The sequence below is a fragment of the Struthio camelus genome, chromosome 1 (assembly GCF_040807025.1).
Source record: "Struthio camelus isolate bStrCam1 chromosome 1, bStrCam1.hap1, whole genome shotgun sequence".
Lineage (NCBI taxonomy): Eukaryota > Metazoa > Chordata > Aves > Struthioniformes > Struthionidae > Struthio > Struthio camelus.
This window is the reverse complement of record NC_090942.1, coordinates 1,364,563-1,482,590: the sequence shown is the minus strand read 5'-3', so window position 1 is coordinate 1,482,590 and position 118,028 is coordinate 1,364,563. Positions and strand designations below refer to the sequence as shown.

General features: G+C 63.5%; 7 protein-coding genes and 2 non-coding genes across 11 annotated transcripts; 6 read left to right on the top strand and 3 right to left on the bottom strand.

The window, feature by feature from the left end:
* Positions 1 to 9,720: 9,720 nt before the first annotated feature.
* CALU (calumenin) lies at positions 9,721 to 32,374 on the top strand. 2 transcript variants are annotated; one of them, XM_068943394.1, is made up of 7 exons: positions 9,721 to 9,818; positions 17,634 to 17,870; positions 24,084 to 24,277; positions 28,058 to 28,224; positions 28,719 to 28,779; positions 29,642 to 29,841; positions 30,325 to 32,374. In XM_068943394.1, exons 2-7 carry the CDS (start codon positions 17,650 to 17,652, stop codon positions 30,427 to 30,429), a joined length of 948 nt encoding a protein of 315 aa, XP_068799495.1. In that variant the 5' UTR covers positions 9,721 to 9,818; positions 17,634 to 17,649; the 3' UTR covers positions 30,430 to 32,374. The 2 variants fall into 2 exon arrangements, with proteins under 2 accessions (XP_068799495.1, XP_068799561.1); XM_068943460.1 differs by lacking the exon at positions 24,084 to 24,277 and adding an exon at positions 23,821 to 24,014 and having other exon boundaries at positions 9,727 to 9,818.
* Positions 32,375 to 34,664: 2,290 nt separating this feature from the next.
* OPN1SW (opsin 1, short wave sensitive) lies at positions 34,665 to 37,189 on the bottom strand. The gene is made up of 5 exons (XM_068943293.1): positions 36,844 to 37,189; positions 36,589 to 36,757; positions 36,005 to 36,170; positions 35,668 to 35,907; positions 34,665 to 34,893 (listed from the first exon to the last, which is right to left on the bottom strand). The coding sequence occupies exons 1-5, from the start codon at positions 37,187 to 37,189 to the stop codon at positions 34,771 to 34,773; spliced, it is 1,044 nt and encodes a 347-aa protein (XP_068799394.1). The 3' UTR covers positions 34,665 to 34,770.
* A 540-nt stretch (positions 37,190 to 37,729) lies between these two features.
* On the bottom strand, positions 37,730 to 37,801 carry TRNAP-AGG (transfer RNA proline (anticodon AGG)). Its single transcript has one exon. It is a non-coding gene; the product is annotated as a tRNA-Pro (tRNA).
* Positions 37,802 to 39,711: 1,910 nt separating this feature from the next.
* Positions 39,712 to 39,783, top strand: TRNAP-AGG (transfer RNA proline (anticodon AGG)). The gene has a single exon. It is a non-coding gene; the product is annotated as a tRNA-Pro (tRNA).
* Positions 39,784 to 41,628: 1,845 nt separating this feature from the next.
* CCDC136 (coiled-coil domain containing 136) lies at positions 41,629 to 47,699 on the top strand. The gene is made up of 6 exons (XM_068931122.1): positions 41,629 to 41,681; positions 42,928 to 43,092; positions 43,194 to 43,268; positions 44,970 to 45,287; positions 46,206 to 46,323; positions 47,408 to 47,699. Exons 1-6 carry the CDS (start codon positions 41,645 to 41,647, stop codon positions 47,697 to 47,699), a joined length of 1,005 nt encoding a protein of 334 aa, XP_068787223.1. The 5' UTR covers positions 41,629 to 41,644.
* A 4,434-nt stretch (positions 47,700 to 52,133) lies between these two features.
* Positions 52,134 to 91,355, top strand: FLNC (filamin C). 2 transcript variants are annotated; one of them, XM_068943103.1, is made up of 47 exons: positions 52,134 to 52,843; positions 55,247 to 55,495; positions 57,658 to 57,755; positions 58,543 to 58,693; positions 59,750 to 59,868; positions 60,021 to 60,098; positions 60,680 to 60,842; positions 61,525 to 61,725; positions 62,358 to 62,495; positions 62,597 to 62,723; positions 63,245 to 63,381; positions 64,244 to 64,437; positions 65,256 to 65,369; positions 65,452 to 65,595; positions 65,819 to 65,942; positions 66,025 to 66,185; positions 67,375 to 67,465; positions 67,544 to 67,713; positions 68,828 to 68,945; positions 69,710 to 69,972; positions 70,791 to 71,388; positions 72,109 to 72,282; positions 72,895 to 73,057; positions 73,459 to 73,619; positions 74,356 to 74,523; positions 74,923 to 75,046; positions 75,134 to 75,290; positions 76,143 to 76,332; positions 77,353 to 77,376; positions 77,461 to 77,708; positions 78,429 to 78,516; positions 78,657 to 78,797; positions 79,478 to 79,606; positions 79,716 to 79,889; positions 80,623 to 80,784; positions 81,210 to 81,413; positions 81,862 to 82,014; positions 82,120 to 82,242; positions 83,035 to 83,277; positions 85,036 to 85,305; positions 86,094 to 86,231; positions 86,704 to 86,819; positions 87,390 to 87,522; positions 88,210 to 88,386; positions 89,123 to 89,341; positions 90,653 to 90,862; positions 90,949 to 91,355. In XM_068943103.1, the coding sequence occupies exons 1-47, from the start codon at positions 52,498 to 52,500 to the stop codon at positions 91,134 to 91,136; spliced, it is 8,061 nt and encodes a 2,686-aa protein (XP_068799204.1). In that variant the 5' UTR covers positions 52,134 to 52,497; the 3' UTR covers positions 91,137 to 91,355. The 2 variants fall into 2 exon arrangements, with proteins under 2 accessions (XP_068799204.1, XP_068799290.1); XM_068943189.1 differs by lacking the exon at positions 83,035 to 83,277.
* A 456-nt stretch (positions 91,356 to 91,811) lies between these two features.
* On the top strand, positions 91,812 to 93,621 carry ATP6V1F (ATPase H+ transporting V1 subunit F). Its single transcript, XM_068942961.1, has 2 exons — positions 91,812 to 92,102; positions 93,354 to 93,621. Exons 1-2 carry the CDS (start codon positions 91,945 to 91,947, stop codon positions 93,553 to 93,555), a joined length of 360 nt encoding a protein of 119 aa, XP_068799062.1. The 5' UTR covers positions 91,812 to 91,944; the 3' UTR covers positions 93,556 to 93,621.
* Positions 93,622 to 94,012: 391 nt separating this feature from the next.
* LOC138065716 (uncharacterized) lies at positions 94,013 to 98,004 on the bottom strand. Its single transcript, XM_068931121.1, has 4 exons — positions 97,945 to 98,004; positions 97,167 to 97,650; positions 95,279 to 95,542; positions 94,013 to 94,363 (listed from the first exon to the last, which is right to left on the bottom strand). Exons 1-4 carry the CDS (start codon positions 97,977 to 97,979, stop codon positions 94,013 to 94,015), a joined length of 1,134 nt encoding a protein of 377 aa, XP_068787222.1. The 5' UTR covers positions 97,980 to 98,004.
* Positions 98,005 to 103,829: 5,825 nt separating this feature from the next.
* Positions 103,830 to 117,795, top strand: LOC138065715 (cadherin-related family member 5-like). Its single transcript, XM_068931120.1, has 15 exons — positions 103,830 to 103,950; positions 104,874 to 105,088; positions 106,581 to 106,640; positions 106,749 to 106,841; positions 108,120 to 108,206; positions 108,340 to 108,450; positions 110,879 to 111,049; positions 111,122 to 111,212; positions 112,342 to 112,448; positions 113,400 to 113,600; positions 114,498 to 114,629; positions 114,952 to 115,030; positions 116,088 to 116,281; positions 116,410 to 116,430; positions 116,746 to 117,795. The coding sequence occupies exons 1-15, from the start codon at positions 103,830 to 103,832 to the stop codon at positions 117,793 to 117,795; spliced, it is 2,733 nt and encodes a 910-aa protein (XP_068787221.1).
* Positions 117,796 to 118,028: the final 233 nt, after the last annotated feature.

Sequence of the window (118,028 nt, the reverse complement as noted above, 5' to 3'; positions counted from 1 at the left end):
TCTCCGGCGTGCTCATGGGGGCTGCTGGGGCGAGATGCTGCCCCCCGCGCACCCTCATCTCGCCGCGGAGGCGTTCCCACGGCTCCGGCAGGGAGGGTCGCCCGGCTCTCAGCCAGCGCATCCCCGCTAGCGAGGGTTTTTCCGCCTTGCTTTGCCTCGCTCCGCGTCACCCGGTGGCTGGCGCGGGCGGCCGGCGCGGGCGCCCGCACCCCGCTGCCCTCCCCGAGGAGCTCGGACAAGGCCCTTTCTCCCTCCCCGGCGTGCACTGGCCGGCAGCAGGATTCGCGCGGCCTCCGTTAGCCAGCAGGCCGGGCTGGCGGCTCCCTCGCATTGCTGAGCCGTTAGATCACCGACCCCAACACCTCCCGCGGCTCGTCCTGCCGCTCGCAGCGCTGCTAACGCGCCGCGCGGCCTCACCGTGCGCATTGGGGCACCCGTGCTCGCTCTCCTCGCCTGCCGGGGGCAGCAGCCCTGCAGAGGGGGGGGTCCTCCCTATGCCCCACCGCCAGGCCCTCCAGGGCCGAAGGGAGGACGGGAGACCAGACGTTTATCCTGGCTAGCACCCCATTTTTTTTAAGCCATCGGGGAAGGTGCTAGGCCTGCCAGCGGGCTGCCAGGAGGTCTCCGCGGCTCCTGGGACACCCCCCAGCCCGTCCTGGCGTCCCCGTGCCCGCGGCGAGCCGCGGGGTTTTGCCCGCGGCTGCCCGCACGACTGCCCCCGAAATGTCAGGAAGGAGAGGGTGCGGGGCCGGGCGGGCCGCCGAGGAATGCCACGGCGCTGAGCGCAGGGCCCCCTTCGGCTCTGCACGGCGATCGCTTCCCTAAATAGAGCCGTGCCGCGCAGGAGGATTAGCTGGGGGCATTCCTCTGCCCCCCGCTGCTCGCCCCGGGACTCATTGCTCATCGCTATATTAAATCCTAGCGTTTCAGCGCGCGTAACGCTTTGCTCTTGAGAAGTCCTTCACTCCTGCTGCCCAGATTTCGGCCCTGCTATAAAGAGAGGCTGCTCCTCCTTTCACCCCGCGCTTCCAAACGCCGCAGGGGTTTGCGTACGCAGAACCCGTGACAGCTTCTGTTCCACGAAGGGGGAGGTTTGTGCCCAGTTTGGCTGCTTCTAATTAAACCTAACGCGGTGCTTGTCTTTTCCCTTTATACACCTCTTGGCACCGCGACCGTAGCGTGAGGGTATTTATAGACCTCTCCGTGAGGTTAAGAGCCACTACCTAATCGTTTGCGAATGCTCTGCGCCAGAGCTGTTGGCTTATGATTATAGCGTCATGGTTTAATAGGAGGAGCTGAGCGCCTGGGAAAAGAGTTTGGGTTTAGGTTTTATCTGACGGGCTTTTGGGGGGGAGGGTGAGTTTTTGGGTCCCTTCAAAGCCCAGGAGCCTCGACCCTGCTGGGGACTCGTGCTGGCAAAGCCGGATGGACGCACCGACCTTGGTGGTGCCAAGGAAGGAAACCACTACGTCTGCACTCAAAGCATCGTTCTTCACCCTCTGTAAGGCAGGATCCATCTCCCAGCCCTGCTGCCTAAAAGATCAAGCGTCCTGACGGTGGTGGTCTGGGCTCCCTCGCTAGTCAGTGGAGAAAGCAGCCCTTCTGGAGAGCGCCTCATCCAGCACTGAAAACACCTTGCTCAGCATAGGGTGAATCGCAAATCCCACCACGGGAGCTTCACTTTCTAGCTCCAGATCTGGTGTTCTCCTAAGTGACAGCTCAAGTCCAAGCGCTGACTGATTTGGGAGGGTGGAGGCCAGTGCGGTGCGGAGGTCCACTCCCTCTGGCTGATGTGATGCTAAAAGATGGGCTTCTGTGGCAGGGTTTGCAGACAGAAAATGAAGAACGTTAACTCGAAGGGAAAGGTATAAACATGCTCTAAGGGAACTCTGACCTCAGACGTCCAAGCACGTCTTCAGGAGATCTGAGGTACTGCAAGCAGTAGGAAGGTGCGACCTAGAAATTAAAATACCGCTGTAGCAACTGCTAACGCGCTAGGTGCTCTGCTGATAAACTTAGAGCTGCAGCAGACAGATAAAGATGTAATCTAGGCGCGATCCTGCACCTCCTGCCAAACTGCTTCCCAGGAGTCAGACGTAAATGGAGGCACGAAGTGGGAGTTGATCCTTCCCCTTGGGACACTCAGTGTTACACCGTCAAAGCAGCTTCCTAATGGTCATGTCAGGGCCAGTCATTTTCCCCAGAAAAAAATTGCTCTTTCTACCTGTCCCTGGGCTCTTCTGACCTCGCACATCATTGCTCATGATGAAGATATTGTACTTGCCTATTCCCTGAGCTACAGCCGCACAGCCCCACGGTCCTCCACGCGCACTGCCCGTTGTGCACGTGAACACATGCACTTTAACGGGCTGTGGCACATTCTGCCAGTGGCACAGGCTGATCTCTGTAAGCTTCCCAAATTTAGCCTGTGGGACATGTTGTTCTGCTGAGGGACCTCAGGTCACCTGGCCCATGGTCCTCCTTCAAAGCAGAATCCTCACTGCTAATGTCATTTCTGGAAAAAATTTGTCTGACCTGTTTCCCCATCCTTCACATCAAGCACAATCATCCTTGTGGTAGATCTTTGCCCTACTATGGACCTAGTGTATCTATAACCTCCTTCATGCCCTGGACCACCAAAATGAAGCTTCCTTGCTTTCAGCAGTAGGATTTAAGAACTTAAAAACTCCTGTAGTCTCTTTTTCAGGCTAAACAACCACGTTTTGTCCACTCTCTCCTCGCAGATGGCTTTTGAGACCTCTGTTGTCCTTGCTCTCCTACAGACTTTCTCCACTTGGCCCAATTACTTGATGTGTAGCGCACAACATTTGACCTGGTTTTCCAGCGAGGCCCCAGCAGCTCTGAGTCTCTCTGGAGAATGACTTCATGGGGCTCAGAGGTGAGATTTGTGTTTATGTGCGCTGGGGTAATGTTTGTCTTTTTCACAACAGCAGGACACTGATTACATTCGCATGTGCCAGTGCAGAATCTGGCGTTAGGTTTCATTTACTTATACTTTGGTTTGGGGTTTTTCTTATGTTGTTATTGCTTTTGGGAAACGAGGCTTTGGAAGCCTCAGGAGGGTGGGGTCCAGGCCATGCTGTGGGAAGGGCTCCCCCAAGAGCTAACCGCACTTATCCTTCAACCCCTTTCCCTCAGTGCAGGCAGACTGTTGCGACCTGCCCTTCTCTTGCATAAACACAGCTCATATTGTACATATTAACCCCCTCCCCTGCCCCAAGTTCAAATACCAAATGCTATCGGCAGGAGTCCCTCCACTGCTGACGGTCCTTCTGCAGGTGAACTGTGAGGAGCGATGAGATCCCTAGGGAGAGGATGAGAAAACAAACGTCAGAGACTGCTGCTGGTTGTGCTGCGTGTGTAACGCACCACTCCAGGCTGCCACTTCTAGAGCAACGAGGTTTAAAGATGTGAAGGGAGCTGCCATCCTCCTCCTGCCCTCGTTACACCATCCAAACCCTGCATGACAGCCGGGGAGCTGAGCCCACCCTCCTCCTGACGCGTCCTTGCTGGACCCAGCCCAGACGGCGAGCAGGGCCTGCCACGCTCGGTGGGACGGCCAGCTCTACTGCCCCGACCAGCTCACAGCCGAGCTGCCGGTAGAGCAGATGTGTCTGGGAGAGGGCTCACAACTCAGCAGCGTGGACAGCCGGCATCTAGCACTCCGGCTTGCGCCCTTGGCCCTCTGTTATTTAGCAGCATAGCTGCAGAGACTGAAAGAGAGGGGGATTGAGAGTGCTTTCAAACTGCTACTTGAAACGTTCACCCCGGACAAAATCCTGTATCGTTCTCGCCATCATCACGGCAGCCTACAAACAGAAAGTCCCCTCAGGAAGATCTTCAACGCAGTGGGGACAGCTTGGTTTCATTCCGGGGGAGAGGGGTGACAGGGAGCAGGAGAAGGCACAAGGCTGCTTCGTTCCAAGCAGAGCGTCGTCTCACCTCCAGAGACGGCGCTCACCTAAACTACGAACGCGGCTCAGCCAGTGCAGGGGGCACCTGGGGCCAGAACGGGGACTCACTCATGCACAACGCGTTTTTCCACCTCAGAGACACTCATTGAGAACTGTTTCCCTGACACGATATGGGTTCCGATATGAACGCATCAGACTGAAAAGTGGAAAAATGGCTATTTTGTGCTGTTTCGATTTTGCCCTAATGAAGAGCAACAGAAATACAGGTGCCTCTGTGAGGTTTACCAGATGCCCGTATTACAATGGACCACATATGCAAATAATTGCTTGTAGCAAATTCTTTATTCTAATTTTGTGTCTTATTTTTCAAGCCTATGCTGTCTGACTGTTGTGGACAATACACAACATACGGAAATATGCAGACGTAACATCTGCTTTGCCTGGCTCGACTGCATGTATGCAGAGCATTTGAATCTCACTGTTTTTACCATAGCAACTTTCACAGAGAAACTCTAAACTTGGGTGGTGGCTCGGCATCCTGCTCTCCTGCAATAAATCAGGTACCCCGTGGGCAAATCTGGGACATCTGGAGCTAGGAATTCCCTTTGGACATTTTCACTCTTTCTTAACTTGATATTCCCTCTTGCCCTATTTGCAGCTCATGTGGAAGCAGGCCACCTTTAGCAGGCATAGCCATACATTAAGCCAGAAGAGACCCAATCTCATTTCCTGCATTACACAAGCCATGGACTTCCTCGATTAATTTGTATTTGAACAATAGTGTGTCTCCTAGGAAAGCATCCAGTTCTGAGGTAAAAATATGTAGTCCTGGCTGGTGAGATTCCTTTCACCTGGCTTTAGTCTCCAAAAATGAGGCACCCAGCCTGACACTGCCTCACAAGCAACAAACTCTTCCAGGGAGCAGTTTGTCATCCTAAATTAGGTGTCTGACAAAGATGAGATCAGTCAGCCTCTGGAGGCACCTGTCTCTATCTAGTGATGATGGAGAGAGACTCATAACAAAGAGTGCTTTATTTCTACTCCAAGTTTGCGTGGGTTTTGACTTCCCAGCTGTCATACCTCGTTACAACTTTGTCCCCTAAAACAAGCAGCACTCTGTTACTGATTTCCTGATGCGCTGTGGCTACGGAACTCACATTAACCCTCTCGCCACTCTTGGAAAAGCTAAGCCGGCTGGGCCCTTGGGTCTTGCACTCTCCAGATCTTTAATTATTTTGGTAGTTCTCTGAACCGCCCTTTGTGAATGGTTTCAGACCTGAAAACTGGGCACGGTATCGTATACGTATACGAGGGCACGATTTTTCTGCATGACAAGTATGCTGATGCTGTCTACCTGGCTCCCCTTTCACACCACCTCCCCGTCGCTGAGCAGTAACAGTCCCTGCGGAGCTGAATACAGATAAACACAGCTATTTAGCTAGCCCTCCTCTTGCTTCGTCTTCACCACCTTCACCCATCTCAGCTCCGATCTGTGGTTTTTGTTCCTAGATGTGTGATTTTATATTTTGCCACAATATGTAGTTACATACATTGCTTGTGCCCAGTATACTTGAGGGCCATGGTGCTGTGAGTGACTGCTCCTGTTTCCTACCTCTCCCGATCCATACCTTCCAACTTCCTATCTCATACAGATAGCGGAACTGGAAGGTCTGTAGCCAAATCTAAAAGCCATCTAGGAGCCCCATGAGTTCTGCTTTCTAGGGATCCTTCTCAAGAGACTCATACACATTTTAAACAGAAACCACCAGCTAATCAAAGCGTCCACGACCCTGCAGCAGCTTGCCACTGTGGGTGGGATGATTGATAAGGGAACAGAGCAACAAAATTCCCTTTTCCTTGAACAAATACCAAGGTCATCTTTCCACTGAAATTTTCTGCTGTCAGGGGCACGTGACTGAGAGGTAAACAATGATACATATGAATAGCTAGTTAATAAGTAATATGTTTCCCTAATTCTGTGCTTTTGATACAGTTTAATAAATATACAACACCTACAAAAATCAGGACAGGTTATTTACCATTTTACAAAGTGGGAGCTGTGTGAAAAAAATGATTTTACAGATAATTTAGAAGTAGCATTGTGGTTGTACCCATTACTGTCTAAGGCTATAAGCAAGCCAAGACCTGCGGAGAAACGTAATATCTTTTGTTAGTAGTGTCACAGTGGACAAAGCAGATAATATGAACAGTGTTGGCAACGCAAAACTAGTGGTATCAAGGGTCTGGGAACTTTGCAACAAGAACATAAGAATCAGAAGTAGATTTTTACCTTGTGTAAAATATTGGAGAGACGACAGAGGATCCAGTTGCCATGTGTCAACATTTTTTAAAGGACTCTGAAAAACTGGAAGGACTAAAAAAAGAAACAATTAAAATGGTTGGCTAGCTGGAGAAAATGTTTTGTACGAGACACTTAGGTCTCAAAGCTTATTTGGCTCATCAAAAAGAAGGATGAGAGATGATTTAGTTCCTGTATATAAGTACTTCTGCAGGAAGAAAATATAAGGTACTGAAAGGTTCTTAAAAGTCCTGGAGATAATCACAATAGAAAGTGATAATAAGAAATGATGGCCGCACATTAAAAAGCTAGACAGATTCAAATGGGAATTAAGGCACGACATTTTGTTTCATAAGGATGATAGACCATCGGAATAAGCTGCTAAGGAAGCAGTGGATTCCCTGTCTCGTTATGTGGTCTTTATTGTGGTCGCCTTTTGTGGTCTCCTTATTGTGGTCTTTGCTGGATCAACACTTTTAAAACATAGCTAGAAATTTGGGAAAGAACATGAATTCTTCTGAGTCATTGGTAAAACTCCTTTCAACTCGAGTAGGAGTGTCTGCAGCCCTTGGATTCCTGGTGATGTGAAGTGGCCAAATATGCTTTCATGAGTCTCACTTTCATTCTCGGAGTCTTTGCCAAGATTGTGGCCTAGATCATCGCCTATTGATTCGCATGTGGGATCCCTCAGCGTTCAGATTCTTCAGTTCCTGTGATAAATTGGATGAGTTATTAGAACACTTGCGAATTGACACAGGTCCCCGTGCCCAGGGTCAGCCTCCTCCTCAGCTTTTGCGCTGGGGAATTATTCCTATTCCTGGGGGCAGAGCCTGGAGGAAGCACAGCAGGGGAAGTCTGGCTTTTCATAGCGCTGTTTCCTGCACAAATTCCAGCAGGAAGAACTATATTATTTTCATTCTGCTCCTTCCTGCAGCAGTTACTGAAAAGCTCGCGTGACATGCAGCATGGACAAGGTTGCCAGGGAGAAGAAGGTCAATGCACCGTTGGGGTCCTCTGTACCGATGCCAGAGATCTAAATGATGAGGTAGTTTAATGGCACTGCTCTTTCGTCCAGTATCCCGAGCCATTACCGGCAGAGAGCTCCTTGTTCCCATCTTTCAGTTTTTCTCTGCAGTGCTTTCTCTCACCACACCCACATACACAGTGTTCCCAACTCTCATGATTTTATCAGCAGTCATGCGATATCTGGTGTTTTCCTTGAAGCTTCAGCCCTAAATCCTGTTGTTTTATAAGAATGCAAGCTTCCTTGTAAAAAAGAAATTAAAAAAAGAAAATTTCTCATTTTTCCAATAAAAAAAGCTTGAAAAAACAGTCTTTAAAGGTTTGAAAGCATGAAGATACCCTCCCCCCCCCAAATCATCTTTCATTAAAAAAAAAAAAAACTCTCGATTTTAAACTCCATCCATGACCTGGTACGGGACCAGCTATACCATACACACAGCCTTACACAATTTATCGACAGGTGAATCTGTATTTGAAATCAATAGTCTTAAGTATGTGATTACTTCCTTTGTATCTTCTGCAATCAGCACTAGAGAGATTAAAAATACAGAATGAAATATTAATCTTTCAAGGAACTTTCATATACTTTTTTTCAGTTCATGATTTAATAGTTGGGATGTATTTTAAAATGACAGCTGGCTGAAGCAGCTTTTAAAATTGTTTACTGTGACATAAAGGGTAGGAATCATCTCAGCTTACTGTAAATATCTAGAGAGAACATCTGCCACAGATAGTGCAGCTCAGCTCCCTTCAGAGAAGGGAGAAATGTACTCTCAGGGTACGACTCATCTGACCTAATTTAGGCATTTACTTCAGGATGAGATGAATCATGCCCTGGAAGTGCCTATTTCTTTCCAGTGACTATAAAGGGAGTCTAGACAGCTAGCGCAGATGTGGACGTGTACATTTCATGTGATGAATCTCATCCAAAATGATTAACACTCGACCTCACCAATAATGTTACTTGGCTGTAGTAGATTGAAAAATCTGATGTGTCATGATATCCTGACGCAGCACTCGATTAAATAGCAACGTGATGTTTCTTCGATGTAATCCAGTGAAATGGGTGGCCAAGCTTGGATTTTGACAATCCACGATGTTCCCTCCTGATGGAGTTGCACCTTGCTACGAAGCAGCGACACTCTACGGCCCTTTAACCCAAAATTAAGATAAATTTACAAAACGTCCTGTCAGCTTCTTGACAAAGGATCCCTGCGCTCCTCCGGTTTATTTTTGGATCAATACAGTCACAATGTGCTCGTGGTTTGCCTTGCACTATGACACGGATTTTCGGTCAGACACCTGACACAGCATGGCATCACGGTGACACAACCGACCCTGGCATCACAGTGACACAACCGACACTGCTCTGTACCACAGCGATTTGGGGACACGGAGTTCAAACTAGACGATTTGGGGGATGCCATATAGGACTCGTGTTCTTATAAACCCTATCTAACTTACAAAAAAGCTCACGTTCTTATATAACGTGATTTAAGAGCCGAAGCTTCAAGGAAAACACCAGGCACTAATACCAGTTGACGAAGTGTGAAAAACGTGACATGAAACGCGGCGATCCACAGGGCAACGCCGCCCCAGGCGCGCTCGCCCCGCCGGTCCTCACCCTGGCACCGCAAGGCCTTTTCCCCACGATAACGCCGACCGCTCGGCGTGGCGCTGTGAGACGGGCGGGTGCCCGTGCGACGGGCCAGCTCCCCTCGCTTGGCGGCTTTTCTGAAGGGAGGCGAGCGGCGCCGCGCTGACAGGATCACAGCCCCAGCGCTGGGTGCCGCAGGAGGCGGTGACACCCACCCGCGGCGTTTCAGCAGGAGATGCCACCAGGAGAGGCAGGGAGGCTACTTTGGCCACGCCGAGGCAAGCAGGGGCAGGCGTCAGGGCGCCTCTGCAGCCCGTGGCTGTGAGGAGGGCCTGCTCCCTTCCCTCACGCCTCCGGGTCAGGGGTGCAACATGGCGCCTCGCCCAACCGCCGCCACCTCCCTTTTCCCGCCCTTTCCAACCGCCGCCCGCCCGCGCACGTGACCCCCCTCCCGCCCCCGAGCCCTCTCGTCGGCCCGCCGCGCCTGCGCACTGAGGGGCGGGCGGGTTGCCGTGGGGTGGGGGGGGAGGAGGAGGGGGAGGGGACGGCCGAGGAGTCGGAGCGCGCGGCGACCCGCGGCGCCGCGCGAGCCCACGTGGGCGGGGCCGCCAGCCGGCGCGCGCGTGAGGACGTGGCGCTTTCCAGCCAATCCGCGCCCGCCTCCTCGGCGGGAGGGGCGGGGGAGGAAGGGGAGGCGGGGCTGAGGCGGGAGGAGGGGGCGGGGGCGGGTTGAGCGGGCGGCGGGAGGAGGGCAAGCGGGGTGGGCGGGCGGCGAGCGGACGGGCGGCGGCGACGGCCAATCAGAGCCCCGCGCCTGGCGGCGGGGGGAGGCGGCGCCGCGCTCTGATTGGCCGGCGGCGGGAAGCGAGGGCGCGAGGCGGGGGGGGGGGGCCGTGCGGCGTGGCGCGGCGCCTACTTCCGGTCGGCGGAGAGGCTGAGGGAGGGCAGGCGGCAGCGGCGGCAGGTAACGGCGAGTAACGGCCCCGGCCGGGGAGGGGGGGGAGAGACGATGGAGGGGGGGGGGAGGCCCTCAGCGAGGCGCCGCTCTCGGTGGGGAAGGGAGCGACTGGCAAAGGGGGGAGGGGTCCGCGCTGGCCTGGCGGGCCGTTATGGCGGGGGGGGGGGCTGTAACGTGGCACCGGCCTAGCAGCCCCGGTGTGGGGGAGGGGCACCGGGATCTTTCCCCCCCCCCTTGCTCCCCGTCGCCATGGAGACGAGCCCTTTGGGCTGCCGTGAGGCGAGTGGGCGCCGCATCCCGCCCTGTTCCCCCCCCCCTTCCCCGGGGGGATGCCCGCTGCGGCCCAGGGCAGCGACCCGTTTCCCCCCCCCCCCCGCCCGTTCCCCCCCGCTGGCCCCGGCTCTGCCCGAGCCTGCAGCGCGGTGCGGTGCCGGAGGTGGCCCGGCCTCCGCATCTGGAATAACGTTTGGCTCCCTGCAAGGTCATCTGCGCTGCCCTGTGAGAAAACCTCTGAGGCCAGCGCAACCGCAGGAAGCGTGGTCTGACCTTTTTTTCCCTGTATTAAGCAGTGCTTTTTCCCCCTCTTTTTAAAACATTAGCAAAAACCCAAGCCTTCAAGCTCTTAGTATACCAGCTGTGCTGATAGGCATTTGCTTTTGTGCAGAAGTTCCTTCTTTCTTGCCAGTAACCTGTAATAGCTTCTGATAAAATCACACATTCCTTTAGGTATCGAGGTGATAAGTTCTCTCTTAGTGCTGTTAATTACATAGCAGGGCAAACATGGAGCTATGCTATCGTAAATGGCACGTTAACTATACAAGCTCATCCTGATATTTTAAATAATGCTTTGATATCTATACGGTTGTATCTGTCTGCCTTTCCACATCATGCAGTGTGGCATTTTGTCCGCTATCGCTGTTTGTCCTGTATGTCACCATGATCTCTGTCGTAACCGAGCTTTTGAAATTCAGATGGTCAAAGCTGATAAATATTCCTCTGTAATTGCTACCAAAGTCATCTGCACAGTGTCAGACACTCCTTTCTTGCAGCCAGCTGAGTTTGTGCTGCTCTCCCAGATATTTCAGACTGCATCGTGGATAAGGACCAGGTTTGTCTGTGTAAGCTCCAGGCCACTGTGGCTATAGAATGGACTTAATTGCCTTTTCTTCTTTTTTTTTTTTTTTTTAAGCCAGGAGAGTAATTCCAAAATCAGTGATTTGTGCTGTTCATAGCTTTTCTGTGTGCTAGAAGACAGGCCGGCTAGGCTCCCCAGTATGAACTATACTTCTAGAGCTTCCGAAGAGTTTTCCAGCTATTGATCTGTCATTAATATCACTGCCAAAAAAAAAAAAGCACGATGCAAATGGAGTCCAGAATTTTTAAATAACTTGAGGTTCCCGTGTGACCCTGTTGCAGAGGAATACTTCTCAACTCCACGCCACTAATTGATGCTTCTGACTTTCCTGTGGTTCACCACCAAGGAGCTTTTTTATGTAGGTGATTTAGTAGAACAGGCTGCTATTGATAATGTAGTTTCCATGAGTGGTTTGTGGTTTGCTTAACTAGGTGGGGAGGGGCGGAGGATAAGAGGGGTATACATCATTGAATTTGATGCTTTACTTTTCCCTTAACTGTGAAATCTAAAGGCTCCACGAAAAGTTTTTGGGTCTTATTGGAAGAGCAGCTGATGGCCAGCAGAAGCTGTTACTGTTTTGAAATATTAATGAACAAAGCTTCCTTCCCCCCAGGGAATTAGAACAATATCTTGATTGGCGCGACTTCTACTATTAACTTCCATGGTACCAGATGTGATGCCAGGATGTTAACTTGTTTGAGGTCAGGTTGTCCGTACTGTAGCTTGTAACTGCCTCTAAACTTCTAATAGCTGTTTTGTGTGGACCTTGATTGCGGATAAAATTGCGGTATGTAAACTGATTACAGGAAAACTAGTGTTTTAGTCTGACCTGCTCTTAGGGTTGCTCTGAGGTTGACGTGTCTCTTCCCTTGGCTCCCTCTGAGCTGAATCCAGTAGCCATGTCTGGTATGGTGGGTCTTCCTCCCTTTTAGCTGTGTTGGGTTGTACAAGAGGGTATTGCTCACTTCCAGTATTCTGTGTATATATATTCAGAGTTCCTCTTAAGTAATATCTTAAATGCCTTGGTTCCCCCTCTCCCCTTCTGAAAATGTTGATGTGTTTAAGTTGCATCAGAGGAGGTGACCGAGTGTGTTCCCCCCGAAGGAGATGGAATCACAAGGAGGAGTTGGTTCCACTGAAATGCTCTTGTACAACCCTGTTCCAAAGCAGAGCTGCAGTACAAAGGATCCATAATAAGATTGCTTTTCATGTTGTTGGTTTTTGATCATCCCGTCCCCAAAAGGATGTGACCTCTTTCCCTGAGACTGATCTTGACTATAAGGCTTATTAGAATCGTTAAACCGTAAGGCTTATGGGCAAAGATCTTTGTGAGAACAGGAGTTAAATCTTCCTATTCTACTCCTGAAAGACTAGACACAAAGGGTCGGGGTAGGGAATTTGCTAACCTAGCATAGGGAGAATCATCTGGGGGATCCCAGATATTGTTCCTCGTATTATAAAATCCGAAGGGTATACTATAACCTTAACATGACTAAATGAAAATGTGATGAGGGGGCATAATATGCAGAGAACAGTTGTAGGAAGGAAAACCACCTCTGTGTTGGGAGTTAGTTATGTGCTATCTGCTTGCCATACATGAAACTTTTCTCTTGACAAGGTTAGTCTGTAAACACGTCTGTTAGCACTTGCACCTTTCTCTGAAGCATCCGCTACAGCGATCTCTGGCTGTAAGTGCTATGCGAAGAGTTAGGAGAGCGCTCGAGCCAGGCGTTCCAGTAATTAAGAAAATGATTGCTGGCATAGAGGTACGGGCACTCATTTCATTGTGGGTGGCTTGTACTGTCTGTCTCAAAGTCCTCACCCTTTTTTGTTTGTCTTGGCCTGTCTTTTGGCTTAGTAGACTTTCTGTACAAGTGGTGTGCACGTTTGGGTTTGCAGGGCATGCCATCAGTTCTTTGCAGTCAAAGTAGGACGTGTTATATGCAGTGATGTTTTGTTTATTAAACTTTGATATTTCAGTTGCAATATTATGTTAATTCAAGCAAAGTTCTACAAGACGTGGCAAGTCAGGTTTGCAGGGTCTTGCCTCTCCCTAGGATGGTTTTTTTTTGTTTTTTTTTTGTTTTTTTTTTTTACAGAGAACAACTCTTTCACAGAGAGCTGAGAACAACCGCTGTTCTTGCAGATTTTCCATATTATGTTGATCTCTTTTTCAGACACTCTAGTATGCATATTTCTTCTTTCAGCTAAATTACACCTTAAGTGTGGCCAAAAGTCTGTGATACTGTTAGACGTTTTCCCAAGGAGGTGCCTTCAGGACTTGGATTGTGTGCTCTGTGGCATTGCCCTTGTAAAACTGTACTTCAACGAGAAAGCAGGCTACAGGAAAACTGGAGATAATGGTCTTGTCTTTCATCTTTTAACTTGCTTCTGGCAAAGGTCGTAAGCTTAAGAGAAAATACCTCCTAGGAGGCGATTGCAGAAGAGCCTGTTTAAAGGCCTCTTTCGAAATTTTGTCAGTTATGGCGAGTAACTCGGTCCTCTGCGATAGAAGTGGCATTCGCAACTGCGATGCTGGAACTGCAAATAAATGTATGGGCAGAGTTGGGCATCCCTGCTAACTGCCTGAACTGGCTGGTAAATAAAGGAGCGTGGAGAGGGGTATCCATAGCGCAAGCTCCTGAGGAGAGCAGGGTGAGCTTGGTGCGCGTATGAGAATTCCCAGCCTGCATCGCTGAGAACGGGGGTGCCACGCAGTCCCCTCTTGGTACAGATCACTCGCTCTTCCTTTAAAATACGCCTGTCGGTTAATGTGGTCGTGGTGTTGTCACTCTTTCAATACAGTTGTGGTTTCGAGTTTTCCCTACTGCCAAACCTCCCTCCAGAAAAACTGGCAACGCTCTGTGCTCTTCTGACTTTGGCTTCTTTATTTTCCCTGCAGGCGGCTGCCGCTTCCTTGCCCTGTCTCCTCTCAGTCATGAGGTTACTGGGGCTGCTAGGGCCTATTCCTGCCCTTCTTGAGCTTAAGCTAGTGAGCCTTGCTGACTTGGGCTGTCTGCTTTATGCTCTTGGTTCTTGCACAGCTTATTTGTTTGGGCTCAATGCCTTGCTTGTAGCGCGTTTATGCCTCCCCATGGAGGTACGTGTTATCACTTATGCGTTGCTGGCTTGGAGGTCAGCATCCCATTGGAAATAAAAGACCTGGTTTCAGTGTCTCCCTCTGTGTAGGGAATCGAACACCTCTCTTGAGAGCGTACCTTAACTGCAAGGCTAGAAGGCAGGTGTCACCCCTTCTGAAGCTAGAGCAGCATATGCAGAAGAGAAATCGTGATTTCTGGAGCAACAGAGGGAGCAACTCAGAGCAGGGATGCTTGCTTTCTTGATTCCCACCATTCACTAATGAGAGATGCCTGGCAACTTTGTCCTGCAAAGAGAAGCCGTTACAGATGCACGGAGCAGACGGGGATTGTGTCGTAAACAATCCCCGAGTAAGTCCCTCGGCTTCTCTTACAGAACCTCTGCCTGACCGCTAGCCTAGCATGTGCCCACGCCCAAGAGCTGTGCAAACTCCTGCCGAGTGCCAAGCTCACCGTGGATCTGGGTCTTAGCGTTTGCCTCGGCTTTATAATAGCTCAGGCCCTTAATCCCATTGAGCAGCTTAGGGACATTACTCTCACTACCCACAGATAGCTGCTTGTGAATTCTTGATTGTGGGACCCGAGCGTATGTGGGGGGAAGGCGTTTCGAGTGTTAATTGTGCCCCTTGTGGGGATGGAACCTATTGCAGCTTTCTGATTTTTGGGCTTGACCGTGTGTTGTGACACAAGACGGTTACATCTTCGGCCTGATTATTGCAATAAAGTTTATGACTCCGCAGGTAGAACAACAACCTCTAAGACAGAGTTGTCTACGCCATTCGTACCCAATTGGTAATCTGATTAATGCATTTTTACTTACTATGACTTCCTTTGAATTGATATATTTTTAACTTTCCCAATCATTTCTGCTAATAAAATGTGCCCGTCTGCTAGCAAAGCATACTCTTCTGCAATCGCTGTATTTCTTTCCCTTAGTTTCTAGTTTTGTGCTATTAATCTTCCTTGATTCCTTCTTCCCTCTTGCAGGTTTCTTACAGAAATGATATCTCTATAGTATATGAATTCTTACTGCTGTTTCCTGATGGTGGCAGGTGAGGACCACTGCAAATGATGCTCAAACGAGAGAGCTGCAGTTGCAGATAGGGTTTTTCAACCTGTTAACTGCGGAAAGAAAAACATACATAAATCTGTGCCTTTATGGGAAAAGTGTGCAGGGCATGGCAGACTGAAACATTATTTTTCTAAATAAAGTGTCTCTGTACCTGTTAGTCTTTGCCAGTTGTATATCGAAGGGTTCCTTTATTCTTCAGATTGTTTAGCAGGCTGACCTAACTGTTTGCAACACTAGAAATGTTTAAGGTAAAACAAATTCACTCGGAAGTCTCTTCAGGGCTTAGTCATTCATCTCTGAATCTATTTTGTTCTCTTAGGTAGCACAGCACCTTGCTAGAATGTATCGTTTGTTCTTTCTCTGATAACTGTAGTGTAGCTGTAAGTTGTACTATGCTCGTACTCGCAAATTTATTTTGACAGTTTCGAGGATAATGCTCTTTGGCGAGAGACTCCATTATTTATATTATCTATGGGACCTGTTTTCATCTCACTTCATGTCCTCTGGGTGTGAATGTCACTTAAACACACCACGGCTATGTTATCGTAAGAGATCAAACAAATACAGCCTTTAATCCATCTGAGAATGCTTTTTTTTTTTGTGGCGAGAGTGGCACTGACACTCTGATAACTGCGAATGATTCATATGACAAACAGACTAAACAAATCCATTGGGTATTACATGGGTTTTTATGTATTCCTCGCTGTGCTGCCTGCATCATCTTAAGCAAATATTAGTGAAGTGGTTGATTTTTTTTTTTTTCAAATAAAAATAATCCTTTGACCTTACAAACTCTCAAGTAACTGTTTGGGTAGTTAACTTTTCTACTTATTTTACTATGTTAGAACTCCCCCCCCCCCCCCCCCCCCCCAAAAAAAAAAAAAAACTTGCTAGAAGTAATTTTAACTGCACTGACCTTTTACTTCCAGTTTCTACAGAACAGAACTTAGGTTTATGATTTTTTCTTTTCAGGCAGGACTGTAGAAGTGAAATTCAGCTTGCAGAGTGTGAGGCAATTTGATTTCACTTTTGGAGATGTAGGAAAACGTACCTGGGAATGAGTATGATAACTACTTGTTTTAAATTTAGTTTAAATAGATAAAGATGGTAAAAGGGAATACTTCTGATAGAGACTTTTTTTTAATTGCGTGGGGAATTTAGGTTGATCCACTTCTGTGATCCTTTTTTTTTTTTCTTTTTAAGAGAAAAAGGGAGTGCGAGGACAGCTGACATAAGTCTTCGTTTTATATATTAAAAAAGAGGCTGAGCCCTGATCCCCTAAAATATCAGTTTAAAATAAACAAACTGGAGTTGCTGTTACTCTTTTATGTTGCTTCAAAATGCATTTCAGTTGAACCTGTGGACCAAATGGCTACTTCATAGATCTAATCAAACTTGATTAGTATAACTATGCTGACTTAAATAGCTGTAAATCTACGCTCAAGCAGCCTAGAAGCCCTTGATCTCTTCAAATCAAGTCTCTGCTTGTGATCTTTATCTTGCTGTAGTGCTTGGTAACAGTGGCTGCTTCTGATTTAACTGCAATATTACCCCTGGCAATTGCATGTACTCTGAGTAGGTTATGGCCTCCACATTTTTATCCAGAGCTTTCTGCACAGAAATGTGCTGTGAATGTGTGCAGTCAACACGTCCCTGACCCATCAGAATTACTGTGCATGTGTTGAACAGATGATCTGTGCAGTCAGTTGCTATATCCTGAGAGTATCTGTCTCAGTGTGCGTTTATCACTGACCCAGCATCTATGATTGTTTTCCAGATTAAGTGTAGTAGTCTGGTGTGTCCTGAACGATTGTGTGTTTTTTTTTTTTTCCATAGGCGAAATATATGTGGATAAGATTTCCATGTAGCTCTGACCCAGGATGTCAGAAGTCCTGGATGAGAGTATCTGACATCATCTGGCTTCCTGTGGATGAGAAATTTGGGTAGAAAAGAGGGAATTTATTGGGAAACCTAGCAGTATGGTAGCCTGAGCATGGGGGTCAGTGAAATGGGTTCAGGTTCCGTGTGGGGAGGGAAACACGTGGGCAGGAGAACGTGAAAGCAGAGCACAGCCAGCACGGGATGGTAACCCGCTTAGCTATGCCTGTGTAATAGACAATCTGATGTGCATGTTTGACATGCATCTTTCAAATTCCTGACTAAACACATTCTCATTATATCAAATACAGTTGTTGCTTTCTGTAGTATGCAGGGTCTTGTTTGGAGCTCATATGACAGATTTAGGGAGCGCCTTGCTGAAGGAAGCCACTTGGAATGTGTGTTGTTAAAGGTCTCTGCAAGCGCTATAGTAATTCAAAGACTGCTTAGCTCAGGTTATTTGTATTGATTCATCCATTGTGGGTTGTTTATTTTTTTTTTTAATGTTACAATGGTGAAGACAGTATGGAGAGGTTTTGGCTTGTGAGCCAGGAGCCTGCTGCCAGCTTCGTATTGCTCTGGTGTTCCTGTTTGTTGCAAGCAATTTCTTAAATCTCTCTTCTGTTGCTATCCCATAGGTTCATCTGAATCACCATGACTATCCATCCGCTTCTCTTGTGCCTGTCCCTCTCTATGGTTTGTATCTCGAGCAAACCCACCGAGAAAAAGGACCGGGTTCACCATGACGCACAGCTCAGCGACAAGGTCCATGATGACGCACAGAACTTTGACTATGACCACGATGCTTTCCTTGGTGCAGATGAGGCCAAAACCTTTGATCAGCTGACACCAGAGGAGAGCAAAGAGAGGCTTGGGTAAGGAAAAGATTTGAAACGGGAAGCTAGTTAGGAGAGAATTAATTCCTAGTTGACTTTACTGGCTTTTTGCAAAGCATTTAAAAGAATAACTGTCATTCTGGCATTCACTTATGTTCTCTTGCATGTCAGGTGGCTCTTTTGCAGAAATAGTCTAAACTCTGGAGTCTTTGACCTTTTGTTGGTAAGGCAGCAGTAGCTGAAACTTGGTAACCTATGCAAAGGATGGTCGTGAAATTAAGAAGCATATTTACATCTCTGTCTTCATCAGAGGCAATTGATCTCAGCATGCAAGGTCACCCTGAGTCATTTCAAACGGAGGCATTGCATGCTGAGCCTTGTTTCTAAGCATCTAATGAGCTCCCCCAAAGTACAAGGTATAAATCAAAATAAGTGTCTTTCACTTTGCCGTGCTTAAACTGTGCTAAATGCAGCTTGATGGTCTCTAGTTACCCCTTGCTGAATACAATCTGTCTCTTGCTTCAGGGAAGACAGAGGCCCATGGGATTGCTTGAATTCTCCTGCTATGTTACTCGTCCCAATTCTGAAGTAGCTGGTTGCTGTGCAGAGCACATGCATGGGTCACAAGTCAGTGAGAATAGCATAGCTCTTTAAAATTATCTTCTGTTTCATTACTTTCCCTCATGTTGCCCCCTTCAGACACCAGAATAGGGTGTTTATAGAATATGGTAAGTATTGGACTTAACAATTTCTGCTCTCCAGCATTACAGGGTGTGTCCTTTGTACATATGGCAGCAGCTGTGATCACAGTTGTTCACATTTGGCATAGGCTTAAACCTTAAGAGGTTCAGTCTGAAGAATTTTTTTGTCAAAGAGACTCCTGTGAGGGCCGCACTTCCCCACGTGCTAGCGTGGCCCTCCCTGACGAGTTAGATCCTTAATCTTAAAGCTGGAGTACTTCTTAAGTATCAGAAGAAATTTATTGGAGGACTTAACAATAGCCACGCTAACGTTGGTCCAAATTAGTCTTTGCCTTTTGGGCTTTGTATGTTTTTTCTATGTTGCCAGACACTAGACCGGTTGCATTAGCTTTCTAACTCTTATGCATGCTTTCTGCATGCTGCCTGTAGGGTAGTGTTTTGACACATGGGAAGGTCCCCGCTCCAGAGCAGTAAGGATGGATTTAGCTGGCATATGAAGTCTTCTATATGAGAACTGAACGTCTAGACTTCACCTTATAGCCAGTGGAGCAGTATTTCGTACAGGCAATGGAGTTCACGGTGTAAATTGGCTCTTTTGAGATGTGACACACTGATGAGGAAGGGATTTTGAATGGCTTATCCAAATGGAGGTGCTTAGACGAATCCCACCCTGAGTGATGTAAACCAAGCAGCAGAAGGCTTTGCCAAGTGGGGTGGTGTGGGGCTCACCTGAGCGCTTTCGCATTGATGTGGACCGTTCAGGCTGCCAATGTTGGGCAGGAGGTAGCCTTTCAGCTGCCACTATATTATTTAAGATAAAGGCTCTGCAAAGACAACATGTCTGCCATGATGAAGTTTTCACTGGAGGCCCTGAGATAGGCTTTTCCATTGGGGAAAGTTTATGCCGGGGACTTCATAAGCTGGGAAAGCTATTTCTGGATCTGTTGGACCACTGGATCCAGTGCAGTCTCACACAATGGCTGGTAAAAGATCTTGAGAGAAGTCTGGTGGACAAGTGCCAGTTGCACGACGCAGAGAGGAAGTTTTGTTCTCCCGAGTAGTTGTTCAGGTCTCATTTGCATGTTGCTCTCAGGGTGGAAGAGATGGGAAAGCCAACTGTAAGAGTCGGCAGGATTCCTGTGGGCAGGAGCGTGCTTGCCTCATGCTTGGAGGGAGCGCTGGGCTGCAGAGGGGCAGCATCACTGAGGGAGTGAAATCTGCCACCTGGTTAACTCTCTTGAAGACCAGTGCTGCCTGGCCTGTCTGGAGGTTAAGATGGTAAATTCTGGGGTCTGTCTGTAATGCTTTTATAAGAGCCTTATTGGTCTGTGAATTGCAAATTGAGGCAAACTTCTTTGTTGCTTTTGTGAGGGAGATGGTCTAGAGTACAATATCTTGATCTGCTCCCCCGAAGCATGAATGCAAGCAAGAGAAATGGCAACTCGAAACTGGCTGCAGTAGACAGAAATATGCACGAGATCCTTCCTTCTGCATTGTTTTTCTAACCTCTAGGCTTTGTCATGGCTTTACATTTTAATTTCATTGTTCTGCTAAGTTATCTACTGGAAAAAGCTGGCAGTGGAAGCTGGGCTAGGGTAAGAGTTTCCACTTGGATGTTTCAACGAGGCTGTTCCAAACTGCTCTCTGCCTTGACATAAAATGTTTTTTTTTTTTTTTTTTTTTTGGTCAGAGACAATTACATCACACTTTCCTGAGTCTGAATGGGTTTGATAACTTTGTTATGAATGCATAATCGTGTAAATAGATTATTTCTTAATAGATGTGTTTTTCTATGCTGTCGAAAGAACATGGTTTTCTAGGCGAGAAGGTTCTTGCTCCAAAGCATACAGTGGTCCAGATCCAGTTTTTATGAGACGTCTCACTTCCCTGTGTGATAGTATTCACTGGAACAAAAAAAGCTCACGTGATATTGAAGACCTTTCCTATGGGGTTCCCAGGACTCTTCTGAACAGCTTGTTGCTCTGTATGTGTTGTTTTTCTTTAAAGGTTGCTGAATTTGGGGAATACTCTGCAAGCTTCCTGACAGTAGTGCTGAGCAAACGGAATCCTGTTGCTTCCTTAAAATGATATGAGTCAAAGCATTAAAGAGTGGGAAGGAAAAGCAGGGTCAACTACAGCTGCAAACAATCACAAAACATCTGGAGCATGGTGCCCCCCCGCCGTAACACCCCCAGCACACACACGCACTCGCGCTACTGCGGTACATGAGTGTGCCTCAGTATGTGACAAAGCTGCATTTCTGTTATAGCTCCTACAGGTTTCAGGGCTTACGCCCTGGGAAGTTTGCCTGCAAGCATCTGGTTACAGCACCAAGCTGCTGAACCAGTTGAATGCAAAGATTTAAAAGCTGCCTGGTTCTGTTCTGCAAGGGCGGCTCGCAGCAGGAGTTCCCACAGCAGTGCTGCAGCTTGTCCTGGGCTCCAGGTGGGGATAGAGTTTAACTTTCGGTTCACACTCTTCAACAGTGAAGCTAGTCTCTAATCAAATGTCTGAACTTCTTGCCCGAGTACTGCCCTATGTAGAAACTTGTCCTGGGAAAGTCACCCAGGCTTTACCAGAATCGCCTTTCTTCCCCAGTGCAAACTCCAATACTTCGTTGCAGTGTTCTGCCAATGCATCTTCCTGATAACCGCTAATGCAGCATGCTGATGCACGTACGATATCAGCGGCCTGTGCAGTAGTTGGTTTACAGCTGCTTGCTACTTAGCTGATAACTAATTTTTCATGCCTTTTGGCTGGAGGGTTGAGAGTAGTTTTGAGTGGGATCTGCTACTGCTGAAATCTTGTCATGTGGCTGCTCTGTTCTGCTGCATCTTTGTTTTGCTAATGCTGCCGGTTGTTTGCTGTCTTCCTTTTACAGAAAATGTTTTAAGACTGGCCACGATTCAAATTTTATAGTAGCTAAAGCATCTGAAAAAATTCTCGATGGTATCTAGTGCTTGAAGGCCCCTTTATGACAGAGTTACGGAAGGTTAATGCCCGCCTTTCCTGGGAAGCACAATGAATGAGAAGCCGTGTTCTTCAGGGGCAATACTACAGCGTTGAAGTCTTGAACCAGGCACGTTTTTAGTGATTTCCTGATGCTAAGCCCTTATGTTGAGGCTCAGCCTGCTGTTTAACAGTTTGCAAACACTGCGGTAGCCCTCAATCTGTGCCGTGGCTTGCAGCCATGTGCTGCTTTTGGCTACAAGCAGTTAAAATGGAGTCTGCCTGGGAGTGGCCGGCTGGATGAGGCAGCTCGGTGTTGCTGCCTGTGGGCCACTGTCCCCGTGGGCTCTCCTCCTCGGAGGTGCTGATCTGGATTGATACGAGCGCTACAAAGAACGGGCTTGTGATCTGCTGCTTCCTCAGATGAACGCTGAGGTTCAATCCGTTTGTGTCACTCACGGAGTTACCAGTATTGAATCTAAAGTGTTTTTGAGGTAACTTGTTACGCTTTCACATAGCAGCATTAGCATGGTGTTAGGAGACACCGCAAATGAGACTGTGTTGTCCCACAGGTTTGAAAGGAGAGAAATGGCACCATGGATTTGACTTTGCCAGATGTGACAAATGTTGCATGCTCTTATATGTAATGTTACTGTCTTACTCTTGAACGGAAATGCAATATGTGAAAGTTGAATTGCTTCTCTGAAACAGCTAGTATTAAAATGCAACTGTAAAATGATTCGGGCCTTTGAAGCGCCTGACGTAGCGTGGAAACTGCCATCTACCACAGGTAAAGTAAGATGTCAAGCTGAAGGACTTTTCTAGAAGTAAAGAAAATGCTTTTACCAGTCTCATCCCAGCTATGAGGGTTCTGGTTTTTGATTTTTTTTTTTTAAATTTTTTAATTTTTTTTTAATGGGCACCCTTGGCACAGTTTTTGAAAGCAAACCAATTATGAAACAAAAACTGGAAACTAAATGCAGGGTTTACGGTGTCTGGACTATTTAATTTTGACTAGATTTCAGTTTGGTGTTTTGCTCTGTGTTGGTGTTCTGTTTCAGTCTGGGAATAATAATCCCATGGTTCTCTACTAAAACTGTCTTGAGAGTAAAGTTCTTCAAATTACATTCAGTAATCCTAAATTCAAATCTAGTAATAGAACCAGTTTCAGGGTGAACGTTCCTACTAAAAGGAGAGGAAAGGAAACCTGGCTGACAAAGCAAAACTCTCTGGAAAAACAACGGGCTGTCATCCCTGCTTTTAATTACCTGGTGTTGGTGGGGAGAAAACCTGATGGAGAATGGAAGTTCATGGTATGGAACTCAAAATGTTCTTTTAGGGAATACACTACACTTTACAAAGGCTGTGAATTATTAGAACTGAGATGCTAGGAGGAGATTGCGGTTGACTTTGGGGATGGCCGGGAGAGGAGTTTTGAGGCCGTCAGACCATTCTAGCTTCGCTTCTTGCTTTTGCCATAACTGAACATCTAATGCACAGAGTTACGAGTGGCAAGGACTTACATAGCACACTTTCACTGTAGTGTGCTGTGCAGCACTAATCTACAAATTGCGTACAGGAGACTCGCATACATCTGCGTATGTATCTTTGCATTCCTTCAAGTGGCTTTTTTTCACAGCTGCTGCTAAAAATAAAGAAGGCATGCAGCCTCACATCATGCTTTGTAAACCATGCATCTCTGATTTCTTGCTTTGTAAATTGGTGGCCATCGTGCTTGGGTGTTTTGATCTGACATCAATGTGGGGTGGCTTTTCATTGCTCTGTCTTAGTAGGTTCCTCGCTGCGTTACTTGGGCATGTAAACAAGCCAAAGCTGCATGTCTTGGTCTTTGTATTTCTTCATCAGTGCAGTCTTTCTGTTTTTACTGTAAGTATGTTAAAGTGTTTCACTCCCTTTGTGCTGTTGTGGTGGGAGGACAGGCAACTGGATATTTTTCTAGATCTAACAGCAGCAAAAAAATGCTTTGGCATAAGACGTGCTTCCTGAAGAATACAAAACCTGAATGGCCTAAGAGTGAGCAGGTCAGTGTTTCAGCAGCTTTTGACTCAACTGTGCACTGCTTTTGAACTGCTTTGCAGAAAAGAAACGTTGGTCCCCGTGTCTGGAACGGGGGGGACCAATAGGCACACAGACTACCAAGTTGGAAGTAGTTTGCTGAATGTGACACAGTAGTGCTGGAACCTGATCATAAGCAAGCTGACCGGTTCACTCTTGCATAAAGGAATAGTATGCCCCCAGTTCAAATGCTCTGCTTTGCTGAGTAGAAATAGCGCCTTATTTCCCTTAACTTGTGCTGGATTTTTCTGCATTTTCTACAGAAAGATTGTAAGTAAAATAGATGAAGACAAAGACGGGTTTGTAACTGTGGAAGAGCTCAAAGACTGGATTAAATTTGCACAAAAGCGCTGGATATACGAGGATGTAGAGCGCCAGTGGAAAGGGCACGACCTCAATGAGGACGGCCTCATTTCCTGGGAAGAGTATAAAAATGCCACCTACGGCTACATCTTAGGTAGGTCTCTACTCTTGGGATAAAAGCTTTGCAGAGCTGGCACTTGAAACTTGCTGTTTTGTTTTGTAGAATGATTGTAGATAAGATAGACACGGATAAGGATGGGTTTGTGACGGAGGGGGAGCTGAAAGCCTGGATTAAGAAGGCCCAGAAGAAGTACGTGTATGACAGTGTTGAACGCCAGTGGCAGGACTTTGACATGAATCAAGATGGATTTATCTCCTGGGATGAGTACAGAAACGTGACATATGGCACTTACCTCGGTAAGGGGCAAGTGGTCAAATCTGGTGGTGGTCTTTAATCAATAAAGCAGAAGTGTGATGGAACAGAGTAAGAGCTCTCAACTCATCCCAAAAGTCCTGGCCTGAAAAATCTGCTCCAATTACCTTCTCGTGGTACATTAGCTTGGTTTGGTGCCTAGTACACTCTGCACCTCCAATGATTTCTCTCCTCTTCCTCCTCCCCAACCACGTGCTCTGCTACACAAGTGGAATTTAACTTTTGTTGGCCTTAATGAAGGACAAACTAAGGGAAAAAACGGAGTAACCGTGTGGAAAAACCAAGGTGAAGTTCATAATGAACGTGCACTTTTGTAACTCTGCTTTATTGATGCATTAAATTGTGAAATTCAGCTCAAAATTCAATCTGAGCAGTAATTTATTGGTTTAATTGAAGGCATATGGGGTAACTTTTGTCTTCTAGCTTTTGAATCTCAAGCTACGGGTGGCATTTAGTACCTGCAAAAACAAGCCCACCAGCCCGTGGCTGTAGAAGCCAGGTGTTTCTGGGTATCTGCACTCCTGAATCTGCCAAGATCCCTAGAAAAGAGAAGCTTGCTTTAATCGTTTTCTGAAGCTCTGCGTGAGTGAGCGTGAGCCCCCGCTCAGTTTCTGCACTTGTCCTGGCTCTAGCTTTAGACTACAGAGCTTGTACGTTTTGGCAAATGAGACAGAAGCCAGAAGCTCTGGAGAGAGGGGGGCCTGGTAGCAGCTGGTAGGACCTGCTGCTTACTGCCACTCTTCTGGAGCCTGTGCCGACTTAAAAACACCATGAGGGGTTAGGTAGGAAGCAGCTCTTCTGGGGTTAAGATATTGGAAAATAGCAGTTCCTCTGCCAGTTGTTCCCGTGTCCTGGAATGCATACATATATGGTATGATGAGCCACATCTTGAAAGCATGAAATAAAGTATAATTTACTAAATATTTCCAAAGATAGTAAAATGCTCTGCAGAATGTATGGAGCATGTTGCCTCTATTTTCTGGCTAATCCATCTTCCCTGGAGCTGTTTCTGCAGCTTCTTTTGAACCAGTCGGAGCTCCAAAGTTTCCTCTGCTGGTGGCAGGATAAAATCAGCCATCCTGTGACTTTATTACGGTTCGAAACAAATCTTCTATGTAATTGAAAAAGGAAAGCTAATTTCTTACTGAGATCCAAAGAACTTCTAGCCTTGGAAAAATCTGATATCCGTACTTAAAAATTCAAGATTAAAGGGGAGAGAAGAGGTCATACTGAAGACTTTTATGACAGTTTTTGAAGTCCGTGCATTTCGATTTATGACCTGCAGGTGTAGGATATTTTAAAAAAGGAAAAAAAAAAAAAAAAAAGTCCTGATGAGAAAAATGTAATGCACCCGCAATGTTTCTAAAGCCTAATTCGTAACAGACTGGAGTGCCTGGACCCCATGACGGATGATATGCCGTAAAGATCTCATCGACGTGAGCTTGCGACTGGCGCTTGACTCCGAGTGCCCTTGGCAGATACTGATAAAACCTATTATAGTGCAGCGCACTGCTGCACGTTACTTCTCCATAGTTTTGTTCTTACTAAATACTTAAGTATTGAAATTACCCTGGTCTTCCTCGCAGCTACCCTCCCTGCTGGACTCTACCTGGCAGAGCCGTGCATGTGTAATGGCTTGGCTTCCTATTTGTGTTTAAACAGGAATTACTTTTCCACAGTACGTTTCTGCTGAAATAGTCTCGTCTCTTGTAAGAGACTCTCGCCTCCCTTCTCTCTTCTCCCCCCTCTGGCACGAACGACACTGGAAATGCCTCTCAAGAGTTTGACGCGTAGCCAAGAAACATGCAGAGCCCTTAATCTAGTTAAGAACATCCATCTCTTGTAGTGTGGGAGCTGAGACACCGTCCTCTCTTGCTGTGGCTCTCTGGTTTATTGGCTGGCTTCGTTATTTAGTATTTAAAAAATGCTTGCCTTTTGTCATCAACATGAAATGCTGTTTTTAAACTCCAGGCCTGTATTAGCCACTAGCTGTGCTGAGTGCTGTACATGAAGCACTTTGTATTTCAGTGTGCATCGGCTCAGCGCTGTTGCTAAAGCCTGTTTCTGTGGATCTGAACTCTGCTTTCCGCAGGGAACTGTGTGCTATATTAAGTGATAGGTACCAAGAGCTTATTCTTGAGGCAGTAGTCCCTTTAAAACCTTCTTAAAATAAGAATATAATACCGTAGTTCTGTTCCTCAGTACCATCGGATTCACTTGTCGCTGATCTATTCTGAAACCAGAACCCAAAAATCACTGTGTTATACTCCTGAACAATATGATGAAGTTATAAAATCGTCAGGGCTTACGGCTTTGGTTTCTCATAGCTTCTAAAAGGCCTTTCCTTTAGCCACGTAGATTCCCGAGTTATTTCCCTAAATATACCTTATCAAAGATCTCGCTTATGTCATCGAGGCCAGAGACTGTAAAATGCAAGTGCTTTTGGGTCTATAATTGAAACCTCTTTTGGGGGAAGAGGGGCAAACCTCTTTTTCACACAGCCCAGCAGTGAATATTCTGCCAATGTGCAGACATTCCTATTAAAGCCCTTGCATCCTCCCTGTTGTATGTTTAAGCAAGCTAACTATTATTTTAACAGTTAAATTAAAAAAGGAAAATAGTTAAGCATAGTTAAATATTTAAATTGCTTAACAATTCTGTGCTATTTGCCACCTTTTTACTTTCATTAAACTGAATAAAGCTATTCAGCTTTATATGTAGCAGCCAACTTGAAGAATCACCTGTATCAAAAGGACTGGCTTTTAATTTGTGCGACTTGCTCCTTTTGCTGTGATTCGTGCAAAATGAAGCTCATGTTCAGGTGATACAGTCTAATCTGGAAAGGACTTCTGTGTGCTGCTGGGGACAGTGAACTTACAGGACGCTCATCTTTTAAAGATGAAAGTTCAGTAATAGCATAGGAAATTATAGGATTAATTGTGCCTTACAGGTGACTTAAAATCTTCTTCCTGCCTTATATTTAATAGTTGGCTAGCATCACGGCTTGTGTATAGCTGCTTAATCCTGTGCCTTTTGTCCTAGATGTAAAAAGAGAAGGGAGAGAGCTTTTTTTTTTTTCTTTTTTTTAAAGACAGGTCTGACTATTACTTAATTTCAGCCTGTAATTATTTAGATGCATTGTCCTTTGTCAGTGTTTCCCCTCCAAGCGTAGGATGACAAACAAAGCAAACTTTAGTACGCTAAACTTACCTACTAAATCTATAATTATTGGTGTAGTTAAATCTAGTTGCCACATGCTCTCAGTTACTCCAGCTATGGAGGCACAGAAGTGTCTAGGCACTCGGTGAGGTTTCACTCGCTTTGAAAATGCCCCTTTGGTGGGGGAGCAATATCCTGTTACACATTCTCATCCCGAAATAGCCTGGACCTAGCCCTTTGCCTCCCCTGTCTCTAGCGCAGAGGAGGTAGAGCCACCAAAGCCACGCCGGGCAAAAAAACAATGTTCCATTTCGCGCAGAGGAATCTGCCCAGAGAGGCTGGGAATGCTTCGTGCCCGTGCTAATCTCTTAAAGCTCTGAAGCCGGTTGCAACTCCTCCTTCTTGCAGAGTAGATGCAGCCTTTAGCTTCCTAGTGAGAAATTGTCAAGACAACCCCAGCTTTAGATAGCCACGGCCCACAAAGTGTTGCGAATTTAGATTACTTTGGGTTTTTGGTCGGCTGTGAGCAAAGGGGCTGGGAGCACGGGGTGCCTATCCCTGAATGAGCTGACCCAGAACGGCTGCGTCTTGTCTGTTATGCCCAGATGACCCAGACCCCGATGACGGGTTTAACTATAAACAGATGATGGTGCGGGATGAGCGGCGCTTCAAAATGGCTGACAAGGATGGAGACTTGACTGCTACCAAGGAAGAGTTCACTGCCTTCCTGCACCCGGAAGAGTACGATTACATGAAAGACATAGTAGTACAGGTGGGTGAGTTATACCTGGGAAGCTGTGAAAGAAAGAGTGCCCTCACGTAAGCTAATGCTTCTTGCAAATAGAATTTCAATAGAGTAGACGGGTGGATGGGATTGAAAGTCGGGGGCTCGTGTCTCCTTGGTCTCCCTGAAGGTTCCCCTAAGGCTGCATCCAGTGCTTTGCTGTCAGCACCTTTGGCAAAGGTGGCGCAGAGAGACTGCGACATCTCCCTCGTAGGAGGCTCCGGGCAGGCTAGACGGCCGCTTATCAGGAATGGGTGTGGGTGGAGGTGATCTGCGATGGCACTGGGGGCTGGACAAAATGACTCCTTCTGACTGCGGCCTTACGTTTTTTTAAAACTTCCTCCCTGAGGCTAACACAGTGCTGTGTCTGTGCTGCCACCCAGTAAGGTGGCAGCAAGGGTTGGTGCAGAGGGGACCTCCGTGCTCTCTGAGGACGGAGCACCTTGCTCCGAGCCCAACTAACCGGGGCCTTGTTGTTAAAGGAAACCATGGAGGACATTGACAAGAACGGAGACGGCTTCATTGATTTGGAGGAATACATAGGTGAGTGACTCGTTCCTCGGCTTTGCCGCCCTCCGTTTCGCTTTCTGTCCTTTCTCTGTGCACGGCCGTAAAGTAGTCTCCGCTCCGCGTGGCCGCGGTGCGGTCGGAGCTGTAGGCGTGTGTGCTCTTCCTGCCCTCCCCCTCCTGGAATTTCTTTATCTCTCTCTACTTCCTAACTTTAGACCTGCACTGCTCCTCAGTCCTTACTGCTGAATTCTGAGTTAAATCCATAACCAGTGACAGGCGCTGTTTGTTCGGGATAGCTGGTCAGAATACCAGTGTGGTTGCAGACCCCTAGACAGAAGGGAACATCTGTTCTAAATCTACGGTGTCTGCTCTTTAATGTGACGGGGCCTGCCAATTGTGGAGTATCCCTGCCTCTTCTCTTGGCAGCAGTGGGACATAGAACAGCTGCCCTTTTAACACTCATTATCTGAAATGGAAAGCTTTGGCATTGGATAAGGGTGGTGATAAGTACATCTGACTCTAAAATATGTTGATACAAACACTGCCTGTTTCTCCAAACTTATTTGAAGCGACACTTAAAATCTTGGGGGACAAACTTGCTGAAGTAAAGAGACTCAAAGTAAGTGGCCCCTTGATCCTTGAATCTGAGACGGAAGGGTACACCTCTGCCAGGCTGGCTGTTTTGTCATTGTGCCCTTTAAAGCAACGGCTTTAAAGTGCTCCGATTGCAGGGTTTAACCAGGAGTACCCCTGAGATCCGCCCTCCTGCCGGCTTGCGCGCGAGGGCGGAGGTGCGGGCGCTCATCTGCCTTGCCCAAGCTGTCTTGCTTCCCTTTTTGCCTTACTCATGTGGGACTGCGCTGGTGTCGGGATCCGCAGACTGTGTGTCTTCCAGGTGACATGTACAGCCACGATGGAGACACGGATGAGCCCGAGTGGGTGAAGACGGAGAGGGAGCAGTTTGTGGAGTTCCGAGATAAGAACCGCGATGGCAAAATGGACAAAGAGGAGACCAAAGACTGGATCCTCCCCTCGGACTATGATCACGCCGAGGCTGAAGCCCGGCACCTTGTCTACGAATCGGATCAGAACAAGGTGGGGTGGCACCTCCTCTCCTCGGGGCATTTGTGCTTAGGTACTAAATGTCTTCCAAGAGTCCCTCCAACTGGGACAAGGAGGGCTGCTGAGGATCTCTGATCCGTCTGTGAGAGCTGGGCCTGTCTCTCTAAACTTCGCAGCTCTGAAGCCTTCCTTTCCCAAAGATAAGGCTAATACCCTGTGAAATGGCTTGGCAAGCACTGTCCTTAAGTTATCCAATTAGAGTTCCCTCGCTGCTCCCCCCACGCCGGCCTGGGAGTGCCCTAGCCGTGCTCCTGGCAGGGTAGTTCAGCGCCGGATATCCCAGTAGCGTTTGGGGTTCCTGGGCGGCTTCTCGTCCTCTCGGAGCGCTTGGGGTGAAAACGCGGGCTGTTCCCGCCACTGCTGCTCTGGGGCAGTCGCGTGGGTTTCCTTGGGCAGGGTCAGAGGAGCGGAGTTGGTGCCGCGTGAATCTGAGCTTGCCTGTCTGCTCTGTTCTAGGACGGCAAGCTCACCAAAGAGGAGATCGTGGACAAGTACGACTTATTTGTGGGGAGTCAGGCCACAGACTTCGGGGAGGCCTTGGTGCGACATGATGAATTTTAAGACCTGTACAGAGAAATCTGTTTCTTAAATAATTTATTTTTTACAGTTTCTGGATTGTCATGAGAAACATTTTCGCTACTGAGACTGTTATTTCAGGCTATAAGGTGAAAAAACAAATCTATCCCGTCCTGTTTTCCTTTTTCCCAAAGGGATGGGGACTCGGTGTTCTGAAAACCAACTCTCATTATGACACTTTGTGGTTTTTAGATTTACACTTTGTTTTATGGTCTAACACGTTCTGTTTATTTTTGTATTTGTTTTGGTTCCATGTGAAGTGAAGAACACGTATTCTGAAAAATTAGTGGTAGAGCAACGGTAACGGCTCCCCTTGCCCTACCTCCCTCTCTCCCCTTTAATTTTTTTTTATGTACTTAGCTACACAGTCTTTTAAAAAAGGAAGAAAAGCCAGAGAACAATAGGGCCAATGAAAACAAAAGACAAGTACCACTTGTTTTAGACTGGGATATGCAAATCCAATCGAACAGGGCTGTAACGTCAGCTTGCAGGAAGACAGTCCATCTGCCTCGCGCAGATGCGCGCTTTGCTTCTCGCCTTCTGCTGCCAAGAGAAGTGCAGGTTGGGACCGATTCTGCCTGGGCTGGGCTGGAGAACGTGGGGATAGCCCTCGACTGTAAGCGCTCGACTTGCCAGCCCTGTTCTAGCCTCCCCTGAAAGAACCGGATTTGCAAACCCCATCTGAAACTACGGCTGGTGTGGCAGCAGCACGGCAAAGCTATGCCTGCTCTTCTCCCTGGCATTCCTTCAGAGGCCTCCGCTGCTGTAGCTGCAACAGCTTCAGCTCCTAGTAAGGCAAGTGTGATCAGGCACTTTTTAACTAGAAATCCTTCGGGGGGGAGGGAGGGGGGGGAGAGGAAGATGTTTTACACATGCTGCTATAATGCTTCAATCTGGAATGCTTTTGTTTAGTCCCTGGCTCTTTGCAAACGCAAATAGATTTGTAAGAGCGTAATGCAAAATTAATCTGTTAATCAAAATCACGCAGCTGTAGTAAACGGGCGTGATGTCACCCTGTGTGTTATACGTGGAAGTCCCCCAGGAGGAGGGAGCGATTTTAAGTTGGTCCCTTGCCTCGAGGGACGGCGTAGCTCCTGTAGATGCCTGCAGCTCGCCCCGTGGCATTAGGGCGAGGGAATGGGAAGGGCTCCCGTTCCTGTTTGGACGGGACTTCTGCAAATTGGCCTCGACTTCTGCAAATTGGGTGTCGTTTGATAAGTGCCTTTGTCGACCAGAAGCAGTGCTAAATGTGGTAAAAGCAGCCGACTAGAAAACAAGGAGGCTCTACAAAACAGGAGGAAAAGCTCCCTGAACCTCGAGTTTAACCGTTGGGCACCTCCGCTCCTGCGCGGTGACTTAGCAGCATTTGTTCAGCGTGCAGCATTAAGCAGCGATCTCATCTTCACGGCCTTTCCCCTTGCGGTGTTTAACCATCCTGCTCCCGCCAGGCTTCCTCGGCCGCTGCGTCCTGCCGCGTGCTTTCGTGGCCCCCCTCGGCGGGGGAGCCCCCGCCGTTGGCAGGCCGGAGGCGTAGACGGCCGCTGAGCCCCGGCGCGCCTGCCCGGCGCTGGGGCCGCTTCCTCGGGGGGCCGCGCGCCGGCGGGCTCTTAGCTAATCCCAAGCGGTGGCTGTTTTGTGAACGTGGGTCTGTCTTCTCTGCCGTGTCGTGTAAACACTAATGTCGGCCTTCTCTGGCCCCTTACCTGGAATAAACACGGACTCTCTCTGTTCCCAATTGGTCTGTTTCAAGGATTAAAAGCTTGAAATATTAAGTATATATACTCCTATTATTTCATGTAACTTTCTTAAAGTAACACTTTTGATATAACTTGAGACAGCAAATCAAATAATCGTAAGCAGTGTATATGAGATTTGTACGGCGTACGTGCCTTCGGTGTTCACCCCTGAAACGTGGCTGTTATCGCTCTTGGATGTGCTTTGTGGTTTTTTTAATATCGAGCCGGGAAGAATCACGCTCTAATAACCGAAACTTGCACATAGCAAAGGCATCCGGAGGGAGCGGAGCCAGGCGAGGCGGTGGCCCCGGGGCTCGGGCCCGTCCCCTCGCGCCGAGCCCCCTGCGCCAGGGCGCCCGCCCCAACGCAGTCGCTTTTCTTCCCGCTCCCCGCCCGTCCCCTCGCAAAACCCCCCCGGCGGCCGCGGCTCGAAAGCCAACGCGCCGCGGCTGGAAGGCGCTGGCGGAGCGCCGTGGCGCTGGGACGCTGGGTGGGTTGTGGCACCGGTACAGTCGGCCGCGGGCAGCGCCCGGCCGGGGGGTTTGCCCGCACGTGCGAGAAGCAGGTTGTGCGCCCCGAGGTGTTTGTTCCTGCAATGCTAGGCCTGGAGGGGATATTTTTTTTTGGGGGGGGGGGGAGGTAGAGCGTAAACGGCGTTTTTATAGTGATGTAAGACCTCGAGGTTAAAACCAAACCCACCCACCGATCCGTCTTTCAATAAAGCTGTTTACAGTGAAGTGAGTTCACTTTCCCTTTCTGCGTCTCTCGCTGGAAGCGGCCGGGGCAGCGCGCGTCCCGGGGGCGGGAGGCTGCCGGCGGCGGACCCCCGGCGCGGGCCGGGACCCCCGGCGCGGAGCAAGCGGCTCTCGCCGCCGCGGGTGCCCCCGGGGCCGCCGCGTGGTTTTCTTGGCCCCGAGACGCCGGCGGCCGCTCGCCCGACAGAGGGATATCTTAATTTGGAAGTGTTCAGAAGCGGTCGGGAGGTCTGACGCAGCGCGGCGGCCGGCCCGGGCGCGCGCGGGGGCACCCGCCGCTGCCTCCTCGGCCTGGGGGCACGGCTCGCGCCGGCCCTGCGCGAGGGGGCTTCCCCCCCACCCCGGTTCAACCCCCCGACCAGCCCGGCTGGTTGGGGCTGTCGGCCCCAGGGCTCGGGGATGGGGGTCCCGCGCCAGCCTGGACCTGTGGATGGGGGCTCAGCACCTTCTCGGCCCCATGGATGGGGGCTCGGTGCTTCTCCAGCCCCATAGATGGGGGCTCAGCGCTTCCCCAGCCCCATGAATTGGGGCTCAGCATCATCCCAACCCCATAGATGGGGGCTCAGCACCGTTTTAACCCCACAGATGGGTGCTCAGCACTTCCCCAGCTCCACTGATAGGGGCCCGGCACCACCCCAGACGCATGGATGGGGGCTCCACACTTCCTCAGCCCCACGGAGTGGGGTCTCAGCACCACCCCAGCCCCACGGAGTGGGGTCTCAGCACCACCCCAGCCCCACAGATGGGGGCTCAGTGCTTTCCCAGCACCATGAATTGTGGCTCAGCACCACCCCAGCCCCATGAATGGGGGCTCAGAACCATCCTAGCCCCATAGATGGGGGCTCAGTGCTTCCCAGCCCCATGGGTGGGGGTCTCAGCACCACCCTAGCCTCATGGATGGGGGCTCAGCACCATCCTAGCCCCATAGATGGGGGCTCAGTGCTTCCCCAGCCCCATGGATGGGGGCACAGCACCACCCCAGCCCCATGGATGGGGGCTCAGCACTTCCCCAACCGCATAGATAGGGCCCAGCACCATTCTAGCCCCACGGATGGGGCTCAGCACCATCCCGGCCCCACAGATGGAGGCTCAGAACTTCCCCAGCCCCATGGATGGGAGCTCAGCACCATCCCAGCCTCACAGATGGAGGCTCAGCACTTCCCCAGCCCCATGGATGGGGTGCTCAGCACCATCCCAGTCCCATGGATGGAGGCTCAGAGCTTCCCCAGCCCCATAGATTGGGCCTCAGCACCATCCCAGCCTCACAGATGGAGGCTCAGCACTTCCCCAGCCCCATGGATGGGGTGCTCAGCACCATCCCAGTCCCATGGATGGGGGCTCAGCACCATCCCATCTCCATAGATGGGTGCTCAGCACTATCCCAGCCCCATGGATGGGGGCTCGGTGCTTCCCGAGCCCCATGGATGGGGCTCAGCACCATTTTAACCCCATGGATGGGGGTGCAGCACCACCCAGCCTCACGGATGAGGTCTCAGCACCACCCCAGCCCCATGGATGGGGGCTCGATGCTTCCCGAGCCCCATGGATGGGGTCTCAGCACCATTCTAACCCTACGGGTGAGGGCGCAGCACCACCCCAGCCCCATGGATGAGGTCTCAGCACCACCCCAGCCCCACAGACGGGGTCTCAGCACCACCCCAGCCCCACGGACGGGGCTCAGCGCCGCCCCAGTCCCCGCGCTCAGGGCAGCGACGCCGACACGGGCTCTGCGGTCACGCCGCGGCGGTGCTTTATTGCCTCCCGGCGCCTACGTCCTAGGCTGGCCTAGGGCCCCGCCGCCAGCCCCGCGGGGCCCAGGAGTCCTGGCGGGGCCCTCAGCTGGGGCTGACCTGGCTGGAGGACACGGACGACACCTCGGTTTTCTGGGCCGAGCTGGAGACGTCCGACTCGTCCGTCATGGGCTTCCCGCACACCGTCTCCAGGATGCAGGCGCGGAACTGCGGGGACCAGCCCTGTCCCCTCGCGTCCCCAGCCCTGTCCCCTCGCGTCCCCAGCCCTGACCCCTCGCGTCCCCACGTGTCCCTGAGCCCCCGGCCGCCAGCCCCCTCACGTCCCCAGCCCTCATTCGCCACGTGTCCCTGGTCCCCAGTTCTCTTGTGTCCCTGAGCGTCTCCATGCATCCCCAGACACCAGTCCCCGGGTGTCCCTGGTCCCCACGTGTCCCTGAACCCAGTCCCCAGGTGTCCCCAAGTGTCTCTGGTCCCCAGTTCTTGTGTGTCCCTGGTCCCCAGTCCCTGGGTGTCTCTGGGTGTCCCTGGTCCCCAGTCCACACACGTCTCTGATCCCCAGTCCCCGGGTGTCTCTGCGCATCCCCAGATGCTGGTCCCTGGGTGTCTCCAGGTGTCCCTGGTCCCCACGCGTCCCTGAGCCCCCGGCCGCCAGCCCCTGCGTGTCCCCAGCCCTCAGTCTCCACATGTCCCTGGTCCCCACGGGTCCCTGAACCCCAGTCCATGAGTGTCCCCAGCTGTCCCCGGTCCCCAGTTCTCGTGTGTCCCCGGATGTCTCCGTGCATCCCCAGAGACCAGTCCCTGCACGTCCCCAGATGTCCATGGTCTCCTTCCCTGGGTGTCCCCAGGTGTCCCCGCTCCCCAGGCCCTGGGCATCCCCGCATTTCTGGGGTCTCCAGGCCTGGGGCATCCCCGGACCCCAGTCCCGGCGCGTCCCCGGGCGTCCCCGGGGCCTGGGCGGTGGTGGCAGCGGCCAGGTCCCACCTGTTTGTTCATGAAGCAGTAGATGATGGGGTTGTAGACGCAGGCGCTCTTGGAGAAGAAGGCAGGGATGGTGACCAGGCGGAGGTCGAGGCCGTGGTCGCGGTTGTTCACCATGTACATGGCGAGGGCGGCGTAGGGCACGTAGCAGACGCAGAAGGAGCCCACCATGACCACCACCATGCGGGAGACCTCCCGCTCCGCCTTCTGCGTCGTGGCCGACTCCTGCTGCTGCGCGGCCACCTGCGCCGGCCGGCGGGCGTCAGGGCCCCGAGCCCCCCGCTCTCGCGCCCGCCCGCGCCCCCCGGCACCCCTCCCCGGCCCGGCCGCCGCTACTCACGGCCCGCAGGGCGCTCAGCAGCTGCGAGTAGGAGAAGATGATGAGGGAGAGGGGCACGATGAAGCAGAAGATGAAGAGGAACCAGGTGTAGTACTCGCTCCTGTACTTGGTGCCCACCGTGTACCAGTCGGGGCCGCACGAGCACTGCAGGCCCTCGGGGATGTACCTGGACGGGCCACGCAGGGTGCTGCCGGGGCTGCACGGCACCCTGCACCCAGCACCCTGCAGCCGGCACCCTGCCCGGCACCCTGCATCCTGCACCCTGCACCCTGCACGGCACCCTGCACAGCACCCTGCACCCTGCACCCTGCACGGCACCTTGCATGGCACTCTGCATGGCACCCTGCATGGCACCCTGCACCCTGCACAGCACCCTGCACCCTGCACCCTGCACCTGGCACCCTGCCCAGCACCCTGCACGGCACTGCTGGGGCTGCACAGCACCCTGCACCCTGCACCCTGCCCAGCACCCTGCACGGCACTGCTGGGGCTGCACGGCACCCTGCACAGCACCCTACATGGCGCTGCCCAGCACCCTGCATGGCAACCGCCGCAACCCGGCCGCCCGAGGCGCCGCCGCCGACCTGCTCCAGCCGAAGAAGGGGGGCACGGAGACGCCGACGCCGATGACCCAGGTGGCCGCCACCACCACCAGCGCGTGCTTGGAGTTGAAGCGGAAGTTGCCGAAGGGCTTGCAGATGACGATGTAGCGCTCGAAGGCCAGGAAGGCCAGGGACCAGCCCGTCACCAGCCCTGCGGGCACCACGGGCCGGCCTGAGCCCGCGCGGCCCCGGGGCCCGGCCGGCCCCAGCCCGGGCGCCCGCCGCCCTCGGCCCTACCTGCCGTGGAGCCCATGAAGCCCTCCAGCGCGCACAGCTGCCGCCCGAAGACGAAGTAGCCCTGCGAGCTGGAGATGAAGACCATGAAGACGCAGAAGACGCAGAAGATGAAGCCGCCCACGGAGATGTTGACCAGGATGTAGTTGAGCGGCTGCCGCAGCTTCTTATACTTGACGGTGACGACGAGGACGACGGCGTTGAGCGGCGTGCCCACGAAGAAGACGAAGCCCATGAAGGCCGTCTGCAGGTAGAAGGCCCATGGCGGGGCGATGTGGTACTGCGGCCCGTCCCAGGGCCCCACCGACGACACGTTCTCAAAGAGGTAGAAGTCCTCGTCCCCGGACATGGTGGCGGGGCCGGCGGCCCGGCCGGCTCGCGCCCCCCCTGATATAGCCGGCGCGGCCCCAAGCCGCTTAGCGGCTCACGGCGGGGGGATCAGGCCTTCATCCCCCGGCCCCCGGGGCAAACGCGGGGATTAGGGGCCGCTAAGACCCTTCCTCCTGCCCCTAAGCCCCGCTGAGAGCCTAATCGCCGCCCTAAGCCGCCCCGAGCCGATTGCGTGGGATCGGGGGGCCGGAGGGTGCCGGGGGGTGGCCGGACCCCCACCGACGGGCTCGTCCCAGCTCGCCGTCCAGCAGCCTTGGGGATGCCATGGCGGTGGTGTGCCATCCCGTCCTCATCCTTGTCCCCATCTCCATCCTCATCCTCATCCCCATCCTTGTCCCCATCCCCATCTCCATCCTCATCCCCATCCCTGTCACCATCCCCATCCTTGTCCCCATCCCCATCCCCGTCACTGTCCCCATCCCCATCCCCATCCTTGTCCCCATCCCCATCACTGTCCCCATCCCCATCCCCATCCCTGTGCACCCCAGGGGAGCAAAAAGGGCTCGTCCGGGATTTGAACCCGGGACCTCTCGCACCCTAAGCGAGAATCATACCCCTAGACCAACGAGCCACCCATGGGTGTCCCAGCCTGGCTGCCCCACAGACGTGGTCACCCCACATCACCCCTGACTGGGCCCAGCCACAGCGTGGGACCTTGGGACCTGCTGCAGCCGGGACCCCCTGGCTCAGCACCCTTTGGACCAGCCCCAGGGCGCTGCAGAGGCTGGGGGACCCCTGAGCACCCCAAAGCTCGGGGACAGCAGTGGCTGCCAGGGCCGTACCCGGCCCCTGGCCTGTTCTCGGCCTGATGCCTGCATGGGTGCCGGCAGCCCGGGGGCCGTTTATCGCCCCCTACGCGGCCCGCAGTGCTGGGGGACAGCGGGGTGCTGCCCAGGGTGCCCCCACCCACAGGGGGTGCCTGGTCCGTCCTGGCCAGGGGTGCTCGGCGGTGGGGGTGGCTATGGGTGCAGCCCGGCCAGGCTGGGGGGGGGGTTGTTTGCAGAGGGGTGCATTGCTGGATACATCTCCAGGTGCATTGCTGGGGGGGGGGCTGTTTGCAGAGGGGTGCATTGCTGGATACATCTCCAGGTGCATTGCTGGGGGGGGTTGTTTGCAGAGGGGTGCATTGCTGGATACATCTCCAGGTGCATTGCTGGGGGGGGGGCTGTTTGCAGAGGGGTGCATTGCTGGATACATCTCCAGGTGCATTGCTGGGGGAGGGGTTGTTTGCAGAGGGGTGCATTGCTGGATACATCTCCAGGTGCATTGCTGGGGGGGGTTGTTTGCAGAGGGGTGCATTGCTGGATACATGGCCAGGTGCATTGCTGGGGGGGGTTGTTTGCAGAGGGGTGCATTGCTGGATACATCTCCAGGTGCATTGCTGGGGGGGGGCTGTTTGCAGAGGGGTGCATTGCTGGATACATCTCCAGGTGCATTGCTGGGGGGGGCTGTTTGCAGAGGGGTGCATTGCTGGATACATCTCCAGGTGCATTGCTGGGGGGGGTTGTTTGCAGAGGGGTGCATTGCTGGATACATCTCCAGGTGCATTGCTGGGGGGGGGCTGTTTGCAGAGGGGTGCATTGCTGGATACATCTCCAGGTGCATTGCTGGGGGGGGTTGTTTGCAGAGGGGTGCATTGCTGGATACATCTCCAGGTGCATTGCTGGGGGGGGGCTGTTTGCAGAGGGGTGCATTGCTGGATACATCTCCAGGTGCATTGCTGGGGGGGGTTGTTTGCAGAGGGGTGCATTGCTGGATACATGGCCAGGTGCATTGCTGGGGGGGGGGTTGTTTGCAGAGGGGTGCATTGCTGGATACATCTCCAGGTGCATTGCTGGGGGGGGGGTTGTTTGCAGAGGGGTGCATTGCTGGATACATCTCCAGGTGCATTGCTGGGGGGGGGCTGTTTGCAGAGGGGTGCATTGCTGGATACATGGCCAGGTGCATTGCTGGGGGGGGTTGTTTGCAGAGGGGTGCATTGCTGGATACATCTCCAGGTGCATTGCTGGGGGGGGGGGTTGTTTGCAGAGGGGTGCATTGCTGGATACATCTCCAGGTGCATTGCTGGGGGGGGTTGTTTGCAGAGGGGTGCATTGCTGGATACATCTCCAGGTGCATTGCTGGGGGGGGGTTGTTTTCGTTTTGGGGTGCATTCTTGGCGGAGGAGGGATAACTGCAGAAGGGGGCAATGTGGGATGCCTTGCCAGGGGCATTGGCGAGGGTGGGGGGAGGGCGCTGCAGAGGGGGGCATCGCAGCGGTGCATGGCGGAGGGGTGCGCTGCCTGCTCTGCAGCACCCCGCGGGACGAGCAGGGCAATGTCACCCAGGCCCCGCTGCAAGCCGTGCGTGTGCGTGGCGGGGTCCGGAGGGAGGGTCGCCGTGGGTGCCCGGCCGGGGTGGGGGCACCCCACTGCCCCGCACTGCAGCCCCGCCGCCCCCGCAGCCCGCTGGAGACAGCGCGCCCGGACACTGCTCCCACCCGGCTCGTTGGTCTAGGGGTATGATTCTCGCTTAGGGTGCGAGAGGTCCCGGGTTCAAATCCCGGACGAGCCCTATTTTTTTTTTCACCTCCCCCCCGGCTCCCCTTGCCCCCTTTTGCCCCGGGGCAGCAGGCCCTTGGGTGCCCCGTGGGCAGGGGCCGGGCACAGCCCCGTCCCCACGCAGGAAGGATGAGGAGCGCAAGCGGCTTAGGGCCGGCCGCCCCGGCACGGGCAGGATTAAGGGCGGCCGCCGCTGAGCTGCTTACCCGGCTCGAGGCCGCGGGCACCCTATAAATCCCGCTCCGGGCTCCCCACGGTATCCAGAGGCTGCTGCGGTGCAGCCGGGCTTGGGCCCGTCCTGCCGCCCCTGGGGCCTCCCCAGCCCCGTGGGCAGAGTTAAGGTGATGGGGTGGCCTGGGGGACAGGTGGGTACCCGGCCCCCTGCACCCAGCCCTGTGCACGGGGCGGGTGGGGGCACTGCAGGGTGCTGAGCAGGAGCAGGGCTGCACCTGGGACCCCCCCACCCAGCACCCACCTAGCACCCAGCCGGCACCCAGCATCCGTCCTGGCCCCCGTCCTGGCACTGCCCACGGGCAGCGTGTGTGCGAGCGTGTGTGTGCGCTGCGAGGGTGTCGCGGGCCGGCGTGGGGGTCTGGGCGAGCGTGCCGGCACGCCAGGGCGCGGGTGAGCCCGCAGGGGTGCGCCTGCGTGTGTGCCCGGGGCACGCGGCGAGGGACAGGGACAGGGACAGGGACAGGGACAGGCTGGTGGCCCTGCGCCCGCAGGAGCGCCCCAGCTCCCTGCCACGGGCCTGTGCGGTGGGCAGGTCGGCTGTGCTGGGACACTGTCCCTGGGGGAGGGTGACGTGGGCCAGGGGTGGGGACAGTGATGGGGACAAGGATGGGGCAGGGAGGAGACAGGGAGAGGGGTAGGGATGGGGACAGGGATTGGGAGAGAGATGGGGACAGGGATGGGGACAGGAAGGGGACAGGGATAGGGACAGGGAGGGGACAGGGAGGGGACAGGGATGGGGACAGGGATGAGGACAGGGATGGGGACAGGGATGGGAACAGGGAGGAGACAGGGATGAGGACAGGGATGGGGACAGGGAAGGGACAGGGATGGGGACAGGGATGGGACAGGGATGGGGACAGGGACGGGGATAGGGACAGGGATGGGGACAGGGAGGGGACAGGGATGGGGATAGGGAGGGGACAGGGAGGGGACAGGGAAGGGACAGGGATGGGGACAGGGATGGGGATAGGGAGGGGACAGGGATGGGGATAGGGAGGGGACAGCGATGGGGACGGGGATGGGGATAGGGACAGGGATGGGGACAGGGAGGGGACAGGGAGGGGACAGGGAGGGGACAGCGGGCCGGACCGTGGCCAGGGCGGGGCTCCCCGGCTCCTCCCCGCCGGGCGGAGCGGGCTGCGCTGGGCCGGCGCTCGGTTCGGCCCGGTTCGGCTCGGCTCGGCTCGGCCCGGCTCGGTTCGGCTCGGCTCGGCCCGGCTCGGCCCGGCTCGGCCCGGCCCGGTTCGGCTCGGCCCGGCTCGGTTCGGCCCGGCTCGGTTCGGCTCGGCCCGGCCCGGCTCGGTTCGGCTCGGCCCGGCCCGGCTCGGCCCGGCTCGGCCCGGCCCGGTTCGGCTCGGCCCGGCTCGGCCCGGCCCGGCTCGGTTCGGCTCGGCTCGGTTCGGCTCGGCTCGGCTCGGCTCGGCCCGGCTCGGCTCGGCTCGGCTCGGCTCGGCCCGGCTCGGCTCGGCTCGGCTCGGCTCGGTTCGGTTCGGCTCGGCCCGGCTCGGCTCGGCTCGGCTCGGCTCGGCTCGGCTCGGTTCGGTTCGGCTCGGCTCGGCTCGGTTCGGTTCGGCTCGGCCCGGCTCGGTTCGGCCCGGCTCGGCCCGGCTCGGCTCGGCTCGGCTCGGCCCGGCTCCGCCATGGACCGCGCCTCCCTGCCCCGTGAAAAGCGAGCAGGTGAGTAGCGGGGGGGGCTCTCGGCGTGACGTCACTGCATCACTTCTGAGGTCATCATCCCCCGGTGCACGGCCCCCCTCCCCGGTGCATGGACCCCTCTTTGGTGCACGGACCCACCCCGGCGCACAAACTCCCCCAGCGCACGGACCCCCCCGGTGCACGGACCCCCCCCCCAGGGCACGGGCTCCCCCCCGGTGCAGAGACCCCCCCGATGCACGGACGCCCCCGCTGCTCTGACACCTCCGGCACACAGACCCCCTCGGTGCACGGACCCCTACAGTGCATGGACCCCCCCCCCGGTGCACGGACCATTCGTTGGTGCACCCCTCCCCCGGCGCACAGACTCTCTCCCAGTGCACGGACCCCTCTTTGGTGCACAGACCCCCCCGGTGCATGGACCCCCCCGGTGCACAGACCCTTCTTTGGTGCACGGACCGGTCCAGTGCATGGACCCCCCCCGGTGCACGGACCCCGTTTTGACGCACAGACCCCCCCGGTGCACGGACCATTCATTGGTGCACAGACCCCCCCGGGCGCACAGACTCCCCCCCCGGTGCACGGACCCCCCTGATGCATGGACCCCTCTTTGGTGTACGGCTCTCCCCCGGTGTGCAGTTGCCCTCAACAACCAGCGCAGGGTCTCGTTGCATTGGGTGCTGGGTGTGGGGCAGGGGGTGGTGGGCGCTGTTGCCCTGGGTGTTGGGTGCAGGGTGTGAGGTGACGGGCACTGGGTACGGAGCTGTTGGGTGCTGGGTTTGGGGTGTTGGGTTATCGGGTCCTGGGACCTGGATGCTGGGTGCTGGGTGTCAGGTACTGGGCCCTGGGTCATGAGAACCACAACCCGGCCCCTGGGTGTGGGTGTGGGGCACGGTCCTGGTCGTGGGTGCTGGTGCCGGGCACTGGTATGGGGTGCTGGTGCTGGTCGTGGGTGCTGGTGCCGGGCACTGGTATGGGGTGCTGGTGCTGGTCGTGGGTGCTGGTGCCGGGCACTGGTATGGGGTGCTGGTGCTGGGTGTGGGTGCTGGTGCCGGGCACTGGTATGGGGTGCTGGTGCTGGTCGTGGGTGCTGGTGCCGGGCACTGGTATGGGGTGCTGGTGCTGGGTGTGGGTGCTGGTGCCCAGTACTGGTATGGGGTGCTAGGTGCAGGGTGCTGGTAGCTGGTACTGGTACGGGGACACCTGTAGGGGCTCAGGGTGCTGGGAACCCAGGCGTCCAGGGCCGGTAACCGAAGGAGCCCCTCAGCAGAGCCCGTAGCCACCAGCACCCTGGAGGAAGAGGAGGAAGAGGAGGAGGAGGAGGAGGAGGCCGAGCTGGGGGACCTCCGGGCGCAGGTGCTGCAGCTGCTGGAGGAGCTGGAGGTGACGCGGGAGCTGGCGGGGCGACACGAGGACGACTCGCTGGAGCTGCAGGGTGAGGATGGGACCCGGCCTCCCCCGGGACCCCCCACCCTGGGACCCCCCACCCCTTGGGACCCAGGTGCAGAGCTGGTGCCCACGCTGCCCCCCGCGCAGGGCTACTGGAGGACGAACGACTGGCGAGCGCCCGGCAGGCCGAAATCTTCACCCAGCGCGTCCAGCGGCTGCAGGGTAAGTGGGTGCACGGGAGGGGGGGCAGCCAGGACCCCCCCACCACCACCACCTTTGGGTGCACCCACCTCGGGGGGCCGCAGGCACCCACACCCAGCCCTCCCGGGTTTGCACCCCAGAGGGTAGCGGGAGGTGGCGGACGCCTGCCCCATGGCACCCGGTGTCCTCCTGGCACCCAGCTGCCAGGTAAGGTGAAGGCACCCATCCCCGTGGGGCTGGGAGCGGGGTGGGGGACGCCAACCCCTGGGTGCTGGGGTTTGGGAGCCTCCTCGCTGCAGGGGGGGCACGACCCGTGGGATGAAGCATAGCAGGGTGGGAGGCAGTGGCCTCGGCACCCCGTATGGCCGGGGCACCCCACAGGGTCAGAGCCCCTTTGTTTGGCCTAGGCACCCCCTATAGCCTGGCCCCCCCATATGGCCTGGGCCCCCTTGAATGTCTGGGGCACCCTATACAGCCTGGGCACCCTTGAATGTCTGGGGCCCCCCATATGGCCTGGGCACCCTTGAATGTCTGGGGCCCCCCATAGGGCCTGGGCCCCCCCATTTGCCCAGGACACCCCATATATGCTGGCACCCTGGTGTGGCCGGGCAGCCCCCGCAGCCTGGGCCCCCTGCTCTTGCCCAGAGCCCCACGGCCGAGGGACCCCGGCATCCGGGCGGGCCGGTCCCCCACGGAAGGGAGGAGGCGGTTGCCGGGGCAACGCCAGCCCCCCCATCCCTCCCCCCGGCTGGTGGTCACCCCGGTGACGCCGTTGCCCCAGCCGGGCCCCACCGGCACCGGCACCGCACCGGCACCGCCATGGACCTCACCGCCTCCCCCTCCGTGGGCAGTGAGTGTGGGGCCCCCCCGGCACAGCCAGCACCCCATAGGGACCGTGGGGCTGGGTACCCCGTGGGGCTGGGCACCCCATAGGGTTGAGGACCCCATAGGGACTGGCATCATGGGCCTGTGCACCCCATGGGGTTGGGGACCCCATAGGGACTGGCACCATGGGGCTGGGGACCCCGTAGGGACTGGCACCCTAGGGTTGGACACCCCATGGGGCTGGGGACCCCATAGGGACTGGCACCATGGGGCTGGGGACCCTGTAGGGACTGGCACCCTAGGGTTGGACACCCCATGGGGTTGGGGACCCCATAGGGACTGGCACCATGGGGCTGGGGACCCTGTAGGGACTAGCACCATGGGGCTGGACACCCCATGGGGCTGGGGACCCCATAGGGACTGGCACCCTGGGCCTAGACAGCCCATGGGGCTGGGGACCCTGTAGGGACTGGCACCCTAGGGTTGGACACCCCATGGGGCTGGGGACCCCATAGGGACTGGTACCATGGGGCTGAGCACCCCATGGGGCTGGGGACCCCATAGGGACTGGCACCATGGGGCTGGACACCCCATGGGGCTGGGCTGGGACCCCATAGGGACTGGCACCATGGGGCTGGACACCCGTGGGGCTGGGGACCCCATAGGGACTGGTACCATGAGGCTGGACACCCCATGGGGCTGGGCTGGGAGCATCAGGACCTACCTCTACCCCCAAGCTGGGTGCATCTGACCAAGCTCCCGCCCCATTTTTGGGCACCCCACGGGCCTGACCTGCCCCCAGAGCTGGGTGCACTCCGTTCCGGCATGCCGCGGCGGCGGGTGCTGTGGGTGCCCCCTCCTCCCCCCCCCCAGCCCAGCCGCCCTCTGCCCCCCCAGCCCAGATGCTGACGCTGCAGGACGAGTTCAGCTGCCTGCAGGAGAGCAAGGCGGAGGAGCTGGCGCGCGTGGAGCGGGCGCTGGCGGGGGCGCAGGCGGAGCTGGCGGCGCGGCGGCGCGAGGCCGAGGAGGCGGCGGCCAGGCACGCCGCCGAGGTGGCCGCGCTGCAGGAGCAGCTGGGGCGGCTGCGGGCCGAGCTGCGGCGCGGGCAGGAGATGCGCGCCGAGTACGAGCTGGAGGCCACCACCTTGCGCGCCGAGATCCGCATGAAGGCCGAGCAGCAGCAGGGCGCCGCCAGCGAGGTGGCCAAGCTCCAAGGTACTGGGGTGCCACCGGGTGCCAGGACCCCAAGGGGGACGGGGGACAAGGGGTGCCATGCTGCAGCCGTGCTCCATGCCCCTGGGTGGCGGCCGTGGTGTGGTGGGGTGATGCTGTGGCACGGTGGGTGATGCTATGGCACAGTGGGTGGTGGCCATGGCGTGATGGGTGATGCTATGGCATAGCAGGTGGTGGCCATGGTGTGGCTGGTGGTGTCCTGGTTTGGTTGGATGGTGCCCTGGCGCAGTGAGGTGATGCCACGGCATGGCAGGGAGGTGGCTGCGGTGTGGTGGGTGATGCCATGGCATGATGAGTGATGCTATGGCATGACGGCTGGTGGCCATGACATAGTGGGTGGTGGCAATGGCATGGTGGGTGATGCCATGCCATGGTGAGATGGTGCGCTGATACACTGAAGTGATGCCGTGGCATGGCAGGGTGGTGGCCATGGTGTAGGGGGCAATGCTGTGGTATGGTGAGTGATGCTATGGCACGGTTGGTGGTGACCGTGATGGGTGATGCTATAGCATGGCAGGTAGTGGTCATGGCATGGTGGGTGATGCCATGGCACGGTGGGATGGTGCCCTGATACACTGAAGTGATGCCGTGGCATGGCAGGGTGGTGACTGTGGCATGGCAGGTGATGCCGTGGCATGGTGGGTCAGTGGCCATGGCACAGCGGGGTGATGGTAGCGTGGTCACCGTGGCTTGCAAGGCGATGCTGTGGCACAGTGGAGTGGTGGCTGTGGCACAGGGAGGGTCAGGCTGTGGCACGGTGGGATGGTGGTCATGGCACGGCGGGGTGATGCTGTGACATGATGGGGTGGTGGCCACGGTCCAGCGGGTGATGCTGTGGCTCGGCGGGAGGGCGGTCACGGGGTGCTGCGGGGCGGTGACAGTGGCGGTGGCGGGGTGCAGCGGAGCTCCACCGCCTGCGGGAGCGGTACGAGGAGCTGAGCGAGGAGCACCGCACGCTGCAGGACAGCAACCAGCTGCTGCTCACCCAGCTGCACGGCATCGAGGTGCAAAAGTACCGGTGAGCCACCGCCCCGTGGCCTCCCCGCCCCAGCCACGCGCCCCTGCCTGCCACCGGCTCTCCACGTGGCTGTGTCCTCATGTGTCCCTTCAACCCCCCCATGCCCATGGTATGTCCGTGTGACCGAGTCCCTGTGACTCCCCATGCCCATGGTGCGTCCTCATGGCTGTGTCCCCATGACCCCCTGTGCCCATGGCGCGTCCACATGGCCATGTCCATGTGTCCTCCCATGACCTCCCTATGGCCATGGTGTGTCCCCATGGCTGTGTCCCCGTGACCCTCTGTGCCCATGGCGAGGCTGTGTGGCCATGTCCCCATGTGTCCCCATGACCTCCTGTGCCTATGGCGTGTCTGCGTGGCCATGTCCATGTGTCCTCCCATGACCTCCCTCCCCGTGCCCATGGTGTGTCCCCATGGCTGTGTCCCCACGACCCTCTGTGCCCATGGCGAGGCTGTGTGGCCATGTCCCCATATGTCCCTTCAACCCTCTCATGCCCATGGCATGTCCACGTAAGCAAGTCCCCCTGTGTCCCCATGACCCTCCCATGCCCATGGCATGTCCTCATGGCCATGTCCTGACGACCCTCTGTGCCCATGGCGTGTCCCCATGGCTGTGTCCCCCTGTGTTTCCACAACCCCCCCCCCCCATGCCCATGGTGTGTCCTCATGGCTGTGTCCCCATGTCCCTCCCATGCCCATGGTGAATCCTCATGGCCATGTCCCCATGTGTCCCCACGACCCTCTGTGCCTATGGAGAGGCCATGTGCCCATGTGTCCCTTCAACCCCCCCATGCGCATGGCATGTCCACATGTTGCTGTGTTTCCCCATGACTCCCCCATGCCTATGGTGTGTCCTCTTGGCTGTGTCCTCCTGAGTCCCCACAACCCCATAGCGTCCCCATGTGTCCCCATGACCCTCCCATGCTCAAGGCGTGTCCCCATGGCTATCTCCCCCCATGACACCCGGCGCCCATTGCGTGGCCACATGGCCATGTCCCCATACCTCCCCGTGCCCATCCCATATCCCGTGTTCCCATGGGGCTGCGTCCCCGCGCCCGCCCCGTGCCCACGGTGGCTCCCGCAGCTCGCGGTCCCGCTCGGACGCCCAGCAGCAGGCGGAGGCCGCGTGTCCCCCCAGGCGCTCGCTGAGCCACCTGCGCGCCCACCCCGGCAGCACCGTGTCCTTCTGGTGCCCCACGGGGACGGGCGGCGTGGACGAGCCGGCCCAGGCCCCGGCCCCAGCCCCGTCCCCGTCCCCGGCGCCCAGCGCCCCCGCGGCGGCGGCTGAGGCTGCCCTGCGTGCCCAGCTCCGCAGCCACGAGGAGACGGCGCAGGCGGCCCAGAGGAAGGTACGGCCACCCCGGGGGGCAGGGTGACGGGTGCCATGGTGTGGTGGGGCTGACAGGTGCCACATGCTGTGGGGCAGCGGGTGATGGGGCAGAGGTGTGCTACATCGAGGTTGATGGGTGCCACGTTGGGGTGGATGGATGCCACATGGGGGGGGGGGGCCGTATTGGGGGGGATGGGCACCATGTCGGGGTGGATGGGTGCCACATTGGGGTGGATGGATGCTGTGTTGGAGTGGATGGGTGCCACATTGGGGAGATGGGTGCTATGTTGGGGTGGATGGGTGCCACACTGGGGAGATGGGGGCCATGTTGGGGTGGATGGATGCCGTGTTGAGATTGATGGGTGCCATGTTGGGGAGATGGGCACCACGTCGAGGTGAATGGGCACCACACTGGGGAGATGGGTGCTGTGTTGGGGTGGATGGATGCCATGTTGAGGTTGATGGGTGCCATGTCGGGGAGATGGGCACCATGTCGGGGTGGATGGGCACCACGTCGAGGTGGATGGGCACCACGTTGGGGAGATGGGAGCCACGTTGGGGAGATGGGTGCCACGTTGGGGTGGATGGATGCCATGTTGAGGTTGATGGGTGCCATATTGGGGAGATGGGCACCACGTCGAGGTGGATGGGCACCACACTGGGGAGATAGGTGCCGTGTTGGGGTGGATGGGTGCCATGTTGAGGTTGATGGGTGCCATGTTGGGGAGATGGGCACCATGTCGGGGTGGATGGGCACCACACTGGGGAGATAGGTGCCACGTTGGGGTGGATGGGTGCCATGTTGAGGTTGATGGGTGCCATGTTGGGGAGATGGGCACCATGTCGGGGTGGATGGGCACCATGTCGGGGTGGATGGGCACCACGTTGGGGAGATGGGAGCCACGTTGGGGAGATGGGTGCTGTGTTGGGGTGGATGGATGCCATGTTGAGGTTGATGGGTGCCATATTGGGGAGATGGGCACCACGTCGAGGTGGATGGGCACCACACTGGGGAGATAGGTGCCGCGTTGGGGTGGATGGGTGCCATGTTGAGGTTGATGGGTGCCATGTTGGGGAGATGGGCACCATGTCGGGGTGGATGGGCACCATGTCGGGGTGGATGGGCACCACGTTGGGGAGATGGGAGCCACGTTGGGGAGATGGGTGCCATGTTGGGGTGGATGGATGCCGTGTTGAGATTGATGGGTGCCATGCTGGGGAGATGGGCACCATGTCGGGATGGATGGGCACCACACTGGGGAGATGGGTGCCGTGTTGGGGTGGATGGGTGCCACGTTGAGGTTGATGGGTGCCATGTTGGGGAGATGGGCACCACGTCGAGGTGGATGGGCACCACACTGGGGAGATGGGTGCCATGTTGGGGTGGATGGGTGCCATATTGGGGAGATGGGAGCCACGCTGGGGAGATGGGGGCCACGTTGGGGTGGATGGGCACCATGATGGGGAGTCAGGCGGCACACCGGAGCAGCGGGCCGGGCGGCGGGGCGCCGGCGGGTGCTGACGGCGCCGGGGCCGGGCAGTGCGCGGCGGCGCAGGCGGAGCTGGAGCGGCTGCAGCAGCTCTACCGGGCGTGCGAGGAGGAGCGGCAGGCGCTGCAGACCGAGCTGGGCCTCTGCCACCAGGAGATCGCCCGGCTCGGCGGCACCGTGCCGGCCTGGCCGCGGGTGAGCGGGACGGGCGAGCGGGCGCACGGCGGGGGGGGAGGTCCCGGCGGCTCCCCGCGCGCCCGCTCCCTGACGCCCCTTCTCCGGTCTCCCCAGACGCCCGCCGGCGGGCTGAAGCCCTTCGTGCTCTTCGCCGTGGCCGCCGCCGTCCTCTTCCTCTACCCCTGCCTGAAGAGGTGCTGAGCGCCGCGGGCGCCGGCCGGCAAATATATTTTTGCATTTTTGCATTCGCCCGGGCGGTGGGTGCGGGCGCGGGCGCTCGGCCGTCCCGGGCTGCCCTGCGCCCGCCCGCGCCGCCGGCCGGGGCTTCGCGCCCCTGCTGCCTGCTGCGCGCCTCCGGCTCGGCCCGTTATTTTTAGGCGCTGGCGCCGGCGGCTCGGCCCCCGGGCAGCCCGGCCCCGCGGCCCCCGCCGCCGACGGGGAAGGGGGGGAACCGAGTCGCGGCGCTGGGGCAGGTCCCCTAGGAGCCGTGGGAAAAGGGCCCAGGCGTCCGGTGCCCTCACCCCAGCTGGACCCAGGTGTCCGGGCTGCCCTCCCCCAGCCGGCTCTCACGCCGCCCCCCAGACCCTTCGCCGGGGTTGGCCGAGGGAGCCCAGGCGTCCTGGCAGGGCCGGGTGTCCCCCCCCCCCACCTCCCCCAGCTCCGCGGGGGCCCAGGCGTCCGGGCGCGGGGCACCGTGCCCGCGGCCCCCCTCTCCGCCGGCCCTGGAAGGTTCCAGTGGCCGGTGGCCAGGCGGTGACGCGGTGACGCCGCGGGGCCCAGCGTGAGTCACGGCGCGCCGGCCGGGGGCGGGGGGGGGGACGGACGGACGGCTCCGGCTTTGCTAGAAACCGGAACCGGGGGGAACCTGATACCCCCCCCCCCGAGGGACCCAGGCGTCCGGGCTCCGGCTCAGCCAGTGCTGCTTTCCCGCGCCCGCCCGCCCTGCCTGCCCGGGGCCCAGGTGTCCGGGCCCTGCCCGAGCCCCCTAGACCCAGCCGGAGCCCCTGTCCCCCCCCAACCATGGGGACCCCCTGGTCCCCAAACTTGGGGCTCCTGGCATGACATGTCGGGGGGCCGGTTCCCCCCCCCAGCTCCCCCCTTGCGCAAACGAACCCCCCCTGCATGAGGGAAACTGAGGCACAGCTCTGCACCGGGGGCTGCACCCCGCCATCACCCCGGGGCTGCCGGGGGGCCCTGGGGTGGGGGGTACTTAGGTGACGTGTCCAGCTAGCAGGGTCTGGGGGGGTCTTGGGGGGTCCTATGGTGGCAGGTCAGGGCTGGGGGGACCTGAGGTGGGGGTCTCGGGGGGTCTGGTGGAGGGGGTCCCATTGGGGGATCCCGGGGGCATCCACAGTGGGGGTCTTGGGGAGGGTCCCCATTGGGGGTCCTGGATGGGGCCCCCGGGGGTTTGGTGGGGGCATCCCCGGTGGGTTTTCTGTGGGGGTCCTGGGGGTGCTCCCGGGTGGGTTTGCCAAGGGGCGTCCTGAGTGGGTCCCAGTGGGTTTCCCACGTGGGTTTCCCAAGAGGGTCCCCAGTGGGCTTCTTGGGTGCGTTTGGGGGGGGGCTGGAGTGGCTCCCGGTGGGTTTCTGCGGGGGGTCCTGCGGGGGGGGTCTCATCTCAGTGTGCTCTCATGTGGGCTCCTGGGGGGTCGGAGTGAGTTCCCAGAGGGTCCCGGCTGCGTTTCTCAGGGAGGTCTGGGGGGGCCCGGGGGGTCCCGAGTGAGTTTCTGGGGGAAGTTTCTCACGGGGTGCAGGGGGTCCCGGGTGAGTTTCCTGGGTGGGTTTCCGGGGGTCCCAGGTGAGATTCCTGGGTGGGTTTCCGGGGGTCCCGAGTGGGTTTCCGGGGGTCCTGGATGAGTTTCCCGGACGAGTTTCCCGGGTGGGTTTCCGGGGGGTCCCGGGTGGGTTTCTGGGGGTCCTGGATGAGTTTCCCGGGCGAGTTTCCCGGGTGGGTTTCCGGGGGGTCCCGGGTGGGTTTCCGGGGGGTCCCGGGTGGGTTTCTGGGGGGTCCCGAGCGAGTTTCCCGGGTGGGTTTCCGGGGGGTCCCGGGTGGGTTTCTGGGGGGTCCCGAGCGAGTTTCCCGGGTGGGTTTCCGGGGGTCCCGAGTAGTTTCCGGGGCCCCCGGGGTGCGGGACAGGCAGGCGGCGCCCCCCCGCCCCGAGCAGCCGGTTATAAATAGCGGCTGGTGTCACGGGCGGCCCGGCCCGGCCCGGCCCGGCCGAGCCTTGTATGTGCCGCGGGCGGGATCCTGCCGCGGGGCCGGGCGCGCCCGCCGCAGCCCTTAAAACCGCCGCGCCGCCGCCGCCGCCGCCACTCGCCGCCCGCTCCGCTCCGCTCCCGCCGCCCCGGCCCCCGGCCCGGCCCGACCCGCTAGCGGCTCCGCTCCGTCCCGGGCTCCCGATCCCGCTCCGCCGACCCGGCACCGACCCCGGCCCCCGGCAACCGACCCCGGCCCCCGGCACCAGCACCTCGGACCGACCGCGCACCGGGAACCGACCCCGGGCTCCGGCACCGACCCCGGACCGGGAACCGACCCCGGACCGGGCATCGACCCCGGGCACCAGCACCTCGGACCGGGAACCGACCCCGGACCGGGAACCGACCCCAGGCTCCGGCACCGACCCCGGACCGGGAACCGACCCCGGGCACCAGCACCTCGGACCGGGAACCGACCCCGGGCACCAGCACCTCGGACCGGGCACCGGCCCCGGGCACCGGCACCGACCCCGGGCACCAGCACCTCGGACCGACCCCGGACCGGGAACTGACCCCGGGCACCAGCACCTCGGACCGGACACCGACCCCGGGCACCAGCACCTTGGACCGACCCCGGACCGGGAACTGACCTCGGGCACCAGCACCCCGGACCGGGCACCAACCCCGGGTACCAGCACCGACCCCGGGTACCAGCACCCCGGACCAGGCACCAGAACCGACTTTGAGCACCGGCATCCCGAACCGGGACACCGACTCCAACCACCGACCCCCCTCGGACCGGGCACCGACCCCGGGCACCGGCACCGACTCCCCGGACCGGGCACCGGAGCCGACCGCGGGCTCCGTTCCCGACGCCACCAGCCGCCCCGGCCGCCGGGCACCGGCCGCGGGCACCGACGCCGGCAGTGCAGCCGGGGCCCCGCTAACCCCCCCGGGAACTCGCCCCGTCCCGGCCCCGCCATGAACTCGGCGGGCTACGAGGTGGCCACGCAGCCGGGCGAGGAGCCCGAGGAGCTGCCGGCCACCGAGAAGGACCTGGCCGAGGACGCGCCCTGGAAGAAGATCCAGCAGAACACCTTCACCCGCTGGTGCAACGAGCACCTCAAGTGCGTGCACAAGCGCATCGGGGACCTGCAGCGCGACCTCAGCGACGGGCTGCGCCTCATCGCCCTCCTCGAGGTGCTCAGCCAGAAGAAGATGGGCCGCAAGTACCACCCGCGCCCCAACTTCCGCCAGATGAAGCTGGAGAACGTCTCGGTGGCCCTCGAGTTCCTCGAGCGGGAGCACATCAAGCTGGTCTCCATCGGTGAGCTGGCGCGGCCGGGCGTGCAAGGGGGCGAGTGTGCACGGGGTTGGGGAACCAGCGTGCGAGGGGTTGGGACGGGTGAGCAAGGGGATGAGCGTGCAAGGGGTTGGGGGATCAGCATGCAAGAGGTTGGGACAAGTGAGCAAGAGGATGAGTGTGCACGGGGTCGGGGAACCAGCGTGCAAGGGGTTGGGACAGGCGAGCGAGGGGACGAGCGTGCACGGGGTCGGGGAACCAGCGTGCAAGGGGTTGGGACAGGCGAGCGAGGGGACGAGCGTGCACGGGGTCGGGGAACCAGCGTGCAAGGGGTTGGGACAGGCGAGCGAGGGGACGAGCGTGCACGGGGTCGGGGAACGAGCGGCGGGGCCAGGCGGGTGACAGACGGGACAAGCGTGCGAAGGGCTGCGGCGCAGGCGTGCGAAGGGCCGGGCGGGCTGGGGACAGCGTGCCCCGTTTGCGGCCCCCCGTGCGAGGCCGGGGCTCGGCCGCCGTGCCGGCGGGGCGGCTGGCGCTGAGCTCACGCTCTTGGCTGCGGGGCGCGTGCCGCTGAGCTCACGCTCGGGGACGCGCCGGGGTCACGCTCGGCCGGGCACGCTGAGCTCACGCTCGCCCCCGCCCGGCCCCTCGCACGCGCCTGCATGCCTTGCGAGGCCCTGTGCACGCCCGCCCGCACACGCGTGCACGCAGCCTGCCGGGGCCCCTCGCACGCTTGCGCCCATAGAAGGGCAGCTGTGCCCCTCGCGGCCGGCGCACACGCGCGTGCGCGGGCTGCCGGCCGCTGCGCGGGCACACGCACCCGGGGGCTGCTGGGCCCGTCCCGTGCGTGCACGCACGCGCAGGCTGGGCCTTGCACACTCACGCCCGCCCGCCGGCCCCTCGCACGCTCGCAGCCCGTTTCCCTCGGCGCACCCTTCCCGCGTTCCCCCCCCCACCCCCGTGCAGAGCGTGCACGCGCGGGTGGGCACGGTGGCACGCACACGCGCGTGCAAGGGTTGCACACGTGTGCCACGTGCCGGGGTCTCGCACACGCGTGGTTGTTTCTGCAAACGCTGCCGTCCGCCCAGCCTCAATCCCCGCAGCCGGGGGGGGTGTACGGGGGGGCACACGCGTGTGCATGCACACACCGCCCCCCCAGCCATGCACACGCGTGTGCACGCCCCACAGCTCGTGCGCCCCGCACCCCAGGCGTGTCCCCCCCACCCCGGCGTGGCCGTGTCCCCTCGGTGCCCCTCCACCCCCCCGCCGCGCTGAGCTCATCCCACTGATCTCAGGCCTCAGCAATGAGGGGGGCCGGCACTGCGGGGGGGGGTCACGCCCGCTGAGGCCGGGCCACTCGTGACACGTGTGGGCGGGGGGGGGGGAGCGTCGCGCCCGCTGAGGCTGAGCTACTCGTGACACGTGTGTGTATGGGGGGGGGGGTCGCACCCGCTGAGGCCAGGCCACTCGTGACATGTGTGGGCAGGGAGGCCCCGGCCCGGGGTGGGGGGGGAGCTGGGTGGGGGTCCCCCGGGATGGGGGCCGGGGGGGGGGGTGGGACGCCACATCTGCAGCCCATTTCCTCCCCGAAACACGATCCCTTCGGCGGGCCAGGGGGGCCCGGACGCCTGGGTCCCCTCCCTACGCTGCGGGGGGAGGGGGCCCGGACGCCTGGGCTCGCTCTCTCCCTCTCCAGCCTGGGGGAGGGGAGGCCGGTGTGCAGGAGGAGGGGCCCGGACGCCTGGGCTCCCTCTGCCGAGGGGGAGGGGGCCGGGACGCCTGGGTCCTCCCTCCCTCCCTGACCCCGAGCTGGTCTGTGCCTCAGTTTCCCCCCGGGCATGGGGCTGTGGCCCCGGGGTGCGGGGTGGGGGTCAGGGTCCCCCCAGGGTGCTGTGGATCAGGGTTAGGTCCCCCCAGGGTGCTGTGGGTCAGGATAGGGTCCCCCCAGGGTGCTGTGGGTCAGCGTTCTCCCTGGACGCTGTGTTGGGGTGCACCACGACGCTGTGGGTGAGGGTTGGGGTCCCCCAAGGTGTTGTGGGTCAGGGTTAGGGTCCCTTGCTGGGTGCTATAGGTCAGGATAGGGTCCCCCCAGGGTGCTGTGGGTCAGGGTCCCCACTGGGTGCTGTGGGTCAGGGTTAGGTTCCTCCAGGGTGCTGTGTTGGGGTGCTCCAGGGTGCTGTGCTGCACTCCCCCCGTGCACTGTCCCATGGGGTGCAGGGTCCCCCCAAGGTGCTATGGGGGTGGTCACCCTAGGGTGACGTGCTGTGGGGTGCCAGGGTCCCCCGGCACGGTCCAGCAGGGTGCCAGGCACAGGGGTGCCGTGGGGTTCCCCCGAGGTGGGCAGAGGGGCGCTGGGGGGCCGGCGGGGGCGCGCCGGGGCGCGGGGCCGGCGCCCGGCGGCCTCGCTGAGCGCCCGCGCGCCCGCAGACAGCAAGGCCATCGTGGACGGGAACCTGAAGCTGATCCTGGGGCTCATCTGGACGCTCATCCTGCACTACTCCATCTCCATGCCCATGTGGGAGGACGAGGACGAGGAGGACGCGCGGCGGCAGACCCCCAAGCAGCGCCTGCTCGGCTGGATCCAGAACAAGGTGCCCCAGCTGCCCATCACCAACTTCAACCGCGACTGGCAGGACGGCAAAGCCCTGGGCGCCCTGGTGGACAACTGCGCCCCCGGTGAGCGGGGGGACGGGGTCGGGGAGGGGGGGAGCGGGCGCTGCAGCCTGGGCGTGGGGCACAGCTGCATGGCGGGGGGACGGCGGGGGGCTCTGCGCCCCTGGGCACGATGCGTGGTGGGCATGGAGGGGATGGGGGGGCTCTGCACCCCTGGGCACGATGCGTGGTGGGCATGGAGGGGATGGGGGGGCTCTGCACCCCTGGGCACGATGCGTGGTGGGCATGGGGGCACGGAGGGGATGGGGGGGCTCTGCACCCCTGGGCACGATGCGTGGTGGGCACGGAGGGGATGGGGGGGCTCTGCACCCCTGGGCACGATGCGTGGTGGGCATGGGGGCACGGAGGGGACGGGGGGGCTCTGCACCCCTGGGCACGATGCGTGGTGGGCATGGAGGGGATGGGGGGGCTCTGCACCCCTGGGCACGATGTGTGGTGGGCATGGGGGCACGGAGGGGACGGGGGGGCTCTGCGCCCCTGGGCACGATGTGTGGTGGGCATGGGGGCACGGAGGGGACGGGGGGGCTCTGCGCCCCTGGGCACGATGTGTGGTGGGCATGGGGGCACGGAGGGGACGGGGGGGCTCTGCACCCCTGGGCACGATGCGTGGTGGGCATGGGGGCATGGGGGGGTTGAGGGGGCTCTGCACCCCTGGGCACGATGCGTGGTGGGCATAGAGGGGATGGGGGGGCTCTGTGCCCCTGGGCACGATGCGTGGTGGGCATGGGGGCACGGAGGGGATGGGGGGGCTCTGCACCCCTGGGCACGATGCGTGGTGGGCATAGAGGGGATGGGGGGGCTCTGTGCCCCTGGGCACGATGCGTGGTGGGCACGGAGGGGATGGGGGGGCTCTGCACCCCTGGGCACGATGCGTGGTGGGCATGGGGGCACGGAGGGGATGGGGGGGCTCTGCACCCCTGGGCACGATGTGTGGTGGGCATGGGGGCATGGAGGGGATGGGGGGGGCTCTGCACCCCTGGGCACGATGGATGGTGGGCATGGAGGGGATGGGGGGGCTCTGCACCCCTGGGCACGATGCGTGGTGGGCATGGGGGCACGGAGGGGATGGGGGGGGCTCTGCACCCCTGGGCACGATGCGTGGTGGGCATGGGGGCATGGAGGGGATGGGGGGGGCTCTGCACCCCTGGGCACGATGCATGGTGGGCATGGGGGCACGGAGGGGACGGGGGGGCTCTGCACCCCTGGGCACGATGGATGGTGGGCATGGAGGGGATGGGGGGGCTCTGCACCCCTGGGCACGATGCGTGGTGGGCATGGGGGCACGGAGGGGATGGGGGGGCTCTGCACCCCTGGGCACGATGGATGGTGGGCATGGAGGGGATGGGGGGGCTCTGCACCCCTGGGCACGATGCGTGGTGGGCATGGGGGGACGGGAGGGCTCTGCACCCCTGGGCACGATGCATGGTGGGCATGGGGGCACGGAGGGGATGGGGGGGGCTCTGCACCCCTGGGCACGATGTGTGGTGGGCACGGAGGGGATGGGGGGGCTCTGCACCCCTGGGCACGATGCGTGGTGGGCATGGAGGGGATGGGGGGGCTCTGCACCCCTGGGCACGATGCATGGTGGGCACGGAGGGGATGGGGGGGCTCTGCGCCCCTGGGCACGATGCGTGGTGGGCATGGGGGCACGGAGGGGACGGGGGGGCTCTGCACCCCTGGGCACGATGCGTGGTGGGCACAGGGGGACACTGTGCCCTGGCATGGGGCACAGGTGCATGGGGCGACTCTGCAGGGTGTGGGGGGCCCAGGGGGGCTCTGCATAATGCATGGGGGGCACGGGGGCTATGGGGGGCCCAGGGGGGCTCTGCACCCCTATGCATGATGCAGGAGGGGCATGGGGGCTATGGGGGGCCCACGGGGTACGGGGCTATGGGGGGGCTCTGCACACCTGTGCACTATGTATGAGGACTGTGGGGGGGGGGCTCTGCACCCCTAAGCATGATGCACGGGGGGCCCAGGAGTGCAGGGGGGCTCTGCACCCCCGGACACGCAGCTCTGCACCCCTGGTCAGTGGGCATGGTGCATGGGGGCAGGAAGAGGGGGGGACCCTGCGGGCTCTGCAGTTGGGGGGCACGCCCCCCCGCCACAGCACGGCCGCCCGGGTGCTGGGGGGCCCCCGCTGAGGGTGGTCCTCGCCGCCGCAGGCCTGTGCCCGGACTGGGAGAGCTGGGACCCCAGCCAGCCGGTGCAGAACGCCCGCGAGGCCATGCAGCAGGCCGACGACTGGCTCGGCGTGCCCCAGGTCCGGGGGCGCCGGGGGGCCGGCCGCGGGGTCCTCGCGCTGCCGAGGGGTCCCCGAGGGCTCACGGAGGGGTCCCTGGACAGCACCTAGGGCTCAGGGGGCCCTGGGGGGCACGGGGGGAGGTCTTTGGGGGATAAAGGGGGTCCCTGGGCTGTTGCTGGGCACAGAGGGGTCTCGGGGGGGCAGAGGGGTCCCTGGAGGCACGGGAGGGTCTTTGGGGGATAAAGGGGGTCCCTGGGGTGTCCCTGGGGGGCAGGGGAGTCCCTGGGGGTCAGAGGGGTCCCTAGGGGGTCCATGGACACGGGGGGGGGTATTGGGGAGGTAAAGGGAGTCCCTGGGGTGTCCCTGGGCCCAGAGGGGTCTCTGGGGGTCAGAGGGGTCCCTGGGGGGACACAGGAGGGTCTTTGGGAGATAAAGGGGGTCCCCAGGGTGTCCCTGGGCACAGAAGGGTCTCTGGGGGTCAGAGGGGTCCCTGGGGGGACACAGGAGGGTCTTTGGGAGATAAAGGGGGTCCCCAGGGTGTCCCTGGGCACAGAAGGGTCTCTGGGGGTCAGAGGGGTCCCTAGGGGGTCCCTGGACATGGGAGGGGTGTTTGGGAGGTAAAGGGGGTCCCTGGGGTGTCCCTGGGGGCTCCCTGGACATGGAGGGGTTTTGGGGGGATAAAGGGGGTCCCCAGGGTGTTCCTGGGCACAGGTGGATCCTTGGGGGGCAGAGGGGTCCCTGGGGGATCCCTGAACGTGGACGGGTCTTTGGGGGGTGCCCGCTGACAGCCGTGTCCCGCGCCCAGGTCATCGCCCCGGAGGAGATCGTGGACCCCAACGTGGACGAGCACTCGGTCATGACCTACCTGTCGCAGTTCCCCAAGGCGAAGCTGAAGCCGGGCGCCCCGCTGCGCTCCAAGCAGCTCAACCCCCGCAAGGCGCGCGCCTACGGGCCAGGTGGGTGCCCGCGGCGGCGAGCTGCTGGGTGCTGGGTGCAAGGCTCCCGGTCCCTGTCACGGGGTCCTTGGTGCTGGGTGCCTGGTGTCAGGTCCCTGGCACAGGGAGCGGTGGGTGCTAGGTGGTAGGTGCTGGGTTGGTACCATCTGGGTGCTGCATGCGTGCTGAGCCCTGGGTACCCTGTGCACCCCAAGCCGGCGTGCTGAGCCCCGGGTGCCCCACGCACCCCGATCCTGGGCACTTTGTGCACCCCGAGCCAGTGTGCTGAGCCCCGGGTGCCCCATGCACCCTGAGCATTGCATGCTGAGCCCCGGGTGCCCCATGCACCCCCAAGTACTTCACGCTCAGCCCTGAGCACCCTGAGCCCTGGATACTGAGCCCTGGGTGCTCCATGAGCACCCTGAGCTCTGGGTGCTGAGCCCTGGGCACCCCCTGCACCCTGAGCACTGTGTGCTGAGCCCTGGGCACCCCCTGCACCCTAAGCACCCCAAGGCCTGGGTGCCCCATGCACCCTGAGGTCTGGGTGCTGAGCCCTGGGCACCCTGTGCACCTTGAGTATGCTTAGCTCTGGGTGCTGAGCCCTGGGTGCCCCATGCACCCCGAGTACTGCATGCTCAGCCCTGAGCACCCTGAGCCCTGGATACTGAGCCCTGGGTGCTCCTGAGCACTGTGTGCTGAGCCCTAGGCACCCCCTGCACCCTGAGCACCCCGAGCCCTGGGTGGCCCATGCACCCTGAGGTCTGGGTGCTGAGCCCTGGGCACCCCGTGCACCCTGAGCACGCTGAGGTCTGGGTGCTGAGCCCTGGGCACCCCGTGCACCCTGGGCACGCTGAGGTCTGGGTGCTGAGCCCTGGGCACCCCGTGCACCCTGAGCACGCTGAGCTCTGGGTGCTGAGCCCTGGGCACCCTGTGCACCCTGAGCACGCTGAGCTCTGGGTGCTGAGCCCTGGGCACCCTGTGCACCCTGAGCACGCTGAGCTCTGGGTGCTGAGCCCTGGGCACCCTGTGCACCCTGAGCACGCTGAGCTCTGGGTGCTGAGCCCCGGGTGCCCGCAGGGATCGAGCCCCATGGGAACATGGTGCTGAAGCCGGCGCAGTTCACGGTGGAGACCCTCGAGGCAGGCTTGGGCGAGGTGCTGGTCTACATCGAGGACCCCGAGGGCCACACCGAGGAGGTAGGACGGGGCAGCCCGGACGCCTGGGTTCCCACCCGGACCTGGGCTCAGCTCCCTGCTTGGGTGCTGATGCATGGGGCCAAGGGGTGCTGGAGCTGCCCCCTGGGTGCCTGGCCCCCTGCGTCACCCCCACTTTTGGGGTTCCCACGCAGGCCAAGGTGGTCCCCAACAACGACAAGAAGCGGACGTACTCCGTCACCTACGTGCCCAAGGTCGCCGGGCTGCACAAGGTGGGCGCTGGGGCAGAGGCTCGAGGTGCCCTCTGCGGGGTGGGGGGTGCTCCTTGATGGGACCCTAGGAGCAGTGTGAGGGGGTCCCTTGGGGGGGGGTCTCATTAGGGTTCCTGGGGGGGGGGGTTGCGCTGATGGGTCCCTGGGAGTCACTTGGGAGTCCCATTTGGGTCCCTGTTGGATATTGCATGGGGGGGTTCCTGGGAGGTCCCATCAGGGACTCTAGGGGAGTCCTTGGGGGGTCTTGGGGTGTCCCACTGGGGTCCTTGTTGGATATTGCATGGGGGGGTTCCTGGAGGGGGTCCCATTGGAGACTCGGAGGGTTCCCTGGAGTGGGTCTCTGGGTCCCATGCTCGGGGGTGGTCCTTTGGGGGTCCCATCAGGGTCCCTGTTGAATATTGCAATGGGGGGGGTCTCTGGGGGGGTCTCATTGGGGTCCCTCTTGGATGCGACCATAGGGGATCGCTTGGGGGCTCCCCGGGGGGTCTGTGTGGGATTTTGGGTGGGGGTTGCTGGCACAGGGCTGTGTGCTCCCGTGGCCGTGGGGGCTGGCGGTGCCCCTGACGCCCTCGCGCCCGCAGGTGACGGTGCTGTTCGCGGGGCAGAACATCGACAAGAGCCCCTTCGGCGTCACCGTGGGCATGGCCCTGGGCGACGCCAACAAGGTGACGGCCCGCGGCCCCGGCCTCGAGCCCCACGGCAACGTGGCCAACAAACCCACCTACTTCGACATCTACACCGCAGGTGGGCCCTGGCTCCACCGCGTCCCGGGACGGTGACCCTGGCGTCCTGCAGCACGTGGGGACGGGGCCACGGCTCCACGCTGCCCCATGGCAGTGGGGGGGGGGGGGGGTCATGGCAGGGTTCTGGCACGTTCAGGTGACACCAAGCCTGTGGCATTGCCATGGTGGGGATGTGGCATGTCCAGGTGGCACCAAAGCTGTGGCATTGCCATCATGGGGATGTGGCATGTCCAGGTGGCACCGAGCCCATGGTACTGCCATGGCGGGGATGTGGCATGTCCAGGTGGCACCAAGCCCGTGACATTGCCGTGGTGGGACGTGGCACGTCCAAATGCCACTGAGCCTGTGGAATTGCTCTGGTGGGGACATGGCCTGAGTGGGTGGCACTGAGCCTGTGGTATTGCCATGGTGGAGATGGGGCATGTCCAGGTGGCACCAAAGCTGTGGCATTGCCATCATGGGGATGTGGCATGTCCAGGTGGCACCGAGCCCGTGGCATTGCCATGACGGGGATGTGCAATATCCAGATGGCACCAAAGCTGTGGCATTGCTGTGGTGGGGACATGGCCTGTGTGGGTGGCCTGTGTGGGTGGCACTGAGCCTGTGGTATTGCCATGAGGGTCCAGGTGGCACTGAGGCCATGGTATTGCTGTGGCACTGAGGCCGTGTCCTCGCCCTGGCAGGGGCTGGCCCTGGCGACGTCGGGGTGGTGATCGTGGACCCACAGGGCCGGCGGGACACAGTGGAGGTGATGCTGGAGGACAAGGGGGACAACATCTACCGCTGCACCTACCGGCCCGTCCTCGAGGGGCCACACACAGTCTATGTCACCTACGCCGGCGCGCAGATCCCCAAGAGCCCCTTCACCGTCAACGTGGCTGAAGGTGAGGCTGTGGCCCCCTTGTGTCTGCGGTGTCCTCTGGCTCCCTCTGTCCCCAGGGTGTCCCCACGATCCCCAGGGTGTCCCCACGGCTCCCTCTGTCTCCAGGGTGTCCCCATAGTCTCCATTGTGTTCCCATGGTCCCTGTTGTGTCCCCATGGCTCCCTCCATCCCCATTGTGTCCCCATGGTCCTCAGGGTGTCCCTATAGCTCTCTCTGTCCCCATCGTGTTCCTACAGTCCCCAGGGTGTCCCCACAGTCTGCAGGGTGTCCCTGTGGCTCCCTCTGTCCCCAGGGTGTCCCCATGGTCCCCAGGGTGTCCCCAGGGTTCCCTCTGTCCCTAAGGTGGCCCCATGGTCCCCATTGTGTCCCCGTGGCTCCCTCTGTCCCCATTGTGTCCCCACGGTCCCCAGGGTGTCCCCATGGCTCCCACAGTCTCCAGGGTGTCCCCAGGGTCCACATAGTGTCGCCGTGGCTCCCTCTGTCCCCATTGTGTGCCCATGGTCCCCAGGGTGTCCCTGTGGTTCTCCCGGTCCCCAGGATGGTCCCGAGAAACCCCGTTCCCAGGGTGGGGCGCGGGGGCCGGGGGGGCGCCGCGGCCCCGGCGCGGGGCTGAGCGCCAGGCGTGCCCCGCAGCGTGCAACCCGGCGGCGTGCCGCGCCACGGGCCGCGGGCTGCAGCCCAAGGGCGTGCGCGTCAAGGAGGTGGCCGACTTCAAGGTGCACACCAAGGGCGCCGGCAGCGGGGACCTCAAGGTGCTCGTCAAGGGACCCAGTAAGTGGTGGGCACGCGGTTCCCCGCCGGTGCCCGGGCCGGGGGGAGGCAGCGGGACGCCCGTGGCGGGGCGGGCGGGCGCTGACGCCGTCCCCGCGCAGAGGGCACCGAGGAGCCGGTGAAGGTGCGGGAGGCGGGCGACGGCGTGTACGAGTGCGAGTACTACCCCGTGGTGCCCGGCAAGTACGTGGTGTCCATCACGTGGGGCGGCTACGCCATCCCCCGCAGGTGAGCAGCGCCCGCCGCTGGCGGGGGGGGCGTGCGGGGGGGCATGGGTGGGCGTGCAGGGTGTGCAGGGGACATGCATGGGCACGCAAAGGGTGTGCGTGGGTGTGCAAGGGGCATGCAGAGGTGCGCAAGGGGCGTACGTGGCACACGGGTGTGCAAGGGGTGTGCAGAGGTGTGCAAGGGGTGTGCATGGCATGCAAGGGTGTGCAAGGGGCACGCGGAGGTGTGCAAGGGGCACGCAGGGGTGTGCAAGGGGCAGACATGGCATGCAGGGGCGTGCAAGGAGCATGCAGCGGTGTACAAGGGATGTGCATGGCACAGGGGTGTGAAAAGGGCACGCAGGGGTGTGCAAGGGGCATGCGGAGGTGTGCAAGGGGCAGGCATGGCACACGGGTGTGCAAGGGGCGTGCAGAGGTGTGCAAGGGGTGCGCAGGAGGCACGCATGGGCAAGTGTAGGCACGCAGGGTGGCGTGCAGGGGTGCGCGTCGGTGTGCGAGCCCCGCACTGACCCCACGCCGCAGCCCCTTCGAGGTGCAGGTGGCGCCGGCGCCCGGCTCGCAGAAGGTGCGCGCCTGGGGCCCGGGGCTGGAGACGGGCATGGTGGGCAAGTCGGCCGATTTCGTGGTGGAGGCCATCGGCACCGAAGTGGGCACCCTGGGTGAGTGAGGGCAGGGATGCCCAGCGCCGTCCTCCCACGTCCCCGGCGGCGGGGGCAGAGGGGACATGGATGGGGGCATGGCGGTGTGAACATGGGAATGGACTGGGGGCAGGGACATGGGCATGGATTAGAGGGCACCATGGTGGGGATGTAGACATGGACTGGGGGGGACACCATGGTGGGGATGTGGGCCTGGACCAGGGTACACCATGGCAGGGACTTGGGAACAGACCGGGGGCACCATGCTGGGGACATGGGCCCGGAGGAGGGGACATGGTGGTGGGCATGGATCAGGGGTGCACCATGATGGGGAAGTGGGCACATATTGGGTGAACCATGGTGGGGACATGGGCATGGACCAGGGTGCACCATGGTGGGGGCATGGGCACAGATTGGGGTGCACCATGGTGGGGACGTGGGCATGGACCAGGGTGCACCATGGTGGGGACATGGGCATGGACCAGGGTGCACCATGGTGGGGGCATGGGCACAGATTGGGGTGCACCATGGTGGGGACGTGGGCATGGACCAAGGTGCACCATGGTGGGGACATGGGCATGGACCAGGGTGCACCATGGTGGGGGCATGGGCACAGATTGAGGTGCACCATGGTGGGGACATGAGCCCAGATGAGGAGCCACCATCCCCTAGGGACGTAGGCTTGTATAGGGGGTCACCGTGATGGGCCTACATGCCCAGGTTGGAGGCCGCCACACTTGGGATGTGGCCCATGTTGGGGGTTCACCACGCTGGGGCCACGTGCTCAGGCCAGAGGCCACCTTGCTGGGTGCCACCCACCGAGGTGGCCGGGCGCTGCCTTGCCGGGGTGCCGGGTGCCATGGCCCGTCCGCCGCTCCCGCAGGCTTCTCCATCGAGGGCCCGTCGCAGGCCAAGATCGAGTGCGACGACAAGGGCGACGGCTCGTGCGACGTGCGCTACTGGCCCACGGAGCCGGGCGAGTACGCCGTGCACGTGGTGTGCGACGACGAGGACATCAAGGACAGCCCCTTCATCGCGCACATCCTGCCCGCCGCGCACGACTGCTTCCCCGAGAAGGTAGCGCCTGGCCGCCCCGGCCCCCTCGGGCATGCGGGTGCTGTCCTCTGTGTCCCCTCTGTATCCCCCTGTCCGGGCAGCTGCCTTGCCCTGGCACCCTCTGCCCCACGGCCTCGGGCGACAACCCCCTCCGGGCACCCCTGCACCCCAGGGGCAGAATCTGTCTGAGCACCCCTGCACCCCAGGGCCCTGCTTCCCATCCCGGCACCCGCTGCACCCTGGGGCCCCGCTCCCCATCCCAGCACCCCTGCGCCCCCTGTTCCCCTTGCACCCCGGGGCCCCGCTCCCCATCCCGGCACTCCCTGCACCCTGGGGACCCCGCTCCCCATCCTGGCACCCCTGCTCCTCCTGCACCCCAGGGCCCCACTCCCCATCCCAGCACCCTGCACCTGGGGCACCCTGGGGCCCTGCTCCCCATCCTGGCACCCCTGCTCCCCCTGTACCCCGGGGCCCTGCTCCCCATCCCAGCACCCACTGCACCCCGGAGACCCCGCTCCCTGTCCAAGCACCCCTGCACCCCCTGCACCCCGGGGACCCCTCTCCCCATCCCGGCACCCCTGCACCCCCGGCACCCCAGGGCCCTGCTCCCCATCCCAGCACCCCTGCACCCCGGGGCCCCACTCCGCACCCCTGCGCCTGCTGCACCCCGGGGCCCCGCTCCCCATCCCAGCACCCTGCATCCCTGCAGCTCCCCCCTGCACCCCCGGACGCGGGCTGCCCCATGCCCCTGGGGTCCCCTGGCACCCACCTGCCCGGGGGCCTGGTGCGTGTGTTGGGGGGGGGGGGCGAGGGCGCCCCCCTGACGCCCTGGTCCGCAGGTGAAGGCCTTCGGGCCGGGGCTGGAGCCCACGGGCTGCATCGTGGACAAGCCGGCCGAGTTCACCATCGACACGCGGGGCGCCGGCAAGGGCGACCTCAAGCTCTACGCCCAGGTAGGGCGCCGGGCACGGGCGGCGCGGCGGGTGCTGGGGGGTGCCGGGCGCCCTGCCCTGCCTCACCGCTGCCGCCCCGCAGGACGCAGAGGGCTTCCCCATCGACATCAAGGTGAAGGACAACGGCGATGGCACCTACCACTGCGTCTACGTGCCCACCAAGCCCATCAAGCACACCGTCATCGTCACCTGGGGGGGCGTCAACACCCCCCGCAGCCCCTTCCGCGTGCGTGTGCCGGGACATCCCTGGGGGGGCACGGGACCGGGCGTGTAGGGTGGTGGGGACACGGTGCTGGAGGACGCTGGGCATGGGGACAAGGTGCCGGGGCTGGAGACGCTGGGCATGGGGACGGGGTGCTGGGGATGGAGATGCTGGGCATGGGGACGGGGTGCTGGGGATGGGGACAGGGCGCCCCGGGCACCCGGTGGTGACGTGCCCGCGCCCGCAGGTGAACGTGGGCGAGGGCAGCCACCCGGGCAAGGTGAAGGTGTACGGGCCAGGCGTGGAGAAGACGGGGCTCAAAGCCAACGAGCCCACCTACTTCACGGTGGACTGCAGCGAGGCCGGGCAAGGTGGGTGCCGCGGGAGCGGGAGCGGGCCGGGGGGTCCCGGCCGCGGGGTCAGACACCCCCGGCGCTGACGGCGACCTTGCAGGGGACGTGAGCATCGGGATCAAGTGCGCCCCTGGCGTGGTGGGGCCGCTCGAGGCCGACATCGACTTCGACATCATCAAGAACGACAACGACACGTTCACGGTGAAGTACACGCCGCCCGGCGCCGGGCTCTACACCATCATGGTGCTCTTCGCCAACCAGGTACCGTGCACCCGGCCCCTCCTGCTTGCACCCCGGCACCCTGCCCTGCACCCTGCAGGTCCTCCTCCGTGCCTGGCACCCTGCCCTGCACCCCAGATCCCCTTGTCCTTGCCTGGCACCATGCACCCTGCACCCCCGCACCTTGCCTTGCACCCTGGGTGCCCACCTCTGTCTCTGCCACCCTGCTCTGCACCCCAGGGCACCCTGCCCTGCGCCCCAGATCCCCTCCTCTGTGCCTGGCACCATGCACCCAGCACCCGAGGGCACCCTGCCTTGCACCCCAGATCCCCTTGTCCTTGCCTGGCACCATGCACCCTGCACCCCTGCAACCTACCTTGCACACTGGGTGCCCACCTCCGTCTCTGCCACCCTGCTCTGCACCCCAGGGCACCCTGCCCTGCGCCCCAGATCCCCTCCTCTGTGCCTGGCACCATGCACCCTGCCTTGCACGCTGGGTGCCCACCTCCGTCTCTGCCACCCTGCTCTGCACCCCAGGGCACCCTGCCCTGCGCCCCAGATCCCCTCCTCTGTGCCTGGCACCATGCACCCTACCTTGCACGCTGGGTGCCCACCTCCGTCTCTGCCACCCTGCTCTGCACCCCAGGGCACCCTGCCCTGCGCCCCAGATCCCCTCCTCTGTGCCTGGCACCATGCACCCTGCCTTGCACGCTGGGTGCCCACCTCCGTCTCTGCCACCCTGCTCTGCACCCCAGGGCACCCTGTCCTGCTCCCCAGATCTCCTTCTCCTTGCCTGGCACCATGCACCCAGCACCCCTGCACCCTGGGCACCGTGTGTGCACCCTGGGTGGCCCCCTCCCTGCCTGGCACCCTGCACCCCAGGGCGCCTTCTTCCCTGTCCCCACGTGTGTCTGTGTCCCCTAGCGGTGCCCTTGTCCCCTGGCAGCGTCACTCTCTGGCCTTGCTCCCCACGTCCCTTGGCAGCATCCCCTGTCCCCGGGCCGGGCCGCTCTCTGGCAGCGTCGCCCTGTCTCCCGCAGTGTCCTTTGCGACTTTGTGGTGTCCCCTGTCCCGGGCAGCTTTGTCCTCACCCCCCCCCCCCTCGCCACCCCGTCCCCATGCCACGGCCCTCATCTCTGGCAGCGTCCCCCTCCTGCAGCGGCGCCCCTCGTCCCCTGCAAGCCCCCCGCGGTGGCCCGGGGCTCACCCGGCGGCGGGCGTCTCTCCGCAGGAGATCCCCAGCAGCCCCTTCCGCATCAAGGTGGACCCGTCCCACGACGCCAGCAAGGTCAAGGCGGAGGGGCCCGGGCTCTGCCGCACCGGTGAGGGGCCGGGGGGCCGGGGCGGGCGGGCGGGTGGGCGGCGGGGGGCTCCCGGCGGGTGCTGACGGTGCCGCGCAGGCGTGGAGGTGGGCAAGCCCACCCACTTCACGGTGCACACGAAGGGCGCCGGCAAGGCCAAGCTGGACGTGCAGTTCGCCGGGCCGGGGAAGGGCCCGGCCGTGCGCGACTTCGAGGTCATCGACAACCACGACTACTCCTACACCGTCAAGTACACCGCGCTGCAGCAGGTCAGCACCCCCTGAGCTGCCAGTACCAACCCCTGGGCACCCCTCGGGGCTCCCAAACCCCCCTGGGCACCCCTCGGGGCTCCTGACCCACCCTGACCCCCCTGGGCACCCCTCAGGGCTCCCAAACCCCCCTGGGCACCCCTTGGGGCTCCTGACCCATCCTGGCACCCCTGGGCACCCCCTGGGGCTCCCAAACCCCCCTGGGCACCCCTCGGGGCTCCTGACCCTCCCATGGCACCCCTGGGCACCCCCTGGGGCTCCCAAACCCCCCTGGGCACCCCTTGGGGCTCCTGACCCATCCGGCACCCCTGGGCACCCCCTGGGGCTCCCAAACCCCCCTGGGCACCCCTTAGGGCTCCCGACCCACCCTGGCACCCCTGGGCACCCCTTGAGGCTCCCAAACCCCCCATGGCACCCCTCAGGGCTCCTGACCCTCACCAGGCACCCTTGGGTACCCCTCGAGGCTCCCAAATCCCCCAGGTACCCCTGGGCTCCCCTCAGGGCTCCTGATCCCCCCCATGGCACCCATGGGCACCCTTCAGGGCTCCCAAACCCCCCATGACACCCCTTGGGGCTCCTGATCCCCCCTAGGCACCCCTGGGCACCCCTCGGGGCTCCTGACCCTCCTGGGCACCCCTTGGGGCTCCTGACCCTCCCATGGTCCTGACCCCTTGGGGCTCCTAAATCCCCCAGGTACCCCTTGTGCTTCCTGACCCCCACCATGGCACCCCTGGGCACCCTTCAGGGCTCCTGACCCCCCAGGCACCTCTGGGCACTCCTTGTTGCTCCCAACACCCACCCCAGCACCCCCGAGCACCTCTTGGGGCTCCTGACCCCCCCCAGGCATCTCCCAGGCTCCCAACCCCCCCCCCCACGAATCCCTGTGGACAGCTACCCCCCCCCAGGCACCCGACACCCCTGAGCACCCCCAGGTAGCCCCTGGGCACCCCTAGGCACCTTCCTGTCCTCCAAACCCCCTGGGTGTCCCTCAAAATCTTCCCCCCCCCCCAACTCCTACCATACCCCTGGGGCACCCTCGCCCAGTGCCCCGGGCGAGTGCGGGCCCCTCCTGCCCCCCCTGGCTGGCACCCTGAGGCGCCCGTGGTCCCCGCAGGGTAACATGGCCGTGGTGGTCACCTACGGAGGCGACCAGGTGCCCAAGAGCCCCTTCGCCGTCAGCGTGGCGCCCGCCCTGCAGCTCGGCAAGGTCAAAGTGCAGGGGCTCAACAGCAGTGAGTGCGGCACCCGGGGGGGCACCCCGGGGTGGGGGCACCCTGGCAGGGTTTGGGTCCCCGGGTATGGGGTGCACCTTGGGATGGGCGACACTCTGGCAGCGTGGTATGGGATCCCCAAGCATGCGGTGCAGCCCGAGGTGAGGGCACCTTGGTGGGGTTCGAGTCCCCCCAGGCATGGGGGCACCCTGGCCTGATGCACCCTGGCAGGATATGGGATCTCCCAGGCATGGGGTGCAGCCTGGGGTGGGGGCACCCTGGCAGGGTTAGGACCCCTGTGCATAGGGTGCACCCTGGGCTGATGCACCCTGGCAGGATATGGGATCTCCCAGGCATGGGGGGCAGCCTGGGGTGGGGGCACCCTGGCAGAGTTAGGACCCCTGTGCATAGGGTGCACCCTGGGCTGATGCACCCTGGCAGGATATGGGATCTCCCAGGCATGGGGTGCAGCCTGGGGTGGGGGCACCCTGGCAGAGTTAGGACCCCTGTGCATAGGGTGCACCCTGGGCTGATGCACCCTGGCAGGATATGGGATCTCCCAGGCATGGGGTGCAGCCTGGGGTGGGGGCACCCTGGCAGGGTTAGGACCCCTGTGCATAGGGTGCACCCTGGGCTGATGCACCCTGGCAGGATATGGGATCTCCCAGGCATGGGGGGCAGCCTGGGGTGGGGGCACCCTGGCAGGGCTTGGGCCCCCCCCCGAGCCAGGGCAGCCGTGCGGACCGGGGTGCCGGGGCGCCCGCCCTAATGCCGTGGCCCCGCAGAGGTGGACGTGGGCAAGGACCAGGAGTTCGCGGTGGACACGCACGGGGCCGGCGGGCAAGGCAAGGTGGAGGTGAAGATCACGTCGCCCTCGCGGCGCCCCATCCCCTGCAAGGTGGAGACGGGCTCCACCAGCGACACCCACACCGTCAAGTACATGCCCCCCGAGGAGGGGCCCTACAAGGTGGACGTCACCTACGACGGGCACCCCGTGCCCGGCAGCCCCTTCGCCGTCGAGGCCGTGCTGCCCCCCGACCCCTCCAAGGTGAGGACGGTGTCGCCCACCCACCTGCCCGTGTGGCGGCAACGTGGTGACACGCTCGCGGCGTGCGTGTGCACGGCTCTTGCACACCCAGCTTGCACGCTGGTCGCCCCGTGGTCACACGCTCCCCGCTCACGTGCACGCGTGCTGATTGTGCTGTGTGCGCGACTGCACGCACGCACGCTGCGCACGTACGTGCTCTGTGCACGCTCACGCTGCTTGCTCGTTGGTCACACGCTTCCTGCTCACGAGCGTGTGCTGATTGCGCTGGGCGCATGTGCAATTGCACAGGTGTATGCTGCACACGCATGTGCTCCATGCATGCTGACGCTGCTTGCTCATTGATCGCACCCTCCGCACATGTGTGCACGTGTGCTGATTGTGCGGAGCGCGGGTGCAATTGCACGTGCTTGCACTGTACACATGCACACTTCATGCACGCTCGCACTGCTCACTCATTGATCACACTCCCCACTCGTGTGCTAAGTGTGTGTGCAATTGCACGAGTGCTGCACACGCACACAGTCCATGTATGCTCCCACGCTTGCACACTGCTCGTGCACTCCCTGCTGACACGCATGCAGCGCTAGCACGTGGGCCGGCCGCACACCCAGCGTTTGCACACCCAGGCTGTCGTGCCCACGCTCCCAGCACACGCCGTGGCACGCGTGCCCCAGCCTTGCACGCGCAGAGCGCTCGCACGCTGAGCGCCTGCTCCCTGCCTGCCTGCCCGCACGTGCTGCTCACGCTCAGGTCGCTCGCACGCGTGCTGCTCGCACCCCTCGCGCGGTGAGGACGTGCTGACGGGCCCTCTCCCGCAGGTGTGCGCCTACGGGCCGGGGCTGCAGGGCGGCTTCGTGGGCACCCCGGCCCCCTTCACCATCGACACCAAGGGCGCCGGCACCGGCGGGCTGGGGCTGACGGTGGAGGGGCCGTGCGAGGCCAAGATCGAGTGCCAGGACAACGGCGACGGGTCGTGCTCGGTGTCCTACCTGCCCACGGAGCCGGGCGAGTACGCCATCAACATCCTCTTCGCCGACCACCACATCCCCGGCAGCCCCTTCAAGGCGGACGTCAAGCCGGTGTTTGACCCCAGCAAGGTGACGGCCAGCGGCCCCGGGCTGGAGCGCGGCAAGGCCGGCGAGGTGGCCACCTTCATGGTGGACTGCTCCAAAGCGGGCGACGCCGAGCTCACCATCGAGATCATCTCAGACTCGGGCGTCAAGGCCGAGGTGCTCATCCAGAACAACCGGGATGGCACCTACACCATCACCTACACACCCGCCTGCCCCGGCTCCTACACCATCACCATCAAGTACGGCGGGCACCCCGTGCCCAAGTTCCCCATCCGCGTCACCGTCGACCCTGCCATCGACACCAGCGGCATCAAGGTCTACGGCCCCGGCGTGGAGCCCCGAGGTGAGCGCTCTCCACCTGGTGCCCCACGCCCCCGCGCATGGGGGACCCCCTGGGCACTGTTACCCACCTCATCACAGGCACTGTCACATCCTCGCTGTGGGAGCTGTCACCTCCTCCCATGGGGACTCCTCACCTCCTCCCTGTGGGGGTCTGTTGTGTCTTCTCAGTGAGGACCATCACCTCCTCCGTGTAGGGACTATCACATCCTCCGCATGGGCACCCATCACCTTCTCCCCAAAGAGACTGAAACGTCCTCCCCATGGCAACCCATCACCTCTTCACCATAGGGGACCATCGCCTCCTCCCCGTGGTGACTGTCACATCCTTCCCATGGGCACCTGTCACCTTCTCCCCAAGAGACTATAAAGTTCTCCCCATGGGGACCCATCGCCTCCTCCCCATAGGGGACCATCATCTCCCCATGGGGACTGTCAACTCTTCTCAAAAGAGACCTGTCACCTCCTCCCCATGGGGATCTGTCACCTCCTCCCTATGGTGCCCATTGCCTCCATGGGGAGGTACTTCCAGCCCCAACTTTCTGCCCTCGCCCTGTTGCTCGGGTGCCATGGGGTGGCGGGACGGGGATGGGGATGGCTGGGGCATGGCCTGGGGGCAGCGGGGCAGGATGGAGGTGGGGGCAGGTCCTCTCCCGGGCCTCGGCCGAGCCAGGGGGTGCCGAGCCCCACGGAGGGGCTGACCCTGGCGGGTGCTGTGCCGCAGGGGTGCTGCGGGAGGTGAGCACCGAGTTCACGGTGGACGCCCGGGCGCTCACCAAGACCGGCGGGCCCCACGTGAAGGCCCGGGTGCTGAACCCCTCGGGTGCCAAGACGGACACCTACATCACCGACCACGGCGACGGCACCTACCGCGTCGGCTACACCCCCTACGAGGACGGTGAGCCCCACCTGGCTGGCGACCCCAGGCCCCCCCCAGTGGAGACCCCCAAACCCCTGGGAGGGACCCCGATCCCTCCAGCTGGGGGTCCCCCCAGTTTGGGACCCCTGATCCCCCCCAGCCAGGAATCCCCCCAAAATCTCCTAGCTTGGGACCCCCAAACCCTCCCAATCGGGGACCCCACTGGATTCCCCAAATTGGGAACACTCAAATCCCCCCAAAATCCCTCAGCCTGGGACCCCCCAAACCCTGCCAATCAGGGACCCCACTAGATTCTCCAAATCGGGGACCCCTAAGTCCCCTCAAATCCCCCCAAGTCCCCCAACCAGGGACCCCCAAACCCTCCCAATCAGGGACCCCACTGGATTCCCCAAATCGGGGACCCCCAAACCTCCCCCGCCAGAGATGCCTCCACAATCCTCTAGCTAAGGACCCCTCTCCAAGCCCCTCTGCAATCAGGGACCCCCCAGTTCCTCCACCCAGTTTTCCCCCGGCCAGGGACCCCCCCCCCCCAAACCCCCCCAGCCAGGGACCCTCCCGTCCCCCCGGGCTGCCCCGGCCGAGCCCCCTCGGGGGGACCCAGGCGTCCGGGGGCTGACGGCGCGCGCCCAGGCGTGCACCGCGTGGAGGTGACCTACGAGGACGTGGCGGTGCCCAAGAGCCCCTTCCGCGTGGCGGTGGCGGAGGGCTGCGACCCCAGCCGCGTGCGGGCCCACGGCCCCGGCCTCGAGGGCGGCCTCGTCAACAAGGCCAACCGCTTCACGGTGGAGACCAGGTAGGGACCGCCGGCGTCCCCCGGGCACTCGCGCACGGCGCACCTCTGTCCCCCTCCTTCCACGCTGGTGGCCACCTGCCATGCGCACAGCACCTCCGTCCCCTTGCCGTGGACGTGGGGCACCTCTGGTCCCATGCCCTGGATGGGACACCACGTCATGGCTGACCCAACCCCACCACCGGCGTGGCACCCTGTCTCCCCCGCCAGGAGCCGTGGTGTCCCCCCCCACCCCGCCGTGGCACCCCTGCCTGCTGCTGGCAACGAGTCCCAGTGCCACCCTGTCCCCTGCCATGTCCTGCCCCAACCCGTGGTCGCTGGCTCTGCCTGTCCTTGGGGACACTCTGGTGGGGGCCTTGTGGCCATGGGGTGCCCGGCCCCTCAGTGTCCCCCGTGTCCCCCAGGGGTGCAGGCACCGGGGGGCTGGGGCTGGCCATCGAGGGCCCCTCGGAGGCCAAGATGTCGTGCAAGGACAACAAGGACGGGAGCTGCACCGTGGAGTACATCCCCTTCACCCCCGGCGACTACGACGTCAACATCACCTTCGGCGGCCACCCCATCCCCGGTGCGCCGTGGGGACGGGGGCGGGGGGACAAGGGGTGGTAGGCGCTAGTGTGACTGAAGGGTGGAGGAAGGTGCTGGGTGCTGGTGGTTGTGGGATGGTGTTGGGTGCTGGTGGCACGCCTGTGAGCATGCTGCCACAGTGCTGACCCCCTGCTGTCTCTGTGCCCGTGGTGTCCCCATGTCCCTGCTGACCCCATGGCCCTGGTATCCCTGTGCCCATGCTGTCTCCGTGCCCGTGATGTCCCCATGCCCATGCTGATCCCCTGTCCTATGGTGTCCTCATGTCCATGTTGACCCTGCACCCCTGCTCACCCAGTGCCTGTGCTCACCCCCCACCTGTGTTGTCGCCTGCCCATGGTGTTCTCATGTCCATGTTGACCCCCTGCCCGTGCTGTCCCCATGTCTGTGGTGACCCCATGCCCATGCTGTGCCCAAGTTGTCCCCATACTGTCCCCAAGCCCATGCCGCTGGTGTCCCCCTGCCCATGCTTGTGGTGACCCCATGCCCATGCTGTGCCCAAGTTGTCCCCATACTCTATGCCCATGCCACTGGTGTCCCCCTGCCCATGCTGGCCCCATGCCTATGCTGACCCCTTGCCCATCTTGTCGCTGTGCCCATGTTGTCCCTGTGGCTGTGCTGTCCCTGTGCCCACACTGTCCCCATGCCTGTGCTGACCCCATGCTGATGCTGTCCCTGGTCCCATACTGTCCCGTGCTGACCGTGTCCCCATTCCCCAGGGAGCCCGTTCCGGGTGCCGGTGAAGGATGTGGTGGACCCCAGCAAGGTGAAGTGTTCGGGGCCGGGGCTGGGCCCCAGCGTGCGGGCCCGGGTGCCCCAGACCTTCACCGTGGACTGCAGCTCGGCGGGGCTGGCCCCCCTCGAGGTCACGCTGCTGGGCCCCTCCGGTACGTGGGCACCACAGGGGACGGTCATGGCAGGGGGTGGCACCTGCCCCACAGGGTGCTCTGCCCCACAGGGTGCTCTGTCCTAGAGGTATCCTGCCTAGAGGTGCTCTACCCCACCGGGCACCCTGCCCCATAGGATGCTCTGCCTGGTGGAGCCCCAACCCAAGGCTGCCCAGCCCCACAGGGTGCTCAGTCCCAGGGATGCTCTCCTCAGGGGTGCCCTGCCCCATGGGGTGTCCTGCCCCATAGGATGCTCTACCCGAGGAGTGCCAGCCCCATAGGGCAACCTGCCCCATGGGGTGCCCTTGCTAGGGGGTGCTCTCCACCATGGGATGCTCTCCACCATGGGGTGCTCTGCCCCTCGGGGTGCCCAGCCCCACTGACTGCCGGCGCCCGCAGGCCTGGCGGAGCCGGTGGAGGTGCGTGACAACGGGGACGGCACCCACAAGGTGAACTACACGCCGGCCACCGACGGGCCCTACACCGTGGCCGTCAAGTACGCCGACCAGGAGGTGCCGCGCAGGTGAGGGGCGCCGCGCCGGGGGGGGCTGGGGGTCGGGGTGGGGGCCCAGCCCCACTGACCCTGCACCCCGCCGCTCCCCTCCTCCAGCCCCTTCAAGATCAAGGTGCTGCCGGCCCACGACGCCAGCAAGGTGCGCGCCAGCGGGCCGGGGCTCAGCGCCAGCGGCATCCCGGCCAGCCTGCCCGTGGAGTTCACCATCGATGCCCGCGACGCCGGCGAGGGGCTGCTCACCGTCCAGATCCTGGTGAGCGCGCACCCATCCTGCACGGGGCTCAGCACCTGTGCATGGTGCAATGTCTGAGGGGGGGTGTCGGTTGTCCCTGGCACCCATCCTGCATGGGGCCGAGCTTCTGTGCATGGCGCAGTGTGGAGTGGGGTGTCACTGGCACCCATCCAGCACGGGGCTGAGCACCTGTGCATGATGCAGTATTGGGGGGGGGGGGCTTGTCACAGGCACCCATCCTGCACGGGGCTCTGCACCTGTGCATGGTGCAATGTCCTGGGGTGGGGGTGGGGGGTCCCTGGCACCCATCCTGCTTGGGGGCTGAGCCCTGTAAGGCATGGTGCAATGTCGGGGGGGTGTCCTTAGCACCCATCCTGCTTGGGGCTGAGCCCCTGAGCATGGTGCAATGTTTGTCAGGGTGTCCCTGGCACCCATCCTGCTTGGGGCTGAGCCCCTGAGCATGGTGCAATATCTCGGGGGGGGGGTGTCCTTGACACCCATCCTGCACAGGTGTTGAGCTCTGTAAGGCATGGAGCAATGTCAAGGGTGCAATGTCCTTAGCACCCATCCTGCGTGGGACTGAGCCCCTGTGCATGGTTGAGTGTTGAAGGGGGATGTCCTTAGCACCCATCCTGCTTGGGGCTGAGCCCCTGAGCATGGTGCAGTGTTTGTCAGGGTGTCCCTGGCACCCATCCTGCTTGGGGCTGAGCCCCTGAACATGGTTGAATGCTGGGGGTGGGTGTCCGTGACACCCATCCTGCACGGGGCTGAGCCCTGCAAGCTGTTCGGGTGCTGCCTCGGCACTGGCGTGGTGGGGTGCTCAGCCGCCCGCGGTGCCCGGGCCGCGGGTGCTGAGGCCGCCTGGTGCCGCAGGACCCCGAGGGGCAGCCCAAGAAGGCGGCGATCCGGGACAACGGGGACGGCACCTACACGGTGTCCTACGTGCCCGACCTGCCGGGGCGCTACACCATCACCATCAAGTACGGCGGCGACGAGATCCCCTTCTCGCCCTTCCGCATCCACGCCGTGCCCTCCGGCGACGCCAGCAAGTGCCTCGTCACAGGTGGGCCCTGCCCCGCGCCGCCCCCTGGCGTCCCCCCCCGCTGCCCCACCGTGTCCCCTGCTGCCCCATGGCATCCCCGCGCTACCCCTCGCCACCCCGCGCTGCCCCACGGCATCCCTGTGCCGCCACCCGGCATCCCCACGCATCCCCATGCTGCCCCATGGCATCCCTGTGCCACCCCATGGCATCCCCACGCATCCCTGCGCTGCCCCATGGCATCCCTGTGCCACCCCACAGCATCCCCACAGCATCCCTGTGCCGCCACCCGGCATCCCCATGGCATCCTCGTGCTGCGCCACGGCATCCCTGTGCCACCCCCAGCATCCCCACGGCATCCCTGTGCCGCCCTACGGCATCCCCATGGCATCCCCACACTGCTCCACAGCATCCCTGTGCCACCCCACAGCATCCCCACGCATCCCCACGCTGCCCCACGGGATCCCTGTGCCACCCCCTGGCATCCCCCTGGCATCCTTGTGCCACCCCATGGCATCCAAGTGCCACACCGCACAACATTCCCACAGCATCCCTGTGTCACCCCTCGGCATCCCTGTGCTGCCCCATAGACTCCCCATGGCATTCCTGCACTGCCCTATGGCATCCCTGTGCCACCCCACAGCATCCCCACAGCATTCCCACGCTGCCCCACAGCATCCCTGTACCACCCCACAGCATCCCCACGGCATCCCTGTGCCACCCCCCAGCATCCCCGCGCTGCCTCCCAGCATCCCTGTGCCACCCCTCAGCATCCCCACGCTGCCCCACGGCATCCCTGTGCCACCCCAAAGCATCCCCCCTGGCATCCTTGTGCCATCCCTCAGCATCCCCATGCTGCCCCACAGCATCCCTGTGCCACCCTACGGCATACCCCTGCCCCATTGCAGCCCCCAGCCCCCCGCTGCTGCCCCCAGCCCCCCAAGCGCCCGGCCCAGCCCGGCCCCCCGGAGCAGCGCAGGCCCCCGGCCCCCAGCCCGGCCCCGCTCCCCTTCTCACCTGGTTTTCCCTCGTCTCTCTTTGCAGTATCCATTGGGGGCCACGGACTGGGTAAGTGGGGCCGGGGCGGGGGCGGGCGGCGGGACCCCCGCCGTGCTGGTCCCCCCTGACCGTGTTCCCCCCCCCCACACACAGGTGCCTGTCTGGGCCCCACCATCCAGATCGGCGAGGAGACGGTGATCACGGTGGACGCCAAGGCGGCCGGCCAGGGCAAGGTCACCTGCAAGGTGTCCACGCCGGACGGGGCCGAGCTCGACGTGGACGTGGTGGAGAACCACGACGGCACCTTCGACATCTACTACACGGCGCCCGAGCCCGGCAAATACGTCATCACCATCCGCTTCGGGGGCGAGCACGTGCCCAACAGCCCCTTCCACGTCCTGGTAGGCACCGGGGTGGCTGCGGGGCCGGGAGATGGACAGGGCCACCAGAGAGCTGGGGAGGCTGGGGGGACCGTAGGGGGCTTGTGGTGGGGGGTTGTGGTGGGTGCCATGGGGCAGATGGGGACCATGGTGGGTGCCATGGGGTAGAGAGCTGCGGGCCAGAGTGGGCACCATGGGGCAGAGCTTGGGGGCTGCCATGGGTGCCAGGGAGCAGATGGTGGGGACCACAGCAGGTGCTGTGGGGCAGAGAGCAGGGGGTCATGGGAAAAACCACGGGGCAGAGGGCTGAGGGTGTGGTAGGTGCCATGGGGCAGATGCTGGGGCCTATGGTGGGTGCTATGGGGCAGAGAGCTGGGGGCTGTGGTAGGTGCCATGGATCAGATGTTGGGGACCATGGTGGGTGCTAAGGGGCAGAGAGCTGAGGGCTGTGGTAAGTGCCATGGGGCAGATGCTGGGGACCATGAGGGGTGCTATGGGGCAGAGGTTGGGGGCTGTGGTAGGTGCCATGGGGCAGATGCTGGGGACCATGGCGAGCAGAGAATTGGGCTCCAGGGTGGGCATCGTTGAGCAGAGGCTGAGGGCTGCCAAGGGTGCTGGGGGCAGATGGGGACCCCGCAGGTGCCGTGGAGCAGACGTTGGGGGCTGCCATGGGTGCCGGGGGCAGATGGGGACCCTGCGGGTGCTGACACCCATCTCTGCCCCCCCACCCCGTGACGCCAGGCCACAGAAGAGCCCCCTGCAGCCACCGAGAGCCTCCGGCCCTTCAACCTCGTCATCCCCTTCACCGTGCAGAAGGGCGAGATCACAGGTGTGGGGCGCGGGGGGAGCTGGGGTGCCCGTGCACGGGTGCAGGGCGAGGGGTGCCTCGCGTGGGGTGGCGCCCAGGGTGTGGTGAGCCGGGGGCCTGGGGACCGTCCCCATGGCGCCCGGGTGACACGCTGGCCGCAGGCGAGGTGCGGATGCCCTCGGGGAAGACGGCACGGCCCAACATCACGGACAACAAGGACGGGACGGTGACGGTGCGCTACGCCCCCACCGAGAAGGGGCTGCACGAGATGGACATCCGCTACGACGGCAACCACATCCCCGGTGAGCGGGCCGGCGTGGGGCCGGGCACTGGGGGCACTGGGAGGGCAGGAGCTGGGCTGATGCCATGCTGAGAGCCTCCCCCTCGGGGCCGCATCCTTGTGCCCCATGGACTTGGGTGCTGCGTGTGCTGTGCACCATGAACCCTGCGCTCCGTGGCCCCCTGCACCTTGTGCGCTCTGGCCCTGGGCACCCCACGTGCTACGCGCTGTGTGCCCTGCACCCCATGCACCTCAAGCGCCATGCGTCTTGTGCTGCATGGCCCTGTGTGCCCCACGGACCGTGCTGGGAGCCCCGTGAACCATGTACTCTGTGCACCATGGTGCTGTGCGCTGGGCACCCCATGCACCATGGCGCGGCAGCCCACGCATTGTGTGCTGCACACCTCGTGCACTGAGCGCCCCACGCACCTTGTGCACCACGGCCTTGTGCAGCGGGCCCTGTGCACCATGCGCTCCGTGCACCGTGGTCCTTTGCCCCCTGTGCACCGTGCACCCGTGCACCATGGCCTCGTGCACCCCGAGTGCTATGTGCTCTGCACCCTGTGCACCATGATCCCATGCACCCTGCACACCCTGTGCACCATGGCCCTGCACAACCTATGCGCCATGCACTGTGTGTCCCATGCATGGTGCACCATGGTGTCACTGTGCTTGCGGTCCTGACTGTCCCCATGTCCCCAGGGAGTCCCCTCCAGTTCTACGTGGACGCCATCAACCCACGGCACGTGAGTGCCTACGGGCCAGGACTGAGCCACGGCATGGTCAACAAGCCCTGCACCTTCACCATCGTCACCAAGGATGCCGGGGAGGGTAAGGAGAGGACATGGGGGCACCGTGGGGGTCAGCAGGGCCGGGGAGGGCTGAGGGCACAGGGCTGGGTGCCCTTGTGGGAGCCTCTGACACCAGCCCCTTCCTCCAGGAGGTCTCTCGCTGGCCGTGGAGGGCCCCTCCAAGGCGGAGATCACATGCCAAGACAACAAGGATGGGACCTGCACTGTGTCCTACCTGCCCACGGCCCCCGGTGACTACAACATCATTGTCCGCTTCGATGATAAACACATCCCGGGCAGCCCCTTCACTGCCAAGATCACCGGTAAGAGGGGACCTGCACGGGTGCAGGGACCCTGTCATGTGGCCATGGGGACCCCGTCCATCCCAACGCTTGGGAAACACCTCCCCACAGCCATGGGGACTCTCCTGCATGGCCATGGGGAGCCCTGCATGGCTATAGGGTTCCCTACATGGTCATGGTCATGGCGACCTCCATATGGCCATGGGGACCTGCATGGTGATGGCCACGGGGACCCCTGCATGGCCAGAGGGACCCCAACATGGCCGTGGTCACAGGGAACCCCACATGACTGTGAGGACCCCTACATGGTTACATGGACCTCCCAGATGACTGTGGGGACCTCTGTATGGCCACAGGGACCCCTGCATGCTCATGTGGACCTTCACATGGTCACAGCCACGGGGACCCCCATGTGTTCGTGCGGACCCCCACATGGCCTTGGTCACAGGGACCCCCACAGGACCATGGGGACTCCTGCAAGGTCACAGGGAGGACTCAGTGGGGCCATGAGGACCATATCACGTGGCTATGGGGGACCTGCCAACTCTAGCTCTGGGAACCCCATCCACTCAGCCATGGGGACCCATCTACATGGCCATAGGGACCCCATCCATCCCCAGCCATGGTGACCCCATCCACCCCTGTTCCTGGGGACCCCATCCATCCCCAGTCCTGCTGCAGTCAGGGCTGCCTTCTGGGGGGACACCCTGGCCCTGTGTGCTGTCCCCCAGTCCCACTCACAGTGGCCCCACAGGGGACGACTCCATGCGGACGTCCCAGCTCAACGTGGGCACCTCCACGGACGTGTCGCTGAAGATCACGGAGACGGACCTGAGCCTGCTGACGGCCAGCATCCGGGCACCCTCGGGCAACGAGGAGCCCTGCTTGCTCAAGAGGCTGCCCAACCGCCACATTGGTGTGTGGGGCCACCACTACAGCAGGGACCACAGGGCACAGGGACGCAGGGACATGGTGGCGTGGGGATGTGGGGACACGGGGACAGGGACATGTGAGGCCATGAGGATGTGGGTGCATGGGGAACGGGGACACAAGGCACTGGGCTGTGGGGACACAGGGATGGGGCACATGGGCCGTGGGGCAACGGAACATAGAGAGACAGGGCTACGAGGGCTGGGGGGGGCCACAGGGCCACAGCTTGGGTGTCTGGTCCTTGGCTGGGTGAGCACTGGGTGGCCTGGGCCGCTGTGACAGTGCCGGTGCCCACAGCCCTGCCCGGGACTGGTGCAATGCCTGGGGCTTCATGGCAGTGCCCGTGGTGGCACCTGGGGCTGGTAGCAGTGTGGGGCCGCGTGGCAGGGGCTGACGGTGGCTTGTCTGCAGGCATCTCGTTCACGCCCAAGGAGGTGGGCGAGCACGTGGTGAGCGTGAAGAAGAGCGGGCAGCACGTCACCAACAGCCCCTTCAAGATCCTGGTGGGGCAGTCGGAGATTGGCGACGCCAGCCGGGTGAAGGTGTGGGGCAAGGGGCTCGTGGAGGGCCACACGTTCGAGGTGTCCGAGTTCATCGTGGACACGCGCAGTGCCGGTGAGCCCCTGCCATGGGGGTGGGGACAGACCAGTGGCCATGGCGTAGTCCTTGTTGTGGTGTAGTCATGGGTGGGACGCAACGGTGGCCAGGATGTGGCCATTGTTGGGATGGTGATTATGGTGGTGACTAGGATGGGATGGTGATGTTGGTTGTGGTGTAGCTGCGACTTGGACGGGATGATGGCCATGATGGTGGCACAGCTGTGGTGGTGGCTGGGGATGGGATGGTGATTATGGCTGTGGCTGTGGCTGGGAGGTGACGGTGGCTGTGGCCATGATGTGGCCATGGCTATGGCTGGGCTGGGATGATGGCAGTGTTGGTGGCTGGGATAGGACAGTGACTATGGCCATGGTGTGGCTGTGGCTGGTCTGGGATGGTGGCAGTGGCCGTGGTGGTGGTTGCGGCGACCATGGAGGCAGCTCTGATCTCTTCTCTGTGTTGCCAGGCTATGGTGGTCTGGGCCTGTCCATCGAGGGCCCCAGCAAGGTGGACATCAACTGTGAGGACGTGGAGGACGGCACCTGCAAGGTCACCTACTGCCCCACTGAGCCCGGCAACTACATCATCAACATCAAGTTCGCTGACAAGCACGTCCCAGGTAGGGGCGGGCGGGGGCGCCCGGAGGATGGTGGGGGCCGGATGCCGGGGTCCCTCCACCACCGGCCTCACGGACCCCACTGAGCCCAGCGCCCCTCACCCGCAGGGAGCCCCTTCACGGTGAAGGTGACGGGCGAGGGGCGCATGAAGGAGAGCATCACGCGCCGGCGGCAGGCCCCCTCCATCGCCACCATCGGCAGCACCTGCGACCTCAACCTCAAGATCCCAGGTAGGGGTGGCCCCTGGGGCCCAGCCTTCCTCTTCCTCCTCCTCCTCCTCTTCTGGCAGGGACAGGGCAGCCCCTGCTGCACACGGGGCCCAGGACATGTCCCGCCATGTCTCCTCCACCCTCGCTCTGATCTCCACCCCCCTTCTTCCTTCTCTCTCCATCCATCTGTGCATCCGTCTGTGCATCCGTCCATGTGTGCCTGTGCCCTTCCCTGTGCTCATCCGTGTACGCATCCATGTGCCCATCCGCGTATCCATCTGTGTGTGCCTGTACCCTTCCCTGTGCTCATCCGTGTATGCATCCATCTACACCTGTCCGTGTGTTCGTCCATGTGTCCGTCTGTCCATGCGTCTGTCTGCCTGTGACCATCCACCCGTGCATCCATCCATCTGTGCATCCATCCACGTGTGCATCCACATGTGCATCCATCCTCGCATCCATCCATCCATGCCTCCACCCATCCATGCCTCCACCTTTGCATCCATCCATCTGTGCCTCCATCTGTCTGTGCATCCACCTTTGCATCCGTGCGTTTATCTGTGCCCCTATCCATCCGTGCATCCATCTTTGCATCCACCCATCCGTACATCCACCCGTGCTTGCATCGCTGCCTCTGTTTGTGTGTTGCTCCGTCCATGCGTGTGTCCATGCATATGTCCCTGGGCCTGTCCGTGTGCTCGCACGTGTGCCCCTGTGCGTCCGTGCGTGCGTCCCTGTGCGCGTGCCCGTGCGGGCGGGCGCGTGTCCGTGTGTGCGTGCCCGTGCGTGTGTGCGTGCGGCCGCGGCCCCCAGGGAACTGGTTCCAGATGGTGTCGGCGCAGGAGCGCCTGACGCGCACCTTCACGCGGAGCAGCCACACCTACACGCGCACCGAGCGCACCGAGATCAGCAAGACGCGCGGCGGTGAGACCAAGCGGGAGGTGCGGGTGGAGGAGTCCACGCAGGTCGGCGGGGACCCCTTCCACAACGTCTTCGGCGACTTCCTGGGCCGCGAGGGCCTGGGCTCCTTCTCCAGCATCACCCGCAGCCAGGAGGGTGTGTGCCGCCCCGGCCCGGGGCTGCGTGTGCGCTTGCACGAGGGCGTGAGCTTGCATGGGGGCTGTGAGCGAGTGTGGGGGACTGTGCTCGCGTGGGGCTGTGCGTGCTTGCACGGGGCTGTGGGTGCAGTTGCACGAGGGCGTGCACGCCTGTGGGGCTGCACGTGCACCTGCACACGGCAGCGTGCTTGCAGCGGGGCCGTGCGCTTGCACGGGGTTGCATGTGCGCTTGCACGTGGAAGCCCGCTTGCAGTAGGGCTGCGTGTGCACTTGCACATGGGAGTGAGCTTGCAGCGGGGCTGGGTGCTCGCCTGGGACTGTATGTGCACTTGCACGTGGCAGTGGGGTTGCACGTGGCAGTGTGCTTGCAGGGGGCCTGCGTGCTCACACAGGGGTGCACGTGCACTTGCACGTGGCCATGTACTTGCACAGGGGTTCTGCGCTCGCAGGGGGCTGGGCATGCGTTTGCACACGGACATATGCTTGCACGAGGGCTGTGTGCTTGCACAGAAGTGTGCTGACCCGGGGGCTGCGCGCTTGTGCAGGGGACTTTGTGCATGGGGGGGGGACGTGTTTGCGTGGGGGGGCCGCGTGTGCTCGCACGGGGGCTTTGCACTCCAGAGGCTGCGTGCTGCCGCCAGGGCTCTGCGTGCGCTCGCAGGGGCTGCGCGCTGGCGCGGGGGCTGCGCGCGCTCCCCCGGGGCGGGGGGCAGCCCGCACCCTTGCGCTGTGCGTGAGCCCCTTGCGCTGGGGCGCGTGCGAGCCGCAGCTCAGCTGGGCCCACGTGCGACCCCTCGGCTCGGGGTGCCCACGAGAGGGTTGGCACGCGGCCTCGCCGGGGGCGGCCGACGCGCCCGTGCTCTTTGCACGTGGGGGTGCTCCCAAGGGGAGTCCCCTCCGGCTGCACACGCACGTGGGCTCGTGCGCCCGCACCCTTTGCACCGGCGTGCGCGCTCCCGCGGGGGTTGCTCCTGGCATGGAGACGCGCGCTCGCAGCGGCGGGCTCGTTGCACGAGGGTGCACACTCGCGGCGGTGTGTGCTTGCGGCGGGGTGTGTGTGTGTGTGTGTGTGTGCACCCTTGCACCGTGGCGGGTGTGCGTGGGCTTACAAGGTGTGCGTCCTTGCTCCGAGGGTGCACCCGCACTGGGGGGTGTCTGCTCACGGGGGCGTGCATGCCCTTGGCACAGCGCTGCGCTCTCACGAGGCGGGTGGGCACCCAGCGGTGGGCGCGTGCCCTTCGCACGAGGGCACTGGCTCCCTGGAGAGCGTGCAGGCCCCTTGCACACGTGTGCATGCTCCCGGGAGGGAGGGTGTGCGTCGCCGGCACGCACGTGCAGGCTCCCTGGGGTGCAGGGATGCCCTGGGCCAGCGGTACAAAGCCCTGGGGGCGTGTGCCCACCCTGCGCACGCGGCGTGAGGTGTGTGCCATTTGCACAAGTGTGTGCACTCTCCAGGGTGCAGGGGTGCCCTTTGCAAATGGTGCCTGCTGCTGGGGCACGAGCGGGCCCCGTGCACACGGGTGCACGCTCCGCGGGGTGCAGGGTGCCCCGTGCACATAGGTGCACGCTCCGTGGGGTGCAGGGTGCCCTGTGCACGTGGGTGCACACTGCGGGGGGTGCAGGGTGCCCCGTGCACACGGGTGCATGCTGTGGAGGGTGCAGGGTGCCCCGTGCACGTGGGTGCACGCCGCGCGGGGCGCCCTGCCGGCGGTGGCCGCTGCGCGGGTGCCGCTGACGGGCGCGTGGCCCTGCGCAGGCGAGGCGGCGCCGCAGGACATGACGGCGCAGGTGCTGAGCCCCTCGGGGAAGCTCTTCGACGCCGAGATCGTGGAGGGGGGGGACAGCACGTACAGCGTGCGCTTCGTGCCCCAGGAGATGGGCCCCCACACCGTCAACGTCAAGTACCGCGGGCAGCACGTGCCCGGCAGCCCCTTCCAGTTCACCGTGGGGCCCCTGGGCGAGGGGGGCGCCCACAAGGTGCGCGCCGGCGGCACCGGCCTCGAGCGCGGCGTGGCCGGCGTCCCAGGTGAGCCCCGCGGGGGTGCACAGGGGACAATGGGGACGTGGGGGTGCACGAGGACATGGGGGTGCATGGGGGACAACGGGGACTTGGTGGTGCATGGGGACATGGGGGTGCACGGGGGGCCACAGGGACATGGTGATGCATGGGGACGTGGGGGTGCATGGGGGACAATGGGGGTGTTGGGGGTGCACAGGGGACATGGGGGTGCACGGGGGGCCACAGGGACGTGGTGGTGCATGGGGGACAAGGGGGTTGTGGGGACGCATGGGGGACAATGGGGATGGGGCGCCACAGGGACGTGGGGGTGCATGGGGACGTGGGGGTGCACGGGGGACAATGGGGGTGTTGGGGGTGCACAGGGGACATGGGGGTGCACGGGGGGCCACAGGGACGTGGTGGTGCATGGAGGACAACAGGGACGTGGTGGTGCACGGGGACATGGGGGTGCACAGGGGACATGGGGGTGCACGGGGGACATGGGGGTACACAGGGCTGTGGGTGTGCAGGGGGAAGTGGTGGTGCACAGGGGACAACAGGGATGTTGGGGGTGCAGGGGGGAGGTGGAGGTGCATGGGGACATGGGGGACAGGTAGGTGCCTGGGGCACACGAGGACATGGAGGTGCACGGGGGGGACAGGGTGTGTGGGGCCGTGGGGGGCACAGAGGACAGGGGGACACGGAGGGTGCAGCATGCACGGGGGCCGTGGGGGTGCAGGAGGGCCTGGGGGGACACGGGGTGCGCGGGGGCCGTGGGGGCGCCCGTGCCCATGCGCGGCGGCGGCGGCCCCCAGGCGAGTTCAGCATCTGGACGCGGGAGGCGGGCGCCGGCGGCCTCTCCATCGCCGTCGAGGGGCCCAGCAAGGCCGAGATCGCCTTCGAGGACCGCAAGGACGGCTCCTGCGGCGTCTCCTACGTGGTCCAGGAGCCTGGTGGGTCCAGACCCCCAACCCCCCCGCCCAGATCCCCCCAATCCCCCCAGATCCCCAGCATGGCTCAGACCCCAGATCCTCCCCAAATCCCCCCAAATGTCCCAGCACTGCCTGGACCCCCAGATCCCACCTAGATCCCCTCAGATCCCCCAAACCCCCCAGCACAGCCCAGACCCCAAATCCCCCCAAATGCCAGCACAGCCTGGACCCCCCAGATCCCCCCAGATCCCCCCAGATCCACCAGCAAGACCCAGACCCAACAGCTTCCCCAAACCCACCTCGTGGGTGGGTGCACCCTGGTGCGTGGGTGCTGGTGGCCCTGGTGCACGTGGCCGTGGTGGCCCTGGTGCACACGGGTGCTGGTGGCCCTGATGCGCGGGATCGTGGTGGCCCTGGTGCACACGGGTGCTGGTGGCCCTGGTGTACGGGGTCGCGGTGGCCCTGGTGCGCGGGTGCTGACGGGCTCCCCCAGGCGACTACGAGGTCTCCATCAAGTTCAACGACGAGCACATCCCCGACAGCCCCTTTGTGGTGCCGGTGGCCTCGCTCTCAGATGACGCGCGCCGCCTCACCGTCACCAGCCTCCAGGTACCTGCTGCCCCAGCCCCCCGTGGCCCTATGCCACCCTCTGCCCCACCACGTCCTTATGCCCCCACCGCACCACGCTGTGTCCCTCCTGTGTCACCTGCGCCACCCTGTCCCCAGTGCCACCGTTCCTTCCTGGATTCCCCATGCCACCCTGTCCCCTATGCCACCTGTGTCCCTAGGTCTTTGTGCCACCCCATGCCCCTCTTGTGTCCCCCATGTCCCCATACTATCCTGTGTCCCTGAGCCACCCTGTCCCCCATATCCCCATGCCACCTTATATCCCTGGGCCACCCTGGGCCACTCCATCCCCCCATGCCACCCTGTGTCCATGTGCCACCCTGTGCCACCCTGTCCCCCATATCCTCATGCTGCCCTGAATGTATGTGCCACCCTGTGTCCATGTGCCACCCTGTGCCACCCTGTCCCCCATACTAATCTATGTCCCCCTGCCCCCCATCCCCCATGTCCCCATGGCACCCTGTGTCCTTGTGCCCCCCCATCCCACATGTGCCCCTGACCCCACGCCCCCCGGGCGAGGGGGCCCGTGCCGACGCGGTGTCGCGCCCGCAGGAGACAGGGCTGAAGGCGAACCAGCCAGCGTCGTTCGCCGTGCAGCTCAACGGGGCGCGCGGCGTCATCGACGCCAAGGTGCACACGCCGGCCGGCGTGGTGGAGGAGTGCTACGTGTCCGAGCTCGACAGCGGTGCGCCCCGCCGGCCGCGACGGGGGGGCTTGGGGACGGGGGGACGGGGGTGTGGGGCAGGTGGACGTGGGGATGGGGGGATGGAGGGACACAGTGACGGGGGACGTGGGGATGGGGGGCACAGGGACAGGGGGCAGGAGACATGAGGATGGGGGGATGGAGGGACATCAGGATGGGGGACATGGAGATGGGGAGCACAGGGACATGGGGACATGGGGATGGGGGATGGAGGGACACGGGGACATGGGGATGGGGGCACAGGGACGGGGGCAGGAGACATGAGGATGGGGGGATGGAGGGACATCAGGACGGGGGACATGGAGATGGGGAGCACAGGGACATGGGGACATGGGGATGGAGACATGAGGATGGGGGGATGGAGGGATATGGGGATGGGGGATGTGGGGTTGGGGGCACAGAGTCATGGTGACATAGGGATGGGCGGATGGAGGGACATGGGGACTTGAGGATGGGGGGACACAGAGACATGAGGACGTGGGGATGCAGGGTTGGGCAGATGCGGGAACATGGGGGACCCATGGACCTGGGGACAGGGGGGATGTGGGGATGGGGGCCCATGGTGACATGGGGCCATGGAGATGGGGTGACGGCGGGACGTGGGCTTGCGGGGCCGGGGGGACGTGGTGACGCGGGGCCGCACGGGCACTGACGGGCGGGCGCCCGCAGACAAGTACGCCATCGGGTTCCTGCCGCGGGAGAACGGCGTGCACTCCATCGACGTGCGCTTCAACGGGCGCCACGTGCCCGGCAGCCCCTTCAACGTCCGCGTGGGCGAGCAGAGCCAGGCCGGCGACCCCGGGCTCGTCACCGCCTACGGCCCCGGCCTCGAGGGCGGCGTCACCGGTGGGCGCGGGACGGGGACGCTTGTGGTGGTAGCACTGGGCACATGGCCTTGCTAGGGGGGGACATGGCTCTGGGTGGTGGCACTGAGGACGTGGCCATGCCTGTGTGGTGGTGGGACTGGGGATATGGTCATGGTAGTGGGGATAGTGCCTATGGGGTGGTGGTATTGGGGAGGTGGCCATGCCTATGGGGTGGTGGAAATGGGGACATGGCCCTGCCTATGAGGTGGTGGCACTAGGGACCTGGCCATGGTAGTGGGGACATGGCTATGGGGTGGTGCTACTGTGGACATGGTCATGCCTATGAGGTGGTGGCAGTATGGCCCTGCTTATGGGGTGGTGGCACTGGGGACCTGGCCATGGTAGTTGGGATGTGCCTGTGTGGTGGTGGCACTGGTGACATGGCCATGGTAGCGGGGACATGGTTATAAGGTGGTGGCAATGGGGGCATGGCCATGCCTGTATGGTGGTGGCACTGGGGACATGGCCATGCCTATGGGGTGGTGGCATGGGGACCTAGCCGTGCCTGTGTGGTGGTGGCACTGGGGACCTGGCCATGGTAGTTGGCTGTGGCTGTGTGGTGGTGGCACTGGGGACATGGCATGGCCACAGGGTGAGGGGGCAGTGGGCAGCTCAGCGCGGTGGCCAAGCCCCACGGTGGTTGCACTGCGTGCCCATGGCGGTGGCGCGTCGGCGGTGCCGCGTGCCCGTGGTGACGCGTGTGGGTGGCGGCGCAGGCGTGTGCTCTGAGTTCCTGGTGAAGACGGCCAACGCCGGGGCGGGCGCGCTGGCGGTCACCATCGACGGCCCCTCCAAGGTGAAGCTGGACTGCGTGGAGTGTGCTGAGGGCCACCGCGTCACCTACACCCCTATGGCCCCCGGCAGCTACCTCATCTCCATCAAGTACGGCGGCCCCCACCACATCGTCGGCAGCCCCTTCAAGGCCAAGGTCACCGGTATGGCCACGCCGCGGGGACCGGGCCGCGTGGCGGTGGGGTGACCCCAGAGGATGGTGATGGTGTCCCCAGGGTGGCGTGCTCGGGGGTGTCCCGGGGGCCAGGTGGCAGTGTCCTCAGGGTGGTGTGACACAGGGGGTGTCCCTGGGACAGGGTGACATGGGGGTCCCCATGGCACTGTGATGGGGGTCTGCAGGGTGGTGTGACAAGGGGGAGGTCCCCAGGCCCCCATGGCAGCATGTCATGGTGTGCAGGTCGGGGTGATGGAGGTGTCCCCGTGACAGCATGCTGTGGGGCACATCCCCAGGTCTGGGTGCCAGTGTCCTGTGTTAGGGTGACAGCATCCCCATGGTGGCGTGCCATGGGGTGCACCCTCCAGGCCGGGGTGACAGCGTCCCCTGGGTTGGTGTGAGAGGGGTGTCCCCATGGTAGCTTGCTGGTGTGTATCCCCAGCTCGAGTTGATGGTGTCCCTGGGGTGGTGTGATGGTATCCCCAGGTCAGGGTGATGGTGGTGCCCCCTGGGGTGGTGTGATGAGGGTGTCCCCAAGGCGGTGTGTCCCAGGGTGTGTTTGTGGGTCGGGGTGATGGTGTCCCCAGGGTGGTGTGCCCCAGGGTGCGTTCGTGGGTCGGGGTGATGGTGTCTCCATGGTGGTGTGCCCCAGGGTGTGTTCGTGGGTCAGGGTGATGGTGTCCCCAGGGTGTGTTCGCGGGTCAGGGTGATGGTGTCTCCATGGTGGCGTGCCCCAGGGTGTGTTCGTGGGTCGGGGTGATGGTGTCCCCAGGGTGTGTTCGCGGGTCAGGGTGATGGTGTCCCCAGGGTGGTGTGCCCCAGGGTGCGTTCGTGGGTCGGGGTGATGGTGTCTCCATGGTGGTGTGCCCCAGGGTGTGTTCGTGGGTCAGGGTGATGGTGTCCCCAGGGTGTGTTCGCGGGTCAGGGTGATGGTGTCTCCATGGTGGCGTGCCCCAGGGTGTGTTCGTGGGTCGGGGTGATGGTGTCCCCAGGGTGTGTTCGCGGGTCAGGGTGATGGTGTCCCCAGGGTGGTGTGCCCCAGGGTGCGTTCGTGGGTCGGGGTGATGGTGTCCCCATAGTGGTGTGCCACGGGGTGCACCCCAGAGTTGGGATGACGGTGTCCTCACGGTGGTGCACGGGGTACCTCCCTGGGTCAGGGTGACGGGAGGTGTCCCCACGGTGGTGTCCTGGGGTCCGTCCGCGGGTCGGGGTGCTGGGGGCTTCCCTCGTTCTGGTGCACCCCATTGGCGGGTCCCGGGCCGAGGTGACGTTCCCTGGGGGGGGTGGGGGGGACCACCAGGCCCGCGGCTGTCAGGCGGCCACAGCCTGCACGAGACGTCGACGGTGCTGGTGGAGACGGTGACGCGGGGGGCGGCGCGGGGGCCGCCCGCCTTCGGGGCCCTGCCCAAGTTCTCCTCGGACGCCGGCAAGGTGGTGGCGCGGGGGCCGGGGCTGGCCACCGCCTTCGTGGGCCAGAAGAACCACTTCACCGTGGACTGCAGCAAGGCCGGTGCGTGGGGGACGGGTGACGGGGGGGTCGGGGAGGACGGTGGGACCTGCTGACCCCCCCCCCCCATCTCCCCGTCCCCACAACAGGCACCAACATGCTGATGGTGGGGGTGCACGGCCCCAAGACGCCCTGCGAGGAGGTCTACGTCAAGCACGTGGGCAACCGGGTCTACAACGTCACCTACACCGTCAAGGAGAAGGGCGACTACGTCCTCATCCTGCGCTGGGGCGACGACAACGTCCCCGGCAGCCCCTACCGAGTCACCGTGCCCTGAGCGCCCCCCCCCGCCCCCCCGCCGCCCCGGGAACTCGGCCTTTTGTAAAAAAGCAGAAAACGCACCAAAAAAAAAAAATTAAAAAAAAAAAAAGGGAGGAAAAAAAACCACACAATTATACAACTCCTTCTCTTCCCCCCCCCACCACCACCCCACGACCCGAGGTGGCCGCGGTGGGGGGGACCCGGCCCCCGGCAATAAACCACTGGTGTCTGATGGGCTGTTGTGGTCTGTGTGAGCAGGACTCCTGGGCCCCTGGGTGGGGGAGAGGGGGAGGGCAGGACGCCTGGGCCCCTGGGGGGGGGGGTAGGACGCCTTGGGGGGGTGACAGAAGTGCTATGTCCTTTGTGGGGAGGGGGGGAAGGACCCCCGAGGCCTGGAAGGGGGGGACACCCGGTGTGGGGGGGGGGTGGCAGCTAACGCGACCCGGACGCCTGGACCCCCCCCCCCCCCTTGCTCTCCCGCGAGTCCGCTCAAGGGCAAAGCGGTGCTGCGCATGCGCGGGGCCAGGGCGGCAGGGGGCGGGGCGGGCAGGCGGGGCTGGGAGGAGGGGGCGGGGACGAATGGGAGGGGGCGGGGCCAGGGCGGGCGCGTCCAGAGCGGCGGGGCCATCAGGCTCGGGCTGGTGGGCGGGGCCGGGGGTGTGAGTGGGCGTGGCCAAGGCGCGGCGGGCTGCGCCGTCGCAGTCGGAGGGGCGTGGCCAAGGCGGTGGGGGGCGTGGCCAGGCGTGCGTGCGTGCGTGCGTGCGTGCGTGCGTGCGGCAGCGCATGCGCGGCAGCGGCCGGCGGCGGCCGGGGCGGCGGCGGCCATGTCGGGGCGCGGGAAGCTGCTGGCGGTGCTGGGCGACGAGGACACGGTGACCGGGTTCCTGCTGGGCGGCGTGGGCGAGCTGGACAAGCAGCGGCGGCCCAACTTCCTCGTGGTGGAGAAGGAGACCAGCCTGGCCGAGATCGAAGAGACCTTCCGGTGCGCCGCGGGGGCTGCCGGGAACGGCCCGGCCCGGGGGCGGCGGGGGGGGGGGGCGACCCCCAACCCCCCGCTCCCGCCTCCCCCGGGGGGGACCCAGGCGTCCGGGGGGGAGGGGAGCTTGGGGGGGGTAGGTGTGTAGGGGGGAGCTCGGGGGGGGCCCAGGCGTCCGGGGGGGGAGCTTGGGGGGGGTAGGTGTGTAGGGGGGAGCTCGGGGGGGGCCCAGGCGTCCGGGGGGGGAGCTTGGGGGGGGCAGGTGTGTAGGGGGGAGCTCGGGGGGGGCCCAGGCGTCCGGGGGGGGAACTTGGGGGGGGTAGGTGTGTAGGGGAGAGCTCAGGGGGGACCCAGGCGTCCGGGGGGGGAGCTTGGGGGGGTAGGTGTGTAGGGGAGAGCTCAGGGGGGACCCAGGCGTCCGGGGGGGGAGCTTGGGGGGGTAGGTGTGTAGGGGGGAGCTCGGGGGGGGCCCAGGCGTCCGGGGGGGGAACTTGGGGGGGGTAGGTGTGTAGGGGAGAGCTCAGGGGGGACCCAGGCGTCCGGGGGGGGAGCTTGGGGGGGTAGGTGTGTAGGGGGGAGCTCGGGGGGGGGCCAGGCGTCCGGGGGGGGGGAGCTTGGGGGGGGTAGGTGTGTAGGGGGGAGCTCGGGGGGGCCCAGGCGTCCGGGGGGGGAGCTTGGGGGGGGCAGGTGTGTAGGGGGGAGCTCGGGGGGGGCCCAGGCGTCCAGAAGGATGAAGGGAGCTTGGGGGGGACGGATGTTGGGGGGGGGCAAGCATCTGGAGGGAGGAGCTCAGAGAGGGGGCCCAGGTGTCCGGGGGTGGGTAGGGAAGGATCGAGGTGTCTGGGGTGGGGGGAGCTCGAAGGGGACCCAACTGTCCAAGGGGGGCATCTAGGGGGGGCCCAGGCATCCGGGCAATGGGGGAGGGGGCAGCCTGGGGCGATGCAGGTGCTGGAGGTGGGGAGAGCAGCCTGGCGGGGCCCAGGCGTCCGGGCAGAGGTCCCCCGGGATGACACAGGGCTCTAGAAGCAGTGGGGGGGGGGGTTGCCTGAGGGGACCCAGGCGTCCGGGCAGAGGCTGTTCATCCTTTCCGTCCTCTTCCCATTGCCCCCCCCCCCCCCACCCCTGGCCTAGGGACCCAGGCGTCCGGGCGGGTGGGAGAAGGACTGCCCAAGGGGTCCCAGGTCCCCAGGCTTTGGTTGTGGGGGAGCGGGGGGGGGGGGGGGGTCCGGGCGCTGACCCATCGCGCCGGCCACCCAGGAGCTTCCTGAGCCGGGACGACATCGGGATCATCCTGATCAACCAGTACATCGCGGAGCTGATCCGGCACGCCATCGACGCGCACGCCCGCTCCGTGCCCGCCGTGCTGGAGATCCCCTCCAAGGAGCACCCCTACGACGCCAGCAAGGACTCCATCCTGCGCCGCGCCCGCGGCATGTTCACCGCCGACGACCTCCGCTAGCCCCCCCACCCCGCGCGGGGAGGGGAGGGGGTGGCCCCCTCCCCAATAAAGGCGAGATGCCCCGGCGAGCTGCCTGTGCTGGAGGAGGGGGACGCACACGCGCGCTCACCGCCCCGTGACCGTGGCTCAGCCCGTCCCGTGACCCTGAGAGGGGAAGCGCTGCCGGCGGCGGGTGCTGCCTGGCGCTCTCCGCCGGGAGCCGGTTGCACCCGAAGGCTCCCGGGCTGGGAGAGGTGCCCGGCGGGGGGTGGCCCCATGGGGGTGGAAGTGGGTGCAGCACCTGGATCTACCGGCACATCCCTACTGGGACCGCGCTGGCCACCCTCTGTCCTGGCCCACAGCACCGTGGGGCAAAGGAGGTGGTGACGGCGTTTATTGTCCCCTCTGCAGTCCCCCCCTGCCCCGACTCTGCTCCTTGGGGACTTGCCGTGGGGCTCAGCCCTGCTGGGGATGGGGGTCATCCTGCTCCAGCCTGGCCCGGGGGCGCCGGTGGGTCCAGCAGCTCCTTGAAGCTCAGCATGTTCCTGGGGGTGTGGGATGGCGGAGGTAGGACGGGGTGGGGGACAAGGCCTGGGGGGACATACGGGGGGGCTACGGGGTGGGGGACAGGGCAGGAATCTCGGGTGGGGGGGTACGGATGGGGTAGCACGGGTGTGGGATGGGCAAGGGGGCACAGCGGGGGGTACAGGAGGGTGCCCCGGGGACACCCCCCTAGCTGTCCCCTGCGCCCCACGTACCTCTGGCGCCGCCAGCGCATGGCCAGGGTCCTCTCGCGCCGCACGAGGTCCAGGTGCCGCCGCAGCGCCGCCTGCGGCCCCCCCAGCCCCCACCGGGTCAGGCCCCTGGGCGTGGGGCTGGACCCCCATCCTGGCCACGGGGTCAGACCCCAGGACAGGATGGAGCCCCGGGACTTGCGTGGGACCCCCCTTCCCTTCCTCCCCCAGCAGGATCCCCGTCCCAGTGTCACCCACCCACCGTGGGGGGCTCGGGGAGCACCAGCCCCATGGCCTGCTGGCTGTGATGGGGGGCCAAACTGGGTTGGGGGGGGGTCCCAGGTAGCCCTGGACCTCTGTGTGACCCTGTCCCAGGATGTCTGCCCACCATGTCCCCCAGCCTCAGGGGTGGTCCTGTCCCAGGGTGTCTGCCCCGCATGTCCCCCCTGGCCCCTGGGGTGACCCTGTCCCAGGGTGTCTGCCCTGCATGTCCCCCCCCGGCCCCTGGGGTGACCCTGTCCCAAGGTGTCTGTCCCCCATGTCCCCCAGCCCCTGGGGTGACCCTGTCCCAGGGTGTCTGCCCTGCATGTCCCCCCCCGGCCCCTGGGGTGACCCTGTCCCAAGGTGTCTGTCCCCCATGTCCCCCAGCCCCTGGGGTGACCCTGTCCCAGGGTGTCTGCCCCCCATGTCCCCCCTGGCCCCTGGGGTGACCCTGTCCCAGGATGTCTGCCCCCCATGTCCCCCAGCCTCAGGGGTGGTCCTGTCCCGGGGTGTCTGTCCCCCATGTCCCTTGGCCCCCAGGGTGACCCTGTCCCAGGGTGTCTGCCCCCCATGTCCCCCCCCCCCCAGCCCTAGGAGTGACCCTGTCCCAGGGTGTCTGCCCCCCATGTCCCCCCCACCCCAGCCCCAGAGGTGCCCACCCCCATGTCCCGGACTCCCCCTTGCTCCCCGTTGCCCGTGTCCCTGGCCCTCCAGGTGCTGCACGTGTCCCTGTCCCCGTCCCCCCTTACCTGCTGGTGCTGGCGGAGCTGGGCCCGGCTCAGGTGGGGGCCAGCTGCCTCCTGTGCCCCCCGCCAGGGCTGCAGCAGTGGGGGCTCCCGGCACAGGCCCTGGGCCACTGGGCTGGATGCGTCCCCCTGGACCCGGGGTGCTGGGTCCCCCTGGGACGGGGCTGCTGGGCTGGATGCATCCCCCTGGTCCTGGGGTGCTGGGTCCTTCTGGGATGGGGGCACTGGGCTGGATACATCCCCCTGGTCCTGGGGTGCTGGGTCCCCCTGGGACGGGGGCACTGGGCTGGATGCATCCCCCTGGTCCTGGGATGCTGGGTCCCTCTGGGATGGGGGCACTGGGCTGGATGCATCCCCCTGGTCCTGGGGTGCTGGGTCCCTCTGTCGCAGAGGCGCTGGGCTGGATGTGTGCCCTTGGTCCTGGGGTGCTGGGCTGGATGTGTGCCCCTGGTCCTGGGGTGCTGGGTCCCTCCGGGACGGGACCATCAGGCTGGATGTGTCCCGGGGGTGCAGAGTGCCAGGTGCCTGGACCTGGCCCAGGGGGTCTCTGGGGTCCCCCATGGGGCTTGGGGGCTCCTGCTGGCCACAGCCCTCACGTCCAGGCGGGGACAGGTCCCAGGGGGACATCTGGGGCTGGGGGGACACTGAGGTCTGGGAGGACACTGGCTCCTCTGGGGACAGATGAGTCTGGGGGGACATTGAGCTCTGGGGGGACACCTGCCCCCCTGGGGACGCCAGGATCTGGGGGGACACTGGCTCCCCTGGGGACATTTCAGGCTGGGGGAACACTGGGGATTGGGGAGACACTGGTTCCCCTGGGAACACCTGGGCCTGGGGGGACACCAGTGGCTGGACGGATCCCCCTCCCCCTGGGGACACCTGGGTCTGGGGGGTCTCCAGCTCCCCAAGGGTCCCTCGGGATTGGGGGGCTGCAGGGGCCTGGGGTAGCACCGTCCCTCCTGGATATGCCGGGGGCCGGGGCAGCACCGGCTCCTTTGAGGACACCCAGGGCTGAGGGGACATTGGGGCTGGTGGGGACACCAGTACCCCAAGGAACACCAGGGACTGGGGGGGCCCCAGGGACATGTGGGGCTGGGGGGGCATGCAGGGCTGGGGGGATGCTGGGGACACCCCAGCCTGGGGGGACACCTGGGAATGGGGGGACACCTGGGGCTCAAAGGGCACCCCCCGGAGTGGAGGGGTCACCAGGGCCTGGGGTGGTACCTTGGGTGGGGGGGACACATAGGGTGGGGGGCACATCCGGGGTCGGGGGGCCACCGGGGAGCCCCAGGGCGGGGGGGGCGGCAGGGACACCGTCTCCTTTGGGGACACCCAGGGATGGGTAGGTGCCAGGGGCACCCAGGATTGGGGGGACACCCGGGGAAGGGGGGGCACTGGCTCCCTGGGGGTCACCCAGGGTTGGGGGGACACCTGGGGCTGGGGGGGCATTGCCACTTTTGGGGACACCTGGGGCAGAGGGGAAACCCAGGGCTGGGGGGTCACTGACTCTTTGGGGGACACCCAGGATGGGAGGGACACCCATGGCGGGGGGTACCCTGGCTTCTTTGGGGACAAACGGGGTAGGGGTCTGGGGGGTGGCCCTGGGGGGGCCGTGCTCTGTGCTCGGGGCCCTGGGGTGTCGGTGGGGGGCCGGGGCCTGGCACCCAGCAGCACCAGGGTGATGGTGGAGGCAGGAGCCGGGCTGGGTAGGGGACCCCATGGGCCACCAGCTCCCGAGCCCCCGGGGGGGACACGCACTTGGGGGGGCCCCGCAGCCGGCGCTGTCCTGCAGCTCCTCAGGGTGCCCTGGGGAGAAGGGGCTGGTGGGCACCGGGCTGGGGGCCACGGGGCAGCACCCCGCGGGGAGCCCAGGGCAGTGGGGAGCACCTACTGGGGACGTGCTGCGGTCGAGGCCAAGGTCATGTCCATGGATGTGGCTGTGGCCGTGGCTGCAGTTGAGGTCATGGTTGTGGTCGTGGATGTGGTTGCGGTTGTGACCACGGTTGTGGTCCTGGTCATGACTGAGTCCACAGACCTGGCTGTGGTTGCAGTCATGCCCGTGGACAGAGCTATGGTTGGGGTCGTGTCCGTGGTTGTGGTCATGGTCATGATTGTGTCCATGGAGCTGGCTGTGGTTGTGATCATGCCTACAGACGGAGCTGTGGTTGGGGTCGTGCCCACGGGGGTGGCTGTGATTGAGGTCATGGCTGTTGTCCCGGTCACAGCCATGGAAGTAGCTGTGGCCATGGCCATGGTCAAGGTCATGGTCATGTCCATGGCCACGGCCGTCGTTGTGGTCATGGCTGTGGTCACGGTCACTGCCGCAGCTGCAGTCATGGTGGCCGTCATGCTCGTGGTCATGTCCGTGGACGTGGCTGTAGTTGTGGTCATGGTGGTGGCCCTGTCTGTGGCCGCGGTGTGCCCACCAGCCCCATGGACATCGCCCATGGGGTGGGGGGGGTGCCGGCTGGGCCCCCACCTGCAGAGAGGGGGTCGGGGAGGGACCCTGGCCCCCAACCACCTCCCCACAGGGCGGGAGGGGGACACCTGGGGCACAGCTGGGGACAACGGGGCAGAAATGGGGCACCGGGGGCAGAGCTGCAGAAGGACCCAGGTGTCCTGCCCCTGCCAGCACCCCCCCCCCAGGGGACCCAGGCGTCCGGCCCTACCTGTGCATCCCCCCTGCCAGGGTCCTCCAGGCCATGATGCCTCCAGGTGCACTGGGGGACCCGGACGCCTGGGTCCGCTGTGCGGGGGGAGGGGCGGTGTCGGGTGGCGACACCTGATCGGGGGGGCGGGGCCGGACGCCTGGGTCCTCTGTCACTGGGGGAGGGGCCTCGCCCGCCCCGTGCTGCACATGCGCCAACATGCATGCACATGCACCGACATACATGCATGGGGGTGCGCACACATTGCTGCACGCATGCCGACATGTGTGCATGGGGGTGCACATGCACTGCTGCACATGCATGTACATTTCTGCATGCACGTCAACATGCATGCACGGGGTGCACTCACACTGGTGCACATGCACCGGCATGCATGCACAGGGTGCTTTCACGCTGCTGCATGCACACCCGCATGCATGCACCGGGGTGCACACACTGCTGCATGCGCGCCTACATACATGCATGGGGCGCACATGCACCGCTGCACATATGCATGGGTGCGTGTGCACTGCTGCATGCATGCACTCATGCGTGCGCAGAGTGCACATACACTGCTGCACATGTGCCGGCATGCGTGCATGGGGGCTGCACATGCTCTGCTGCATGCATTCATGCATGGAGGTACATGCGCATTGCTGTGTGCACACCGACATGCATGCAGAGGGGTTGCAGACACACTGCATGGCTACACGTGCACTGGGGTGGCAGGCGTGCAAGCGCACACAGTTGCACAAGTGCGCACAGTTGCACACGGGCACGCACAAGTGCCCCAAGGCTGTTTACACACTTCAAGGTCAGTTGCACGCAGAGTGGAGGCGTGCACAGACACGTACAAACGCTCATGCCCGCATGCACCCACCCCACGCATGCCCGCACACGCATGCACACGCATTCCCACGCCCCGCTCGCGGGAGCTCCTCGCCCGCGCCGCCCCCACCCCGGGGTGCCCATGTCGCCCGGCCCGTCTTCATCCTCTTTGTCCCCAAAGCTGCTTAGCACGGATCAGCGCGCCACGCACGGACGCTGACACTTGCACGGCCCCCATATGCCGACAAGGCTGCACGCGCATGGGCACCGCCACTTGCACGCCTGCCCCTTCCTAGCACACGCACTGCACATGGGTGCACAGACATGCAGGGCGGCAGGCGTGCCAGGCGGACACGCATGGGCGCATGGGCATGCCTGCGTGTGCACACTTGCACACGCACGCACCACGCGTGTCCTGCCCTGCCGCAGGCACACGAGGTGACACCCAAGCATGCATGGGGCATGGGCAGCGGGTACAGGGGCGCACCTGCACCCATGTGGGCACCTACACGCAAACCAACGTGTGCCCATGCACAGGCGTCCACACGTGTGCATGCCCGCAGCCAGCCCCATTCACCCGCGCACGCCAGCACACACACATGCACGCTTGCAAACACGCACAACGAGCACGTGTGCATGCAGGCCTGAGCACACGCATGCTCTGCAGTGCACGACACGCTTGCAGCACTGCCCACCCTGTATTGCACACGCCAAAAGGGGCATCCGCCCCCGCCAGCGTGCGTGCACGCAGGGAGTCCCAGGGCCACGCACACGTCCCCGCGCAGGGGCCGGGGTAACACGTGTGCTTGCAAATTCGCACGCGTGCAGCACCGTAGCAGTGCGGGGTGCAGAGGCGGAGCGGTGCAGCACTGTAGGCGGTGGGGGGCAGCGTAGGCGGTGCAGCGCTGCGGCCGTGCGGGGTAATTTTCGGGCAGTGCCGGGGAGCCACGCACCAGGGTGCAGGTGCAGTGTAGCAGGTTGCCGGCGCGCTGCAGCCGTGCAAAGCACGCCACGCAGCATAGCCACTGAAAGCGGCCGTACCACGCAGCTGATGCAGTGTGCCCGGGGCAGTGCAGCCATGCAGTGAAGTGCAGCAGGTGTAGCCAGGCAGTGCAGCTGGGGCAGTGCAGCCAGTGCGGTGTAGCTGGCACAGAACAGCCATGCAGTGAAACCGGTGCAAAGAGGCCAGGGTAGTGCGGCCGCTGCAATGCAGCCATGCAGTGCAGCCGTGCAGTGAAGCCAGTGCAGCATAGCTGGTGCAGTGCTGCCAGTGCAGTGCAGCGTGACCAGTGCAGCGTAGCTGGGGCAGCGTGGCCAATGCAGTGCAGCCCGGGCAGTGTGGCCAGTACAGTACAGCCATGCAGTGCAGCCAGTGTCATGCAGCTGGTGCAGTACAGCCATACAGTGTGCCTGGTGCAACATTGCCAGTGCAGTGCAGCTGGGGCAGTGCAGCTGGTGCGGTACAGCTGTGCAGCACGGCAGGCACCATGAAGCCATGCAGCACAGCTGGTACAGTGCAGCCACGCAGTGCAGCTGGTATAGTCCAGCCGGTGCAGTGCAGCCAGCACAGTACAACGATGAGCCCAGCCGGTGCAGTGCAGACAGTACAGCACAGCCATCAGCCCAGCTGGTACAGCCCAGCCAGTACACTACAACCGTGTGGGCCAGATGGTACAGTACAACCAGTACAGAACAGCCATGCAATGCAGCTGGTACAGTACAGCAATGAGCCTAGCCGGTGCAGTGCAGCTGGTACAGTACAGTCGGTGCAGTCCAGCTGGTGTGGTGCAGCTGTACAGCACAGCCAGTGTGGTGCAGGTGTGCAGCGCAGCCAGTGCAGTGCAGCCAGTGCAGTGCAGGCGTGTAGCACAGCTGGTGCAGTGCAGCTGTACAGCACAGCCAGCATGGTTCAGCTGGCATGGTGCATCCGTGCAGTGCAGCCACCCAGTGCAGTGTAGCCACAGAGTACAGCCAGTGCAGTGCAGCTGGTGCAGTGCAGCTGTACAGCGCAGCCAGTGTGGTGCTGCCAGCGCAGCCATACAGCGCAGCCAGTGCAGTACAGACAGTGTGGTGCAGCTGTACAGTGCAGCCGGTGCAGTGCAGCCGGTGCAGCACAGCCGGTGCGGTACAACCAGTGCAATGCAGCTGGTACAGTGCAGCCGGTGCAGCGCAGCCGGTGTGGTGCAGCCAGCGTGGTGCAGCCGGTGCAGCACAGCTAGTGAGGTCCAGCCGGTGCAGCGCAGCCAGTGTGGTGCAGGTGTGCAGTGCAGCCGGTGCAGCGCAGCCGGGGCAGCGCGGTCGGGGCAGCGTGGTCGGGGCAGCGCGGTCGGGGCAGCGCGGTCAGTGCAGTGCAGCGGGTGCAGTGCAGCGGGTGCAGTGCAGCCGGGGCAGCGCGGTCGGGGCAGCGCGGTCGGGGCAGCGCAGCGGGGGCAGCGCGGTCGGGGCAGCGCGGTCAGTGCAGCGCAGCGGGTGCAGTGCAGTCGGGGCAGCGCGGTCGGGGCAGCGCGGTCGGGGCAGCGCAGCGGGTGCAGCGCAGTCGGGGCAGCGCGGTCGGGGCAGCGCGGTCGGGGCAGCGCAGCGGGGGCAGCGCGGTCGGGGCAGCGCGGTCAGTGCAGTGCAGCGGGTGCAGTGCAGCGGGTGCAGTGCAGCCGGGGCAGCGCGGTCGGTGCAGCGCAGCGGGGGCAGCGCAGCGGGGGCAGCGCAGCGGGGGCAGCGCGGTCGGGGCAGCGCAGCCAGCGTGGAGCAGCCGGCGGGGGCGGCCCGACCCCCCCGCTCGGGGCCGCGGCCGCTGATCCGCCCCCCCCCGCCCCCCCCCCCCCCCGCTCGGGGCCTCCCGGCGCCGCGGGGCAGGTGAGCAGCGGCCGCGCCGGGCCGGCCGGGGGGGGCCGGACGCCTGGGTCCCCGGAGCGGTGGGGGGGGACCAGGGAGAGGCCGGACGCCGGGGCCCCCGGCGGGGGCGGGGGGGGCGGTGCGGAGCCGCCGCCGGGATCGGGACGGGCAGACGGGGCCGAGCCCGCCCCTCCCCCCGCGCCGCCCTCATTAGCTAATGAGCCCGGCAGGAGACGCGCGCCGGGCCGCCCCGGACGCCTGGGCCCCCATGCGGCCCGCCGGGCCCCCGACGCGCAGGGGCTGGCGGCGGCGGGTCGGGGCCGGGAAGGGGTGAGTGTCGGGGGGCGTCGGGGCGGTGCGAGGGGGCGTCGGGGCAGTGCTGGGGCGTCGTCGGGGAGGTGCGGGAGGGCGTCGGGGGGGTGGGGGGGCGTCGGGGCGGTGCGAGGGGGCGTCGGGGGTGCGGGGGGGCGTCCAGGTGGTGCTGGGGGGCGTCGGCGGGATGCTGGGGGGGCGTCGGGGCGGTGCGGGGGGCGTCGGGGCGGTGCTGGGGGGGGCGTCAGGGGGTGCAGGGGTACATCAGGGAGGTGCTGGGGGGTGTCGGGGCACTACTGGGGGTGTCAGGGCGGTGTGGGGAGTGTCGGGGCGGTGCTGGGGGGTCGTCGAGGGGTGCAGGGGGACGTCAGGGAGGTGCTGAGGGGCATCGAGGAGGTGCTGGTGGGGCGTCGGGGCGGTGCGGGGGGTGTCGGGGCTCTGTGTGCGCACAGGGGCACATGCATGTGTGCACACGTGTGGGGCATGCTCTGTGTGCGCACAGGGGCACATGCATGTGTGCACACATGTGGGGCGTGCTCTGTGTGCGCACAGGGGCACATGCATGTGCACACGTGTGGGGCGTGCTCTGTGTGCGCACAGGGGCACATGCATGTGTGCACACGTGTGGGGCGTGCTCTGTGTGCGCACAGGGGCACATGCATGTGTGCACACGTGTGGGGCGTGCTCTGTGTGCGCACGGGCACATGCATGTGTGCACACGTGTGGGGCGTGCTCTGTGTGCGCACAGGGGCACGTGCGTGTGCACACGTGTGGAGCGTGCTTTGTGTGTGCACAGGGGCACATGCATGTGTGCACACGTGTGGGGCGTGCTCTGTGTGTGCACAGGGGCACATGCATGTGTGCACACGTGTGGGGCGTGCTCTGTGTGTGCCCAGGGGCACATGCATGTGTGCACACGTGTGGGGCGTGCTCTGTGTGCGCACAGGGGCACATGCATGTGGGCACAGGTGTGGAGCGTGCTCTGTGTGTGCCCAGGGGTGTGTGCAAGCATGCACACGTGTGGGGCGTGCTCTGTGTTCACAGCTGACCTTGTGTGCCCAGTGTGGATGCTTTCTGTGCCCACGGGGCCGTGTCTGTGCACGCGCGTGTGCACATGAGCTGTGTGCAAAGGGCTGCGTGTGTGCACATGCACGTGTACACTCGGTGTGTGCACACACACACACATGCGTGCGTGTGATCCAGTGGTGAGCGCGCGCCCTGCTCACGCGTGCTCTCTCGCAGGCTCAGCGGTGCCCCGGCGCGGCCGCGTCGCCCCGCAGCTCCCCGGGACCCTCCGGCCCCCGGCGCTGCTGCGGTGAGAGCCCCCCACTGCTGTCGGGGATGGGCTCACGGACACGGGAGACCCAGGGGATGGGGACGTGGGGCTTGGGAGCATGGGGGACGTTGGGGACCCCAGGAGGACAGGACCCAGGGGATGGAGCCATGGGGGACATGGGGACTCTGGGGGAATGGCACCCGGGGAAGGGGATATGGGTGTGGGGACACGGGGCCTGAGGACATCAGGGACATTGGGGACCTCAGTGGGACAGGACACAGGAGACTTAGGGACACGTGAACCCCAGGGGGATGGCACCTAGAGGACGGGGACATGGGGATGGGAATGCGGTGGATGGACCCTGGGGGACAGGGCTGTGCAGCGTGGGTGGCGTGGTGCGGTGGCGTGGGTCGCATGGTGGCGGTAGTGTGGCCAGCCTGGGTGGTGGTGACGTGGGTTGCATGGGTTGCACAGCTGGCGTGGGTGGCGGTGGTGTGGGCAGCAGTGGCATGGGTTGCATGGCCAGCACGGGTGGTGGTGGCGTGGGTGGTAGTGGCATGGGTTGCATGGCCAGCATGGGTGGTGGTGGCATGGGTAGTGGTGGCATGGGTTGCCTGGGTTGCATGGCCAGCATGGGTGGCGGGGCATGGGTGGCGGTGGCATGGGTTGCATGGCCAGCATGGGTGGCGGTGGCATGGGTGGCGGTGGCATGGGTGGCGGTGGCGGCATGGACTGGATGGCCAACGTGGGTGGCAGTGGCATGGGTCGCATGGCCGGCGTGGGTGGGTGGTGGTATGGGTGGTGGTGGCATGGGTTGCATGGCCAGCATGGGTGGCGGTGGCATGGGTGGCGGTGGCATGGGTTGCATGGGTTGCGTGGCCAGCGTGGGTGGTGGTGGCACGGCAGTGGCGTGGCGTGGCGGTGGCACGGCATGGCGTGACGGCGGCGTGGTGCGGGCCGTGGCGCGGGGTCGCAGCCCGCTCCCGCAGGCGTGGCGCGGGCAGCAGCATGCGGGCGCCGCGCTGCCCGGCCCTCCTGGCCGCCTGCCTGGCAGCGCAGCTGGCCACGGGTGAGCACTGCGGGGACACGGGGGACGGCGGGAACCCGGTGGGGGGGACCAGGGCATGGGGACCGGGGGGGGATAGGGACCCTGGGGTGGGCTGCTGGGATTGGAGGCCCTGGAGATGGGACCTTGGGATGGGGACACAGGGGATGGGGACCCTGGGCAATGGGGAGCTTAGGACGTGGGACATGGGAGATGGGCCCTGGGGATGGGGACATAGGAGATGGGGGACCCTGGGCCACGGCGACCTTAGGACATGGGGACATGGGAGATGGAGACACTGGAGATGAGCCCTGGCAGTGAGGACATGGGGAATGGAGACATGAGGGATGGGGACACAGGGAATGGGGCCATGGGGACCTTAGGACATGGGCACCTTAGAACATGGGGACCTGGGGTTGGGGACCCTGGGAGATGAGGACCAAAGGGTTGGGGACCTGGGGATGCAGAGCTTGGGGATGAGACCCGGGCATGGGGACGCTGGGGATGGGACCTGGGGGTTGGGGACCAAGGGCATGGGGACCTGGGCATGGGGCCATGGGAGGCCAGGCCCCAGGGGACGGAGGAGTGAGGCCTGGGGTGGTGTCACGGGGCCGGGGGGGGTGCATCACGGGCCCCTCACCCGGGGTGCCGTGCCGGCAGCCTGGGGCGACCGGTGCAGCGGCTTCGGGAACGTCTTCACGGAGATCGCGGAGAACAGCGCCCACGGGAGCCTGGTGGCCCGGCTGCCCATGGCGGGTGACCCGGGCAGCGCCGGGCTGCAGCTCTGCCTGGAGGGCGCCGACGCCGCCTGGTTCTACCTCGACGGCCGGACCGTGCGGCTCAACGTGTCCGCGGACAGGGCCCTGGACCGCGAGGTGCGGCGGCGGGCACTGCATCCGCCCGTACCTGCCCGCACCCACCCATGTCTGCCTGCATCCACCTGCACCCATCTGCATCCTCCCACCTCCACCTGCACCCACCTGCACCCGCCTGTGTCCATGTGCATCCGACCACATCTGTCCACACCTGCCTGCAGCTGCCCTGGGGCCAGCTGTATCCGTCCGGCAGCCAGCCAGCCAGCCCCCGTCCGCCTGCGTCTGCAAGTTTGTGCCCTGCACCCGTCCTGCACCCGCCTGCACCCACCTGCACCTGCCCCCATCTGCCTGCACCCACCAGATCCGTCCTGCATCTGCCTGCATCTGCCTGCACCTGCCCACATCTGCCTGCACCCACCAGACCCATCCTGCACCCGCCCTGCACCCGTCTGCACCTGCCCCCATCTTCCTGCACCCAGCAGATCCATTCTGCACCCGTCCTGCATCCACCTGCACCTGCACCCATTCTGCACCCATCCTGCATCCGCCTGCACCTGCCCCCATCTGCCAGCACCCACCAGATCCATCCTGCACCCATCCTGCATCCACCTGCATCCGCCTGCACCTGCCCGCATCTGCCTGCACCCACCAGATCCATCTTGCACCCATCCTGCACCCACCTGCACCTGCACCCATCCTGCACCCATCCTGCATCCGCCTGCACCTGCCCCCATCTGCCAGCACCCACCAGATCCATCCTGCACCCATCCTGCATCCACCTGCATCCGCCTGCACCTGCCCGCATCTGCCTGCACCCACCAGATCCATCTTGCACCCATCCTGCACCTGTCCTGCATCTGCCTGCACCTGCCCCCATCTGCCAGCACCCACCAGATCCGTTCTGCACCCATCCTGCATCCGCCTGCATCCGCCTGCACCTGCCCGCATCTGCCAGCACCCACCAGATCCATCCTGCATCCATCCTGCACGCATCCTGCATCCACCTGCACTTGCCCGCATCTGCCTGCACCCACCAGATCCGTTCTGCACCCATCCTGCATCTGCCAGCACCCACCAGATCCATCCTGCATCCATCCTGCACCCATCCTGCATCCGCCTGCACCTGCCCGCATCTGCCTGCACCCACCAGATCCGTTCTGCACCCATCCTGCATCCGCCTGCACCTGCCTGCACCTACCAGACCCATCCTGCACCCATCCTGCATCTGCCTGCACCCACCAGATCCATCCTGCTCCCATCCTGCACCCGTCCTGCATCCATCCTGCACCTGCCCCCATCTGCCAGCACCCACCAGATCCGTCCTGCACCCATCCTGCATCTGCCTGATCCATCCTGCATCCACCTGCACCCACCATGCCCCGTTGCTGCACCCTCTTTGTGCCCCCTTGCACCCCCCCATGTCCCCCATGCATCCCCAGGCCCCCCGGAGGTTCCCGCTGCCCCGGCCCAGGGGGTGGCCGCGCCGGGAGGCCCCAGGGATGGGCGGACGGGTGGGCGCCTCCCGGCCCTGCCTGACGCCCGGCGCTTGCAGGAGCTGGAGTCGCCGGTGCTGGTGGTGGCCCTGACGTGCACCGAGGACGGCTTCTCCCCGGTACGGCGGGGGCTCTGAGCGGGACCCGGCGCCCCCCGGGAGGGCAGGCACCGGGGCTGCCTGGTGCACGCTCCCACGCTGCCCCCCGCGTCCCCGTGTCCCCGGCAGGTCGAGTACAGGATCATCGTCCAGGTCCTCAATGAGAACGACAACAGGCCCCGGTTCCTGGGGGCCTCGGTGCTGACCCACAACATCAGCGAGGTGCCAGGGCCTGGGGACGGGGATGTGGCAGGCCCAGGGGTCCTCGTGCAATGGGGGACCCTGTGCTGTGGGGACCCTGTGCAATGGGGAGGGGGATCCCTATGCCGATGTCCCTGTGCCCAGGGGGTCCCCAAGTCCTGGGATCCCCGTGCAATGAGGACCCTGTGCAATGGGGGACCCTGTGCTGTGTGTGTGGGGGGGTCCCTGTGCCGATGTCCCTGTGCCCAGGGGGCTCCCCATGCAATGGGGGGACCCTGTGCAATGGGGGGGGGGGTCCCTGTGCTGATGTCCCTGTGCCCAGGGGGGGTCCCCGTGCAATGGGGGGACCCTGTGCAATGGGGGGGGTCCCTGTGCCGATGTCCCTGTGCCCAGGGGGGACCCTGTGCAATGGGGGGACCCTGTGCAATGGGGGGGGGGGTCCCTGTGCCAATGTCCCTGTGCCCAGGGGGGTCCCCGTGCAATGGGGGGACCCTGTGCAATGGGGGGGGGCCCTGTTCTGATGTCCCTGTGCCCAGGGGGTCCCTGTGCAATGGGGGACCCTGTGCAATGGGGGGGGGTCCCTGTTCCGATGTCCCTGTGCCCAGGGGGTCCCCGTGCAATGGGGGACCCTGTGCTGTGGGGACCCTGTGCAATGGGGGGGGTCCCTGTGCCGATGTCCCTGTGCCCAGTGGGGACCCTGTGCAATGGGGGGACCCTGTGCAATGGGGGGGGGTCCCTGTGCCGATGTCCCTGTGCCCAGGGGGTCCCTGTGCCCAGGGGGGACCCTGTGCAATGGGGGGGGGTCCCTGTGCCGATGTCCCTGTGCCCAGGGGGTCCCTGTGCTGTGGGGACCCTGTGCAATGGGGGGGGGGGTCCCTGTTCCGATGTCCCTGTGCCCAGGGGGGACCCTGTGCAATGGGGGGACCCTGTGCAATGGGGGGGGGGGTCCCTGTGCCGATGTCCCTGTGCCCAGGGGGTCCCTGTGCAATGGGGGTCCCTGTTCCAGGGGACAAGGATGTGTGTGGGGACAAGGCTGGACGTGGCCACTGGGCTGGGGCAGGACGGGGACGGGCAGGGGACCGGGGATGGGAATAGGGCCGGTGGGGACAGGGACGGGGCAGACTGGTGCTAGGAGAGAACGGGGTATCCCGGGGGGAGCGGGGGCGCCCAGGTGGGGTGAGGGGGGGGGCCCACGAAGACTTGGGGTGCAGGATCGGGACGGGGGGTGCGCGGGAGGATTCGGGAGGTGGGGGCGGGATGAGGGTGCCGGGTGACGCGGGCTGCCCCCCGTCCCGGCAGCTGGCGGCCGTGCACTCGGTGGCGTTCAGCACGCAGGCGGAAGACGCCGACGGCGACATGCTCATGTACGTCCTGGACACGGCTTCGGTGAGTCCCGCCGCCGCAGGGGCCCAGGCGTCCGGGGGCGGCGATCAGCGGGGAGCGCGCCAGGCCGCGCTGCGGGGGCGGCCGGGAGCCGGCCATCTGCCGGCGCTGAGCCCCGCTGCCCCCGCCGCCCCAGGCCGACGCCAGGTACTTCCGCATCGACCTGCCCAACAGCGGGAAGGTCGTGCTGGCCAGAGCCCTCGACTTCGAGACCAAGCAGCAGCTGGAGGTGGTGGTGCACGCGGTGGTAAGGACCCCCGCAGCGCAGCAGGGGCGGGCGCCCGTTTGCCTGTGCGCCACTAACGCAGCCGGGCAGGGGGGCGTGCACACGTATGCATGTAGCAGCGGGCGCACACATGTGCACGGGAGGTGTGTGTGCAACGCAGGAGCGGTTGTGCACGTGCAAGTGCGCGCGCACGTATAACCGTGTGGCTGTGCACGCGTGGGCAGCACGGGGGGTGAAACAGCCCTGCGCGTGTGCGCGTGATAGATGTGTAGCAGTGCAGCTGTGCGTTGGAGGAAGGCGTGCGCACGTGTGTCTGCGTGCGGAGCAGAGAGGCCCGGGAGCGGGTGCGCGTGCGGGTGGCTGTGCTTGCACACGTAGGTGTGCGCACGTGTGTGCGTGTGCTTGCAAGCATGCACGTGTGTGCGTGTCTGTGCTTGCAAACATGCACGTGTGTGCATGTGTGTGCATCTGCTTGCAAGCATACACGTGTGTGCGTGCCTGCCTGTGCTTGCAAGCATGCACGTGCATGTGCATACCTGTGCTTGCAAACATGTATGTGTGTGCGTGTGCTTGCAAGCATGCACATGTGTGCCTGTGCTTGCAAACATGAACGTGTGTGCGTGTGTGCGCGTGTGCTTGCAAACACGCATGCGTGCGTGTGTTTGCAAGCAAACACATGTGCGCGTGTATGCGTGTGCTTGCAAACATGCACGTGTGTGTGCATACCTGTGCTTGCAAGTATGCACGTGTGTGCGTGTGCTTGCAAGTATGCATGTGTGTCTGGGTGTGCTTGCAAACATGCATGTGTGTGCGTGTGCACATCCGTGCACACGTGTGCGTGGGCACCCGGGGGGGGAGCGTGGCGGGGTGCGCGTGCAGCCTGTGCCCCCTCCCCCGCTAGCGGTGCTCGTCAGCCAGCCCCGGTGCCTCCCTCGCTAATTGGGGGTGACGTGATCTCGTCAGCTCCCCGCCACCTGCCCTCAATCCCCCTTTTTAATTTCCCTAATGGGTCTAAGGCCTGATGACACATCCGGCAGCCAGCCCTACCCCCGCTGTGGGCACCGGCCTGGCCACGGGTGTCACCGGCCCCGTGTCCCCAACCCTGTCCTGGGTCCCCATGCGATTGGGTCCCCGTGCAATGGGGGTCCCCATGCCCTGGGGTCCCCGTGCAATGGGAGACCCCGTGCAATGGGAGACTCTGTGCAATGGGGGTCCCTGTGCAATGGGGGTCCCTGTGCAATGGGGTCCCCGTGCAATGGGGGACCATGTGCAATGGGGTCCCTGTGCCGGCATCCTTGTGCCCTGGGGTCGCCGTGCAATGGGAGACCCTGTGCAATGGGGTCCTTGTGCCCAGGGGGTCCCCGTGCCCGGGGGCGCCAGGCTGGGCAGCAAGGCTGGCGCCTGCCCTGCTGGCCGGAGCAGCGGGCTCAGGGCTGGCCCTGGGCCGCAGGACTGGGCTCTCCCCAGCTCCCGGGTGGGGAAAGGCCGGCAGAGCCGGAGCCGGGGCGGCGGGCGAGCGCGGGGCGGCAGCGGCGGTGGGGGGACGGCAGGTGGCCAGCACGGGGTGCCGGCACAGCATGGGCCACGGGGTGCCTCGTGTCACCTCCAGGGGCCACACGGTGCCCTGGGCCACACAGTGCCCCGTGTCACACGTGCATGGGCCGCAGGGTGCCCAGTGCCATACGGTGCCCCGTGTCACACGTGCATGGGTGGCATGGTGCCCAGTGTCACATGTGCATGGGCCGCACGGTGCCTGGTGTCACACAGTGCCCCGTGTCACACATGCATGGGTCGCACGGTGCCCAGGGCCGCGCAGTGCCCCGTGTCACACGTGCATGGGCTGCAGGGTGCCCAGTGCCATACGGTGCCCCGTGTTACACGTGCATGGGTGGCATGGTGCCCAGTGTCACATGTGCATGGGCCGCACGGTGCCCAGTGTCACACGGTGCCCCGTGTCACACGTGCATGGGCTGCATGGTGCCCAGTGCCATACGGTGCCCTGTGTCACACATGCATGGGCTGCATGGTGCCCCGTGTCACATGTGCATGGGCGGCATGGTGCCCAGTGCCATATGGTGCCCCATGTCACACGTGCATGGGCCGCACGGTGCCCCGTGTCACACGTGCATGGGTGGCATGGTGCCCAGTGCCATATGGTGCCCCATGTCACACGTGCATGGGCCGCACGGTGTCCCGTGTCACCTGTGCATGGGCGGCATGGTGCCCAGTGCCATACGGTGCCCCGTGTCACCCGTGCATGGGCCGCACGGTGCCCAGTGTCACACGTGCATGGGCTGCACGGTGCCTGGTGCGACCCAGAGCCCCGTGCCAGGTGCTGCGTAGCCCGCGAGGTTCCCAGGGCGGCCCGGTGCCCAGTCGGTGCAGCCCCTGCGCCGGGGGGTGCCCGGCCCCCGGGGCACCGTCCCCACGGCGCCGCGCCGTCCCGCAGGAGATGAACACCAAGGAGCGGTTCAACTCCTCCACCCGCGTCCGGGTGAACGTGCTGGACGGGGACGACCAGTACCCCCAGTTCCTGCCCTGCACCCGCCGCACCCACGGCGGCACCAGCGTCTGTGTCAGCCCCGTCTACCGGGCCAACGTCACCGAGGGCGAGCTGCAGGTGAGGGGGGGGCTCGCGGCGGCCCACGCCGCCCGGCCGGCCCCCCGCGCTCAGCCGCCCGCTGCTCCGCAGGCCGGCCCGCTGCGCTTCGCCCCCGGCTCCGTGCACGCCGAGGACGGGGACAGGGGCCTGCGGGCGCCCATCACCTACTCCCTGCTCGCAGGTACGGCCGCCCCGCGGGAGCACGCGCGTGCAAGGGTGTTAACGTGTGAGCGCGGGTGTGCACAAGCGTTAGCCGGCATGAGTGTGGGCGCACGTGCAGAAGGGCGTGTGAGCGGTGGCACGTGTGAGCGCGGTTGTGCAGGAGTGTTAGCTGGCGTGAGTGTGGACACGCGTGCAGAAGGGCGTGTGAGCGGTGGCACGTGTGAGCGCGGTTGTGCACAAGCGTTAGCCGGTGTGAGCATGGACACGCGTGCAGAAGGGCGTGTGAGCGGTGGCACGTGTGAGCGCTGTTGTGCAGGAGTGTTAGCTGGCGTGAGCGTGGACACGCGTGCAGAAGGGCGTGTGAGCGGTGGCACGTGTGAGCGCGGTTGTGCACAAGCATTAGCCGGTGTGAGCATGGACACGCGTGCAGAAGGGCGTGTGAGCGGTGGCACGCATGAGCGCGGTTGTGCACAAGCGTTAGCTGGCACAAGCGTGGAGGTGCATGCAGAAGGGCGCGTGAGCAGTGGCACGCGTGAGCGCGGTTGTGCGTGAGCGTGCACGCGCTGGAGCGCGGTCACACGAGCGCAGACACGCGGGAGCCCTGCAGGCACGGTGCGAGCGTGCACGCACGCAGATGGGTGCGCGGCGCGGGGAGCGGGGCTGTTGGCACAGCCGTGCATGCGGGAGCACCGGGCCGCGCGACCGTGCAGCTCGCTGCACGGCAGCGCTCGTGCGCTGCGTGGGGCCCCAGCGCCGAAAGCAGCCGCGGCGCATGCCGGGGAGCTGCGCCGGGGGCGGCTGCGCCGGTGCAATCCAATTGCCGGGATCTAACGGGCGCCACAGGTGCAAATTGCATAAAGGGATAGAGCAGGAGCCCTAATCCTTCCGGATTCGGGGCGGCTGCAGGGTGACCAAGGGGTCAGGCCAGGCCCTGCTGCACCCAGGGGTGCTCAGCCCCAGGGGTTCGCTCCCCCCCCCATCTCCCCCCTATTGCACCATGCATCCCCCAAAATGGGGCAGGGGCATTTCCCAGGGCCGGGGGGCCGGGTCGGGCTCCTGGGCGCCGCGCTGACGCGGGGGTGCTCGGGGGGGGGGTCCAGCGGAGGGGCCGGGCGGCGGGTGCCCCCGCTCACCGGGGGGCCGCGCAGGCCAGGAGAGCGGCCGCTTCCACATCGACAACGCGACGGGCGCCATCACACTGCTGCGGGCTGTGGAGAGCAGCCGGCAGACCCCCGCCATCAGCCTCAGCGTCATGGTGAGGGGGACGCCCCGCGCCCCCAACCCCCCGGCACCGGGGACCGGCTGGGGGGGCGAGACGGGCGAGGAGGGGAACTCGGGCGGGGGACGCTCGGGCGAGGGATGTTCAGGGTGAGGACTAGTTGGGGTGAGGGGGGCTGGGGTGAGGGGTATTTGGGGTGAGGGGTATTTGGGGTGAGGGGTGCTGGGGTGAGGGGTGCTGGGGCTGAGGGGTATTTGGGGTGAGGGGTATTTGGGGTGAGGGATGCTGGGGTGAGGGATATTTGGGGAGAGGGGTGCTGGGGTGAGGGATGCTGGGGTGAGGGGTATTTGGGGTGAGGGGTGCTGGGGTGAGGGGTGCTGGGGTGAGGGGTATTTGGGGTGAAGGGTGCTGGGGCTGAGGGGTATTTGGGGGTGAGGGGTATTTGGGGTGAGGGGTGCTGGGGTGAGGGGTGCTGGGGTGAGGGGTATTTGGGGTGAAGGGTGCTGGGGCTGAGGGGTATTTGGGGGTGAGGGGTATTTGGGGTGAGGGGTATTTGGGGTGAGGGATATTTGGGGCGAGGGGTGCTGGGGCTGAGGGGTATTTGGGGTGAGGGATGCTGGGGTGAGGGGTACTTGGGGTGAGGGGTATTTGGGGTGAGGGATGCTGGGGCTGAGGGGTATTTGGGGCGAGGGGTATTTGGGGTGAGGGATGCTGGGGCTGAGGGGTATTTGGGGAGAGGGGTATTTGGGGTGAGGGATGCTGGGGCTGAGGGGTATTTGGGGAGAGGGGTATTTGGGGAGAGGGGTTTTTGGGGAGAGGGGTATTTGGGGTGAGGGGTATTTGGGCTGAGGGGTATTTGGGGTGAGGGGTGTTTGGGGTGAGGGATGCCGGGGTGTGGGGACAGCGGGGGCGGCGTGGCAGCCGGCGGCAGCGTGGCTGGTGGCCCGCGGCCCGTCCGCGGCGCCATGCCCCCCCGCCCCCCCCCAGGCCTCGCAGGTGAACGACGCCAACAAGTACGCGGTGACGGAGGCGGTGGTGCGGGTGCTGGCCGCCAACCGCCACCCGCCCCGCTTCGCCCGCCCCGCGTACCGGGCCTTCGTCCCCGCGGCGCCCCGCGAGGCCGTGCTCCTCACCACCTACGGCGGCCGCGTCCTGGCCCTGCGCGTCCACGACCCCGACTTCGAGGACGTGAGTGTCTGTCCCCCACGTGCGCCGGGGATGATGCCGCGGGAGTTTCCCATGATGCATTGCAGCGTGGGGTTGGGGGATGCCCGGGGGGTAGCTGGGGGGGGATGCTTGGAGGATACCCAGGGGGACGCTCAGGAATGCTTGGTGGATGCATAGGGGGATGCTCAGGGGGACACACCCGAGGGGTGTTTGGGGGACACCCAGGGGGACCTGAGAGGGATGTTTGGGGGATACCCAGGGGGATGTTTGGGGGACATCCAGGGAGATGCTCAGGGACATTCGGGGGATGCTCAGAGGACACCTGGGGGGATGTTCGGGGGACACCTGGGGGGTGCTCAGGGGACATTCAGGAGGATGCTTGGGGGACACCTGGGGGGATGTTTGGGGGACACCCGGGGCATGCTTCGGGGGACATCCGGGGGTTGGATGCTGGGGGGATACCCAGGGGGATGTTTGGGGGACACCTGGGGGATGCTCAGGGGACATTCAGGGGGATGCTGGGGGGACACCTGGGGGGATGTTTGGGGGACACCTGGGGGGATGTTCGGGGGACACCTGGGGGATGCTCAGGGGACATTCGGGGGATGCTTGGGGGACACCTGGGGGGATGTTTGGGGGACACCTGGGAGATGCTTGGGGAACATCTGGGGGATGCTGGGGGGATACCCGGGGGGATGTTTGGGGGACACCCGGGGCATGCTTCGGGGGACATCCGGGGGTTGGATGCTGGGGGGATACCCAGGGGGATGTTTGGGGGACACCCTGGGGGATGCTCAGGGGACACCTGGGGGAATGAATGCTCAGGGGACACCCAGGGGTGCCAGGGGATGCACTGGGCACCCCGGGCCAGCGCCCGACGGGACGCGGGGGGCTCAGCCGGGCTCCCTGTCCCCGCAGGGTCTCAACCCCCAGGTGCGGTACAGCCTGCGGCCCCGCGCCAACCACAGCCAGCTCTTCCAGATCATGCCCAACGGGCTGCTGGTGGCCCGCGCCGACCGCCTCCGCGCCACGCAGACCTACAGCCTGCAGGTCTGGGACCCCGGCACGGGGCGCGGGGGGATGCACTGGGACAGAGCCAGGAGCCACCCAGGGGGGCGGGGACCCCAGCCCCAGCGTTAGCACCCGGTGGGGCAGGGACCCCCCCCCCCCAATCCCAGTTCTTGCAGGGGTCTCCTGGGAGCGGCCCCCATCCTTGGGGGCAGCCGGGACCCCCAGGTGGGGCTCGGGGCTGGGCCACTGCCTCGTGCAGAGCTGGGGAGGGAGCCAGGCGTCCAGGCGGCCCCCAGGGGACCGGCGGGGTCTGGGCTGGGGCTGGGGGTCCTGCGCCCCCCTGGCAGCGCGTGTCCCCCAGGTGCTGGCGCGGGACGAGGAGTCGGGGGAGACGGCGAACGCCACGGTGGAGCTGGAGGTGCTGTGGCCGGGGCAGGCGGGTACGGACGGGTTGGGGGGCTGCGGCCTCCGGGAGCTGCCCCACGGCACCGCATCGCCCAGGGAGCTGCCCCACGGCACCGCGTCCCCCAGGAGCTGCCCCATAGCCGCACGTCCCCAGGGAGCTGCCCCACGGCACTGCGTCCACCAGGAGCTGCCCCATAGCCGCAAGTCCCCAGGGAGCTGCCCCACGGCACTGCGTCCCCAGGGAGCTGCCCCATAGCCGCACGTCCCCCGGAAGCTGCCCCATGGCACTGCATCCCCAGGGAGCTGCCCCATAGCCCCACGTCCCCCAGGAGCTGCCCCATGGCACTGTATCTGCAGGGAGCTGCCCCACAGCACCATGTCCCCAGGGAGCTGCCCCATGGCACTGCATCCCCAGGGAGCTGCCCCATAGCACCCCGTCCCCCCTAACCACACTCTCCCTGCCCCATAGCACCCCATCCCCCCTAACCATGCTCTCCCTGCCCCATAGCACCCCGTCCCCCTAACCACACTCTCCCTGCCCCATAGCACCCCATCCCCCCTAACCATGCTCTCCCTGCCCCATAGCACCCCGTCCCCCCTAACCACACTCTCCCTGCCCCATAGCACCCCATCCCCCCTAACCACACTCTCCCTGCCCCATAGCACCCCATCCCCCCTAACCATGCTCTCCCTGCCCCATAGCACCCCGTCCCCCCTAACCACACTCTCCCTGCCCCATAGCACCCCATCCCCCCTAACCACACTCTCCCTGCCCCATAGCACCCCATCCCCCCTAACCATGCTCTCCCTGCCCCATAGCACCCCGTCCCCCTAACCACACTCTCCCTGCCCCATAGCACCCCATCCCCCCTAACCATGCTCTCCCTGCCCCATAGCACCCCATCCCCCCTAACCATGCTCTCCCTGCCCCATAGCACCCCGTCCCCCCTAACCATGCTCTCCCTGCCCCATAGCACCCCATCCCCCCTAACCATGCTCTCCCTGCCCCATAGCACCCCGTCCCCCCTAACCAGGCTCTCCCTGCCCCATAGCACCCTGTCCCCCCTAACCAGGCTCTCCCACATCCCACAGCCCCCCGGGACCCCTTGGAAGCGGCGCCTGGCCAGAGCTCCCTGAACCAGGGGGTGCTGGCTGGGGGCCTGGCGGCCCTGGTGCTCCTCACCGCCGCCGTCCTCTTCCTCATCATGAGGGCGATGAAGAAGCGGCAGCAGCACCAGGAGACCATGGACCGGGCGGCGCTGGCCATCGAGAAGCACCCCAACGTGGTAGGGTCCCCCCCATCCCTCGCCCCGCTTCAGTTTCGCCGCCGTGCCTCGGTTTCCCCGTGCGGGCCCCTCTCACGCCTCTCTCGCTCTCTCCGTCTCCATCTCCATCTCCGCTCCGGCGGCCGCAGAGCCTCAGGTGGTTCCAGCCGGTGAGTGCGGGCGCCGGGGCGCCCCGTGGGGCCCCCACCCCGGGGTGCACGGGGACACGGCACGGCCAGGTCGCGAGCCACCCACCCCCGCCTGCATGGGGACACGGCACGGCCGTGAGCCCCCACCCCGACGTGCACGGGGACACGGCACGGCCAGGTCACGAGACTCCTGCCCCAGCGTGCACGGGGACACGGCACGGCCACGAGCCCCCACCCCGGGGTGCCACGGGGACACGGCACAGCCATGCGGTGCCCGGCGCAGTGCGGGGGACGTCGGGGTGTCCCCGCCGCTGAGCCTCGCCGTCCCTCCGGCAGGTCAACGCCAGCAAGGCCTCACCGGGCGCCGGCAGCCTTTGCTTCCCCAACGAGGGCTACAGCGAGCTGGGCGACGGGCACCCCGAGGGGCACCCCGAGGCGGCCGCGCCGGCTCCGGCCCCCGGGCCCCCGGCGAGCAGCGGCAAGCCGGTGGCCAACTCGGTGTGCCAGGCGGACGGCAGCACGAAGGGCACCGCGGCGGGCACGGTGCACGGCACGGTGCACAGCGCAGCAGAGGGCATGGTGCACGGCACGGTGCACGGCGTGGTGCACGGCGCAGCAGAGGGCACGGTGCACGGCACGGTGCACAGCCTGGTGCACGGCGCAGCAGAGGGCACGGTGCACAGCCTGGTGCACGGCGCAGCAGAGGGCATGGTGCACGGCACGGTGCACGGCACAGCAGAGGGCACGGTGCACGGCACGGTGCACAGCGCAGCAGAGGGCACGGTGCACGGCACAGTGCACGGCGTGGCAGAGGGCACGGTGCATGGCACAGTGCACGGCACGGCAGAGGGCACGGTGCGCGGCACGGTGCACGGCGCGGCAGAGGGCACAGTGCATGGCACGGTGCACGGCCTGGTGCACAGCACGGTGCATGGCACGGTGCACGGCGCAGCAGACGGCACAGCACACAGCATGGTGCATGGCCCGGCAGCAGGCGCAGTGCACGGCGGTGCGGCAGACGGCATGGTGCACGGCACGGCGGAGGACATGTTGCACGGCACGGTGGAGGGCACGGTGCTCGGCCCAGCAGCGAGCACGGTGCGCGGCGCAGCGGCGCGCGAGGCCGAGCTGCCCGACGGGGCTGCGCCGGAGCCGCCGGGCAGCCCGGCCAGCCCTGCGCCCCCCGTGCCGGCGGCGGCGGGGGCGGTCGATGCCGGCGTGCTGAGCGGCCCGGCCCCGGCCTCGCCGCGGGGCCGGCGGATGTCGGAGCCGCTGCCGGCGCTGCAGGAGGAGAGCGAGGACAGCCTGGAGGAAGGGGCGGCCGCCGGCGAGCCCCGGGTGCCGGCCGCGCTGCTGCTGCTGCTGGAGGACTCCATCGAGTGCTGAGCCCGGCCGCGTCGCCCGCCGCGGCGCTTGGGGACGCCGGCGCCCGGGGGGCACGCGGCGGGGGGGGGCCAGGGGCCGGCGGCCGGCTCCGGCCTCGCTGCGGGCTGGAAGCGCTGTTGGAAGAGGCCTGGACGAGAGCAGCAATAAACCGCCGCAGGGACCGACCGTCCGCCGGCGCGGAGCCGTCCGTGGGGGCGACCTGGTGGCGGGTGGGCACTGGGATGCACTGGGAC

Coding starts and splice junctions, on each gene's coding strand:
- CALU (XM_068943394.1), top strand. CDS start 17,650: ATGACTATCCATCCGCTTCTCTTGTGCCTGTCCCTCTCTATGGTTTGT. Junction 28,780..29,641: donor TGATTTGGAGGAATACATAG/GTGAGTGACTCG, acceptor TGTGTCTTCCAG/GTGACATGTACAGCCACGAT. Junction 29,842..30,324: donor ACGAATCGGATCAGAACAAG/GTGGGGTGGCAC, acceptor GCTCTGTTCTAG/GACGGCAAGCTCACCAAAGA.
- OPN1SW (XM_068943293.1), bottom strand. CDS start 37,189: ATGTCCGGGGACGAGGACTTCTACCTCTTTGAGAACGTGTCGTCGGTG. Junction 36,171..36,588: donor CCCTTCTTCGGCTGGAGCAG/GTCGGCGGCGGC, acceptor TGGCCCGTCCAG/GTACATCCCCGAGGGCCTGC. Junction 34,894..35,667: donor ACTGCTTCATGAACAAACAG/GTGGGACCTGGC, acceptor TGGTCCCCGCAG/TTCCGCGCCTGCATCCTGGA.
- CCDC136 (XM_068931122.1), top strand. CDS start 41,645: ATGGACCGCGCCTCCCTGCCCCGTGAAAAGCGAGCAG. Junction 43,093..43,193: donor CGACTCGCTGGAGCTGCAGG/GTGAGGATGGGA, acceptor CCCCCCGCGCAG/GGCTACTGGAGGACGAACGA. Junction 46,324..47,407: donor ATCGAGGTGCAAAAGTACCG/GTGAGCCACCGC, acceptor TGGCTCCCGCAG/CTCGCGGTCCCGCTCGGACG.
- FLNC (XM_068943103.1), top strand. CDS start 52,498: ATGAACTCGGCGGGCTACGAGGTGGCCACGCAGCCGGGCGAGGAGCCC. Junction 67,714..68,827: donor AGTACACCGCGCTGCAGCAG/GTCAGCACCCCC, acceptor TGGTCCCCGCAG/GGTAACATGGCCGTGGTGGT. Junction 85,306..86,093: donor CGGCGTGGCCGGCGTCCCAG/GTGAGCCCCGCG, acceptor GGCGGCCCCCAG/GCGAGTTCAGCATCTGGACG.
- ATP6V1F (XM_068942961.1), top strand. CDS start 91,945: ATGTCGGGGCGCGGGAAGCTGCTGGCGGTGCTGGGCGACGAGGACACG. Junction 92,103..93,353: donor GAGATCGAAGAGACCTTCCG/GTGCGCCGCGGG, acceptor CCGGCCACCCAG/GAGCTTCCTGAGCCGGGACG.
- LOC138065716 (XM_068931121.1), bottom strand. CDS start 97,979: ATGGCCTGGAGGACCCTGGCAGGGGGGATGCACAG. Junction 95,543..97,166: donor TCGACCGCAGCACGTCCCCA/GTAGGTGCTCCC, acceptor CCCCCGTCCCAG/GGGGACCCAGCACCCCAGGA. Junction 94,364..95,278: donor AGCTCCGCCAGCACCAGCAG/GTAAGGGGGGAC, acceptor GGGGGGCCGCAG/GCGGCGCTGCGGCGGCACCT.
- LOC138065715 (XM_068931120.1), top strand. CDS start 103,830: ATGGGTTGCATGGCCAGCATGGGTGGCGGTGGCATGGGTGGCGGTGGC. Junction 103,951..104,873: donor GGGTCGCATGGCCGGCGTGG/GTGGGTGGTGGT, acceptor CCGTGCCGGCAG/CCTGGGGCGACCGGTGCAGC. Junction 114,630..114,951: donor CGCAGACCTACAGCCTGCAG/GTCTGGGACCCC, acceptor CGTGTCCCCCAG/GTGCTGGCGCGGGACGAGGA.